This window comes from Pipra filicauda, unplaced genomic scaffold, assembly GCF_003945595.2.
Source record: "Pipra filicauda isolate LSUMZ 115617 unplaced genomic scaffold, ASM394559v2 scaffold86_size2582843_pilon, whole genome shotgun sequence".
NCBI lineage: Eukaryota > Metazoa > Chordata > Aves > Passeriformes > Pipridae > Pipra > Pipra filicauda.
The window spans coordinates 2,296,948-2,441,126 of record NW_024105053.1 but is presented as its reverse complement, the minus strand read 5'-3'; the positions used below and the strand labels follow the sequence as shown (position 1 = coordinate 2,441,126).

Here is a 144,179-nt window from a genome sequence, read left to right as displayed (position 1 = left end):
GGAAAAAGACCAGCCTGACTGAATGGGTAGATTTTGCTGGAACTCAGGGATAAAAAGAGGGGTTTTGACTTTCAGAAGAAGGGGCAGACAACTCAGGAAGAGTACAAGAATGTTAGGAGGTCATGCAGAGAGAAAATTAGAAAGGTGAAAGTTCCGCTAAAACTCTATCTGGCCACTGCTGTGAAAGACAATAAAGAAATTTTTATAAATACATTAACTACATAAAGAAGGACAAGGAAAAATCTCCATCCTTTATTGGACATCCAGGAGAACATTGTCATGAAGGATGAAGACAAGGCTGAGGTATTTAACACCTTCTTTGCCTCAGTCTTTAACAGAAAGACCAGTGATCCTCAGGGCAACCAGTCCCCTCAGCTGGTAGACAAGGACAGGGAACAGAAAAAATTACCTGTAAACCAGGAAGGAGCACCTAGTGACCTGCTCTGTAGGGACACGTCCCAGGGATGCAAGGGGTACATTCTGAGTCTTGAAGTCCCTGGACAGCATACTGGCACATGGGCAGTGTGTGTCCTGCTGTCACTGGCCTGGTGGGTCACATGCCCCCCCCCGCCAGAGGGTGTATAAAGGGATGTTTTCCTTTAAATAAACAGATCTGGTGCTTGCCAACTGAGCTGCTGAGTCTTGTCCCTTTATATTATATTACTATATCACAGATGGTGCCCTTGGCGTGGGGCACAACCTACATTAGGATATAGTTTTAAAAGCCTTGTAGCAAGGCAACTCGGTAGTGTCCAGAACAAGTTTGTTTTAAAACTTGGGACACTTTTACTGAAAAAAAGCCTAGACGTCTTAAAAGCGTCCAATCTCAGCAAGCGCCTGAGAGATGCAAGATTAAACCGAGCTCAAAAAAGATAGGAAGTGCACTGTTCCAGGAGAAAAAAGCCGAGAGAAGACGGATAGAGGGCGAAGCTGCCGCCCGTGGTCGCTCCATGGGATCTGCCGCAAACTGCCACCGCAGAGGGAGCAGGAATCGCCGCTGCTGGAGCCACCACTGCAGCAGCCGGCGCTGCCATCTGCGAAGACAGCAAGGAGTCGCCATCATCGCCCCAACGAGGCACTGGAGCTGCCGAGGAACATGAAAAGCTGCAGCCCAAGCTGAAATCAAAAGTAAATCTCAGAAAGCCGCGAACAAAGTCAGGACATATGTGGGACCTGAAAGTGGCTAGGTAAGGTAAAGCCAACGTGGGAAAAAGTCTCTCTACAGAAGTAGACAAGGACACAGAGGCTCTGTGCCTCTTGTTAAGATCATATCAAGTACAAACCACACGCGCAGAGTTAACAGAACCTATGCAATGGATAAAATCCGTAGCATCAAAACTGCCATTGGTGGAAGCTCTAAATACAGAAATTTGAGATAAACTTGGAAAGCTCGTGAGAGATAAGGCCAGAGCAGGCGACGCCCAAGCTAATAACAGCATCCCTGCATGATCCATTATGGATGCCTTACACAGAGCACAAAGACAAACAGAACACCCAACCCACACCAATATACAATCCCCCACTCAGGCTGTTAACCACAGCCCAAGTCCACAACATAGACATACACAAAGTGGGGGGAATACACCACACACAACCCGAATAGATTTAAATTCAGGGGAGGATCTGCATGAGCAGGCAGGGGGTGTTCGTGATTTAAGGGTCGGGTTAGATTCTGGTCTTAGCGGGAGCACAGATAGCAGGAAAGGAACAGGAACCTTAGCTCGAGAATCCAGCCCACAGGAGCGAGGTGCAGGGCCCCATTGCAAGCGATGGGGGAGGGAACCCAGCAAATTCACCTCCTCACGCTGCAGATGAACAGCGACCTCGTGCTCTGGCATGGGCGCAGACATCTGGCGTGCGAAACAGACCAGAACCTGACCTGTCTCTTCTGATTGTGCAGCCAGCTCGTTCCAATCATGGGCATGGGGAGGGGGGAGGTCCCTTCCCGCCGTGCCAGTCATCCTCTACCACGCAGCTACAGGGAACTGAATATAGGGCCACAGGTGGAGAGGCATTAGAGGATGAGGAGGGACTGGAGATGGTCCCCCCGGGAGAGAGCGAGAGGGCAGCACGGGGAGATCGGTCGACCGGTGGGGAAGATGCCACAAGGAAGCAATGTGGGTGGGAGACTGGCAAGTGATTCTTGCACGTCCAGTCATATTCTGCCAGCGCCAGGCCCCTCAGTTTCAACCTTTGCCTCATGAGGTAACAAAGGAACTGAGGTAGTTAGTAAGAGAAACTGGTGTTTCCTCAACTAATACGTTTGCATATTTGGAGACGTTGAGTTCAATTTACGTCTTTACGCCACATGATTGGAAAACTTTGCTGAAACCAGTTCTAACAAATACACAGTACAGCACTTGGCTGATAGATTTTAGGGAGAATTGTGCAGTGTATGCAAATAATCCACAAGCAGACATAACATGCAATCACTTAACAGGAGAAGGGGATTTTGCCACAGTAGATTCACAAACAGGCTACCCCCAAGAAATTTATGAAGTGATTACAAAACTGGCTTTAAGAGCAATAAGAAAACTCCCAAGTACAGACAGAGACAGTAATCTGTCCTTCACAAAAGTTTTGCAAGTTTCTACTGAACCCTTCTCTCAGTTTCTCAGTTGGCTGCAGGCTGCTTTAAATGAGCAAATTGAGTATGATGAAGCTAGAGAAATGCTTTTTAAGCAACTGGCACATGGGAACTCGAATCAAGACTGTAAAAGACTTTTGTAAACTCTCCCTAAAAGGGAAAGCTACAGCATTGCTGAGATGGTTCGAGCCTTCCAGGGTGTTGGGTCGGTCAAACACCGAACTGCTTCTCTGGCTACAGCCTTAAGCGCGCAGCTGAGAGTGCAGGAGGGGGCAAGACCTAAAAGCGGTTGCTATAGGTCTTGGTGTGCCAAAAGTGTCAGCATGGGAAGCGGGGGTCAAAAAACTCCTCACAGCAGGGAAATGGAGACGGAGGGCGAGGTCGCGCGCCCTGGCACAACAAAAAAATTCGGCTCAGGAAAACAGGCTGGTGATCTGTGCCCCTCCACCACAGCCAGTGCTGGGCTGGATTTATCCAGCAGAGAACCAGTAACTATAACATCCACTGCTGTAGTGTTAATTCCTACAGGGGTTTGGGGACCATTGGCCTCAGGGGTACATGCACTGTTAATAGGGAGATCGTCAACCACTAAGATGGGTTTGTTTGTTCTGCCTGTTCTGGAGTGATTGACTCAGACTCCCACAGTGAGATTCAAATAATGGCATGGACTCCAGTACCCACCTGTCACATCCCTAAAGGACAAAAGATTGCCCAATTGATCCCTTTTTTCAGTACATCTCCTGCTGGGGAGAGGAAGAGGGGCTCAGGGACTTTTGGAAGCACAGACGAGCCACAAATCTATTGGGCAAGGGTCATTACAACAACACAGCCTAAGATGATGTGTCAAATAGATGGGCGTAGATTCACAGGCTTGGTGGACACGGGAGCCGATGTTACCATCATTAAGGACAGAGAATGGCCTCCTGACTGGCCTACTGTTTACCCAGCTTCGACCATTCGGGGGTGGGGGGTACACAAAGGCCCAGGCAGAGTGCTCAAATACCCACAGTGCTGAGGCCAGAGGGACAAGTGGCCAAGATAACTCCTTTTTTTGCTCCTATACCATGTACGTTGTGGGGGAGAGACATCTTGGGACACTTTGGCACAGCCATGCAAATTGCTCCTGCAGACAACCAGGTTTTTCAGTAGAGGCCATTGAACAGCCATTCCAAGGACAGATTAAGCTGGTTTGGAAAAGTGATGAGCCTATATGGATTGATCAATGGCCCATAAAAAAGGAATGGCTGCTCATTTAAGAGAACTTGCTAAAGAGCAGCTCGAAGCAGGACACATTGTGCCAACCACGAGCCCCTGGAATACACCTATGTTTTGTATCCCCAAGAAAAGTGACAAGTGGAGGATGTTGCATGACTTAAGGGCAGTTACCTCAGTAATAGAACCCATGAGAGCATTGCAACCAGGACTCCCTTCACCTGCTATGCTTCCAGCAGAATGGTTGTTAATGGTATTGATTTAAAGGACTGCTTCTTTACCGTCTTTCCGCACCCTGAGGATGGTCCATGGTTTGCTTTTTCTATCCCCACTCTGAAAAATGCACAGCCCATGCAGAGATACCACTGGGTTGTTCTTCCTCAGGGGATGCGGAACAGTCCGACCATATGTCAGAATGTTGTAGCAAAAGCTATTCACCCCATCAGAAGGCTTTATCCCTCAGCAATCATTTACTATTACATAGACGACATTTTAACTGCCATGGCCAAAGAGATTGAGTTGCAATCTGTTTTTACTGCTCTAACCAATGCTGTCCAAGATGTAGGATTGCAGGTTGCTCTGGAAAGAATCCAGTGATCGCAGCCCTGGACTTACCTTGGATGGAGAATCATGCAGTAGGAGATCTCGCCCCACCCACTTCAGTTTAAGGTAGAAGATACCTTAACCTTAAATGAACTGCAAAAACTTCTAGACACTTCTTCATGAGAAAGAGAAGAATCCTTAAATGAACTGCAAAAACTTCTAGAAAATTCTTCATGAGAAAGAGGTCCTGGAAGAGTATCCTGTTGTGGTTAAAATGACGCCACAGGTTGGGTGGCCTGGGCACCAAATAAAGTTTCTCCAGTTGAGCTTTAAAGATATGCCTAAACGTCACCTATGTCTAAAAGTTCAAAGTCCAAATGCAAAGCATGGTACATTTTATTGATGCATCAAGTCATGATTTTTAAGCTACCCTCACTGTTTTTGAAGTCTGCTTATTTGATATCCGGAAGCACTGTATAAGCTCTTGGATAAATTTTGGCTCTCAAGTATGGCCCATCACACGTCTTCCTCTTTAAATAAAGGCCAAGCAGTTCCTTCACTTGGTGACGTTAATGGCAAGTGTACAAAATGCTGTCTGAGAGTAGAGAGGGCTGGTCACTTGCATCCATGCACCCTTCAAATCTAAAGGGAATTCAGGGTGTTTGGATGAGCTGCAGTGGCTGATGTTTATGGTCTGTGCTGTGCAAAGAAACAAACTGTGATTTAAACACAGAGGAATTTTCTTCCGTAACTTCAGTGTTGATGACAGGGATTTCAATGCTGCCATGTGGCTGAGCAAAGGTTCTGCTCCTCATGAGCATGTATAAACACAAATACAAGCATGTGATGCATCACAAAAACCCTGAAAAGGGTTTTTATTTTCTTTTTTAAAAGTCAGTGGATTCACAGGTGCATCTCAAACTCTTCTGAGAGTGTCCCTGCCACTCAGTGTCTCTCCAGTACCAAAAGCAGCTTTGTGTGTTTTGCCTGCCTTTGCCACAAAGTCCCATAGTATAAGGGCCTAGATTCTCCCAATTTTATGTTGTTAAAAATGGACTGTCATAAGGCCATCTGGTATATTCCTTGAAAGGAATTTGGAACATATTGTTTACTGGATGTTAGCAGCTACTTGAAATTGAACTTTTTCTGTGTGTATACGTTACCATCCTCCAATCCCACAGGAATTATACACAAATATCCAGCTCTAATGATGGAAAACATGACAGGGTGCATTTGGCAAGGATTTTTCATTCAGAATTCACTTCTTTGCCAGGAGGTTTTGAGGCTTACGCAACATTGTTCACATGGCACCTACCCTTCTGCAAACCATCAGTGGCTGAAAAAGCTTCCTGATTACATCACGTCTTCTCATTTTCTTACCATTTAATAAAAGTTTCCTCTGGTGGGAAGAAGGTAGGACTCTTAACCTCAGACACATTAAACATTCTCACACAGCCTCCTGTCCCAATTCAAATAGGTTTATTGGAAAAACTCATACTAGATGTAATGTGAGCAAGAATGGCCTGAAATAGTGAGTTTTGGCCTTTTTCATTTCTGGATCTTCGAAGTTTGTGCGGAAAAGGTGGAAGACATATAGCAAACATAAGTTAAGCAAAGCCTTGATTTCATTAGATGTCTTTCACAGACTCCCCGTAGAAAAACACTATCCTAAATCATTAAATCACAGAACTTAGCTTGTGCAACGTTTGCTTCTGTGAAGCCAGGAAGTTAGTCCTGTGCAGGATTACCGCCCATGATTTGACCCATAAGGCCTTTGCAGGTTGTTACTAAAAAAATCTTATCACACAATAAAAGAAAAGACATCTTCTCTTCAAAATGAGACATGTTTTCCATATGGCCTCACCCTCAGAGTACTTCACAGTCTGTAGATTGTGTATGCACACTATATGTGGTGTAACCATTTTTAACAGTGGACAAATAAAGAGGGAAGGAATAGCTTTTCATATATACATTCGGGAGTCTAATTCCAGAGAAATTAGAAGCACATCAGAAATTTTAGCTTCACAGTGGAGAGAAACTTCACAAGGCATGATGCAGAGCAAGATGCTCACATAGATAGAACTATTAACCATAGAATGAATATGTTGAGTTGGAAGAGACCCATCAGGATCATTGAGTCCAACTGCTGACCCTGTGCAAGACACCCAGAGAATCCAACCGTGTGCCTAGGAGTATTGTCCAAACACTTCTTGAACTCAGAGAGGCTTGGTACTGTGACCACTTCCCTGAGGAGCTTGTTCCAGTGCCCAGCCACGCTCCGGGTGAAAAATCTTTTCCTGATATCCAACCTAAACCTCCTCTGACTCAGCTTCCTCGAGTCCTGTCCCTGGCCACAAGAGTAAAGAGGTCAGTACCTGCTCCTCCACTTTCCCTCACCAGGAAATTGTGACTGCAGTGAAGTTTCCCCTCAGTCTCCTTTTCTCTAAGATGAACAGACTAAGTGACCTCAGCCACTTCTCAAGGCCCTTCACCATCTTTGTTGCCCTCCTTTGGATACTCTCTAATAGCTTAATATCTTTTTTATATTGTGGTGCCCAAAACTGCACGCAATAGTCAAGGTGAGGCTGTCCCAGTGCAGAGCAGAGTGGGACAATCCCCTCCCTTGCCTGTCTGGCGATGCTTTGCCTGATGCCCCCCAGGACACAGTTGGCCCTCCTGGCTGCCAGGGCACTGTTGACTCATATTCAACTTGCCATTGACCAGGATCCCAGGCTCCTTTCCACAGCACTGTTCCCCAGCATCTCATTCCCTAGTCTATAAATGCCACCAGGCTTGCCCTGTCCACAGCGTAGAATCTGGCACTTGCCCTTGTTAAACTTCATACAGTTGGTGATTGCTCATGTCTCTAATTTGTCGACGTCTCTCTGCAGGGTCTCTCTGTCCTTGGGGGAATTGACAGCTCTTCCCAATTAAGTGCCATCGACAAACTTACTTAGTATTCTTTTGAGTCCTGCATCCAAGTCATTTATGTTGAAGAGAAATGAGCTGAGGGTGGAGCCCTGTGGAACCCCATTGGTGACTGGACACCAGCCTGATATTACCCCATTCGCTGTATCTCTGTGAGTCAGTTACTCACCCATCACATGACACAGTTATCCAGCTGTGTGTTGGACGTTTTGTCCAGAAGGGTACTGTGAGAGATGGTATCAAAAGTTGAAGTCCAAAAAGATTACATCTACTGGTTTCCCTTAATCAATTTGTTGGTTTACCTTGTCATAAAAGGAAATCAGGTTTGATCAGCAGGACTTTCACCTCATGAAGCTGTGCTGGCTGTGACCAGTGACTGCATTGTCCTCCATGTGGTTTTCAACACCTCCCAGATTAATCTTCTCCATAACTTTACCAGGCACTGAAGTGAGACTGACAGGCCTGTAGCCTTCAGGGTCCTCCTTTTTGCTCTTCTTGAAAATCAGGACAAGGTTTGCTAGCTTCCAGTCAGCTGGGACCTCTCCAAATTCCCAAGACTGTTCAAAAATCATCAAGAGGAGCTTTGCAATGACATCAGTCAGCTTTTTGAGGATATTGTAAATACCCTTCAGTTCCCTGAGGGACAGTGGTCCACAGGTGACCAAGGCTGCAGCTGGGACACCTCATGGGACTGCAGCCTGCAGGGGACCCACACTGCAGTGGGGACAGCTCTGTGGGACTGCAGCCCCCAGCTGTTCCACATCAAGACAGGGAGATACCTGAGTGACTATGACCAACAGATGACCCACATCAGAGGAAAGACACTAAGAAGCAATGTAACAAAAAAAATAAATAAGAAAAAAACTGCAGCACAGGAAATGCCATAAAAAGCAAAGTGCAACAGAACAAAATAAGTAAATGAAGAAGGCAGCAGAAAAAAACATTGCCCACACAACTCCAGACGTCCTGTTCCACCCATCACCTGACCGGAGTAAATAGGATGGACTGAGTTTAACCTCAGCAAATACAGGGGAAGTTGACCCCAGGAAAGTATGAGGGAAAAGTGCTTGGCTCAAGTGATTTTTTTGATTGCCAGTTTTCTCTTTTTTTTTTTTCTCTGTAGGCATATCAGTGTTGAGAAGTTGATATTAACAGGACATAAATTAAGTAAAATGCTCTGAGAAGAAATGTTTTGCCCATGAGAGATGTTTGAATGCTCTGGACAACAAGGTGTGTTTTTCCACAGGGCAGCTCAGTCCAGGAAAGCTCCCATTTCTCCCCACGGGATCATGTATCTCTCTCCATAAACGCTGACCAGGACCCACAGTGGCTGACTCCCATCAGGTGTCCCAGCCAACAACTCCCTTTAACTACTCCAATATAAAAAATCATAAAGAAGTCTTTAATCAGCCAAGCCTAAAGCTAAAGGAGTATTGCAAAATACTCATCATTAAATTTGGAGGAAAGGGGGAACAAGGACTTATATTTGGTAGTAAAGAACTGATGACCAATATTAAAAAAAAATAAATACATACATTAGCACAATATTATCAAACACAGAGTTAGGTGATTGTCATATTACAGATGAGCTTTTAGCATTCAATTTTTCTTTCACTATGGCCAGTAACAAACGTGCTTTTATTTCAATTAGAGATGAATGGAGCCATTAAGTGGAGTTGAATTGTTAGGCCATATGGTCTCTCTCCCTGTAGGTTTCTTCATGTTGCAGGTATTTTTTTCTGGTTTATGTTTGTATTTACATATTCTTGGCCTTTTTAGTGCCCTAAGGAGCCACTTATAAATGGTCATAACGCATTAACCCACAAAATTATAGCCCTATAAATTATTCCCTAAGGCCTTAAAAGAGCATGGGAAAATACAGATACAGATAGATTAAAAGCTTTCATTTAACAAAATTTACACCATATTGATGGTGTTAAAAAAAAAGTCATTTCAAAAACTGAAAAACTACTTTTCTTGTGGACATATGTTATTTGGTGTGTAATTTTTAACACATATAAGAACTAAGTAGGCCTTCTAAGAGGTCCAAGTGGACTCCTACTAGGTCCAAACTGGTGTTTTTGTTAACAGGGAAAATGAGGTTTATGTAAAAACATGAATATTGCTAAATGAGAGTGTACTTACATTTTCACAGTGAAACACTTAAAACCCAGGAAATTAATAAAGGACATCTGAAATCCTAGACTTGCAACATAAAAGATAGACAATACACGGATGGCCCCTTTTGCAGTGGTGCCTTAGAATATCCTTTCTTTGGTACTTTTATTTTCAGAGCTTCTGTCTAAGACAAGAATGTTGTATTTTAAATCAGAGGGAAATCAAGGCACAAAATAACATATTTGGAAAGATACCCAACTTTGTAGACCCAATAGAAACACATGATCACTCTCAGTTTCTGCATCAAAGGGTCTCCCTGAAGTCCCTCAAGGCTGTGTTTGCAGCCTGTAGGAGTGCAAGCAGGAGGGTGATGAACACAATTGCATTTCTGACTGAGTTCCCCATGCAGGTCCCTGGGAGCAGAGCATATATATCTCAGAGATGCAAAACCACACAATTATGCAACAGCTTAGGATAGTCCCAGCCCCCATACTTTGCTGATCCACTCAGTAAAAGCCTCACAACCAGCTTGCACCATATGGTGCTGTGGTAAGACATCATAAGGGCAGTGTGGATTCAAAGCATTTTGACACAGCATTGCATGACCCAAACACCTGATCTTGGGCCTGTGACCAGACATAGCCTTGCTCACGCTGAGAAATAAGAAGCTGCATGAAAAACTAAGTGCAAGACCAGGAAAGCTATAACAAAAGTGATTTTTTGATTGTCCTTAGATTCAACTGCAGTCTCTCCTCAGGAGTTTCCCAGCACATCCTATCCTACTTAGCCTCTCAGATTTGGCAAGATACCAAAAGATTTGGCCACAAACAGTCTCAATTTTAAGGTCTAGTCAAGAGATACTGGTTTCTTCACAAGAAGATTTGGACTAGAAATGTAGTAGCAGAATGCTTTGAGCTAATATTCGCAGAAGACAAATGTCTCCACGCTAATCCCAGAAGCAGTAACAACAAGAAAATGCCTTTGTCAGTTGTTTCCAAATGTTGCGGGTTTTTGACCTCTTAGTCTTGGACATGATGAATTTCAGATGGAGGTATTGAATGCCGAATATATTAACTAAAATAATTGACGCCCTGGGGACCCACCCCCCTGGGAGATTGAATTCATCAGTAGACTGTGCTGCAGGTCCTGATTTTGGCACACATTAATATGAAATCAAGCCCAGGGGAAAGAATCTTAGAATTCACCATAAATGGTTTATGTGCAAAATTCATGGTTATACATTATTTGTCTCGATACACTACTAGTGTCTTAAGGTTTGAGGAATGTTTTGTTCACTCTTTCTTCTGAAAGGGGTGAAAAATGGGTGAGAAACTATGTCTTTCACTGAGATGAGCTACTAGAATAAGACAGTACATCTGCTGAAGAAGTAAATGGAGCTGTTTGTCCACCTGCATTTATGGGGAGACTCTGTAGGGTAATATGCTGCGGTGTATTAACTCTCGATGATCTGCAAAGAAACAGCATCAGCTCACATCAGGAGTGAAATAAGGCCCAGAATGGCAGTGCAAAGATACGTCACAGTTTCTCAGAGAGGAGGCTTTGGGTAGAGAAGGAAGAAAATAAGCTGCTAAGAAGCAGATCCCTGCAAAACACACTTCCCTGCTAAAGCACTCTGCACAGATTTTTTCTGGGGCATAACAAAAACTTCTTATTCAGTGTTTTTCCAGAAAGTACTGATAAGGCACTGTGTCCAGTTCTGGGCCCCTCAGTTCAGGAAGGATATTGAGGTGCTGGAGCAGAGGAGGGCAACTAGGCTGGTGAAGGGACTCAAGCACAAGTCCTATAAGGAGAGGCTGAGGGAGCTGGGGTTGTTCAGCCTGGAGAAGAGGAGGCTCAGGGGAGACCTCATCACTCTCTACAGCTCCCTGAAAGGAGGTTGTAGCCAAGTGGGCGTCAGTCTCTTCTCCCAGGCAAGCAGCAGTAGGACAAGAGGGCACAGTCTTAAGCTCTGCCAGGGGAGGTTTACATTGAATACTAGGAAGAAATTCTTTACAGAGAGGGTAATCAGGCATTAGAATGGGCTGCCCAGGGAAGTGGTGGATTCTCTGTCCCTGGAGGTTTTTAAGATAAGACTGGATGTGGCACTTAGTGCCATGGTCTAGTAACCACGGTGGTGTTGGATCAAGGGTTGGACTTGGTGATCTCGGAGGTCCCTTCCAACCCAGCTGATCCTATGATTCTATGATTCTATGAAATTGTTCTTGCCCACTGGAGATTTCTACAGGCAAGAGGGAGAGTCCTCAGCTCAGGCCTCCTGGATGCTTTGGCTTTATTCACAGCAGAACTGGTACTGTTTGCTGGTCCTGAGGTCAACAGGTCACACAAAGCACCACGTGTATCCCCCTCCCCACCCATGACACCAGGGTAGAAGCATAAAAACCAGGTCCTGCAAATGGTCCCTGGAAGGTCTCACAACCAGGTCTTCTCTCTGAATGTACAGCTGTCTTAGGCCACAGCCAGGAACTATGTGAGCAGTTTTACTAGCACAGCCATATATCTTACTAATATATCTGTAGCCACTCAGAGGAAACTTGAACCAAATGAAGGTAAACCAGGTCTACTTAAGACCTTCATCGTAATGGTCATAGTGCTGTTCTCCTTAGAGGAAGATAAAAAAAAAACACCTACCCATTGCACAAAACCTTTTTCTGAGTCTGAAACAGAATTCTAGATCATTTTGTTTCTAACAATTTTAAAACTCCAGGTTTTACATTCACAGAAATGAAATGTTATGAGCACCATACATTTTATGACATTATTACTTACAAATCTGCTTCCATATGGAGTGCAGGTCATGCCCAAGTACCAAGTATACATTCTACTGGATATTTTTAGAAAAACAATTATTCCAGAAGAATTCCAGTAGGAATTATTGACTATCATTTGATAGTAGTAAACTAATTTTTATTTTTAAGGGTATGCTCAGTAAAATTTATGGAAATGAGATGTGATTTATTGTAGACTGCAGTTTGACTTCTCGTGTTAGCTGTCATGTGCCATGACTTTAGAGAAAACAGTTCTCAAAGACTGTCCCTAGAAAATGGTTTCTTTTCATTTGAAAGTTATTACATATCAAAGTATATGATCCATTTTATGGAAAAAAATGGTTCCTGTGTCTAGATATAATTTTAAGATGATACCATTTTTCATTCATGGCAGTAGTTTTACTGAGGAACACAGCCATTATGTACAGAAATCTAATACCAACTCTTACCTGAGCTTAGAAAATATACAGTTTAGTTGTTATTGGGAATTGCTCAGTCCCAAATACTATGGACAATACGAAAAAAACCTTCATCTTTTCAGAACCCACAGTTATTTACATTCTTACATATTGCATATATATTTACTTTGTCTTTTTTCTTTTTGCTATGCCTTACCATCCTCTTCCTATACTGTCTCTGTTTTCTGCAGTTGAATAAATACTAAGTTGTTGGGGGGGGTTTCTGTGCTGTGCTCTTTTTAGTAACAGTATAAACAGTCCTCCAGTTTAACAGAATGAGGTTAACCACATCTAAAACAAACAATATCCAAAACATGAATGAGTTTGTTGCCAGCAATCTTTATTTAATACCTGTGAGCTAAAGGCTTTAGTTTCAACCTCTTGATGTCGTATCACATTCAACCCCAAGACAGGTTTAATCTTTTGCATTGCTTGCAAGACAGCTATTGCCAACTGTTGCATTTCAGTACAAAATTTACCCATTTTATTGCATTCTTTTAAACTGTTCTTAAAGGGAAAAATCTTGCAAAAATAAACCATTCTGTCCTGTGATGCATTCTGGTAGTACTTTCTTTGCAGGTGTTACATCCAAACCTTTTATGTCAATATTTCAGGTTTCAACAACAGTCATCATCCTCGATAATAATAAAATACACACAGTTCTTAGCAGACTGAAAAATGTTCCATAAGAAAAGATACAGCTCCACATCCTCCTTACTCCAGCCAGTTCTGGTTTATATCTACCTGACATTCTTTATTTGCATGCACTCTCTTTTATATATTGTTTAAATATACAGTAAGGTTGCTGCTTTTCTAGCAGTATAAATATACAATCTAGAGTAGGTAATCTCAGTCTCAGTTCATTACTCAGTTGCATACACTGCATTAGCATAGGGTTTCAGTTCAGCAGCTGAGGAGTCAAGCAGCATTTGAGAAAGATTTTTTTTATCCTGATTTTATGAAGATTTAGAAGTGGAAGAAGAAAAGTAATGTCTTTCTTAAGGCTTCATTTTAAGTAGTATTTTGAGATTTCGAGTTAATACATAGTTTATTTCAAAATGGTAAAATTTTACTCAGAGCGTACTTTTACTTCTATTGCTCTATTTAGATTTTAACAGGGTCTTGGCTTTCTCCCATTGTCAGAAAGTATTTTATCCAAAAATCATCATTTATGAGACCAGTAAATCTTTAAAGGGTGCAAACGCAGGCTAATAGGTGAACACCATACTCTTTTTTTGAAGTCTTCTATGGAATAAAGGAAAGGTAATTCAGCCTCTACCATCATGCCTGAATCTGCATTCCTTCCTCACAAACAGCTTTATTGATCTCTGTGTCATTCCTCCCCAAAAAATTACTTAGGTGCCTCAGAAGCCCTCTCAATATGTAACATGCCACAACATTGAAAATGTGTGGGGGAATATCTGCACTATTATGCAATGTTGGCCTGTGAATCAGGGCTCCCTTGCATGGCCAGAGCTTCACGACAGTTTGGTTGTGTCTCCTGTAGTACCTCTCTTCTGGTAACTAAATATTTTAGAATGGTTTATATTGACTCCAGGGACAGCTGTTGAGGAGAAAATTCCTTATTTCAAGCCAAATATGGAGTTCACAGCTTAACTCAGGAATTGGACAGTACCCAAGAATTTGTTACATTTTCTTCCTCTTTGCTCAGAATAATGCAATATCCCTGCCGCCTCCCCCTCAAAAAGCCCTCTACAATAATAAAATTTAAAGCATATCCAGAAATGTATGCTGAAATTTTCTTAAAGAGATGGTGCCAGGATAGCCTAAATTTTGAATTTAATGATAACATTTTAAACAAAAATGTAAAGTTAATACAAAATTTAACATTATTTTAAACTGGCCCAGCAAAAAGAACAGTTCAGATTTTAAGAAGCCCCTAATGTTGTTGCATTTTTAAGAAATATCTATAAAAGCTAGTAATTGAAACCAAATAGTTTTGGGGGTTTTTTTGAAGTCGAACACACAGGCCTGCTTTCACTTCCTAGGCAGAGAAAAATGCAAGGGGGAAAGAAAAAAAAACCTAACTAAAATATTTTCAGATTTTTCATTCTTAATTCTTTATCTTATATCAATCACACACCATATCAGTAGTAGTTTTCATTACAGCATCTACAACCTGGTAACCTATAGCCCTTTAAAGGAAAATACAATCTTTTGTCTTAACAGTGAAGCTACCATTGGTAATTAAAATAATATTATATCTTCCATTTCCACTAGCCAAATGTCTAGCTACTTTTCCTGTGACCAACCACAACAAGTACATCAAGAGTATTTAAACAGAGGAAATACTGATCAAATTCTTCTCCAGAAAAATGGTAATGTGTTTATAAAATTACGTATTTCTTATAGGAAACATCTCCATTTGAATTTACTGCATAAAACCTGTCTTGCACATTTAATTTCTCATAATTTTTACCTTGGTTTTAAAATGTAGGACAACGCAAGAAAGTTACAATTTCCACAAGTTGTTTAGAAAATGCTGTTTATCAAGATCATCTTATATATCCCATAAATAATGTCATCAGTCTTTTGTGAATGACATTATACATCAGTTCCCACAGAAAAAGAACTTGCTAGCAAGAAAAACCACCATTTTTTCAGTAAAGTAAGGCACTATCAAAAGTAAAAGCAAACCTGTAACTGCTAACCTCTAAAGCACAGGTGACTAAAAGCAAATAATGCTTAATCCTAGTGATATACCAAGTATTTCTAAGATGTGCAATTGGGAATATCTGAGCAGTTATGAGTTTTTAAAAATGCCTCTTGGGTTTTATTGAGAATTTTCGGTGGAGCCAATATACCTGCAGGATGTTAGTCCAGCAAAGCCAGCTTTATTTTGACCACTCACAGTGGCCAGAGATCTCTGTCCCACAAAGGGATGAGAAGCAGAGGTACCTGGAGGTGCTTTCCTTGGTCGTGTGCTGCAGCCTCAGAAACTACCTTCAGCACCCACTGAAACCATCCCAAAATTGGCAGAAGAGCTCTGTTTCTCTGGGAGATGAACACTGGCCCTTTAGGCAACCAGCAGTGACACACAAGCCTGGGGCTCTGCACAGCAAGTTATTAAAGGAGAATGGTTGCAGAGCTACAGGGTCGTAATGCAAGGGCACAGTGCAAGGAAGCCCTCTCGACTGCTGCATCACACACAAAGTTACCTTGGGAAAATGGCCAGAGCTTGGAGCTTAAAGGAAGAATTTTATGACACTAAAAGCCAACCTACCTTGGGAGAGATTTATACTCATAGGCACTTTTATGTTTAGAAAGTACTTAAAAATTTGAAGTCCAACTTCCAAACTGGTCTTTCTCTGGTCCCTTTAGAGGCTTTATACTTTCTCAGTGTTTGTGTTATAGATGTTCATTTGTGTAGAATCAGATGTGGCCAGTAGGAATAATAAATTTCATTACAGCACTACATTCACCAAAGGAGGAGATGACCCAGCTCCTCCTTGCCACTCAGACTTGTGCACCCCTTTTCTATAAGTCTGTTCCTGGAACTGTTAAAAAGTCAAGATCATACTTTAACGAATGCCTTGGAGACATGTCTTAGTCCTCTGAGGAGGCAAATGTCTCCTCATGACTTACACACTGTACTTCCAGAGCCTATGCTCTGAGTAGGAGGTTATTTTACAATTAGTTTACTGACATTTTCTGTGCCGATCCTGTTTTAAGACAACGCATTCGTATAACTCTATTTTGAGAGGAATCCAGCTTCACTGGAACACTAGGGTTAACTGCCCTGGGGGAATTCCCACTGGACTGGCACCAAAAGGGCATACTTAAAGAATTCACTGGTAGCCAATACCAGAATTCTTGGCAAAACAAATATTGCTTTAAGCATAATGGCACTCTTAACTTTGTTAGAAGGGGACTGAAAAGAAAGGAAAAAAATCAACAGTGTGTATCATAGATGATAAAGTCCCAAACTTATATCAAATCTGAGCTCCTAAATCCTACTCAGGTCTACCCTTCTAACATGGACGTGGTCAAATTTTATTTTCTCTGAAAAAACTTCCAGTGCTCCTGTTTAGCAGTGTACTTTTCCTAACAGTGGAGGGGAGAGAGGGGAGGGAAAGGGGAGGGAAGGAAAGGTGTGGGAAGGTTTGGAAAGAGAAATGAAGGGAAGGGAGGGTATAGGAATGGAAGGTTTGGGAAGGTTTGGAAAGGGAAGGTTTGAGAGGGAAAAAGGGAAAGGGAAAGGGAAAGGGAAAGGGAAAGGGAAAGGGAAAGGGAAAGGGAAAGGGAAAGGGAAAGGGAAAGGGAAAGGGAAAGGGAAAGGGATCATGGAGAAAGGGAACGTGGAAAGGGACGAACTGGAAAGGGGGAAAGGGAAAGGGAAAGGGAAAGGGGCCAGGGGCCAGGGAAAGGGAAAGGGAAAGGGAACGGGAAAGGGAAAGGGAACGGGAAAAGGGACAGGGAAAGGGGACCGGGCAAGGTGAAGGGAACGGGAAAGGGGACAGGGCAAGGGCAAAAGGGAAAGGACCGGGAACGGGAAAGGGAAAGGGGAAAGTGAAAAGGGAACGGGAAAGGGAAGGGTAAGGGAAGGAAAAAAAGGGGAACGGGGAAAGGGAAAAAGGGAAAGGGAAAGGGCCCGGGAAGACAAAGGGAACGCTCAGGGACAGGGAAGAAAGGGAAAGGGAAAGGGAAAGGGAAAGGGACAGGGAAAGCGGACAAGGGGAAAGGGCGAAAGGGAAAAGGAAACGGGAAAAGGGAACGGGAAAGGGAAAGCGGGAAAGGGAAAGTGAAAAGGGCAAGGAAACGGGAAAAGGGAAACGGGAAAAAGGGAAAGGGAAAAGGGAAAGAAAGGCAAGGAAAAAGGAAAGGAAACGGAAAAGGAAAAGGAACGGAAAGAAAGGAAAGGAAAAGAGAACGGAAAGGAAAGGAAAACGGAACGGACAGGACAAGGAAAGGGACAGGAAAAGGGAAAGGAAAGGAAAAAAGAAAAAAGGGAAAAAAGAAAAGGGAAGGAAAGGGAAAACAAAAGGAAAAACGGAAAAAAAAAGGAGGAAAAGGAACGGAAAGGAAAGGAAAGTACAGGACAGGAAAGGAAAAGGAAGGAAAGGAAAGGAAAGGAAAGGAAAGGAAAGGAAAGGAAAGGAAAGGAAAGGAAAGGAAAGGAAAGGAAAGGAAAGGAAAGGAAAGGAAAGGAAAGGAAATTCTTCCTTTTGACCCCAGTGGTTTTGGCACAAGTTTCCATTGTCAAACAGAAGAGTATTGCTCATGAAAAAAAATCTGCTGGTAAAGGTAATTCTCCTATCAGGGTCACATTCGAAATATCAAAATGTGGAAAAATTGATAGTTTTTTTCCCATTTTACTAAGAGGTTATTCACATAAACATTTTTTAATTATAGAAAGCACTACACGTTACTTTGCCTATTGAAATATATTTGCATGACTGCACAGTTTCACTTACAAAGCTTCACGAGGAGGAATGCCTGCCTTTCACAGACCGTGTGCAAGTAGGTCCTTCCCCATTTTCTGACCTGGGGAGGAGTTTCTGTCTGGACCAACTCTCCAGACAGAAATTCCCCTTGGGCTCAAATCCAAGACTTGAAAGGTCTATGCCTCTGGAGGTGCAGAATGTGCTGCTTAGCCCTTCAGGCTGTCCACGTGCTGCAGTGTGTTGCCCATGTTAACAACAGGCTGAAGCTTTCAGCTGGGCCTGCTCTCCTGAGCCCAGAGTCAAAAAGGTTTTCTGCTGGAAAGAGATCATTCATGCAAATATAACAGACTTGATGACAAAATCTGCCTCATTGGAGATAGAAAGGCAGCAGAAGGGAATTCTGCTCAACTTAGACAAGAAGGTACCCTTTTCCTCTAAGATATGATCACCTCACTGACATAGATCATTTTAAGACTCAGAAAGAGGATGTTCACACTCCACATAAAGATTCTTTTTTTTCCCAATTTAATGGTGAGTTTATCAGGACATGGAGCTCAGGGCTCTCCTGGGTGTTAGCTCTCCTGGGTGGAGCCTAAATGAACCCACTGTTACACCATGAGTCATTTTGACATTTGCCAGAACTCAACAAAATAGTCACATCTTCTTGTCTGTTTTCTTTGGACAAAATGGCTTCTGGCTACACCATTTTACCTGACTTTTTCTCCTCTCTACTTCTTTTGGGTGGTACCAGTAGCAGAACTGTTTCATTATTTGCTATAAAAAAAAAAAAAAAAAGAAAAAGAAAAAGAGAAAAAAAGGGTTTTCATTAATAGCCTATCAGAAGCCTAAAGTACACAGGCACACAAGTTTTAAAAAGAATGAACAAAACAAAGCCTAGATAAGTTTTTCTACCATTTTTAGATAGTTTTTGACATTCCGCAGGTTGGAACAACTTTGTCTTTTCTCATGTTTCAAAAGGAGGTCCACCATACACTGTAAAAGAATTAATCAATATATATATATCAATATATATATTAATCAAGTGTGGAACACTACTGCATGCATTACTCATTTTGCCTCAGTTTGTTTGAAATGTTTGCACGAAAATGAACTCAAGTAGGTACTGTTTCATTTCATCACTTACTGTGTGTGCAACCTGACTGCAGTAAAATTTACAGCACTGAGCTTTTGTACGAGTAAAATACTACTGCCCTGAGAATCTGCTATACTTTTGGTATCATTATATGCATGTGTTTCTGTTGGGATACTACCTATGACTTTACATAACCTGAATTTAAAGGTAGCAAATGTTTCCTTAAATTGCGTGTTTAATATTGTATATCAAACATAGGAAATAATTCTATGAAACTTGCAGAAGAGTTCCTTTGGATGTAGCTGATACAATTCAAGCCAAGCAAACAACTTAAGATTCATCTGCCTGCGTCTACTCATCTGTAATTTAGAACTGGATAACTTCCCAAAACAAGAAGACCTACAGGGCTCCTAGAGAAGTACATTAATAAAAATATCCAGCAAGGTCTTCCTCAGTTCTGAAGCAAAGCAAGGAAGAAGTGGAAGCTTCAGAACACACTAACCCTGCCACCTCCTCTTTGCTCCTCTTCCTGAAATTCCTCATCACATGAAGTAGAAACTTGCACTAAAAACAAACAAACAAACAAACAAACAAACCCCACCTTGCTTGTGGTGAAATCCACACTGCTCAGAGGAGAAAAGGCAAACGGGGAAACAGAATGTGAAGCCATAACACATTAGTCACTAACTACCTGCAGCAGCCCTCTGTCGTCCTCCTCAAATGTGAAAAGAGACACCAACTGAATACTAATGACAAACTGTGGCAAACAGTTTCTTCTGAAAGCGGGGATGGAGATGTAGCACATGAAAGCTACCTCCACAAACAGCTGTGTCCCTCTCTATCTGAATTCCATTGGGAGCATCTGAAATAGCATGGTATAGCTGTTAGAAGAAAAAAATACATTGAAGGGCACAACAATAAGTTAAAGCTGAACTTTTTATTTCCTTTCTTTTTTTCCAGTCCTCACATGCGTGATTACAAAAGGTTCCCTCATATTTTTAATTAAAATCTTCAGTGCCAGAAAGCAGCTTACAAACTCCTACAGCTCTCGTAATCTGTAACACAGTCCTTTAGGGCATCATTTACCAAATTTGACCAATATGTTTAACTGTTAAAAAAAAATTAGCAAAGGTTTGTATTATACACTGCTTGAATTGTATGTAGTTAAGAGTAAACAAGCTCTGTTGTTTCCATTGGTATGTAATATGGTATTGTAACAACCAGACAAGGGTAATCTTTGCAGTTGGGAAATTAATACTACATAGAGAAATGAAAAACTGGGACTTCAAACCTCACTGTAGAGTTTTAAGACACAACATAACTGAGGACACAAAACTGCTTTCTAAAAGATGTGACCAAAAACCAGACATAAAAAACACACAGGTGACTAAAAGACTCTTGGTAAGAGACCATTTTTTAACAAAATAACCTGTAGAGTTGCTAACCGGCAGCTACCTGAGACTCTCTATGATGCAATGATCATTAAGTTTTAATAGCAGATGACATCAGACATGGAAAACACAAATAGAAGGGAAAAAAATACTGTTCCAGTTTTAAACACATGAGATATTTGATATATTACTTTAAAAACTAAAAAGTTTTCCAAAGCACTAAATAAAACTTCAAGATAGCAATTTACCATAAATAGGTGAAAACACAATAAAAACTTACAAATACAATCATATTAAAAATGTATTAATGTACTCTGCAAAGACACTATCACTTCAGTGTTTGTGTCATAAGTTTCAGGGAAATGACAAGTAGGAAATTTTTAACAATAATTGTGAGGTTTTAAATTGGATCCACCCTTGAACTTCAATTCTTCAAGTCAAATGCACAGAATTTTGTAAGATGCAACAATATGTATTTTCATTTTGAACAAAAAGTTGTGGTTAGAAATAAAAATCAGAATTGATTTTTTGCTGGATGATTTTTCAAATGTTGTTTCCCAGATGACGGAATAGTTCTGTTTGAGTGTTTGGTTTTTATTTGCAAGAATGCAATAACACTTCAGAACAACTCAGTTCACATGAGGAAAACATGCTCAATCTGAAGTCATTTGAAAAAGCAGATCCCACTTCACTAAGGACAAGTGTTATTCTACATCCTAAATACCAGTAAAATGTTAAGAGCTGACATCTAGCCAGGAAGCATTCTGACACTACAGAAAGTCTGTATTGGTATAACTCACTCACTATGGGACATTATACATACATACATACATATATATATATACACAGCTTATATTATGCAATCTATATCTTTTATATTTATTTTACATGTCTTTATACTACATTTGGCTAATATATTTAGAACATTATTTATATTTTCTTATTTTACGTACTTACTGGAAAGATGAAAACTTGGCCAGAAAAAGAAGTGATGGGACATTGTGCTCTGGCTGAGGGTTACCAGCATGTGCATTGACACCTAAGACTACACAGACTTACCACAGTTCTCTTTGGATTAGTCAGGAGAAGGCCCTTCACCCTTTTACTCCAGTCTTTTGATAATGCCATCAGAGAGATGCTGCCATTAGGACTGGTGAAATAGACAGGTTGTACATACAGACACAATTCTGTTTGCACAGCACATGACCAGATCAAGTGCAACTACGTAAGCCAACAGACAGAAGAACAGTTAATATTTGACTGGTTAACACTGCCCACACATTTTTTTGCAAGACATGAATTTCCTTAGCTAGATATTCTGCAGCAAATGGTCACTACCTCAAGAATAGAATACTACCTATTGGGTTTTGCTCCTTTCTATCTTTTCTCTATCTTTTTTTTCTGCTTTATTTTTTTTCTGCACCATTCCTTTCTCTGACTGTGTTGTACCTTTCGCTACACCCACATTTTCATCTTTAAGGCAAACCTACAAATGTACAGAAGACCAAAAGCACTGTTGTGAAAATCACGTTTCTGTTGACTTAACTCATAGTGCAAGATTATGTCAATGCTACAAATGGGATGGTGACCAGCATGGTAGTGGCAAAAATAGAACCTTCTTGGTGGTTCCACTTGGTCTCATGGTTCCACATTATAGGAAAAGCCATCATCCAAACCCCGGTTAAGAAGCTTTATAGGATAACATAGGCAAAAGTCAGCTGGAAGGTAACAAGACATCACTTCAACTTAAGCTCTCTTGACTTTCAGGTGAAAAAGAACGAGGCAGAGAAAGAAAAATTTTGCTGTTCGTGCTCACCCAGGCACCATTTCCATGTTCACAACAGACATGCAAACTATTGTCTCTGATGCCAGAATAATAACTTCTTAGATGTATTTATGTGGAACAAGTGACATCCAGTGGCCGATACACTCAATTACCACTCGACTTCCAAGCCAGGTGCTCCAGCATCCAATCTTTCTCCTTCCTTTGTTCTGCTTCCTGTTTACTCCAAGGGCCCAAAGCAAGTCACCCAGTTTTTCTGTATGAGAAGAACTACCTCAGGACACTCACTAAAAAAAATCACATGGGAGACTGACACAAGGATTAGGGAGGCAGAGAGGAAGCCCAGATCACACTTAAGTGAGACTTTTGATCTTTAGGTTTGCAGTGGAATTTGATGGCAAGGCCACTTATGTTGATGTTTGTTTTAATCCTCAAAAAAGCAAAATGTAATTTGCTACCTGTCTGTGATATACATCAATTCTCAAAGCGCTGCATAGAATACTCTCAAAAAGCACAGCTGAACAGCTGAATTGAGAAGGTGTATTTAGAAACTGTTTCTGAAAAATCTCAGGAAGACTTTGGAACAAAGGAAAACAGGAACACAGAAGCAGCACTAAGCATTTTTCCTTTCATACTTACAAACTACATTCAACCTCATTTTTATGAGCTCAAAAATCAAGCATTTGCGTGGTAACTATCTCAAATAGTTACATAAAGACCTAGGAAATCATTCATCTGTTTTTACTGAACACTACTCACAATAATATCACATGGGCAGAATTTATACACCAGGGGAAAGAGGGATGGGCTGATCTTCAACCCAGACACTCTGGAATGATCCCAATAAAATGAGATCTCCTATGACAGTCACAAGCATAAGGCCCAGTCACAGCATCGGGGACTTGTTAGACCTTGCTGTTGTTCTTACCACCAGAACTCACCATAAAAGGACACAGCACAGAAAAGATTCTCAGGTCCCATCAAAAGGCAGCCACTGACCATCTCTGACATGAAAACTACTATACATGGCACTTAGGGACATGGATTAGTGATGATTAGTAATGATCCAGTTAAGTAATGAGAGAATGCTATAAGCTATGTAATTCTGCAAGAGACTAATGTATTTTACTTAACTTTAAACTTTGATGTCTGCAAGACACCAAAGGCCAGAAAACACAAAATAGTATTTAAAAAATGTTGCCCTTTTTTTCCGCCTTGAAGCATCCTCTATACCTATTTAACATGCATGCACATATTATTTTATTTGCTGTTGCTTACTTACAGTAATATGATTAATTTTTTCTGTGTTAATAGAAACGTGCATTCCATTTTAAATTCTTTTCTAAGAGTTTTCAATACTTTATTATTCAAAATAAGATTAACAAACATTGCTGCTAGAGAAAAAGGAAAATAGGCAGTCATTTAAGAATAAATGCCAGAAAAAACCACACTAGATAGATTTAATATTAATATTTAACAATTTTAGATGCACCAGCAATAGGAAATTTTACAAGGTACAGGCTCGCCTGACATACCATGGAAAGCAATTTTTGTAAGAATAATCTAAGACCTAACAATATAACTGGGAGAAGGACCAGATAGTATTTCAAGCTAACGCACACTTCAAAGCTAAGTTACAAGGCCATTTCTGACTAGAAAATAAAATGAGGTCTGAAAAAAATGTGTCTATTCTTCTCCCAACTACAGCAGTTGCCTAACAAAGGATGTCAACTCTCCCTTTCATTTTTAGTCTGTTATGACAACAACAGACCAAAAAACAATAGCAACAACCAACCACCAAGAGGCAAAGGTCTTTTTCAGAAGACAATGTCATAGCTGCTCCATTACACATTCGGCACGAGGTTATTTCTCAGTGGTAAGCCAAAGAGCCCTAACCTTGAGATTTATGGAAAAAGGTTTAAAAAACCCTCTCTAAATATGCAACCAGGCACCAGCATATGTAAAAGCCTTAGATATTTGAGCAAAACGTGTTTGTAGAGATACGTATCAGGTGAAACCTACATTTTTACAACTTATATTTACATATTCTAACACACATACAAACAGAGCTTTACCTCCACAGTATTTATTTCTACAGGATTTTAATAAACAACGGCAAAACATTAGCCTTAAAAGGTCTTATTTTGTGGGAACTCACATTCCACATCCTGAACACTTACATAGTCATTGGGGTGACAAAGATCACAAGTCCTCTTGTAAAGTAGTACTCCCATCACAGGACAGTCATGAGGCACAGTGGGACTCCCCTTCTCAGACTATCAAACCTTTTCTATTATTAAGGTCCCTTTTTTTCAACCATCCTTTATTTTGGGACTCACAAACATATTTTCTACACAAGAAATACAATTCAGTAAGGGGACGATGGTTTATCTATGCTTCAATCAGAAAACATTAACTTCATGTTTCAAAGATAAAAATCTCAACATTTACATTTCTTAAATGTCTCCATTTTGACAGCTTCTGAATAGTGAAATAAATCACAAATAATTCCTATTGGGAGCATGGAAATTTTTGGATACAGCATCAGATGCAGGCTGGATAAAGTATATTCTTGTGTCTATTTTGTTGAAACTTCAATACACAAACACTAAAATTTTTGGGAAAAAAAGATGCTTTAGATACCCACTCCTATTTGTCTCTATTCCCTTCCTACTATATTTGTATTCAACACAATTTAATTGTTTGCAAAGCATGATAATTCTTTTCCACATTTCCATTCCTATAAACTGTGGCCACCTCCTCCAATAAAAATGCAGACAATCAAGAAAATTACCAAAACAAATTTTCACCCACAAAAACAACCTATTAAAAGTTATAGTGCAAGACCATCAGAATAATTCCCAGGGCAATTACAACTATTTCTAAAAGTACAAGCCATGAGGGAAGCAATCTTTGGAGATAAGTAGACAAAAGGGAGTTGATACTAACTCTGCTTGGAACTGGAAAAATATTAATGAATTTTAACTCTGGCAGAATGCTTCGGTATTTTCTGCAAAGAGCTTAAGTCTACAGGTATAGTAAACCTTACGTCAAACTGATCAAAACCTGAGCTACTTCCCTGTCCCAACTTTGTAATATATTAGGTAAATTTGGATGAGAGTCAAATCAGTGTATTTTGAAGACAGAATAAAAAAGATACTGATTGAAAACTATGGCTCAAATACTAACTTTTGCACCTCACTGACATGCTTTTTTGAGGAAAAAAAAAAAAAGCATTGCCTGCTGGAACAATCCTAACAAAACATCCTCTTAAATACATGTCTTCCAAATACTAGAGCTTACTCTAAATTAAAGAGACAGGTAGGCTAAAAAGTTTTTAAAGCTATTTGGAGAAATTACATTATTTGTGGAAGGCTTTGCTACAGGTTTATGAAGATCTAATGGTAGAAATATCACTCTACAAACAGAAGAGCAACATGGGAGCAGTCTGTAGACTACATGTGTTCCAGGTACTGGTTGTCAAAGATCCAGCTTTCTTCTTTTTCTTTTTAAGAGCTGATGATTTTGAGGACAATTATTTTGAGAAGAATGCTTGCACTGAAACAATGTGTTGCTAAGCCTACTACCTACTTTAAGAAATGGTTGCTGTTTGTAAGCCATTGTACATTTTCTGAGAGGGAAGGGTATCACACCCCTCCAAACACTCAGATTTAACTGTTCAGCCCAAAGCCACAGAGCTGGTGCCTGAATAGAGTGAAAGAGAATTGATTGTTACAAAAGTCAAACTCACACATTCTTGAAAATTTTCTCATGTCTCATGTCATTGACAAAAGACATAAAATTTCAGATGTCTCCTTATTCAGAGGGACACACTGCAACTCATTAGGGAGAGCAATCCAGCATTTCTGCAGGACAACCAAAGCAAGGCTTTTTATGTCCAGTGTTACATTGTTTATTACACTGAGGTCTTCAAAGTGTATTTTGGTCTTCACTGTCACCTCAGCTTCATCCCAACATTGTTTTGCTTAATCTTTTAATAAAAACAATTTTAATAAATCTGAAAAATTGCACATATGTCTAACATGAAGACTACGGTAATCCCCAAGTAACACAATACACTAGGGTATGTTTCCACACTAAAAGTGAAGTTTCTCACTCATATCATCTCCCATCAGGCCATATTCATTCTGTTCAGATCTCTAATGAACATAAGAGATTTACAACTAACTTAAAGAACAAATGAACCATAGAATGGTTTGGGTTGGAAGGGACCTTAAAGATCACCTAGTTCTAACCCCCTGCCATGGGCAGAGACACCTTCCACTACACCAGGTCACTCAAAGTCCAATTCAGCGTGGCCCTGAACACTTTCAGGGGGACCCCTGGTGGTCTAGTGGTTAGGATGCAGCACTCTCACCACTGCAGCCCGGGTTCGATTCCCAGTCAAGGAAACTCCCCCAGGTAGATGGAGCTCATCAGCCCTGTAAGGCCATCCATCTAAGAGAAGGTCACTAAACAAACCTACGTCCTGAGGACCTCGCTGCCACCGTCCGAGCTCGCTCAGCCCCAGCAGATGAACCTTAGGATTAAAGGGTGGGCTCAGTTCAGCGCACACTGTGTCTCACCTAAAAAAAAAAAAATCCATTGCGCGGGCTGGAAGGGTAAAGACCTTTCCCAAATCTTCACTTGCGAAGACTGGCCATACTACTGAACACTTTCAGGGATGGGGGATCCATAACTTCTTTGGGCAACCTGTTCCAGTGCCTCACCATCACCACAGTAAAGACAAATGAGACAGATTTGTATTTGAAAACAAATGTTAGAGCAGGAGAGTAACATTTTAGAAACAACCACAATGGTTGGTCCAGCAGAGATGGAAAGCTCCCTCTCTTTTCCTCTAAGTTCCATAAAAAAACATGCAAAGGTGACTAGTTTCCAAGGTGGACAACAGAAACTAGATCCCTTAGTGAGAGTTAGCATTTAAATACCAAATGCCATAATAATTTCATACAAAACAAAAAAAGGAACAAGTAGGTAAAAAGGCAACAGATGCTTCTTGCTACATTGCCCTGCAGAAAAAGAAACGGTTCTGAGGTCTACAGCTGAAGTTCAGCAGCTGCATGGAAAAACTTAACACTTTTCACAGATCAAACAGGCCACGTATAAAGTGTGGTTTATGATATCTCTGAAAACTTAAAAAAAGAAGTCAGTGTCACATCAGGAATGTAACATGAAAATTATAGCGATGCTTAGCACATTGCATTTGTTGGTTACAGTTCTCTGATTTTAAAATTCAATTTATAATTCAGTCACCTCAAATTATATGGTTCACTAAACTAACATTCAATAGATATGTTTGGGGACAAAATGCTGATGAAAAATAAGAATGGTTGATGCGTCTATAAATTAAGAGACTTTATGTTTTGTGTCCGTACATTAACAAATCCACCATAAAACTCTTGAAAACTGGAGTTCATTGTACCATGGCCTGTAACAATGAGCTTCTGACAGTGTAGAATCAGAAAATCAAATGGTTTTTCCTACCACATCTGTAATATTTTAATGGGGGAATAGGCAACTGCTAGTTATTACTGCCATGAGACAGCTTTAACATCTGCTTGAGCTTTTTATGTTCACTAGCTGTTAGTTTCCATTCTGCTATGGATTTTTTAAATTATAGGTTAGACTGACCATGTAATAGAATAACTTAATTTCATGCTGTGCTAGAGTTCAACCTCAATCTTCTTTCAGAAGACACTTCTTACTGAGCGTGAAGCCCCTTGAGCCCTTCTGTCCTCCAGTTCCTTTGTTGCTTCCTTCCTTTAATGGGGAAATGGCTGGATAATAACCAGTTTTATGGGGTTTGTCAAGTTGGGGCAGGAAAAGAAGGTCAGGATAGACACAGGGCCTCTTCCCAGTCTCACGTCTAATTGCAAAACATCACACTTAGTAAATGTCATACTCAGAACATGTAACAGAACTCCATCAGGTATAACACTATTTTTAAAGCCATACTCATATGTGAGGTAAAGGTCTGATCTCTGCAGCATGACTATTTTAATTCTCTGACACACAATTTCCTTCGCCCTTGTCTGACCCGCTTTGACTCTATTATCAAAACGAATAACAGACATATTTTGTACCTCATTCACATAATATTCTAAAAAGAGCTGCAGTTGTTAAATAAGGTTTGATAGCTATTTTCTATATCCTTGTCAAACTAAAACTGCTTTGCAGAAGTCTACAGAGTTCAAAAAAGCGTCAAGAGGTGTGAATTTAAAAATTGGTGATGTAGAATTCAGAAAGCCATTTCTCTAACAAGTGTGCAAAAATTGTTATTAATATATAATTTATATATGCTGTGCAGAAAATTGGACTCTGGAGTGCCAGGTGTCAGAGTGATGTACTGGGCTACATGCAGTCTTGTAGCATACAGGGAAAAATAAAACTGATGAACTGTCATTAAGGGAAGAACACAAACTTCCTAAGCACGTGTTCTGTTAAAGAGTACAATCCCTCTCATTTTCGGGGAAAATCTGTCTCCAGGCAAAAGTGAAATAGAGAAAGCAGAATAGTTACATTTCCTCTGTCACTTTTTTCTGTTCGCTGTCTCCTCATTAGCTAACATTCCTCACCACCTTTGCAACTGCAGAAAAAGCTCTTTCCTTACAAGTCATTAGGTTGATCACCCTGGAAAAAGAGCTATAAATTAGTCCCTTAATTTCTCAAGTAATACCTTCAATTAATGTTTTAGGATTGTTTATGCTTCTCCAAAACATCACCTTTTGAGAACTTGGAGCTTTCAATATTACTAAGCCCATTTATGAAAACATCTATACATATCTTCCTTTCAGGAAGAACCATGTATCACATTAGCCTAAAACAGTAACGTAATACATCCTCTGGGCAGCTACAGAGCAGTCACATTATGCAAGCTACTACGATTTGTAAATTATTTATTTATTTTTCAACACTGATGGAACAATACTCATTGCAAGTCTTAAATGAGTATTTGAACTGCACTGCTCAGGTATAGAACAGATTAGTTGATCACATTATTGAAACCTTGTCATTTTGTACTCAGTAAAATTCCCCTACTTACAAAAAATTTCAAAGCCAATTTAACAGCGCAAAAACAAACTTTGTACTTCTCAGGATAGAAAGTAAGCAGCACATTTGCTAGAAATAGCACATTTTACAAATTTAAATTTCTGAGTCACTGGTTCAAGAAGGGTAGGACAATGGCAAAAGATAGTTAGTTTTAGTTCTGTTTTCATTGCAGCCTCCTCATACACGCCCTCCATCTCCCTCCCTTTCACCCATCTCTGATGTTCAGTATGGTTTGCCTAAGATAGGAACACCAGGTGGGTATTGCAGGAGGAACTGTCTGGATGATTGCACAATTAATGTACTGCAGAGATAGGGGAGCTGAGATGTTTACACTGACTTTGGAGCACGTCAGCCTGTAAAAGGGTATGAAATGTTGATGGAGACTGAACAATCGGGCAAACTAGTCTTGCAAGGTTGCAGGCAGTTTCATCAAAGGAAATTCTAATTAAAATTAAAAAGGAAATTCTAATTACAATTAAAAAAAATAATCCGTTCCCAACTGGAAGAATCAAATACTGCAATGACAGCAAGGCTGTGACATCTCCACCAGGATGTTCAAATCAAAGCCTATAGCAATCTGATCGAACTGGATCTGTTTTCAGATACAGTTACCTATTCAGGAAACACAACAGGAGAGAACAGAAGCAGTGATCAACAGAGAAAAACAACTGACTTTTTATTAGCACTTTAACAATTACCTGGTGTTCCATGGTAAAGCACATTTTAAAGGTAACACTGTACTTCCCATCCAAGGTAATAGTGTGGGGTTTTTTCCAAATACAAAGTAAACTGTTCCCCCTCCCTTGTTATTTGCTATTTTTTAAAGAAAAGCTTGGTCTTTTATTAGCTACCCACAAGCAGAAACATGATGTATACTGCAGTTAGATACCTCAACATGACAAAAATGAATACTTTAGGATTTTAGATCCCTTCACATCTCCCTTTTTACTTTTTTCTTCTTAGTTGTGAGGGAGAGAGATAGAGGATTATTTCCTTGTCTTTCTTCTTCTTCCATTTCCCTAGTGTTTGCAGACCTGAAGGAAAAGTTGAATACAATGAAATCAAGAGGCCATAGGTGCTACATTCAAATATAGCTGCCATGATGTTTCAAATAAAAATTACAAGTCTTTTCCTGCAGTATACAACATATTAATGCTTGCATGATAACTTTTATGTCAAATTATATAAAAGAGATCTGCAAAAAGGGTAGATCTTTTGTATATTGCTACATTTCTTAATGCATTACCTATTCAAAGTCTGTGTTTTAGGTGATCTTCACATAAAAACAGAGGTAGCCAAGAAGAAATACGGTATTTTATATGAGGTCTCTGTGCATGGTGTAATGAAAAAAATGTTCTATCAAGCAAGACAGATTAATTTCAAGACTTTATCCATAATAGTTTGTCTTCCCCAGGTATGAATGCTTTCTAACACAAGCACAGCTAGTTCTATTTAGCCTTCATCACCATGGACAGTTGTCACATCATTAGGAAAACATTATGGATATACGACAAATTCATTTTATGAGGCAAATATTTGAGTTTCACTCAAGTATACTTAATATAATAAAAGCAAAACAGCAATCCATGTCATAATTTAACTTTGTTGGACTTATGCTGGGAATTTAACAGTGCTTTTAATTAGATCAGTGAGAATAATCAAATAATCAAATACACTGGATTTTAAGTTTAGTATGTTTCTGTGCTGTCCAAACAATAGCTCATTTATTTAGAAAAAAATCTAATAAACTCCAGCATCTTAAATACAGAATGGTTTGGGTTGGAAGGGACTAGTTCCAAACTTCCTGCCACGGGCAGGGAAGCTTCCACTAGATCACGTTACCCGTCAGCCTGGTCTTGAACACTTCCAGGGATGGGGAGTCGACAGCTTCTCTGACCAACCTTTTCTAGTCCCTTGTCCTATCACTATCAGCCCTTGTGAAAAGTCCCTCTCCATTTTTCTTATGGACCTCTTTTTAGGTACTGGAAGGTGATCTAAGGGTTCCCCAGAGCCTTCTCTTCTCCAGGTTGAACAACCCCAGCCCTCTCAGTCTGTCTTCATAGGAGAGGTGCTTGGGCCCTGTGATCAACTTAGTGTCTCTCCTCTGCACTTGCTCTAACAGGTCAACATTGTTCTTGTTCTGGGGGCCCAGCTGCTCAACAGAACACTCCAGGTGAGGTCTCACAATAGCAGAGTAGAGAGGGAGAGTTCAAAAGTGTTTCTTCCAGCATTACAAAAACGTTAATTGAGAAAGCATCACTAAATTTTGAAGTAGTAAATACAATTAAAAGTCTCAGTGAACAAACTGAAACACTGTGGTCCAAATTCTGTGAACAGATCAGATATGCAAGATGTTCTGTCTGTGCAGAACTGGACTGTATTTTTTTCTCAGACACTTAAAAAGGCAATGACTGAAAAAGATGGAGAATTGAGCAGTTGCTTAAAATAGTTAAGCTGTGCAAGTAAATGTACATTTCCTTGTCAGACTTGAAGATTACTTGGCAAGTGCCTGAAATCCTGTGTTTTGTTTAACATAAGTGTGCACCATAAAAAAATTGGAACCGTTTTTTAAAGAAAAGTAACTTTCCTAAAATGTTCCTGATTCACAGCATCCACACAATCCCCAAAAGAAAAAGAGCGTGATGCTTAGAATTTCAAATCCTGTAAGCATCTATTTTATGCTAGAACATCCTGAGTTCAAAGGGACATGCAAGGATTTACTTCTGCTTGCATCTGTTTGAAATTTATTTTTAAGTTTTGATAAAATCAACAGTTGTTTTGTCCATACCAGCCAAAATACTGCTTTGATGATAAGACTGAATACAGTTTTGGCACAGCATTTTTTAGTGAATTTCCATGACAGAAGTACAGACAGTAAGAAGGAGGAAGTCAGTAACTACTTAAAGATGACTGAGTTATTAGTTCCTTCTTGTAACAGCAAAATGTTAACCTTAAAATGCACATTTTCATTTTTTAATGCATTGCCTTACTGGAGATTTAGTTCGAAGGGCTAATCTGCCCATCTTTTTTATAAAAGTCTATATCCCCTGACCAAACTACATCTCCTAGGAGTCAATGCAGTCTTCTCCAAAAGCCAGCTGCCTTATAACAATGAGAGATTCTTCTACCTCTTGTTTTCCATGACCTCTCTGACAAAACTGTGGTTGCAAACATAAACAGAATACAAATCAGTATTTAGCTTTGATACGATTCCCTGACTTTCGCTTGCAGGGCATCACAAGTCTTCTTGGCATCTCCCAGCAACATGGCAGTATTGGGTTTGTAGAAGATTGGATTGTCCACTGCTGCATAACCAACTCCCAGAGATCTCTTCATTACAATGACCTGCACATAAAGAGCTCATATTTGAAACAGCAAAAAACAACCACCATCCTCCCTCAAGCAAAGACCACAAAAAACCAGCTTCCACAAACAAAGGAAGAGGAATAGACATCCCTGGCCAAAACCGGATGCTCACTGCTATAAGGTGTATTTTGGATTTTAATTTAGCAGACAAATTGATATGCAAATCAATTTCAAAAACATGTTAACCATGGCACCTTCAGCAGAGGAACTGTAAAGCTCTACCAACTTTAACTACATTCATGTTTATTTCTCAAATTGCAACACACATCTACAAACACTGCTGATAAATATATGTGTCTATGGCTGAGTACATGAATGGCTAACTTACAGAAGAACTGAGGGTACAGTTGGGTTCAGAAAAAGATATTAAAGATTTCACATCAAAGAAACACAAGTCTATGTACTTTGGATCAGATGACACTGCTTTAAGAAACAAAACTTGTCAGTTCAACCTGGACAGACTAAGCTCTCTACTCAACTCAGCCACTCACTGTTTTGGGTTTTTGTGGTTTGGGTTGTTTGGGGGTTTTTTTTGGAAGGGTTGTTTTTTAATTATTATTTGTTATTTAAGCATATTATCCATTCTTGTATTTCTACCTCAATATTAAAGTTGTCAATCAAATTTCCTATAAACCTAAAAAAACAGGTATTTGTATAAAATGCTTCAGGGCTGCAGGTGAGCAGGACGTTACGTATTCTGATGACATATTCTAGTAGCAGCACTTTCATTGGTCTTTTCTATTGCAGTTGTCAGTAGTCTCGCTAAAGCACTTGATGATGATTATAAAATCATGAGCAGTGCATCTCACTTGCAAAGCACTGACTGCTTTGCTGGACAACTCAGAGAAAAGCTTTTCATGGAAACCAGAACAGTGGGCGAATCTTTCTAGCTTATCCACCATGTTTGTAAAAGCATGCTACCTAAGGTAGGTCCTAACACAACTCTCTTAATCTCACCTGTTTGGACTTCCAGACCTCAAGAACTGGCATTCCAGCTATGATAGAGTTTGGGTCTTCCTGAGCTGCTGAATTAACTGTATCATTTGCACCAATTACAAGGACCAAGTCAGTTTCTGCAGCAAGACAAAGAAAATAACACTGATGAAAAATTATCTGAAATCTGAACACGGAGGCTGATGCACATTTTTGTGTTAATTCTGATCTTTACAGGCAGAAGAACCCATAATGGTTAAGTATTCTACAAAAATTTATGAGGACATCATTCACACAAATATTTTATACCAGGCAAATTATATGTGAGAGTTCAAGTGTGCTCCCAGCTACCTCCAGCAAACTGCAAGCATCCACAAGCCAATTCCAAGGGACTTGTTAGACCACCGGGCCACACAAAAATTTAAATCCTTTAATATTTAAATGTGTTTGTATACACACATAGTATCATCACTTTCAAATTTTTGGTGCCTGGCTTTTCCTTTGAATATTCTTCTGAAAAACCTTTTACCAGCAACCTTCTGATTTTTAAATAAAGATGTAAAAAACCAAAAGGTAGCCAGCACAATGCTATACAGCTTTGCAAGATATGAGAGGATCAAGTCATCCACAACACCTGACCTAAAGAAGCAACAACAGTTTTCCTCTACAGGGATTGGGGCAGTAACAGAGACAATAATGACCCAGCATTTGTCACAGCTACAAGCAATTAAAAAACAAAATGCACCCTCCTCACAAAAAAAAGACAGACCTCTTGTCCTCTACAATGCCATCACCAGAGGCACAAAGTGAAACTGAATGGCCTGACTGAGATTTTCCATTTTTAAAATCCTTGTGCGATACAAAACCAAAATCAAATACATCATCCAATCTACTGGAAACTTATGGCTCACATGCTAACCTGGGAAGTCTTCATTGATCTCATCCATTTCCAGTACAATATCATAGGGAACACCAGCCTCTGCTAGTAGTACATTCAGCTGACCAGGCATACGGCCAGCCACAGGGTGAATACCAAACCTGAAAGGGAAGAAAGTCCAACTCCGTTAATAAATACAGACCGCTCTGTTCTATACAGTAAAACTGTCACCAGTGACCTACAAGGCTGAGAAGTTCTTACATATGAGCACACACGTGAATTAATAAAATAAAATAAAATGGTTAAACCTTAACAGTTCACTTTCCAAGCAGTACCATATTTAAAACCTTGTGACAGATACTTCTAGACTTTTACAAACAAGCCTTTTAGCTGCAAAACTGCCACCCACATTAATATGGTTTGTAGATCCCTTACATCACTGCAGATTAAATAAAATCACCACAGTGTAATACTCTTCATGAAAAAGACAAAAGGCCGTGCTGCCTTTCTGAAGCAAAACCACTCCTAGACCTAGAAATGCCCTTGGCAAATGATCTTTGTTGACTCAGGTGTCTCTAGAGTATGTATTGTTATTGCAGTCTAGCACTCCAATCCAACAGTAAAGTCACCAAGCACAAGACAATGTTTTGCTGAATTAGGTTAACATGCCACTTTCTTCTCATGATTGACCTTAGGAGAAAAAGAAAAGGGGAAAAAAAAAGGAGGGGGAGTGAGAAGGTGGAGAGCTAAGAAACTGTAAAAGTTTAAGTATAACCATTTAAAAAAATGTTTTCAGAACAGCTCAAAAACAACTTAGACAAAGGACACTGCTTATGAATTAATAAAACTTCAGACAGACAACACGGTGGCAAGCCAGGGTTGCTCAGGCATGCATATCATTCTTGTAAGGAAAAAGTCAGAATGAAGATGCTAAACTGATTTAGCTGCAACTATCAAAGCCATATTTGGTTAGAAGCAAATCTATTTTGTGTTGGTATATTATACTCTTCTAGTCATCTACTGGCCCTTATAAGCAAGGCAAATCCATGTCTACTGTCCTGTGCACTTTCTGTCTTTCCAGCTCTGGAGCTATCAGCAGATGTATGCTGACTTCAAGCACACCAGAAGTGCATCAGACGAATGTTGCAGGGGGCTAAAGATAAATGTTCAATGAGGAAGCCTATACGTCCTTTGGAAGAGAAGGAAAATAGCCAAGAGTAAAACTGGATTATTGAATTCTTGGATTTTGGAACAGAAATTTCTGAGCAGAAATCCAAAAAAATCAGGAATGAAATCAAAGGACTTCAGACTTCTTCAGAAAGGAAAGAAAGACTGATAAATCAACTTGCCATGACAGACAGATTGTTATACATTTCTATTTTCAACTCTACTGTGATGGAAATGGATAACATCACTGATTGACCACAAGTCACAGTCCAATCAACACAGACCACTTGTGAATTTAACACTGTACAAATACATCCTTAAAAGGGCAACCGAGAGCTCCATCATTAAGACAACATTAAGACAATACAAAAATGAGACAACTGAACTCCAGCAACAAAATTAAGGACATATGATTAATCCACATAGTATTAGATATACTACAACTTTAAGCTCCATACCAAACAGCAGGATAAAACCTGGCTTTAAAAGGAATGCTTTTAAAGAAACAAAGACAATAGATTGTATTCAGCTAGTAAACATTTGGGATCCTGTTGCAAAGGATAATACCTGGAATCAGAAAAAGGAGAGCAAATAGGACAAATTACAAACAGCTTATGGTTCACACCACTGACTCAGTAATACAAGCCATGTGTAGTACTGCAGATAGACCTTAAGTACACAAAATTCAATCACTTACAGTAAAGTAGGAGAACTCTTATTCTGAAGTACCCTTGAGAAAACTCATCACTCCTCTGGCAGTGAAAACAGATTTTCCAACAAAATTCTCTTTTGTGTCTAATAAAATTATTTGAGTGCCTTTGTGACCAAAGCTGCTTTGGCAATACACAAAACAAAATACTTGTGAGGTTTCTATTAAATACTATATACACATACAATTTTATTTCAAGGGCTAGAAAGCCAAAATTTAGGCTGCCAAGAGAATAAACTTCACCTTTGACTTTACCATTCCTGGCAAGAGGCAAGGAAAGAAGGAAAGAAAGGGACAAATTATCTTCATTCAGGAAGAGTTATGGCATGAAGCATCAGTAGTTAAAGACTTCTGACAGACTCTGCTTGAAACCACATACTGTGTATTCACGAAGTTTGAGAAAGTTGCTCATACAAAAGCTTTTTTGGACAAATATTGAAGTCTGCTTCTAAGAGCCTGTTAACCAAATATGACAGTAGCCTGCCAGTACTACTTGTAATTGGATATGCAAGAATGTCAAAAAGAATAATGAAAAAATATGTGCTTATCTGAGGCTTTCATTATGTCAAAAGGTAACATCTACACATTTCTGGAGTGAAATCAGCCTGTCCAATACAAAGCAGAATTCAGAATTCAGGTAACCATGGAAAATAGACACCTAAAATCCTTGATGGATCACAACGTGTCTAATAAAAGCTGCTCCCAACTCACAACAGCAGCAGTTCTTCAAAGCTGTGTGCATTACAGCAGAACATTTTGTTACATATGCTCTCCCAGATGTTCAAAATATGAACCTCATTCGTATTCAAAAATTCAACATGGAAATTATTTTAAAAGAGAGACATGTTTTATGGTAAAAATGCTTTGAAGTGAAAACTTGCGAAGTTTCTTTGATATTCTTTTAGTATTAGTTATGCAGGAACTCCTGTAGGTTGGCTGGTTTGTTTATAAACCAAGCAGAAATCTTAACCCACAACACATATTCACAATCATGTTCATCACACCTTATGGATAACTCTGTAGATTACCAGAATCAAAACATACAGCTAGCCTAGATAGCCTAGACCTGGTTTCATGCCTGAGGCAACATATGCCTCAAAATCAATCAGGTCAGTTAAATTTAAACTGAGTTAGATTAGCTAAATTAAGCATACTTAAACAGGGCTCTTGATATTGGCTCCCTATTTCCAACCACTGTGGTTTATCACAGCAGGGGCAAGATCCAAATGGACCTTAGCTCTATGCAATAATCCTCCCAAGAGCCCAACTACAGGGAAAAAAGTAGAGCCTGCTTCCACAAAACATCACACACGGACCTAGTGAGGTCACCCAGAGCTGAGCTGACCCCAATGGAAGCAATGGCACACGTACAGGAGCACACAGCTACAGCTGCATCCTTGCAGAGGCAGATCAGGTTTGCTAGTTCTAACTACACCACCAATAAGGCAGTGGAGTTAAGAGATCTGCTGGACTCCATCTGTCCCTTCATTTGCAGCATTAATAATTCAGAACCCACCCAGTTAAATTGATTATAGCAAACCAACCAAGAACTCACACAGATGTACACACTTTGTGTCTTCATATTAAGTATAATTCAGCTTCCCAGAAACTTGTATTAGCACACAATGTTCTTATGCTGTCATTCATCAGTGACAGTAAATTCCATCTTGCAGACCTGAGATACACAGTATGTTAAGACTGCTTAGGACAGCATTTCAACAGCTCATGCTTTAAAATTCTTCTAAATTTTCCTGTAGAGCCACAAAGAATCATAACTGTAAACTGATATAATTAAACAGTTGTAGTTAATCAGTTTTATTTATTAATTTGTAGATAAATGTGTAACTGATACCATTCACATGTTCTATTACTTCCAAGAAATTAGAACAATGGAGGAGGGGGAACAGAGCTCTGAACACATTTGATTAGAGCTCAGCCTTTGAGGTATCAATGGAAAAAAAAAATCAAAAAATGCAGGTACAACACTAAATCAGTACTACCATATTTTCAAAAACGTAAAAAACTAGTTTCCATATGCTTAAAAGTAATTAGATTCTCCAGCATCAGAAGACAGAAATTCAAGTCCTTCAAGATATCCATCTATAAAAAGTAGGTTAAAAAAAAAAAACGAAAACACTAATTTACTAGGAACTATTTTGAAAGCCTGTTAAAGAGGTAATGTGCATCACTCTCAACTATGAGTTACCAGAAAATCAACTTATTTACTATGAAATTATTTAGAAAGTCTATAAAAAGCACAATTTAAGAGTCCTTTCATCTTAAAATTAATTTTTCTCATAAAGAACTTCTTATTGTGCAGGAAAACAAAACACATTGAATAGAAAATATCTTAAGAATGTCACACTGGCAAAAGGTAGGACAGATGATTTGATGTGGACATGGAGAGCATCAATAACTCACACGCATATGAGAATGTATACAGTTTTAGAGAGTAATTATATATCTACATGCAAAACTACTACAGAATATAATTCTATTGTACAGAAAAAAAATCAGAATTCCATAACTAGGTTCCTACAAACAACACAACTTGTGGCTGACAAACTTGGGTAAAGCAAGAATTTTCAGCAATTTACTTAGTTCTGACATTGCAAAAATACAACACTAGTTGTAGAACAGCCATTTTCCAAGGCCAACAGATTCTGAGGGCTACAGGATTTAGCCTATAAAAAGTTTTGTTGTTTTATCCCTCCATAACAGGGCAAAGCTATACTCTAGGCTCAGTAATATCCAGCCTTCTATGTGACTTTACTAATGCATTAAAGATGTGATCTGCTGCAAGACCATCTCAAGTGAGCAATGATGTTAGCTATGCAACTGAGTAACTAAAACAGGCTAAAGTTTCCCAGAACTCTCCTGTATTTCTAAATTTAAACCCTAGTCAAAGGTTATGTGTCATGTTACATAATATGCATTCACTAAGAATGTTATGCTATAGGCAGAGCAAATGTAAACAACAGCTCCTCTGGATCAATGGTGAGCCATGAAGCAAAAAAAAAACAGACCATATGACAGTCACAGTTTTTCTTGACACACAGTGGGCATTACAGACTGATGCAATCCTACGTCCACACTGGCACCCCTCCACAGCGTATGTATGAGAGCGTCACTACATCTGGACAGTGAGTGGTTTAGGGTCCCGAGGCACTCCAGGCCTACTGAAACCAGAGGACAACAGCTGCACTCAATGAACACCGTGGGAGCTCAATAAAGTGATGAAAGGCCTGAATTACCACAAAGTGTAAATACAGATTTATTTCATTAAAATACTAGGTAACCACTGCAGTGATCCCTTCCTGAAATTGACTCATTTCAAGTATAAGCCATTTATTTCAAGGACTCATTCACCTTTCTACCCTGTAAAGCCAATATAAAAGGAAAAAACAGTATTTTTTTATTTCACCAAGGTTGGTGAAAAAAAAAGCTCTCCCCCACAGAAGCACTGAAATAAAGACAAAAGTATACAATACTGTCATCGCATTAGCCACAAACGGGTTTTCTTGTTGCACAACAAGGAGTCTTCAAATTTTTTAATGCAATCTGGACACACACACAGCTTTCACTAAACATGGAGAAAAACAAGGTGTGAAGAGAACTGCTTCAGGAAGCAAATACACCACCACACCCCCTCACTTCTCATGTATCCATGAACAAACACATCTATACAGCAATTTTATATGCAAAACTGCAACATGCTGGCTAAACACTAACAAGTAATTGCTGCTAAACCCTACAATTCTGCTGTTATCCATCACAACAGATGCTGTAACACACTGCAAAAGCTTACATGCAACTTTTCAATAAGGTTCAAAAAGTAGCGGAAGAAGGAAAACAGAAGCAAAAAACATTAACTACTAGAGTACTGACTCCAAAGGGAAGTCACCATCTAATTGAAATAAACACATGGAAGTCAGAGAATAAGTCTGGCTAACCACCATCTGCCCAAATATCTTGTTTGAAATAAAAACTGAGACTTGACTTATTTTAAAATATTAAGTTATCATAATTAGAAACCAAGCAAAATTTCAAACAATCAGCAGGGGAGGCATCTTGTTTGCTTTCTAGTACTTTCAGTATCTATAAGGTCTACAAAAAAAATGAAGGAGGAAAGGAGGCTAATACTGGCAATCTAAGAATTATCTTTGCTTTTGGAGCAGCACTCCAGCAGAATAAATTCATAGGACTGGTGTCATGCACTCCAATAATCTTTCCATCCAATATTCAAAACTCTAATAAACAGCCTTGCTTGCAGTAGCAAAATCTTACGGGAATCCCATAAGAGTACATCTAAGTTCTCAATAGTTTCAAGTACCTGCCACAGGAGGAGAGGTTGAAAACTGGGAGAAGAAGAGAAGGCTCGAGGGAATCTTATCACTGTGTATAAATGTCGATGAAGGGCAGTAAAGAAGACAGAGCCAGTTTCTTCTTAGTTGTATCCAGTGAATGGACAAGAGGCAACAGTTGCAAATTGAAATACAGGAAAAACCTAATTTACTCTAAGGATGACTGAACATTGTAAGAGATTGACAAGTCTCCATCTCTGGAAACTAGATGTTCAAAACCCAACTGGACAAAATTCTAAGCAATCTGCTCCAGGTGACTCCGGTTTGAGCAAGGAGGCTGGCTGAATCAGACAATCCCCAGAGATCTCTACCTTCAACTATTCTGCGACTCTGTCAATGCTGAAAGAAATATTAAACCAAAACTAAGACTTACTTGTAGGGGGTTTTAATGGAACGAAAAGAAAAACCAAACTGGAACAGAACACTGTAACACTTGTCATCAAGGAAAGCACTTACCTGACACTCTTCCCTTGTTCTCTCAACATCTTCACCAGATCAGCTATTGGGTACTGAGCTTTTGCTGCACACAAACCATAACCTGAAAGAATTTCAAAATCTTAAGCTATTTTTCTGTTTTGGTGCAGAAAGACTAGTTGCAGACAATAAGAGTATCTTCCACAGAAACAGAAGCTCTTATAACTAAAAATAAATAAAAAAATACACACATCAGATTCTCATATATTCACAGCCTGACCACTATAATTCATCTCTTTTTTGATCTCCTGACCACTCATAGTGCAGTGATTTGGTCAGTCCAACAACAAAAGCAACTTATTTCAGCTTCACAAAAATACATGTTCCTTTCTCTATCAGAAAAGGTTGTTTCAGACAAGTACTCTGAAAAATTGATAGAGTGCCTAGTATTATGTTACTTCACAACCACTACCCTCAAGAGAATTTTGAATTTGCATAACTCAAATCCAGTAGCTGGATATGGCTTTGTCTTTTAAGTCTGTCTGAGCTAATTCATCAGAGCAACTATACCCTGAGAAATACAAAGAGTATAAATTATTATGGGTGTCCTCAAGGTTTGACCACAGGAGAAAGAGGCAAACTCCTTGAGGATGACTGCAAGCTTTACAGGAAACAGAGGTAACTTCCCAAATTAAAACCCTACCTCACTGATGTTTTCTTTTAAGCTGAAGCAAAACAAAAAATGACTTTGTATTTTAGCATTCTTCACATTCCAGTGCTAAAATAAATTTAACATAGCAGTCAAGCCATTCAGTTGAAGAAATATTGAGCTATTCCCTAACTGAGCTCCTATCAAGGAGTGTGCTACTGAACAATATGAGCCTACACTCAACATAGTAGTTTCAGACAATTCAGGGTTTTGGTTTTCAAGTCTTTTTTTTTTACTTTAATTACAGTATTTACATTAACTAAGTTTTAAATGAGTGTACTGCCTTTTTTTTCATAAATCCATGCAAAATTAAGCAAGTACATGAAAACTGTAAACAAAATCTTTTCAGTAACTTAACAGACAGATGTACTGAAACCACTGGTACTGTGGCAGTGCTTGGAAACACAATTTTGTGTACAGCTGTTGTGGTGTAAGCTTAATTTACAGGAGAGTCTCTGTTCTGCAGAATTTAAAATGCAAATAAAAATGACAGAGTTTGAAGAAACACGCATAAAGAAAAATGAAGTGGCATACATCTCTGTAAAGAAGAATGATAACTGAGCTGGGAACAAAAACAAATCACATGGAGTCAGTCAACATTTGACATGCTGCTGCCATGCTGCCACTGTAGGCTACAGTTTTTTGGTTTGGTTTGGGTTTTTGTTTGTTTGCGGTCTTTTTTTTCATAATACATCCTCTAAACATCTTGTGAGTCAAGAGTGTCTTACCTGGAGTAATAATAATACTATTGGCTTCTTTTATCATTTCAATTGCATTGTCCACATTGATTTCTGTGTGGGTTCCAGTAATTTCCATGGGCTTCCCTCCAGCTGTGGATGCAGTGCCATAGCCCCCAAGAATCACATTTGCAAGGGAACGGTTCATAGCCTGAAAGACAAGAGGGTTTTGATCAGATAAAGATAAAATGCAAAAATAATGGTGAGAGTCCACGAAGAACTTCTGAAAATATTTTCTGAAAATATTAAAGACTTCCCAACAATAGTCTTTACCTGCTGGTTTTGCCTTCTTATAACTCAAAACTTCTTAAAACAGGCTCCTTACAACAGTTTAACACATCAATAACCAAACACCAGCTTTACACATTTAACAAGAAAGCACCAGCATTTCCCCAAGGTAGCAAAAAGCAAATATTAGTCTCTTTTTGTTCTTAAAACGGAGGGCTATAAAAGAAAACACACTTGACAGGATTTTTTTTAAAAATTTTACATACACATATACACATACACATGAAATTTTTGCAAGATATTTTCTATAGCTCCTGACCTATTCAACATGTGAGCACAGAACTGCTAATGACAGCATGGAAACCACAAAGCTCCTACAGGTAGTACAGAAGCAAAACTCTTATAGCAACAAGGCAGAAAGGAAAAAGCAGCTAAGAAGCCATACGAGAGTAGTCAAATTTTAATGAACTGAAGGGGGCCATTACTTACTGGCTGAGCACCAAAGGGAAACAAGAGATTTGAACTAGGAGCTTTAAGAGAAGAACACATCCTGAAAATCTGTCTCCACTAGACACAAAGCCAGAAAAGCCACTGGCTAAACGCTTTCACTGGCATGTCTCCTTGTGAGTGTGGTCCCAAAGCAATAACTGGAAATAGGCAGAACTTGTAATTGCAGGAAACAAAACTTTAGAAGCAGGAAAGAAACAGGACAAATTGCTTCTTTAACTGCATATGTGACACACATCTTCTCCACTAGCTGAGAAACCACAACAAAATTTAGGAATGGATCTGGAGAGACACAGATGTGTGGGAGGAACCACCCACATAAAATATGCTTCCAGCTGTCCGTTCTCCACCGACATTTCAAATCATGCAATTCCACAGGTGTTTTGCCTGAGAAGATATGCCATTCTTTGAAATTCATCATCTAGCAAATAAGCACAGTGAAGACAATAGAACTTTTGTTTGTCCTGGTAAGTCATCAGTATTTCAGATACTGTAAGGGAAGCACACAAATGCAGTGAAATCAGCATCTCTCTACTGTCTGCAGTACACAGTAGCTCATGTCCTCTAAGAACACACTGCCTTTGACATGTATCACAATATTAAAACACCAAACAACAACCAGACTATGTAGTATATTATAGCAGTTAAGTGTCAGGTAAGACAGTCTAGACAGAAGAATACCCTCTTCAGATGTTGCACACAATAAGCTTACAAGAAGCAAAGCACTTTATACACATATCTAAATCAAAGGACTACAGTTAGACCAGAGAGAAAAAAAAGTTAAAGTATTATCAGAAATCTGAGAAGCAGAAGTTTGAAGCACATTTGCCTGGTTCTACCACAAAGAGCCAAGATGACCTGCCTTCCAAGAGGGAAGTCCGGGAAAAAAAAGTGGATGGTATAGAAGAGCAAAAACCTTATCAAGCAACAATTAACCAGCTAAAACCTGCTCAGCACTGGGACAGTGTGAAAACTCTTCTATAGCCTCCTTCACCTTCTTCACCACAGACCACAAATATAGAGGTATAAAGTTCAGGGTTCAGCACTCACTGATAATCCACCAACCAGCAAAAAGCCCTCTGTGCTGTGCATACAAGGCGACAATGGTCAGGAGCTTACAGTCCAGGGAAAACCAAACACCTGATCCTGAAGAACTCCAAGGGTTTCCACTGTGCTCAGAGAAACTACACAGCTAGTGTAGGTGACGGGCCAGCCCACAATTTATAAGACTAACACTGTTTGTCCCTTCTCTTGCTCTGTTTCATTCTCCCAGTTAACGGTTATTCTTCAACATCAAGCTTCTTCCCCATCCCTGAGCATAGTGATTCTAACACTACAGTTGCAATCAAGTATTTCCTATGGGGAAAAAAGGAGGGAGACGGACATGCTAATACAACCAACTGTTCTGAAGAAGATGCGTTGGTGTTTTAAGAGCCACAACTCACAGGATAAGTGAACAGTACAGGCCTTTGCTATCTGAAGTGAAATTCTTTGTCCTTAACTCAGCCTACTAATAGGTACAAAGAAAGACAGATAGAAAATAAAGCAGTATGAGTGCAAAAACTAAGTGGTTATTGGAATACATATTGGCCAATTTTATCAACCAAAGCTTTAAGAGATTAGCTGGACAGACTTTGGATGGTTAAACTACAGTTTTATCGCAAAAAGTAATCGAAAATGTTGTAAAAATAAGGTTTCAACCATTAAGATGTTTCCACAAATACCTTCTCACCTGTACTAGATAAGTTTCAATAAATATACTGGTTTTGATAGAAGTAATATTAAAGGGTGTGGGGGTGGGAAAAAAAGAACAAAAAAAGGGAGGGGAAAACTGCTCCTTCATTAGCACAGGTCGCAACACCTAAAGCAGAGTTTACTGAAACCCTTGAGCATTGTTTTCTCCTGAAATGCAGCTTCAAGACAATGATACTGAATTCCTTGGTTATAACATTGCTTTTAAAAGAAATAATGTCCATTAAAGGAAGTAAAGCAGAAATTAAAAATGCTGGGCCAGCAAATGCAGAAATTATACAAAATAATTTTCATTTTACTGGTTGATGAACTTTAATTGTCTAAGCTTATATAAAGCAGTAGAAGATTTTTAGAATACTACCTCAAAAGCTAGATTTCCTGAAATAGTCCTGAGAAATATTTAGAGGAAAGATACTCTGTCACTGCATAACTATTTTGCTAACTACTCCCCCAGGTTTCCTATTTATCTGGATTCCTCCAAGCAACTCTGAAAGTATTTCAAAACTCTCTTATATAAGAGTGCTAAGAAGGGTTAGCAATAAAATAAATTTAAAAGGGAAAGAGATGGTAAAAGAAAAATCAATGTACAGACAGACGTTGCCTACTGGTAAATATATATCAAACAGTTCATATTTTCAAAAAGATTTCACAAGAATTCGATTTTTAAAGAACATGATTTTCATACTTGTGTTAGCCATAAGCATCATCTCTCTATTGATATGGACTAAAGTCCTCAATGTATACAAATAAATATGAGCCACATAATCTCATCTCCTTTTGATAAGGAGACAGAAAATGTTCAAGAAAGAACAAGATTCTTTGACATTCATACCTGGAATTGTTCACTTGAACTCACCTTCAAGAAGCTGGACAAAAATGCCTTTTTAAACTTTTCTGAAATTGTTCCTCAAGAAAGATAAAAATTAATGATACTAAACATTCCTAACATGGTAACAACACTATTTATCAGCTGAGACAAAGCAAAGATGACAGCCAGCACTGACCATAGGAAAACATCAGACAGGAGAACAGTAACAGTGATCACGCAAGAACACGAGCAGAAGTAAAACAGGATTACACAACAGAGAATCAGGAGTTTGGCATCTGTTGCACTGTGAACAGTTTTCTTTAAATCATTACCTCTACATCTTTGAAAACAAGACTTCTATATAAATGTTGCAGAGAAAAGGAGGTCATTACTAATAACGCAATACGATTTATACAGAGTTGAAGCTCAAGTTTGCTGATACAGACACTGGCAAAGCAGTGAACTCCTGCAAGCCTGCTGCCACCTCGTGGTACTTCAAAGTAGCTGCTATGAAGAAAGTAGCACACTTTCCTGCATGTCAAAAAACAAACTGTAAATTACTGTCTAATCAAACAGCTTTTTAAAGGAACACAGTACACACTACAAGGGATACCTAAGTATCTCCTGCTAAATCGTAAATTTAGCTTAAATTTAACAAAACTGCATAGGTATATGACTAGAAAAAAACAGCTGAGCACAAGTAATTATACTTGTTTGAGCCCAAATTCAAACCCTCAATGCCCAAGTTAATACAAAGGCTGTCCTCAGTTTTGAGTTATGCGTCTCTCTAAACCAAACAAAGACAACTGACATGTAGTCCAACAGTTTCAGTCAAGAATTTTCTAGTCTGTAAAGACCTAACAGTTTGAGATCTAATGGCTTATGTTCCTAGAAAACATGTTGAATAAAGTTTTTCATTATTCAGCAAACAACCAGAGTTTCTGTTGACTTCTTACCACACACATGATGTAAGAGAGGATGGCCCCAGAGGAGCCAATGAGTGCACCAACAATGGTCAGCAAGTTGTTGTTCAGTAGAAAGCCCTCAGCACACAAAGCCCATCCAGAATAACTGTTCAGGACAGTAATAACTACAGGCATGTCAGCACCTCCAATAGCTGCTGTTAAAGTGACACCCTGGAAAAGGAAAGAAAATACTTACATGTAAGCTATGACTAAAGAGAAAAGAGAAGACAGTCTTCTTGCAGCAATGAAAAATACAGAAGCATAGAACAGTTTGTGTTGGAAGGTACCTTAAAGATCACCCAGTTCCAACTCTCTTGCCTTGGGAAGAGAGGTCATCCACTAGATCATGTTGCTCAAGGCATCCACCCTAGCCTTGGACACTTCCAGGAATAGGGACATCCACAAACTTTCTAGGCAAGTATCAAGTTACTTAATAACCTATTAAAGTATTCTCAGTGTAGGTATAGTTATTCAAGCTGTGACCTGAGGATTGGATTTACCAATTCCGCCTTTTGAGAGAGTACAGAAAGGTAGCCCACCGTCCTCATCCTCTGCTTAGTCACATATTTTTACTTGCAAAAATATCTTACCAGCTCTCTGGAATTGTTCATACTGTTAAAGGATTCATACTGAGCAGTCTTTGCAAGAATTGGTTTACAGAATGGTAATATTTAGGGTAAATTTTGCAACACTGGTGTGCACCGGTGTGAGCTAATGGAAGAAGTTACACATGGGGATAATCTTAATAAGTTATCATGACAAACTGTAGATCCAGAGCTCTTTAAAGTATTTTAAGCATTAATTTCCCAAAAAGTCTTCTAAAACATCATTTTGTCATATAGAACACTTCATTAATCAATAGCTGCAAAAAGTAATTATATACATATATGCCTGTTCTCTTGAACAGTTCTGGTTTACTGCTAGATTTGGGGAAGTCAGTTGCTACCTGCTGCTGCAAGTTACCACGCAGGCAGGCATTATGCCAACTGTGACTCAGAAGGGTAAAGAAGAATCCTTAAGAGGAAACTTGCAAAGCTGGAGAACAAACTGCTTGTTTAATTTGTCTTACCTTCTATAATTTCTCAACTTACCATGATGGCTGAGAGTGCTGACACAGAACCTAGGCAAGTAATTCCTGTAGTGTAACTGGGATCCATCATGTACGGAACCATTCCGCCAATGCTGGCAGCCAGCAATCCCGCATTTAATGCATGTCGACCAGGCAAGAGCAGAGGGGCAGAATTCAGGATACCTGCAATAAAACGCATATTCAGAGACTGACAGATGCATTCAGGAGAGCCTGCTTCTTGTCCTCAGAGAAGGCTGAGTAACTCAGCAAAAGAAAAATTAAAAAGAGAAAAAGGGAGGGGTGGAAGATAAAACAAGTTAGTTGAGGCTGATGACATCACCTTGTGATGACTCAGAACTGCAAAACATTCAACTCACTCTAGATTCTCAAATACTCCTGTTTAAACTCAGTTTACTTCCTAATTTCACTAAAGTGCTCCAGAACAGTCACAAAAATCTCTTCTTCTCTTGAAAAGTCTTTTAATTTTTCCTTCAAAAATGTTTCTTCAAAAATCCCAAGTCTTGGCATGTTGTGTAAGATACATTGTAGTAGCAAGCTTTTAACTGGAACTTCTACACAGATATAATCTGTCTCTCAAAAGAGAGACAGACCTCTCAAGGACAGACAGATACACAGACCTCTCAAGCTTCCCACACTGGCAGAGACTTAAGGAGAAAAAGGGGTCCACTATTTGTGTGAGTCAGTTTAAAAAGACAATCACATATTTACTCTCATACTAGGCTTTTTTTTTTTTTCCAAACAGCATGGCAAAGAGTAGAAGTAATGCAAGTTTCTCAGTAATTACTTACATCAGAAGTGACAGAGTATCTCATTTAAATTTAGCTGAATTCAGAGGAAGAAGGAACTGATGGTCTCAGGACTGGGAGTCAAACCTACTACCTCTTCCACAGTATAGAATCGGTAGTTCAATAGTACAGACAAGCTTAGTATTTCATATCATGATGATATGAAAATGCGAGGGGGGGAAAAATAAACAGGAGAGTAGGCTGAAGCAGGCAGTGAAGTTCACCAGGGACATGCGCACAAATCACAAGGGGGGTATGATGAAGGGAGAAAAAAATGTAACTGAGAAGAAACAAATAACTACTTAGCAGAGATACATCAGAAATACAAACTACTGACAAATACTTCAAAAGATTATTAGAGACAACAGCTTTCCATCCATGTCGTGCTTCCTCCTTCAATGGCTGGTCTCATAAACACTGAAGATAGCGAACAGACGTTTCCCAAAGGAACTATTGCAAAGCTAACAACAAAACAAGTAATAGGAAGCTCTTAGCCTGAAATTCTTAGTAAAGGTATTACCTGAGTCTCTCAAAAGCTGTATGCTTACAAAACCAAAAATAAATGCAATAAGGAACGTTCGCGTGCATAAGAATCAGGAATTAGCAAGTATTTAACTTAGAAAGCGTATTTACTAAAACAGTAAGAGGTATGGAGCATGGATTTGCACAGTAGATAAACAGACAGTGAACTGAATGGTTTAAAGTGAGGTAGCCTCAACCAATACTGCAAGCTGCCCACCTGAACGAAGCCTGCAGTGCTAAGAACAAAATCCCATAAATATTAGCAGTGCTCACTGAATCCAGTAACACCAGGGTTTGAATTAACATGTCTGTTCAGGAATACAAAGCTGTGATCATAAAAGTTCAATACAATCAATGTGAGGAAAAGCATCAGGCAGTGTCTGAGCAATATTAAAGCAACACTTATTTCTAGAAAAGATGAACTGAGGGAAGTTTATATGACTTAGTAATGAACAGTAGTAATAATCACTGAGGACAGCCTTTCGTAGCTAAAGTTGTACACAAATTAACTATAATTAAAAACAAAAAGGTATGCTCATTAGAATTAAACATATAAACTTTTACCTGATGCAAAATGTTGGCATTCTTTGTAATTACACAGCAATCTGAACTCAGAGCTAAATTCGGGGGGGGGGGGGAACCTTTAACAAATACCTAATTCTGAATAGAAGGTCTCACCTTGCAGTTTTCCATAAGCAACAAGAGAGCCACTGAAAGTCACCCCACCAATGTATGTGCCAAGATAGGCCACAATCCTAGTGAGGTTTGCAGCGGGATCAGTAGCAAAGTGAGGATACTCAATCATGTATTCTGCTACACAGGTGAGCACAGCAGCCAAACCAACCAAACTGTGGAAAGCAGCCACCAGCTGAGGCAGATCTGTAATCTGGATGCGTTTAGCTATTGTCAGACCTATGGAGAGTTGAAAACGGAAGGGAAAACACAAAACACAATCAATCTGGTTCAGCTAGAAATTAACGGAGCATGGTTCAATGTGCAACGAATACACACACACACAACACTGTTCCAACTAGAAATCGCTATGGCACTGAACTGAAGGCTGCACATGTGTACATGGGGGTATCATGAAAAACAGAAGATTAAAACATATCGTGTTCTTAGAAGCATCACTAAATATTGAGAAATTTAATGCTTTTTGTGAAAAAAGCACAGTGTGAAAAGGGAATTTGAAGTATTCGGTCAGAAACTGAACACAAGTATGAAGTTGGGCAACCTCATTCACCTTTGGACACCCAGCTTCCCTAATAGAGATGATGTGCTCCTGATTTTCCACCAGTCTCCCCATTCTTTACCACAGTCTGAAGCATTAATAAAAGCCCTCGAAGTCATTTTTTTCTGTTCACACATTTGCAAAATAATACTGCACAAGCCACAAATGTAAGTTAGTCAATTCACCTGCAAGCTATACAGTATTTTATGTATATATAGCTTGCACAAATGCATGCACAGAACACAGCTTGCTAGTTCATAATATCATACACATACCTATGGTACCACCAAGTGCCATTGCACCTGACATCTGCGCCAACAATTCAGGTGAGGGATTAAGGCCTCCAAGAGTTGCTGCTAAACCTCCTGAAACACCAATCATACCCAAAGCATTTCCAAGACGAGCTGTTCCTTGAGTAGACAGACCAGCCAGGGCACCAACACAGCACAGTCCTGAGCCCAGATACATCACCTTTAAAATAAGTAAACCATCAACATAAAGCAGTGACAAATTGCATCACTATTAAAAATATTTCTGATTATTAAATAAAAGCGCTGATTTTTCCAGAATGTGTTTAAGTCACAGTTCTCAAATGAAGTCAAAACTCCTGACTGTGAGAAACTGTTGTACAGGTTGTGATTTTGGCCAATTAAAATGTGATATTGATAAAACTTTTCCCACAGTTTACGACCTTTGTTTATCTGCAGCATGAATAGGAATCAAACCAATTTTCCTCATCAGTTCAGAAGCAAGTTTTTCCCTAGTACAAATCCAAAGCTAAATATCCTGTTCATCATAGGAATAGTTTCAGAATTTGCTTATGGCACATTTGAACTAATAGTTCAGATAGTTCTGAACTATCAGCAATAGTATAGCTAGCAGAACTAGGGCAGTGATCATTCCCCTGTACACGGTACCGGTACACAGCTCGAATTTAGGAAAACAGCCCAATAAATTAAAGTACCTGTTGCTTTACACAAAAACAAACAGCAACAACCAAGCTTTTAAAATTTGAAGATTCATCATCTGGAGTATGATTGCAAACTTAAAGTTAATAAGCTTCAGATTGGCCTTGTGGGAATATGCAGTTGACGAAAAGACCTTGATTATTTATTTACTCCTCGACAGCGTGGGCATGACAAAACATCACAATGAACAGTGGGCTAGGAACCATAAAGTCACCTTTTACCTGTTCAATACTATAGCCACCACTGAGAGCTGCTGCATAGCCTCCTACAAATACACCACCAGGAAGCAGGTACAAGTAGTTGTATTCAGGAGGATCTGTGGGACGTTTGAACATATCCAGCATTCTCTGTGTGACTAAAAACCCACCTGGCCAAAGTAAAGGAACAATCTTAAGAAAAATAAAATCTGAAACTAAGCATATGCCAAAATGTAAGAAATACGTAGTAAAACCATATGAATACACATTTTAGCAATTGACACCAATAGAGCCTCTGAAAAGCTGGCAACTTAGAAAACCACCAGGAAACAAAGGTGTGATCAGGGTTCGATCCTGTCGTCTCTTAGCCTGTGGAAGAAATTCAGAAGAAAAGGAGGACTTGCTCTGGCTCTATACTCTACACTGACTATAGGATACAGCTGAGTTTATAGCTTTGTCCTTTTCTCTATCTAGTCTAGCAAAAGCAGTATTCATAAGTCACATTGCTCATTTTCCTATCTTTTTTATTATTGAAGCTGGGACTTCTGAAGCTCAAACAAGCAGAATTTTGTTCTATGCCACTTACACGTATTTCAAGTAGGAAAATGATTTGTAAGCATAAATCCACTACAATCTTGGGATATACAGGAAAATATAATATGTAATACAATCATCACCCAAATTTTACCATAAAAGAAAAATGCACATTTAAATATTTCCCTAAAAAAAGGTTACTCTACAGAGTATGTTAGCCAGATACAATAACTAATATGAAAATTGGAGGGGTGGTGTCTTTATATTGATGAAAGCTCTCAGATCCTATTCCCAGATTTTTATTTCTGGAATCTATACAATTAAAGAGCTAAAAAAAATTATAAAATTACTCTCAAGAGAAAACCTAACATTCATACCTGCAATATTGACTGAAGAGATAAAGGCTGAAAGCACTGCTAAACCTTGAGGAGTGTTTTCAGGGAGATAGTGTCCTCCCATCAATACCAGCCCACCAACTGCAGTTAGACCTATTTAAAAGAGAAGAAGTGTTACTGAACCTTAAAAGGCTCTATACATCTTCAACAGTCAAATGAACATCAGCCAACTCAAATTTTGACCCCTACTCTACACACTACTCTTTGAAGAAAGACTACCATGGTTTTTTTCAGCAGTATAAACATGTTCCAAAAGAAAAAAAAAATAGTGTATGAATGTAGTTTTAAAGAGCAGCACCTCAAGCAGAGTTAGCCTGTAAGTACTTTTTCAATAAAAGAAATTTTGCTTTTAACAACCAAGGTAAATCAGACTTGTGACCTGCCACATCTACTCACACACAGATATATAAAATCCCACCTATTTATAGAGTTATGAGTCTTATGGGTAATTCAGGAATTTTTTCTTTTTCCCCTCTCTCAAAACACATAGTTAGAGGTGAAGAATAAAAGAATGCAAAAAATATGAGAGACAAGTTATTTTCAGGGCAATGTTCTGGAGAGATGGGAGGAATGATGTGTTCTATGAAAGCAGACTGCAGCACTCAAGTAAAACAAAATTTTAACGCAAACAGGTCAAGAGTAAAAAATTACTTATGAAAATTAAATTATGCAGCACATTTGCCCTTCCTTTGAAAAATCATACTCTCAGAAAGACCATGTTTCAGGTGTCCTTGCTATTTATGAAAGTAAACTCAATTAAGTACTACAAGGCTCTTTGGCATTCTAAAAGGCGTATCAGCAGACTTTTGTCTAAAGTTCAAGTAAAAGAAGCTGTGCCTACATCAAATAGGAAATAAACAGCTGTGTCACAGCTACTCACCTGAGATAGCATTAGTCACCGACATGAGTGGAGAGTGCAGAGCAGGAGTCACACCCCACACTGTGTGGTAACCCACTATTCCAGCTAGGCCAAATGTTGTCACCATCTGAGTGAAAGCAGCATTAGGTGCTACAATGCCCAGTCCTAACATACTGGCTAAACCTAGGAGAAAAGCACAGAAAAACTCTGTAACTTTTCAGTGATTTCTTACATTTAAATTGTATACAACAGGAGTCCAATAGTGACATAAAAACAAAATAGAGTTCTGTGCATGGATTTGCTTCAAGATCAGGTGGATCACCTTCTTGAAATACAAAGTGCTTTCGGTGCTACTGTTTCTTTTATGATAGAAAATAAAGCCAGATTTCACATATATTTGTTATGCATACACACAACATAGCAAAGATACATTTCTACACAAACACTGAATCCTGTCCCCTCCTGTTGTATAGAAAAAATGTAGAAGAGTCACAATCATGCTGAGATATTACTTGGAACACATCAAAGCATATGTATGAAAAACAGAGATTAAAATTAAGAATACTCAATTCGTTAATTACCTCATATAGACATTCTGATGCACTGAGAGTACGACATTACACAGAGACAATATTTTTTTGTCAAGATGAAGGTCCTATTCCTAGTATTTCAGCAGACTGTGAGCATTTAAGTCTCACCCAATACAGTAAAATTTGAAGAAACAAATGGCATTGAACGGATTCTGCTGAAAAGTATGGGCACAGTCTCTGTCAGGAGTCCTTCAGAACTTGAAGTATTTTACGGATATCGAAATAGAGCCAAACATAAATGCACATCACATGAGTCAGCACTTCTTGAAATGTTAATATTTTTGGTTAAATTTCTAAAGTTTTGGTTTCCCTCTTAAAAGCAATTAGCACACTGCATTGATTTTGCACTAGGATACACCAGACAATCAAGTGCACTCCAAAATAGTTATTAAATTGAATGTGTTAGATTATGAGTCACTTTAGAAGTACTAGACAAAAGAGGAGTACTCTACACTGATTCCCCAACTCTGGAAGTTGCCTACCTGCTGTGTATACAGATGCACTAGTCATAGTCTTTCTAAAAGGTGTAACAGTAGCTGCTTTTTCCGCTTCCAGCTCTGCTACAGTCTTCTGCTTCACAGGTGCTCCTTGAGGAATATTATTTGGTAGAGGTGCTGGGAAAATGACCCTGCCATCCTGACAAGAAATATTTACAGTTATGCCTAACATGGCAGACAGTTTGTAGTTAGAGAAACCTTTTCTTCTTAATACTGCAAAGTTCAAGTTAAGTTCTAACATCCTACAGCCATACCACAGGAATATCTTCCTGCATCAGTACAAGTCTGCAAAATCTGCCACAGGTCTAAATGGAATCAGAGCCTACCCAGACCAAGCATAATGTCTCATATTTTTTGCTGTTCTCCAGGTATCCAGAGAGGGAACTGTGGAGCTGTCAGTCCCAAGCTGTACACAACAGTGGTCTGGGAGAGCTTAAGTCAATGTAAGTCTCCTCCAGAGTAGCTATCATAAAGTATTAGCAACATTATGCAACAAAACTCAACTGAAATTAATACCTCTTACCTAAACTGCAAATTATTATTTCCTAATAGTTATAGAAGGATAGCCCTTACTGGTTGATTCCCTGAGTTTGTATTTTATTATTTCCTAATAAAGCTTAAAGTATCCTGCATATTCTAGTTTCACCAATTTTTTCTGAAGCTACTCTTACTATAAAAGAAAAATGTATTTTAAAAAATTAAATAAAAAATACAGGAAGAATGTTTTTCTGGTCCTGTAGTAAAGTCTCAAATATGTTTTAAATAATAATGTTTTTATCACACGAATACGACAGGCAAACTTTATCTTTTTGCTATTTTTCAACAGTAGACGCATTAGGTATTTGTTTAACCTTGACAAGAAGACAAAGCAAAGAGGTTTCCCACAACAAAAAGGGACAGAGGAATGCTCAGCTGAATAAACACACAATTATCCACACTCACACTCTCATCAAGCCACCTCTGAAGTCTGTTGACAAGCAGTATCTTCAAATGCATTTCGAAGAGACAGCAGTGATAAAGGTTAAAGATTTACTTACAAATTAAGAAGAGAATATTCACCGACTTACCTTCACTACTACAGTTCCTCTAATAACATGATCCAGAGTCCCATAATCAAATTCATCTTTTGGATCAAAGTAGAAGTTCTCTTTGTCAGGACTAATAGCCTTTAGAAGTTTGATAATATTATTGGAATACAGGGTACTGGCCTGAGTAGCCATTCTGCTAGGCAGATCTGTGTACCCAATGTGTGTAACACCCTGGAAAAAAAAAATCCAAGTAAAATAATGACGATTCGTACAATCTCTGAAAGAGCATCATCTTTTCCAGTATATCCTTCTGGAAATGCATATCCTAACTTTTGCACTTATTTCTGTTCATCCCACTAAAACTGCTACCTGCAGTTCTGACATTATTAAGACAGGGGAGGATTACTCACAACAGTTACAGAATCCATCATGATCAAACCCAACACCTTAAATGCTATTAGCAACAAGCTCTTCCTACACAAAGAGGAAGGCATATTGGTGCAAGACCTTGTCTTCTCCAAATCCTCAGAACTTAACTTCTTTACATACACACTAACGTGTGTATGTAAAAATGGAACATAATAGATCCTCACTGTTTAAAGAACAAATGAGAGTACACCTGGCTATGAGACTTTTGGGAGGAAGCGGAAACTGAGGCTGGTTGAACACTCGTAAGTGTTCAAGCAGGCTTGTGTTAGAACACTGCTCCCACAACTTACAGTTAAGATCCATGCAAGCTTCCAGAACTCTGCCTTCTTAATGCAATGCTCTGGCACAATCCTAATACTTCTGCATTGTTGCAGAAGTATTTTCCATAGCACAGTGCCAGTACACTAAATCCAGGGGTAATACTTCTCTAAAAGTACCCCATATAAACTCTTCATGGAAGTACGTGCTTACTTGTCTTCTATGTTCTCTAGTTTCAGGTTTTAACCAATGACATCAAAAGCCCTAGAAAGCCACAAAGCCAAATGTAACACGAGTCTTTAATATATACACAAAGAGCCCTGCTTTTGCTAACGACGACCATGGCAGCAACATCCTACAGGCTTCACAAATAACAGTATTATGTCCTTGCAATACCAAGCAACAACCCTGATAATCTGCTACCGGATTTTTATGATTGCTAGTAGATTTCTCATAAGTACCAAAAATAAAACCCAAAAAGTAGAAAAACAAGTCCTCAACCAAACCAGTAAACACCAAAGCAAGACCAAAGTAGTTCAGTGCAGAGCCAAACTGCTTCCTTTAATGAACCAATTTATAGGACACCTAGTTTGGGTTACAAGTGCTTTGGATACTCTACAGAAGACACACATTCTTGAAGCTAAAGACATACAAAGCCAGTACCCTCCTGAAGCTGAAATTGTACTGAGCTAAGCCAGAGACTTCGTACTGAAGTAAACATTGACACAGTCTGATCCTGCTCAGCTTACCTATGGCAGGGACTGTCAACCCCCAGTCGTGGGAGGTGATAAGCAAGTCAAAGAACCTATTTCTACTACTATCTCTTTTAGGTCAAACCACACCTTCAGCTCAGCAGAGACAAACCACTGGACTCGGAAGTCTAAGTAGCAAGAATTCCATAACATCCATTAACAAGCAAATTAACAACAACACAAAGGTATTTGTTTCTTTAAAAGTATTCAAATTCATACACATGTTACAGTGACCAAATGCAAATGTAAAGGATTCCTTCAGCCCAAACCAGCAAAATCAGCTACTCATTTTCAGGATCCAGTTTACAAAACACAATGTGAGTTCAGGCCAACTGAGAATGAACTGCAGATTAAAATGCTTACCTTATGAACATACATTTCTCCAGGCTTTGTAGTCTCAATATTTCCCCCTGCTTCTGCAGCTAAATCCACAACAACGGAACCCTCCTTCATTGATTCAATCATGTCTTTCTTAAACAAGATAGGAGCTTTTTTACCTGACAAGATAAAACATAGCAAGTTAAAAACAAAATACAGCTTTGTATCTGTTGAGCTCAGATTACTTCTCACTTCTACCTATATTACTTTTGTAAGCAAAATTTTCAAGTAATCGGTAGCCAGGATAAAATATCACAGAACGTTTGTTAAGACAGAGAGAAGAGATGCTAGAACATCCTGCTCCAAAGCATATAAAAAAGATGCTAGCAAGTCCAATTTTGTCAGCAAACTGATAACATCCAATCTTACAATTCAAGTCATAACCAAAAAAAAGCCTCATCATAAGTTATTGAAATATAGATATTGCGCAACACAAAACACTGAAATATAAGCTCTACCTTACTACATTTCAATTGCAAAGACAGTACCATTTCAATCAGACTTGTTTTAGTGCACAAGCTGTAGAGCAGAAGTAGCAGTGATGCAGTAGGTATGCATCTACTATTACTATCTACTCCTTGTTTAACAAGAAAAACATGATGGTATTGAGCCAAAGACTGATACTTTATGAAAACAGAAGTTTTTAAAGGAGGCACACACTTTAAAACCGGGCATTTATCACAGAATGGTGGAAGTTAATGCTCACATAGACAAAATTCACTAACCCTGCAGGTGCAGCTCCAAAATATGCCAACTTACTTACTCACTTAGATAAATAAAAATTAGCATTTTACACACAAAACATACCTGGAATCAGTGCTGTAGTGATGATAATATCAACATCTTGGCACTGTTTGGCAAAGAGTTTCATTTCAGCTTCAATAAATTCTTTGGACATCTCTTTAGCATAACCACCTTGTCCCTCTCCAGATTCCTTTAAGTCTACTTCCAAAGGCTCAGCACCAAGAGACTTGAACTGTTCCAAAGCTGCAGCTCTAGAAAAAGAAAAGTGTAAAAGAGGAAGCCACCACTTTAAAAATACACCATGACTTTACCAGTGTTTTCAGTAGCAGTCTTCAGACAAGAGATACAAAACTTATTTCAGGATTGAGGAGAATATAACTAAAGTCCTCAACTTTCTGTATTTAGTGAAAAGAATAACTGCATCACAAAATTTAGGTTCCAGACAGACTTAGATAAGGAATGAAGGCAGCCTACAGTTTCCTGTATAGTCAGCAGAGTTGCTCCAAGAAAAGCCTCAAAAGGGAAGATTTAACTGATGCCTAGCTCTGCACACACATTTCTTATGCCATGACTAGGTAAATCCACAGCCCAAACTTAAGTGTCTAAGATGGGTGACAAATACACAACCTGTGGTGCTGTCTTTAAACTGTGAAATGGGAAGTAAGTCTAGTAAGTCTTATTTTCACAGGGAAAATTGCTGGGGTGGGGATGTTTGGAGTTGGGTTTTTTAATAGTTATTCTGTAATTTATTTTGAATCACATGACATCACAGTAAATATTGAGAATAAATATCAGTGTTATGTGAATATTCACAACGCGCAGAGAACTCGGCAGAAAGGTTCTTGCATCTCAAGACAAAAGTATACAGGGTGCTCAAGTAGGGAATTTAAAAGATCTGAAAAGATTCAGACTGATTTTGACCACGCTTTTATGAAAAATAACCTCTTTCCAGTTTCTTTTAAGACGTATCCAGATTTTCTAAGAAACCAGAGTGTTTTTCTCATACTGCACATTATAAATCTTGAGACATATTAATTTTCATTCTTTCATATTAGATATAGCTAAGTAGCACTAGATGCCACTTCTACATAAGGCATATAAGTACATAATTTTAATGCGAATACTGTATTAAGCATGTAAAAATTTGATACAAGAAGGCCGTTTAATAGAAAAGAACTAATCAAGTTTGCAGTCTCTGCAGTTATAAGAAGAAAAGTATTTTTGCTCTCTAATTTTCCCAGTCTATTGCTCTAAGAAATGGCAGTACAATTTCACTGCAATACAAACAACTTTAAAGTAATTTCGGATTGTTATTACTGTTTTCTTACGCCTACCTAGTATCAAATCCACGAACCACCGCACCCATCGATTTCGCTGCTCCTGCAGAAGCCAGGCCAGCAACTCCTCCTCCAATGATCAAAACCTAGAATGACAAATCTCATTAAGCAGCCATTTAAACAAGATACCTCAGGACACAGAAAACAAAATTACTTTGGCAAAACTGCCCCATAAACTAACAGTTTAAAAGCTGTAACTCCTAATTTCACATATCTAAGAGCCAACTCATCTGTGGCTAATAGTCTGTGTAAGTAAGTAGCAGTTTTCTCCTTGATTTATCTTCCTTTTTTGTTTCCCTCTCTAATTCTACTTGCATTTCTCTTCAACCCAGTCCACCTGTAATTCCAATTAAGTAAACCTTTCCACTGCACCCTTCAATGCCCCAGAAATCCCAATATCTCTGACTTCTCTTAACTGTTTTCTTTCCCCATTTTGAAAAAAAAAATAAGTCCACCTACATATGGCTGGTCTGATGTTTAAAACTAAACTTAAGTAAAACTCAAACTGTTCTATTATTCCCAAAACAAGGTAACTACAGATGTGAATAAAAAATGGTGTGAGAATAACTACAGAAGTTTCTAAAGTCTCTAGAACTAACCCCAAGGCAGAAAAACAAATAACACAGTTTCAGCAATGGTTACCTAAGCTCAGGAACTCATATTCCTTTGCCATGTGTTTAATTGTACATACCTTTGCTGGAGGAACTTTACCAGCAGCTGTGATTTGACCTGTGAAAAATCGACCAAAGTGATTTGCTGCCAGTACCACAGCCTTGTAACTGTCAATTAAGGATGAACATATATTAGTATTCTCCCAAGGTTCAGTAAAATTCCATTCATTACATCAATCAAAAGGATGAACATTTGACCATAGCATGTGTAGAATATCTTAATATTTTACTACTGAGCACAAGTTTAATAGTCTTTCTTCATATTTCTTGCCTTTTTTTTTTTTTTCAATCACTGAATGCATTTTCAGACATAATTTTTGGACTGCAGTATACTGGATGTCCGCAACTATTCACTCTTTCAAATAAAATTTTACCCTAAAAACGCATGCCTAACTTGCCAAAAGTTAACTCTCTTTGGCAACTTTGAAACTACCTTCAAAGGCTGTAACCTGAGGCCTGTTAGAGAAGGAAACAACGAATAAGTAATTGCAAAACCCTGAGTAATTCTGCAGTAAACTCACTTAGAGCAAGCACACATTCAAAAAAGATATTCTAACCCTAATTTTGCAAAGCCATATGACTTAGGACAAATAGCGTAACCATGTTACTTCATTTGCCCCATCCAAGAATGGGTGGTTGGACACCAAGTTAACACCAGAGCAGCTATCTGAAATATGTAATTTTGTCTTTTCTTAACAACAGTGCACGTTTTCTTGCACTTTTACTAACAGTGTTGTGGTTCAACAGTCCCATTCCACTTTTTTTCCTGTCTCTAGAACAGGCATATGGAGGTCTGTATGCCAAAAAATTAGTTCACCTTTGGAATACAGCTTGCAGATTTTATACCTTTAAACACATTATTAATGTCTATATTTTAATAAAATTACACCAAATGAAAACTGAAAGAAGTCATTAAACATGTATGTGGATGTATACTGCTGGTGTGCACATAATCTGGAAGCCTTCTCAAAGGCTTATTATGCCTCACAGACATCATCAAAGCTAAAAAAAAAGAAAGCCAGCTTGACAACAACATTTTAAATCACTGCAATACCTAAATGTTAGTTGCAAAGCATGAGGATATGGGACAGTATTTGATCTTTTGTTTGTATCTGCCATGGCAACTGCACTCATACTGAGTGTTGTTTGGGTTAGTTAGCTCCTCTCAACATCAGATCCTTCCAACAGACAACCTGTGTTCAAGGTGACTTAATGATATCTTAACTGCTCTGACCCAGTTCAGACCAAAGTCAGGGAATTAGAATTGCCTCCAGTTTGTTTAATTTTTTTAAAACCTTTGTTCTCATCTGCTGTAAAGCTGGCCATAAGAAACTTCTGTAGTTTGGCACCTCCAACAGCACCATCCTCCTTGAAACTACTGCATGAAAACAGAGATGTAGAATTGTTTTAGATATACCTAATATCAAAGCATATGATTTTTAATCCACCTATACTTAGTGAAGCTGAAAAAAAATAAATCATACCCAGCAATGTTGGCCATGGAGCTAAGTGCATCATATCCCTGAGCAATGGTGACCCGTGGAACCTGATCCATAGCCAAGACAGTAGCTTTTTTTTCTGCTAGTTTTTTCAGGAGGTCTGGATTTTGTGCCGGGTAGACAAAACTAATCAGGGTCGCCGCCATCTTAAAAAGATCTGCCTCATGTACACCTAAAGCCGAGTTGTATATAGGAGCCCTCACCTGAAGAAGGACAGAAGTTTCTAAGTCAATCACAGGAAAGAAATCAGAACACACTCCACTTCCTTTCTCCCAGCTTGCAGTCTGGCCATTCCCATTCACAAAGTACAGAAGGAAGCACGTATATCAAAGGCTGTTTATACAACTGAACTGAGTAACTGCCCTTCTTAATTGCAGTGCACATACTGGAATTAGTTCTGGGTGGATTGGTGACAGGGCAGTAGTTGTCAGCACACACCTTCAGAAAGATCTGATGGCTTTTAACCAGCAGCCACCTCCTTTTCTAACAGACAGCTACCCTCAAAACTACCATTTTTAAGCAAAATGGTTACTCAACACGTATGCCAATTAAGTTCTACAGGCTAAGAATCACTAATTAGGTGGCAAGGCATGACCACATACAGGGAATTTCAAGCCAGATATCCAGATAGTAATCTCCACCTATGTTCACTTAAGTTTCTCACTTTTCTTCAAAGAGAAACCTCCTTAAAAGGGTTGTTCACAAAGCAGCTCATAGAAATTCTGCCTTCAATCCTGATGTGTTAGAGCAACTACAGGAAGCCTCAACATTAAATTTAAGGTGTTTTTGGTTTTTTCCTTCAGGACTCTGCACAACCTAAAACCTCTCAAGTAACTTCACTTTTAGTAGTTTTCCCAAATTAGCTGTAACTCATCTAGTGACAAATACTTTTGATACACACTGAGCTGTGGAACTGAAAAAGTTAGAAACTTGTATCTTCAAAATTCCAAACAACTATCTAAAGAGTAACTTATGTGTTACTAAATTTGGAGAAAAGGTTTCTTAGAGCAGGGATTTCACCTGATTAGAGTCCACTCTAGAATACCTCGCTCTAGAAAACACAAGTAAAAAGTAGCTAGAAATCTGCTAAGAAATTATCCCCAATTTCTTCAACACCATCATTTAATAGTTTTTTTAATGTAGATGCACACCTGAGGTATTTAAAAAAAAATACCAAAATTGAGTCAGGACTCAGAATAGAAAATACTAAAGGACCTTACTTACTGAACTTTTAGCAGACTATTACAAAAAAATGACCTATAAGTTTCTGTTAAAAGAATGTAATAGGAAATGCATTAATAAAGCAATTACTTTTACAATCAAATCCGAAGCCAGGACTTCCTTGGTTCCCAGGATCTTTGCTCCAACTTCTCTGTAATGGTCATCAGAAAATTTGGAGGCTTCTCCAGCACCAGATTCCACCACAACACTGAAGCCTTGTTTAACCAAGGCTTGAACTCCAGCTGGTGAAAGAGCCACTCTCTTCTCATTCTCAAATATCTCCTTGGGGACACCAACAGTCAACTGTTTATAAGGAATTCCTGTAAGAGTGGCAGATAAGACAGCATTAATTGTACTAGAATAACTAATCGATATTAAGGGCACTCTTCAATGTTGTACAGACACATGCAGACATGTCACAGCTAGCAATTCTCCCTCCTAAGGGAAGAGGAAGCAGAATGCTATTTTCTAGGAACGTAGTTCACATTTCCTTAAATTGCACCATCTTCCTAGAGATCCTTGTCCTCTCAGCAATCAGCAGGTCAGCACAATCAGCCACACAAGCAGCAACAAGTGTTTGATGCAGTTCATACCCATCAGACTTTACACAGTTCTGATTGTATAACTGGCATTCAGATTTACAAAATACCTGGTGTTCTGCTGATAAAACATTCTACCTTAGGCAAGGATTTAAATCCGTCTCTAGCCACTTCCACTTTATTGTGAAGAAATAAACAAATGAGTTTGAGCAGTGAAACTACATCTTAACTGAACATGTTCCTGTGTCTATCAAATTACAGTTGTCCCAAATCACTATTAACAAATGTAACATACATACCATAAAGTACATTCAAAGGCACAATTACATCAGTGAGTTACTCTAAAAGTTGCCACAGAAATGAAAAATGTGAATTCAGAAGTAGTTGAAGAATAATGGAATATCCATCTACTAGCTTCTTCAACAGTACTTCTCTCCAATATTATCTCCTTGTCTTGTTCAAAGCTCCACTAAGTAACACTGGGAAAACTGCTGAAGCCAAAATTTATCAGTTTTAGCTGACATTTTCAAATTACAAACACCTAACTTTGTTTATGTACAATTTCTGGGCTTCCAGTCTAATATCTGGGAATTAAATTTCTCTGATCCAAACAAGTGTTTAAATATATTATTTATCAATACACAGGCTCAAGCAGAATAACCATATATCAAACTACCACACTGCTTCAATTATACCAACAGCATGCAGCCCATCACAGGATCAATCCTATATCAGCTTTCACTGACATCTATCCAGAATTTAAACCTGGATTGTGACATGACTACGCAAGACATTTATACCACATATATATTAATGAAATATAACTTGAGCTGTCTAAGCAGTCACTCATATTAATGATGAAGCAACAACAACAACAAAACCCACCAAACAAAAAACCTCAAACCAAAAGGAGAGAAGGTGGATAAAAGGCTTGTTTTAAGTTACAAATGTGCTTTTAAATTGTCCATGTATGTATTGTGCTATGAAAATTTGTACCAGACAAGGAGTATTTTAGGAAGGCCTCCTTTCCACTTTCAGACAGAAACAAGCAAAAAATAAGAACTTTGAGGAACTAGGTTTACATTTAAAAATATTAAAATAATTAAAATAATTTTTCCATTACATAAAACTTGGGACTATAAAGTACTATAAAGTTGAAAATCTGAAAATATTTTAAGTAAAACTTTCAAGATAAGCTTATAATGTTCTGAAAATACAGTACAGAATTGCTAAGAACTGGTACTTGAGTACCTACCTATACTTCTCAGTCTACTAACTCATTAAAAAAAAAAATTGAACACATCCAACAAGAAGACAGAATGAAAAATCACCAGACAAAGAAGTGCATTATTTCTAATTGCTGTGCCAGGGGAGGTTTTGTTGAGCTAGAGGAGGTGCAGGTTGGAGATCAGGAAGAATTTCTTCACTGAAAGGTTGGTTAAGTGCCGGAATGGGCTCCCCAGATATGTGGTCGAGTCACCATCCCTGGAAGTGTTCAAGAAATGACTGGACATGGAACTCAGTGTTATGGTTTAGTTAACAAGGTGGTGTTTGTCCAAAGGTTGGGCTCGACCTTGGAGGTCTTTACCAACCTTAATGATTCTATGATTCTAGTTACCTTTTTTTTTTTTTTTAAATTTTACCTTTGTCCTTGAAATTTAACTAAAAAATTAGTAACAAATAGTTTGAAGAAAGAAGTGTTTTGATATTTTATATGTTGGAGAACATTTAAAATGTTTTAACTACAAGACAAAAACTAAATTCAGAAAAACATATGTTAACATAAAGTCACAACAGGAGCGAGAATGCACATCTAAAACAACAGACCCACAAAGCTAACAGTGCTTTGCAATTATTTGCTTCATCAGCAGACACTACATCTAAACATAATCGTGCAACTCAGGCCATACCCACCACAGCAGCACTAACCACTTGTCAGCTGTGGTAACTGCTGCTGTCACTCAAATTACCCTTTGTCATTTGAAGGCACCTTTCTCCTCATCTCTTCTAATTACTACACAATAAAGTCCTGCTTCTGATTTTCACTAAATCATCTCGGTGGAAATGAACTCTCTTGTCTTTCAGAAGCAGGAATGAAACCTAGAAGATTGAAATTTATTAGGATAACAAAGACCAATCGTAATTTCAGAAAGAAAGTAGCTGTAAGGTAGGATAAAAGGCAAAAAAGCTTTTCAAGAAGCAGTGAGAAAAATTAAGAACTAGAGTTCTATCTTCCCTTTCTCCTTTTGGAAGTTTTTGTAGCACCAAAATGCTGAGAGGGGGAACAGAAGTCTGAGGGGAGAAAGGGAAGGGGAAGAGGGGAGGAGGGGGGGAAGACAGGGGGAAGAGTCAGGGCTGGGGGGAAGGTGGAGGATGGGAGAGAAGGAATAAATTATAGCATACGGGGAATAGAAAGATGACTGCAAATTTAAACACAGACACGACTAAAGCTTTTATTTTCTCAAGCAAAAAAATTAATCTTTTTTAATGAAATGACAATAGATACTTCTGATTTCTTCTTCTTCACTTGTTTTTTTGAGGAGAAAAGTAAATGGCTAGGAGGCATAGGACAGGAATATGCACTTGCTAGACACCAAATGCGTTTCCTCATTTCTCACTTCTTTCTTTCGCATTGTTACATCTTGTATGCAACGAAAATAGGTACAACTTTTTCAGATAGAAAGGATTAGCACCTTATTCAGTAAGCAAAATGATCAGAAACCAATACTGAGAACTATTCCCTCCTCCAATGCTTTGGTAAGACCAAACATACAAGTCTCTCCCCTTCTTTTCTCCTCTGTGCCACTACCAAACTTAAAGCAACCAGTAAATACAGAAGAAAATGAACACATAAGCAAACAGATGTCAGTTTGCCAGCCTTTAGCTAGAGCAGGTATAGGACATTTTTCAAGTTAGATTACCCTGACCTTTCGCATCATTCACCACCAAAAAGGAGTAGATGTTTACAAGTGAAAAAGATCTATGTTAAAACTTCAGACAAGGTTTTGGGAGAAAAGGGTTAAAAAGCTGAAGCCTGGCAAGGAGGACTGTAAATCACTCGAGTGACCTTGCAGCTGGAAATAACTCTTGGTAAGGCCTGTGTGAACAGCAGGCTGGTGATGATTTACTGGTGCCTGTGCCTCCGCTTGTGTTTCTGCGCCACAAGTTTGTGGCTGTCCCGGCTGCCTGTCTGTGCCGACACATACAACAGGGTATGATGGACAACATGTTTGGAAGCAGCTATACAATGAACAGAGATTTGGTTTGTTGAGCTCAGCAATTTCATTAAAGTCACTAGTTTGAAAGGTTGAAATCTAGGATCATAAACTCAGGATCTTGATTTAAGTTTTTATTTTGAAGAAGTGCATCTGCTATCCTTGCCATGGGTTCAAAATTGCATGAGACTGTGAAGCTTTCAAGTTGCCTTTCTAATCCTTCATGTCAGACAAACTCTCTATGAACTGCTTTGAGTATGTTTTAGTGACTTACTGCTTTATGACATCAAGAACATTTTCCAAATACTGACTGATATACACATACTTGGAGCACCTCTTTGAGTCACATTAAGATTTTTAATAAATTGTTCATGGGAGTAGCAGATACACAGTACTTTTTTGATACAAAAAAATCAACACCAATACAATTATGCCACTATCAGAAGTAGAAACATTCACAGGTCTTAGAAAGGAATATACACTCCAACAAAACGCTTAGTATGGTTTATACATAGACTAGAATTTAGAAAAACTAGTAAGAAGTCACTATTTCTCATCCCCTTACCATAATCTTGACTGTGTACTGAGGACAAGTATGTCCTTACTTCAAGTAAACAAAACTATGAAAGTGATCTTCTCCATGTAACTGCCACCTACAAGAATCTTAAAGAAGATTCTAAGTAAAAACTATAGCGAAAAAATATAGTTTTTTAACCTCCTTAATGTGATTTTGGGAAGTAGCCTGCAGCAAAATAGTATCAACAAATACTAGAGACTAACTTAGAGGAAAGACAAAGGAGAAGTTTTGACTATATGCCACATGTTCTGGGATGGAAGAACCTGCCTATTTTTTACGTTACTCTAATAACCTTTAAACAAACCATCTCACCTGTTCTGAAGATGAGGACATATTCCGAAGAACACCAATATGATGTTGGCAAAAGGAGAAAAAAAATGATACAAAAGATTAAAAAAACACCTGGTCCCTCCTGTTACAGAAGCAAGGAATTACAAACTGCCTGTTTCTGAAACATCTGGTACTAGTGACTATTTGAGACAGGCTACAGGAATACTTGTTTAATCCTATATGAAAATTCCTGTTTCTAATAAACAAGTAGCAGCAAAATAAACAGCAGTAAGAAAGTTATCCATCCTCCAAGTTTACTTTTCAGATGACTCCAAATCTCTTCACCCCTCAAGCAGCTGTCACTCTTGTACATAACATAGCCTGGATGGAATGAATCCTAATCTGAGAGAAGGAAAGCAATAACTACAGGCTTAAGAAGAATTACTGTGACACTGGTCTTTTCAGAAAACTTAGTGTTACAGTGATTTTACCAAGTGTTACTACAATCACAGGTAATTTCTGAAAGAATAAAACATAGTTATTTTGTATGCTGTTACATTTTGATTCAAGAGCACTTAAAAAGTAAAAATAAGCAGTAGTACTGCTACTAACATGTCATTCAATTGCTGTTTCATCCTTGATTTGTCCTCTACTGAATAACAAATCATGTGTTGCCAAAATGAACTATAAGAACAGCTTAATTATCAACCAAAAGACTACCGAACCTGTAATTCTCCATATTAAACAACTGCATTTCATGAATACTACTAATCCTTGAATAAGGGCTTCCACACAACAGATATGAAGGGGCAACACCGAATGTTAAACACATGACACTAATCAGAATTCTCCATCCTTCTAGAAAAATTTTTCAAAAGTGATTCTTAAAAACAAGAAAATGCACACACAGAGTAGCACATCAATTTCAGAAAAACTGAAGAGATTCTTCAGTTTCATGATCAAATTTGTGGTCAAACTAAAAAGACTGATTCCAAACTCAAACAACAACAAGGGCACTTACCTGAGACATTCGAGAAAGAACTTTGAACCCAGTTTCCTAAGTGTCAGTTTAGACTCCCAACCAAGGGACAGTTTGCCACGTCAAAACTGACAAATGTTTCTCTCATTCATATATTTAATACAGAAAAAAAAAAAAAATTTGGAGCATCATAAATCTATCAGAGCAAATAAATTCAGGTTTCATTGTGCCACTATGGTAAAAGGCCACACATCACAGATTATCAGGAGCCCTCACTCCTGACATTTCTTCAGAAGTTCCAAAGTCTTCAGTCACCAAGTTGAAACGACCACAAAATGTACCACTTAATGTCAGTATTCCCAGAAGTTCTATGCAACACAGGCTTCTCAGTTATACATGCTAATTTTGTGTCCAGTGTTTTCACAGCCAGACACTTCTGCTCCCAAACAGCACTACTTTCCTAGTACTCTAAAGTGTCTAATGCAGTTACCTACTGTCTACATTTGGAAGAACCAAGCATCAAGTATGCAATTAGTTCAACTCTCCACATTAATCAGTTGCAGCCTCAGCCCCTAGATCTGCACTGAAGCAAGGTCTCTAAATTCCAAGGGAAGCATGACCCATGCAGGATGAATGGGCAAAAACAGCATTAAACCTGCATTATGTATTCTCCAGTCCTCCAACTGTAAGGGTATGCACAGTATAGAACAGAGGAAAAAAAGTCAGTTCTGATCTTCATACACCAGGCTCATATTAGAAACTGGAAACAAGGATGGCCCCTTTCACACTTCCTTTTTCACTGAAAATACCTGACCTGGTCCATCATCTGCTAAAATGGAAGTAGTGCAAATATACTAGCAAACCCTACACATGAAGATGCAGATCAGAAGTTTTTCAGAGTGGTACAACGTAAGAGTTTCCTGAACAAAGCTAACAGATTTTTTTGGATGGGATAATTTTATCTACATATAGTCCTGCTTGCAAGATGCTCTCTTTGTGAGGTCTGTATTTTTTCTCACGTGCACACAAAAAGCTGGTCTACCAAAACTCCTGGGGAACTCGAGGCTTTTAACTAAGAAAAGCATTTGTTTAAATACTTCTCTCAAGCAAGGGAAGTGTTAACAGGAGCTTGGACCCCCTAGCAATAAAAACTATTTGGATTCCAAGTACTTTCAATAAACACAAACACCTTCTGTGCAAGCCCTACAAAACCAGTCTAAAAATGTGCTGCAACTGATTCAAGTATGCTGCTGCCATGATTTCTATTTTAAGTGTTTTCTGTACTAATGCAGATCTGAAAGAGAAAAAAAAAGAAGAAACAATTTATATTCATGTTTTAAAATAATAGATTATTTACAATAGTTTAATCAGTTTACCTGGCTTTGGAGCTGCCTGAGACCTGAACATCTGGTGGGTTCTAAACATGCGCAGACACGACATCTTCGCAGAGCGCGCATTTGGTGGCAACCCATTGCCAAAAACAGGAGCTGAGCACTCACGGACAGCAACACGCAGGAGGCTCGCCATTGCTCCCAGACCTCACAGCAAATTCCTTGCCACGTATGGAATCCCTGTCGTGCACGCAAAAACAAGGCAAAAGCTATTAATGGCCCTGGACAGAAGGTATGTAAACGCAGCAGGTTTAAGGCCAGCTCACTGCCAGTAGCCACGACACAATCATTTCTTCCCACCTTTATCTTTCTGGCTAGAAAACAAAATCAAATTTTTGTAAGACACCTATCAGATCAAGGTAAGTGGCCTGGAAATGGCATTTCTGTGACTCCAGGCTGTTTTCTCTTTGCACCGTTACCCCAAAAGAGGAACTGTGACACGTGAAAACCCGCCGCGCCCCAAGGAACCAAACAAACGCCTCCAATCTCTGCCAGAGCTCCCGCAGAGAGTTACCGCGGGTGGGACAGAGCAGGGCACGCACACCGGGCGGGATACGCCGGGCAGGGGAGCCGGGAACGGGCTTCTCGCCCGGAGCCTCGACAAGCCCCCACGGACCGGCCCCTTCCCGCTATTTATAGTCCGCGGCCACCGAGTGACCTTGGGCAGGCGGCTCGTCCCCGGCCGTGCACCGTGCCCTGCCCACGGGGCCGCCCGCAGCCGCCACATCCCGCTTCCCGCCCGGCAGCGCTCCCGGGGGCCCCTTCCCGCGCCACTTGCCTTCTCCGCGCGTCCTCCCTCCCCCCCTCCCTTCCCTCGAGAACGGGATACCGCAGCCTTTCTCTCACCAGCGGCCACTCTCCGTCCGCGCCCAGAAAACGCGGCGGTGCCGCCCCGGCCCCACACGACGCCGCGCACCGGCCCTGCCCGCGGCCCCGCGGGCGCCCCTCACGACACCACTCACCAGCCCCGCGGAGCCGCCGCCGAGGGTCTGACCGACCTTGGGGCGGGGCGGGGGCGGGTCTGCGCCCGCCAACCCGGAAGGACTGAGGGGAGTGCGGGGGGTCGGGACGGCCGCGTCACGCGGCGTGTGAGGGGCGGTGGCCCGGGGCTCCCGCGGTGCTGGGCGAGCCCGCGGCGACGGCAGCGGGAGGGCGGGATAGGGGGATAACCGGCGGTGGCTGACTGGTGCCAGGAGGGGAAGGTCGAGGCTGGCGAAGAGACGCGTGCTGGACGTGGGACTAACGCCACAGGACGTAGGTGGTGCCCCCCTCCATTATTGTTACTTCTTAAAAACGCGTGATAAAGCAGCGAAGTGTTGTACTTGAGGTGGTAGATGCGGTAAGGGAGGGTAAGAGCAAATGAGGAGCTTTGGACATCAGGAGGAATTTCTTCACAGAAGGAGTGGTTAGACACTGGAAAGAGCTGTCCAGGGAGGTGGTGGAGTCACCGTCCCTGGAGGTGTTTAAGGAAAGACTGGACGTGGCACTCATGCCATGGTCTCGTTGACATGGTGATGTTCTGTTCGATTATAGGTTGGACTCGATGATCCCAGAGGTCTTTTCCAACCTGTAAATTTATTCTGTGATTCTGTAGCTGTGCAAATAATGCATGGCCAGATGAAGAAAGCACGTGGTTGGAGAGACATATTCCAGAGGACAACTACCCAGGCTGCCCATTGCCTGCATACCTGCATATGTTGTCTAACTTCATACGATCCTGCATATGTTATCTTACTTCACACAATCTGTGGTTTCCAGGCATCAGTTAAGCGTGTTTGTTTGTTTTTTGTTTTTTTTATTTAAGTCTGTGTCGCTGCTCACGCAAAATACACATTGCTGGAGATGTCACACAGCTTCCAGGCTCCTAACTGGTGAGTTGGGACTCGAAGTGAAGATAAGCACTGAAAACATGAGTCTCTGAGGGATATTACTAGGATACTCTACTACTACATGTTCACTACAGTGCTTTTAAATAAGTTTGTATGAAAGATGCCATTTAGAGCTACGGGTTGTACCCATGCTTTATGTTTTGGGCTCAATAACCATTGGGCCCATAGTCCAATAAAAGCCTCATCGGTATAATAGGGATCAGCATAATTCAGTTATTAATTCCATTTTAAAAGTTAGAATTAGCCCTCTCCTTTTTTTTTTCTGATTATTATATGTTATCAGCATAAAAAAAAAAGACCAAACCCAAGCATGTAAAAATGCCTGGGTTCTGAATAGTGACAAAGTTGCAGTGTGTGGTTTCTCAACACTCGGCATCAAAGGTGTGTGCAGTATTGGTTCTGAACTGTTTCAGACTAATAGGTAAGACACTTAGGACAAAGTGGGTAACTCCTAGTGGATACTTAGAAGTGCTCCTAACTGCCTTTGGTGAAAGGTTTAATCCAGTCATTGAGTGCTTAGGATATGTTTTGCTGGCTTAGCGATCTCAGTGTTCTGCTGTTTGGTCTCAGAGGCTTGTAGTAATTGACAGGACTTCAGCTACTCAGGCCATACTCTGCTTAGAATGTTTTGGCAGTCTAATGGGGTATACTATTGTAGGCAGTGTTCAGATATTGTAATTTTGAAATTAACTGCCTGATTATTTTTCTTAATTCTGTTTTAGATGTCTAATTAGGGAGGAGAAATTGGATTCCCCATCAAACACAACTGCTCTCATGCAAACTTCAGTAGTGCATCTGTAAGAAAAATATGGACTTGGGATCACATTCCACTCTAAGTGGTAAGTAGTTGCCAAACAGTCATTAAATTATGATAATATAGAATATCTGCTAACTGAAAAGAATTCACATTTATGACCAAAGGTGAAAAGTTTTCTGGTTCAATAATGATAACCTGAGGCATTTAATTCCTCATAGGTGTATACCTTAAAGAGTAAGATTTGCTTTCTTGAAAAATTGGCATGTTGAAAAGTGGTTGCAGTATATAATGATGCAGAATTTCAACTTTCTTTTTCACATTAATACAAGCTTTTTTTACCTCCTGGTAAGGTAAAGTCTACAGATGGGGACAGAGGTCACAATATAGGCTTTAAAACCAGAGCTGAAATAACACAAGAACACTGAATATTTGTAATATAGATATTTTAGTAACTAATTTGTGATATTTAAAAGATTGGTAATACTCCTTAAGTTAGTTGTGACAATTGTTTACACAAGACTGACAGAACCTCCTGCATTGTCTCTCATTCCATTTTGCAGAGTCTAGATATGTTATTTTACCATTCTTTACTTTCAGAAGGGGTTGCCTAGGAACAGTGTTCCGATAAGCCTCATTAATTTTAACTTGTGTCACCTTTAATGTCTGGCCACCTTTTTATCTCACCAAAAATCAGTCCAATTCATGCCTTGGAGAAGTAAAAAATATGTTACACCTTACCTCTCCCCCTGTTGATAATTGAACATGGTAACATGTAATAGTAAACACAGTAGGAACGTGACTCTTAAAGGCACCATTTTACAATCCAATTGGATTTTTTTTAAAATACAAGACAATGCTGTTCTGATTTTTTTAAAAACCTTTCATACACACTTGCCTATTTTTTCATTCTCTCATGAGTGGTGAACAGAATTTGACCCAACACCACACAACCTTTTGACTTTTTGGCAGGAACAGGTGGCAAGGTCAGCAAAGATCAGACTGTTCAGGGAGATAAAACACAAACACTGCCAGCAGGATCAGCTGAGGTGTATTTGGGGCACCCCAGATCATAGTTGCCCTCCTCATCTTGAAAGCAGATTGTGAGCTGGAGTTTGCAGAACAAGTAGAGCAAGACTCTGGACTGAAATTGAACAAAAATAGAAGAATTAAATTGTAAGTGCACATGTGAGTTGGATCATTCACAGTTAATATGATAATATTAGAAAGCTGCGTTACATGGACCATCTTTTTCAGTCTGTTCCTGTTGGCATGGAAGGTGGTTTTAGAAATTAAATCAGAAGAGCATTTGTTACCACATCATACATAAATTATACATGAAAATACATTGTTCTGGGCAAACACATTTATATTAAGTAGCCCTAACTATACAATAATGTGGTCATGTTGGAGGCTTAACTTCGTCGCGTTAAATTTAGAATTTCACCCGCAGCTTTCCCACCCCTTTCTGCTGGAAACAGCTGTGCGTGCGCAGCGTGGCGCGATGCACCTGTGGCTACAGCCCCGCTGCTGTAGCCGAAGCCTTGGCCCTCTTACGGCCACCTCGCCCGCTTTCCCCGTGGGGAGATCAATCCCAGAGAATATCGCGGCTTTGGAAACACCGTTTCCAGGCTGCCGCGGGTTCGGGAGGCAGGCGCGGCAGCGGCGCGAAACCGAAAGTGCAGCGGCCGGGCGGGCCCGTGGCGGGCCCGAGCTCCGCCCGCCCCCCGCGGGCCCCCGCCCCGCTCCCTCCCTCCCATGAGCGCCCGAGCCGCCGGCCTCAGCATGTCGGAGAGTTTCGAGCGGGTGCCCCGTGCCAGCCGTGGCCCGGGCCGGGGAGGGGGCGCGCCGGAGAGCGGCAGCGGCGGGGCGGGCCCCGGGGGCAGCGCTGCCCGCGGCTCGGGCTCGGCCGAGGAGCAGCAGCACCAAGCGGGCGGCCTCTTCCCGCAGCAGGAACCATTGCGGCCTCCGAAGACGGCGCCGCTGGGCACCGGGATGGCAGGTACGGGCCAAGACCCCCCCCCTTCCTTTTTCCTGGGGCACCTGCCCGGCTCCTGGCGGCGCCGCACGGGGGTTGAGCGGCGCGGGGGCACCGGCACCTGTCCGCGGGAGGGTGGTCCTGTTCCTCAGTGCCCGAGCCGTGCACCGCGCTGAGGCCGGGTCGGCGTGGGAAGCCCTGGGGAGCCGGGGGACACCTGGCTGACTAGGGAGGGGTGAGAGGAATGAAACGGAAGAGAAACAAGTGGTGCACAGCAGAGTCGCCCACTACCTGCTGACCGATGCCCAGCCCATCCCCCAGCAGTGGCAACTCCTGGCCGACCCCCCCACAGTTTATACACTGAATATCGAATTCTATGGAATGGACTTGTCCCTTTGGCCAGTCCAGGTCAGTTTTCTGGTCTGTGCTGCCTCCTGGCTTTTTGTGCACCTTCTTGCTGTCAGAGCATGGGAAAGTGAAAGTCCATGATTTAAATTAAGCACTGTTTAGCGATACCCAAAACATCAGCATGTTGACCGATTAGTCTCATACTGAATCCAAAACATAGCACTGTACCAGCTGCCAGGAAGAAAATTAACTCTGTCCCAGCTGAAACCAGGACACTGGGTTATGGACCTGGCCCAGGTAAAGGTGTGATGTAGTGCAGCTGCTTGCAACACTCTCTGTCCTTCCCCTCCTCTGTTCTCCCACATCTGAGTGTGCTTTTTATTCATCTGTTAATCTGACCACAGATGGTCTCAGCCTTCCCCCTATTGAAGAATTCCAGCCTAAAGGTTTGCGCAAAAATAAACCCAACCCAACAGTAACACAAAGCACTGTCTGTTGGTCAGCTTTTTCGGGAAGGTATCAGGTTCTGTTTTCAATAAACTTATGAGCTAATCTCTAATGATATGTTTGGAAAATATAATTTTAAAAACACCTTAAGCTGGATGTTTTGGCAAATGGTGTATGAGAACAATGATAGCTAAGTGTCTCTGAGCATTGTTAAAAATAAATTGCTAAAAATTTATTTCATTTGTTAACCTTCCAAAGTCTTGAATTTGTATTTGAAATCTATGAAAAACCACAGGATGAGCAAACGTACCATAAGAAGATTTACTTAGGTTAGCTCTTCCAGAAAACATGTTTTCACAGGAGAGAAGAGCTCTTTTTTCCTTTCTTTTCCTTCTCCCTTTTTTTTGGTCCCCTTCACTTTCCATTGCATAGAAAGACATCTAGAGTGTGCTCAAATGAAACTTTACCGTATTTAAGAGAAATAATAAAAACTATGTATTTAAAGTAAACTTGAAAGTATATTTACAGAAAAATTATATTTTAACTAAAAATGTATTCTGGGTTTACTCTGTGTGAATACATACTAGTTTAGTGATTTCTAAGACAAGTTGTTAACAAAAATTTTTCAGAACACCTGCAAAAGACGGGATTTCCATCTGGATCAGAAGATAAAGCTTCAGTTCTTGATTCTGGACCAGAAATGACTGAACCTCAGTTGGCTGTGGCTTCTGTGGTAACATCAAAGCTGTCTGTTAAAGCGCCTGAATTTTATCCACCAGGGTACAACCAGAATTTCAATCAGAATTTCACAGTGAGTATTTTAACATCTTCCTTAGTATATGCCTATTTGCTTATATTCCAGTTAACAATGTTTTCTTGAGATCTTTTATATCAGCTAATTTGAATTGTGCATTTGCTGAAGAGACTGCAAAAATTGTCACAATAACCTCCAGAGTCACATCCAGAATGTTAAGTGGTAATGAGCAAATATTATGGTGTACATGAGAGCCTTTAGTGTGCGATATTTTGCCAAGGCTTGCTGCAGGTAACCACATTCCTTGTTGGTTACACCAAGCATTGGTTACATCTAGCATGAGAGTAAGCTGGTTTTTTGGTGACTGTCTCTGTTGTAGTGACATCTACGCTGCATTTTCATTAAAAGCTATACTGCATTTTTATGCAGAGTACACAGGTTTTTGAAGAAGGTGCGGGGGAAAGCTTGAACTTTAGCTTTTATGAGCACAGGCTTTGCTTTTCCTGAATTTCCTGTGCCACGGGTGTGATTCGTCATGACTGCCTAAGTCAGTGTATCATCATGTGTCTTTTAATTTCTTCAGTGCTATTGTATCACCAAAGGACAAAAAAATAGGGTTACACTCATTACTAGCAGTTACTTACCCACACACCTAATTGGAAATACATTTCCAGCTAGACTAAAGGTGATCTCGGATCAATATTGTAGATACATCGTGTAACAGAAGTTGGTACTTTTATTTTCTACTCCATTGTCTTCCATGTTGCTGCTTCAGTAGTTCTACACCAGGGAAGATCTGTGTGAATTCTCGGAATATCGTTTTGTTACACAAGCGGGCAAACTCTGGTACTATAACTAAACAGGTGGGAACTATTACTTTTACAAATATAATCAAGTGATAAAAAACAACGATGCTGAAGCAAATAGATTTTTTAATAACTTGTATAAAAATACTTTATTTGAATGCTAAATATGGGGGTTTGGTGTTTTGAAATCTTTTACTCACCGGTAAAATTGATGTTACCTTTATGTTACCAGCTTTACCAGCTTACTGAATATGATTACTCTCTTGGATAATACAAGCCTACTGCCAATATAGAACTGTTAACAAAATGCCAATGTGAATATGCTTCAGTGAATCTAGGGGGAAAATAACTACTTTGCCCCAGTAGAGGTTACATGGTTTCTAAAAAAAGTATTTTAGTTTCAAGACAAAAAAAAAAAAAGGCCCTTTTGAATGGTATACATAGTGCTCACTTAAAATTGCAAAGTTTCAAGGCCAACAATGTTGCTTTTCAGCTGTTTTGCAAAAACACACAAGCGTGGGGGAGTTCCTGGTTGCTATGTTGTTGGAATAAGTTATGAATGTGACTCATCTATTAAAAAAAATACCTCTTGAAATGTTAGCAAAACCTAGAATGCTTATTTTAAAGTATGTTGCAGGGACTTTAATCAGAATATACTAGGCATAAAACAGTTTTATTTCAGACTTTCATCCTTTGCTGTTACAAAATATTGCGTTTTTTACTTTGATGACTGAATTAATTTCATAAACTGGCCTCACTTGCAGTAAAAATAGGAAATTTTAGCACACTTTATTATTACACAGATTTTGACCTTGAGTTTTTAAAATTTGAATCAAGACAGTTTTGAGAAACTTTTCTCTCTCTCTGAATTAAAATTAGTACTTTTTAGCTTTCATTTATAAAGTTCCCTGGAATTTTTATGTCTGAAAGCTTGAATTTCTCATATAAAATATACAGTGGTTTTGCTATTAAACATTTATTGTTTTAGAAATAGTGCTGATTTATTATTTGATTGTACATTATTATAATTACCATATGTGTCCATATAACGTTTGATTATTAGATCAGTTATTTCCAGTCAGTTCTGATACTCAAAACTATCTATTACCTGTGAAAATAGTTTAAGGGGTACAGCATACAATGCTTACTAGAATTTTCTGAAGAACTTTACCAGGGCTTTGGAGAAAGGCCTTCACAGACTTCTGTTTGGATACAGGGTCCAACCCATCAGAAATTGTAGATGTCTACAGTAGACCAGAGAGCAGCATAATGATACTCGAATTTGCAATAACTTTATTGTAAACTTGTTAAGTGCATATAATCTGAAGGGAAAAAAAGCTTGTTCTAAAGAAGTCCAAAGAGAAATCAAAACAATGATTAGTTACTAAGTTCCTAAGTGAAAATGTGAATTTACTAGATAGAGGAAAATGCTAAGCAGCATATGTACAGAAGGTGAGTCCAAGAGCAGATTTGGCTCATGAATCTTTTCTGCAGAATTTCTGTTTTATCTTTATGTAAATCAGAGGAGTTTTAGTACCTATTTAGTCTTCTATTCTTATATCTGTAAACTTGTGAAGTGACATTTAATAGAAGAGAAGCAAACCTACAATCTTTTAATTGGTGACCCCTTTGTTGTGAATAATCCAGGATCCCATCCTATAGCTCTCAAACATTAGGGAGAACAATTAGCACTGGCTTGATGGAGAAATTACTGATATTAATGAAAAATTTCTGGTTGACTTCCATGGCTTGGAATCATAGATGTGTAATGAACGTGTAATCTTGCAGGTTTCTGTTAGCCAACTTCTTCTAAAAATATTCAGGAGCCATTTGCTGTATTTTTGTTGCGTTGATACAGTGTATGATGCTATCTTTATGTTAAATCTTAAAATCTGACAATGAGAAATGCATGTAGTTTATGTCTAGAAGTCACTGGGCTAAATTCAGTTAGTTTTTAAATTATGAAGTGTAAGTAATTTAGCAATATACAACCTTATTATCATATTTGGATTACTCATTTTTCTCTCCCATTTGTTCAGTTCCCTGGCATAATTACTAAAACCTAGGCTTCTTTTGGAGTCGCATAATTAGTACAGATATATGAACATGGCACAGAGTTTAGCCTCTGTGTTTAGCCTATTAATTACAAAATGGAAGTAGGAGTATATGGGGACACCAGTACACCAAATGGTACTGGGGTCTCTTACGTTCATTCTCCTCCAAGACTGAATTCTCACCGGGTGTGTATGAGAGGAAGGTACTTTCCTCTCTGCTGATGGGGATCTCATAACAATCTCGGGACTGTCAGAAAGAGCAGCTTCTTTTCTTAGCTACAGCTAATTGCAATTGCTGAAGCCTGGCTGGAGAGTTTTGAAACAGGTTGTTTGCAGAGATGCTAGTTCAGCTGTATATGAATAAGCTGCAAGAGTTGCACAGTAATGTAATAGTGCTGTGGAATAAAATAGTTTTAAGTTTATTGTACAGAACTCTTACTGGGCTGTCTGAAATTACCTTGTAAAAGTTGATTTCCTTTAGCAACATGGAATGTTTAGCAAGTCACACATATGCCTGTTAGCCTTTACTTTTTGGTTTTATAAGCTCTAAACGATTAGAATCATAGAATACTTTAGGTTGAAAAGGACCTCCCAAAACTCCTGTGCTTCAATCCTGAGCTCAGATCAGGTTGTTGAAGGCTTTATCCTTGTGGGTAGTTACAGTTTGCTATTATTTCCATAAACCCATTTTTTTTTTCCTATTTCTGATGGACAGCATTAAATTACTTCTACTTAATTAAACATCATAGGAAATCTTTCTAGTTTTACTGTTGTTACATCAATGTGTCCCCCACCTCACTAGCTTAGAGTTGTATAACCTTATGACATGTATCTGGGGATTTTGGAAAGTCTGCTTTTTTTCCCACGCATTCTTCACAAGTCATGAAATTAATGTCAGTACTTGATTTTCAGCAGTGTGTATCTGTCTTTCACAGTTCATACTGAGATAAAAATTTTCACAGATCCATGTTGCTTCACAGTAGAGGAGAGATGGAGGCATTTTGAAGATAAAGTAAATGAAAACCCTCCATTAAGGGAGAGGGAGAATATACTTATAAACCTTGTTGCTTTACGTACACTATGTAAAGAAGGAGTCTTTTATCATTTTAGCTCATTTTTTCAGTGCAGTAGATACTACACTTTAAACATTTTTAAATAGTAGATCAGTTGAGAATTCTGATATTCTTTTTTACTCTTATGTCTTGAATTGCTAATTGTAAGTTATTTTTTAGCAGTCCCTTTTCAGGCTTCGTCTGACACTTCTGAAATCTATCAGATGCTTTTCACAATCATTTGTGTAGTGTGACAAAGTGAATTATTTGTACTGTGTTACTACTAGTGACATCACAAATTGTGCTGCTTTTTTTTTGCTATTCCTCTCATATATCACATCATAATAATTTGTAACAGTATTGACATTAGATACTTATATACATTCATTTTTGAATGGACAAAATCATCATTCCTCTGTCCCATCGGTGGGAGCATAAGCATTGATGAAGTGATATTGTGCTAGCCCCTCCTTTCTTTAGGGAACAGGTGTGTTTACTGTCTGGTTTTTGACCTCAGGAGCTGCAAATGAATGCAATGCCATTTGAATAGTTTCATTTCATGCCTTGTAATCTTTCATCTATTGCCAAGTGCTGCAAATATGCTGACTTTAAAATATCAGTTTTCCTGGTTATACTTTCTACATGGAAACACGACACTGTATTTATTGTATTTCTTCAATTTCTCCCCCTTCTTTTGGAGTACTGTACACACTAAGTCCAAAATACTTTGTTTCAGATTTTCGGTTTTTTACTTCTACAGTTCATGTATCCACAATACAGTTTGTGTGCACATCAGGAATGGGTGTTGAGCCTCGGTTTGGTAGTCCTACCCTTAACAGATACTTACTTTGTTAGTTAATCTTGCATTCAACTTGGGAAACTGATTTCTGTTTAATCCATCTTTTGGTGTGTTTTGCTGGAAGACCCTAATGTCTCTAAAATACCTAGTTAAGATGATAAGACTACAAGAGCTTTGTGATATGGTGAGGTCTGTGCTCTGTAAAAATGTTGAAGCGAACTGTGTAATAAAGTATGCAGAGACTCAAAACTGGGGGCTGTATGGTTACTTCTGAAGATAGTAAGTGTGACAGCATTTTTCAAGGTTCTTCTTAAGAGGTTGGTATATTCTTTCACTTCTACAGGATTCTTCCTTTGAAGATAGATATGATGGCTATCTGACTTTAGCAGAATATGTACAAGACTTCCTAAATCACCTCACTGAGCAGCCAGGTTGTTTTGAAACTGAAATAGAGCATTTTGCTGAGGCACTGAATGGCTGGGTCACCACAGATGAAGCTTTACAAGAACTTGTTGAACTCATCTACCAGCAGGTAGTCTGTGTATTCTGTCTTATAACAGAGATATTATGCCTCTGTTACATAGTGTCCAAGAATGTGTGCCGGTATTATTTGTTACCTCATTGTACGTGTGTAGTATTTTAATGGTTTGATCCCCCCCCCCCCCTTTCAGACTGAAACATACAGGGAAAGATTTTGCTCAATAAGATGAAATGGTAGCTCAAATGTGGGTTACCTATCTTGTATACACTTCCCCAGCTTGGTGTTTCCTTTTTTATGTATTTGTAGATCTTGGTAAAATACTACAGTTGAAGTTATGGTGCTTAATTAAAGAAGGTTATATTTGAAACTCTTAAGCAATGTCAGACTTGTACCTTTTTATTCTATCCTGCAAAAAAAATTCTTCATAATTCTAAAATATTCTTAATTCCTTGTTATTTAAAAAAAATAAGTTAATACCTACTGTACACATCACCTCTTGGGAAATGGTTCTTTATAGACAGGCTTTTTGCTTTAATTTGGAATATACCTATTTCAGAACAGCATAACTGGAGAAGAGGAAAGCTCATCTGAGGGTAACTAGGTCCAGTCCCATTGATGGCCATGGAAATGAGGACAGAGACCTTGAGCTGAACTCTGTACTAATTGGGGGAGCCATTGGAAAGAACAGCTTAATAGGTGTTGCTTAGCAAATGAGCTGCTGTTGCTGTCTTTTGGGCTCACTGCACAGAATGAAGCCACGCTTCTGCTTGCTATTTATTACATTGGGTGTCTCACCCTTTCATGGGTTTGTTGCTTTCAAGTTCTACCTTGAATGCTCTTTTATTCAAGAGCAGATACCTGCAGAATATTTTAATCTGGAGTATGTAAAAGTGGAATGACTGGTTGGTCATTGTACAGAACTGTAGAGTTTCAAGTTTCTCATTATTATACAAAATTAATGCACATTTAATTGAAGACAGTTTAGTTAAACATTAAGATCACCAGTTGCTGAATACAAGAAAAATTACTTCATTCCCATCCTTTATTTGAACCCATGGAGGATAGTTAAAAAAGGATGAAAATATTCCATATAAGTTCACTGAGGAAAAAAGGAGAAATTTATGCTATTTTTAACTTCTTGTATTTTAAATACATTGACTCTCATCTAATGTAACTTAAAAACAAGTCCAGCATCATGGTTTACTGTGTCTTCCTCAGCTGAGAAGTCCAGTGTTACCAGTCTGAAATTATGTGAAAAATACAACTTAGTGCAAAAAAGCTGTGCTACTATCCCAAAGTAGTAATTTTAGTAGTAGTAGTAATTTTAGATTTGTTGTATGTCAGGATAGGATAGTGTTTAAGCGTAAGTCAACTATGCTTATTATTATTCTGTCTTGAACAGAAGCCCAGATACTTGTTTCCTGGCTTATCACAAAACAATTAAAATTGCTGAAGTTTATATGTGTCTGCTTTAGTGATGTTAATTTAAGCCAACTAAGCAGGTTTACATTGCTCCTTGAGAAAGTATGTGTCTTTGAAAAAGTGTTTTAATGTCCAGTGTTGATTTTTTTGTATAAGAGTTTGTAAGTGACCTTCAGATGCTTTTTGGCTGTAGGTCACAATGCAGAAGTAGAGTCGAAGATATATGGCATAATGGTGATTGTTTTCTTAGAGTCACAAAATCACAGTAAAATGAACTTTTAAGTGCTGAAATGCATACAGTGAAGTGTTGATGAGATACAAAAATGAACATGGCAAATAGTAATTGTTAATCATTACTCTTCTGCTCTTCAGTTGTCTAATCAACTGTAACTAAGCACAGATTTCAAAAAAAGCTTTTAAAGGTATTTCCTGATAGCTTAATCATTAGTTTTATGAATAATTTATTTTTTCCATTTTTATTTCGGAAGGCCACATCTGTCCCAAATTTTTCCTACATGGGAGCACGGTTGTGTAACTATCTATCTCACCATCTAACCATTAGTCCACAAAGTGGGAACTTCCGACAGTTGTTACTTCAAAGGTCAGTATCAGCAGGTCACTTGAAATCTGTTACTCTCTTACATGTCTTTCTTTTTTGTAAAGAATTAGTATATACAAAACAAATGAAGCACCATGCAGTTGCTCACCACCCACTCCACCCACCCATCCCCAGCCAGTTCCTGAACAGCAGACCCCAGCCAGCTTTATCCCAAGTTTATATGCTGAGCATGAAGCCACGTGGAATGGAACATCCCTGTGGTCACTTGAGATCAGTTCTCCTGACTGTCTGCTCTCAACTTCTTGTGCCACCCCAGCCTCCTCACTGGTGGGGTAGGATGAGAAGCAGAAAATCTTTGATGTAGTGTAAACACTGCAAAGCAGCAGCTAAAACGAGGACATACAGAGGCTGAAAATACTCATTTTCCCCTTGTTTCATTGCTTTAAAAATTAATGCTTTTGGTTTTTTTAACTCTGTGTGTTACTTGGAAATGAAAGGAAAGCCCTGTGTATGTTGGATTTCCTGGTTCCTGAGTTTTGAAGCAAACCCAGTAGATAACATTCATTTTAGCACACTGAAGCCATGAATTCAAAGTTGCTTAGGTTTTTGTTGCTAATATGGTTGAAATTGAGAGAAGAGAGGGTGTGTGCAGATAAACAACCCTACAATGTGACCATAGAGAGATCCTCTTCTGTTTCTCAGCAAAGTTTCTACCTGAAATTTCAGCTCTTTAGATTTCTCACTTTCTCCGCTATTTTTGAATCCATTACACAATCATTGAGAATACATTAGAATTTGTCTGGCCTTCCTTTTATCTCAGTTATTTTTTAAGTTTGTTTTTGGTCTGCCATGTAAACTTGTATAGTTCTGGCACATTTGCTGAATAGTAGAAAAATTACTTCATTGCCATATTGTCTGAATACTGTGTATTTATATTAAATTATAGAATGATAGAATGCTTTGGGTTGGAAGGGACCTTAAAGATCATCTAGTTCCAACACCCCTCCTATGGGCAGGGAATCTCCCACAAGGATGCTCAAAGCCTTACTCCACCTGGCCCTGAGCAGTTTCCAGGGATGGGGCATCCACAACTTCTCCGGGCAACCTGTTCCAGTGCCTCACCACCCTCACGGTGAAGAATTTCTTCCTAGTATCTAATCTAAACCTGCCTTCTTTAGGTTTGAAGCCATTCCCTCTTGTCCTATCACTACATGCCCTTGTGAAAAGTCAATCTCCGGCTTTCTTGTAGGCTCCTTGTAGGTACTGGAAGGTGCTATAAGGTGTCACCAAAGCCTTCTCTTCCCTAGGCTGAACAATCCCAAATCTCTCAGCCTGTCTTCATAGGAAGGGTACTTGGGCCCTGTGATCAACTTAGTCGCTCTCATCTGGACTTGCTCAACGTGTCTCTGTCCTTATGTTGGTGACCCCAGAGCTAAATGCAGGGCTCCAGTTGGGGTCTCGTGAGAGGAGAGTAGAATCTCCTGTCCAGCTGGCCACACTGCTTTGGATGCAGCCCAGGACATGGTTGGCTTTCTGTGCCGCAAGTGTTACTGTCATGTTGAACTTCTCATCAGCCAACACCCCCAAGTCCTTCTCCGCAGGGCTGTTCTCAACCACTTCTTTGCCCAGTCTGTACTTGTGCTTGGAATTGCCCTGACCCACGTGCAGAACCTTACACCTGGCCTTGTTGAACTTCATGAGTTGCCCAGGCCACCTCTCAAACCTGTCAAGATCCCACTGTGTGCCATCCCTTCCCTCTGGAATATCACTTGCACCACTCAGCTCAGTGTCCTGAATTGTGTATCACTGTCATTTAAAATGGCGAGATAAAGAATTTATTAAATAAGTGTAAAGGCATCTAAGACAACATGGGCAGCGTCCTGAAGGGGGGAACATGTCTATTTCTGTGGACCTTTGACTGCCTGTGTTAGTGTTACACATTCTCAAACGATATTCTAATATATAAATTATTTAACTGTCTTCATTTCTACATGTTGTAAATTGCTCTGTTTCATTTTGCTGCGTCAGACATCTTACTGCTTAAACACGTAATCATATGTATTGTCTAAAGGGATGAAAATCCACTGTTACTTTGTGAAGGCCTCATATCCCTCACACATCACACTCCCCAGCATTCAGCATGTAACAGTTTTCACGCAGGTCATAAGTTCTCATCATTCCCTTAAATGAGTAGCATGTTACATATGTTAGAATGGTTATAGATTATATGATTTTGTTTTAATATTTACAGGTGTCGAACAGAGTATGAAAACAGAAATGAAGCTACCAAAGGTGATGAGGCTACTAAAAAACAATTTCATTCCTTTGTGCTGTTCTTAGCTGAACTTTACCTTAACTTAGAGGTAAGAAGAAAACTGTATGTCAGTTGGTTCTTTGTTATTTTTTTGTTTTGTTTTTAGGTAAACACTGAACTGAAATACTTTGAGGTGTTTTTTTAAAGGCAGAGGGGAGTAAAGTAAAAGAACTTTAGAACAGTTTCATTATAATGCGTTTGTCCAAGAAACATACAAACAATCAAAAAAAAATCATTAGAAGGGAAGTGTATAGAAATTAAAGTGTAAGAATCCATAGAAAGAACTGACCATAAAACACCCTGAAATTAAGCTTTTGACATTTTCTTTTACTGGCAAAACCCCCATATGACTATACTTAACCAACATGTGAAATGTTACAGCCTAGCAGAAGCAGATCAGGATCAATAATCCATGTAATTCAGTATTAAGACATTAATAGGAGGTGTTAACAAACCCTTGAGAATGATGTGGAAATCCTCAAAATGACGAATTAAAAATGGAGACCTTTAAAGATATCTCTTCTGATGGTTGACTCCGTGGCTTATGCATGAAGCATGAAATCTTGTATTGGTTTTCTGTATTTGTGATATGTACAAAAAAAGTCTACAGAATTTTCTTTTATGGCTGTGTATTCACAAAATTCACTAAGTGCTGTAGTGTACTTAAAAATATACTTTTGACTTGATTATTTCAATGGTTTGCTTTAAGCAGACACTATAAAAATGTTCTGCTGCCATGAGGAAAATCATTCTCTGACTCTTCAATTTCTGTTCATAAGTGGTCCTTGAAATCTACTTTTCACTTGCTAGAAGGAAAAAAGAAAGATGTGCAAAGAGTTTGAAGGAGAGGGAGTTGTCCACTTTTGGAATTTACCATACTCTGTGGAGTATACTATTTATCTTTAAACCATTTTCTGTAATTACATAAAGAATGCCTTCTGGAAGTAAGCCACCACAGCTGTAAAAAATACATAACGTAGTGTGGAAAAGAGCATGGAGTTCTGAGAATTTGATATTTGGTGGACCATTGGGGAGGCATTTGGTAGCTTTTCTTAGCAATTTGTTAGCAGAGAAACAAATGCTAGAGATGCATTGTTATTTCAGAATTGTAAGGATAGTACTTAAAGTAAGTTCAGTGATGACACCAAGCTATGTGGTGCACTCAACCTGCTGGAGAGAAGGGATGCCATCCAGAGGCACCAAGACAGGCTCAAGAGGTAGGCCTGTGTGAACAAGGCCAAGTGCAAGGTCCTGCAGCTGGGTCAGGCTGTCAGTTAGTCAAGAGCAGCCCTGCCAAGAAGGACTTGGGTGTTGGTGGACAAGGAGCTCAACATGACCCAGCAATGTGCACTTGCAGCACCGAAAGCCAATTACATCCTGGGCTGCATCAAAAGAAGTGTGGCCAGCAGGTCGAGGATGATCTAGATGACCTTTAAGGTCCCTTCTAACCCAAACCATTCTATGATTCTGTGAAAATCTGCATTCTAAAATGGTTGCAGTATTTAGCGCGTTCTTCCCACTGTGGAGATCAGCTATGTTGATCGCAAAACAAACCACACAGCATTCAAAAGAGAAAATGTGCCTAGACTAATTTCTAAAACTCAAGTCTTTTAAATGTGGGGGGTTTTTTTAATATATATTTTTCAGATTAAAGGAACAAGGGGACAGGTAACACGAGCAGAAATTCTTCAAGAAGGCCTTCGGGAATTACTAAATGCACTCTTCTCTAATCCTGTGGACAGTAATTTGATATGTGCAGTGAAACTCCTGAAGGTGAGACTGTACTATAATCATGGTTTTTAACCTTCCTAGCTTTGGGAACAGCAGGGTAAACTGCAAATGAGGAAATATTTATAGGGTTTTATGCATTATGTCATTAGCAGAGCAAACTACTTTTATTTGTTTTCCTTAATACCATTACAAAATTGAGCCAGTAAGAAAATGATGCTCTAAAAGTGAATTCAAGGCCATTTGTGTATGAACAAGAGAAATAAAACTGAAGCTAAGGTTCAAAGGAGTAAGCAGTCCCTTCAGGTCTCATTTTGCTGCTTCCGGTGTGGGAGAAAACTGTAACCAGCTTGGATGAATTGTGGAATCTTGGGTGTGTTGTATGTTCTGAAGGACACTGGGCAATTAGGGTCCACCACTTTTTTGCAAAAGATTCTTGATATCTGTTATTTTATTCTGTTTTGTCTGTGTCATTACTGTTATAGAAATATATATATTTGTCTTTCATGATGAAAACAAACCTCTTTGCTTGTAAGTTTTACTTTTTTTTAAAAAAAAATATTACCCTCTCTGCAGGGAGAAACTGTTATCTTCACTGGTATTATTATACTCATAGTTGGGAAAACACAGTTTATTTTAGGAATGAAAGTTGGGTGCTAGACATTTTTTTCTGAAGATTTTTGGTTGACTTGTTTGTTTCTCCTCATTCTTTACCCTTCCTCACTCTCCACTGTTTCTCAGCCTCTTCTGGCTTGAATTTCAATTCTGACAGCTTCTTTTGATATGATAAATAGAAAGTAAGGAAGAGAGATATTTTCAGTTTAAAACCTTCATTTGATGTTTGGATGTTTAAGCAGGTTGCTTCATAGCAAGTGTGAGGTTGTGCTCAATGAGCACATTCGCTTCTGTGGTCAGTCATTACGTTGACAGTGCTTCCCTGAGGGCAAGGCCACACACAATACACAAATGCAGTGCTGTTTTTCAGTCATTTTCCAATGAAGGTGGAGATTTGGCTTGACAGCATTCATTCTGAAAAAAACCAAGAGTGATCTAGGTCATTTTGACACACTGCGGTATTTAAAAGGTGTTACAGAACAAAGAGACTCTTTTTTAATGCACATATTTTCTGGTGTCTTACAGTATCTACAGATGTTGAGTTCACAGGTAGCTAGATTAGGCTTTCTCATAAAACCTTGGTTTTACTACCAAAGCAATAATGGTCTTATCTTCTCATTTTAATACAGTGATACAGTTTTTCACCTTTTTGCTGTATAATGTTTATTTTTAATGAATCATCTTGATGCTATTACCTAATTATCTAGGATCAAGGTAGGACAACAGTAGAATAGTGTGAATACCAAACAAATGCTGACCAATATATCTTGCATTTATCTTAGGATTTTATCCATTTGTATCATCAGGTGCCATTTCAAGCATTTTCTATCATGTAATATTTATGGTGAGAAGATCAGGGACTACTATTAACTTTGGTCATAGTGGCAAACCAATTTTTTTCTTATTTAACTCTTGAAGTTATAAATACTAAAATACTCAATGAAGTACCTATTCTTGTAGTAAAAGGCCTTCATCCACAGCAGTTCTATGCTTTAGACTGCTGCTAAAGCTTTCTCAGCAACAGCTTTAGCCTCACAGACTTTATGTATTAAAGTTTGGGGTGGCTTGATCAGATAATTCTGGTCTCCTCTATATATACCCAGATGAAATTCTCTGTGATGCTAGCCAAGTTGACTGCAGTGTTTCTACAGTTTATTAATAAACTATTTGTTCTCATGTAAGCTGGTGGCATCAGCTGCAAAAATAAAGTTTCCCTTGTCACAGTATGTACTTAAATCAAGTAAGATCTGACTGCTGTCACTGCAGAGTTGTTTCAAAGTCATATTTCAAGACTGAAAAAAGTGGTTGTGAACGTCTAGGTAACATATACCTCTACTGGACATAGAGTTACTATGCTGTCTGTAGTTTAAAATAAGCTATTATGAGATCTATTAATCTGTTTAACAAAGAGATGTAGGCAATGGGGAGCTTCAGGCCTCACATAGTCACCTAATGCATCTAAGCATCGTGAGTTGTTACAGAATCTCTTAAGTTGCCAGTTATTAAGGTTTTCTGATTTTCTTTAAAAAAAAATACTAATCCCTTGTCTTTAGTTGACAGGCTCAGTTTTAGAAGATGCCTGGAAAGAAAAAGGAAAGAGTGATATGGAGGAAGTGATTCAGAGAATTGAAAATGTTGTGTTGGATGCAAGCTGTAGCAGGTGAGAAGATAAACTTATGTGCAGTGTTTTGTTTATATTGAACAGAACAACTTGAAAATCTTCAAGAATAATTAACAGGTCCAAAAAATTATCTTTACTTTTTATTTACTAAAAATAACATGATGTTTAGATCATTTCCCACGTAAAAAAAGAGAAGGTATTTTTCAGTTGAAGAGCTGTGTGGATTTTTGATTTTGTTTTGTGAAGGGCTTTTTGTTGGTTTTTTTTTTTTTCTTTTAAGAGAGGTACATATTCCACTCTTTTTATTTTTTTTAACCTTTTAGGTCTTGAAATCTTCCATAAGTGCTTTAGGGTCTAAAGTATATACAAAGAGACAATAGTGGCCATATCTCATAGTTTATACTTTTAAATCTGAATTTAACAGCATTAAATATATACAAACAGTATTAAATATGTAGCAGTATCAAATACCTACAAGTCACTATACATGTAGAGGCAAAATGAAATATGCTTTGTGGTTTTGTTTTGTTTTTCTTTTTCTTCTGGATAACACACCTTTTTGCCAATGTCTTTACTGTGGTCTAGAAAAAAGTGAGTGGTTGACTAACGTATTAGTAATGTACTAGTGGCTGACTAATCAACTGTGTGCATGAGGTTGTCTGATTCTGCTGTGCTTCATCCTCAACTTCTTGAAAGTCACTAAAAACCTGTAGTAGGTTCAGACACTGATCTCTTGCCATATGGAGGGGAGGCCAAGAGGTAGCTCATATCATCTGTGGGTTGTAATTGAGCTGCCCCCAAGGAGGATGAGAAAAATTTTGCTTTCAGGAATCAAAACTGATGGCACAAGCTGAGATTTCAAAGACACAGAACAACAAACTCATTTGAATTGAGAAAACAACAAAAAATTTAATTTATTTATGTATTCCTTAATGAGACTCTTCTCCATAGACTTACTTAAAAGAAGGCAATTTCTCTTATTTTAGGGATGAAATGGGTGTAGGTATCTAACATACTGGGGACATTATTTCTCACTGTTAACTACAACATTTCAGTACGATGAGGAGGGCTAAAGTTGGGAGCATAGAATAAATGGTTAAAGTAAAATTTGAAGATCATCCCCCTGTTACTACCAGTATTTTCCTTTTATCAGAAAAGGATTTGTTCCTCAGCTTGTGCTGCAAGGTGCGATATCCCAATAAAAACTATAACAATTTCCTTTTTCATATAAGCTCCTTACTTAACAGCAGAGAAAGTGGAGAGGGTGAGGATCTCATAATTGACACATAAAGCATCTATACTTGCAGGTGAAGAATTTAACTTAAAATCTTCTGCAGATTGGACCAAATTTTGTCCTTTCTAGAACATATTTTGGAGCGACTTAACTATCTTGTATTGCACAGTAAGAGAAACCCAATTACTTGCTTGGCACAAAACATTGTAACTTTTGTAGTGGTTTTCTTTATTTCAGAGATGTAAAACATAAACTTCTGAAACTAGTAGAACTGCGATCTAGTAACTGGGGTAGAGTTCATGGAACAACTTCACATACAGAAGCTACCCCTGAAAATGACCCCAACTATTTTATGGTAAGAATACATGGCCATTTCAGTTTCTTAAATTAATGTGAATTTAATTTGATTCATAAATAGTCACATTACTCAAAACTACAAACAGCTGTCTCTGAATACGTATAACTTTCTGTTTGACTTTATTCTTAGAATGAGCCAACATTTTACACATCTGATGGTGTTCCTTTCACTGCAGCAGACCCAGGTATGTCGCAAGTTTAGTTTACCTGCCCTCTCAATCATTTTCAAAAAGTTGTAGTTAAGTTTATGGCTTGTTGAAGTTCTTCAAACATCTGAAACTTAGACAACTTACAAGACAAAAATCCGTCTGAATTCCTGGTTTTGTGGAACACATGCTTTATTCTGCATTAAAAGAAGGTAAGATGTTTGAAAGGGAGAATGTGCATTTGAGTTCATATAGTTCAGAAGAATTTGTGCAATAGTCCTCAGCACTCAGTCTCTCCAGGAAGCCAGAAATATTCAAATCTTCTTCTGTTTATCCATTGTTTGTGGCAAAAGGGATTTTCTTCCTTCGTTTCTTTGTTATCTGTAATCTGAGCACAATTGTGGCATGGCATCATTTGATGTAAAGACATCTGTCACTACCTTTACAGTTCTGTGGGAAGTTAGGCATCAGTCTTAGAGGTCAAATCATGTTCTGAGAAAACACTGTAGGGGGAGGTTTTCCTGTTAATATGTTTCATGACATTCATGGTATCATTAACCTATTTTCAAAGTTTATAGATGTATATTACTCAATCTTATTTTTACTTCACCAGATTATCAAGAAGAATACCAAGAGCTGCTTGAAAGAGAAGATTTGTTTCCATATTATGAAGAAAATGGAGCAGATCTATTAGGACCTGGGGATATGTATGTTTTCTTTTTTAGGAATATATTTTTTAATAGTAGTTATTTTTACTGCAAGTCTGTGATACTGCAGAATTAGGATTCCAATCTTGACAAAAGTGAAATTAAATAAGATAATTGTTACTTAGTTCTACAGTGGATGTGTTTGTTTGGGTGTAAATTGGATTGTAATCACACAAGTTTGAAACCAATTTCATATTTATCCAATTGAGTAGGATAGTTACATTTCAAATGTTAATGCACATATACAAACAAACTTCTGCATTTTAAAAAAATTTGCAAGCAAAATGGAGCACCAAGCCTTGAAGTGTTTGTTGTGAGGCAACCTAAATTCATTTGACTGATGTACATAAACATCTCAGCTAGAGATAATTACTGAATTTTCAGTCTTTCAAAGGAAGGAATTTAAATTTCTTTCCTCGGCACAAGCAGTGCTGAATTAAAGGGCTTTTCAGTATTCCTGTAGAGCAAGGAAAGCAAAGGGGGAAGCAATTGGTGAAAATGTAATCTGACTTTTCTGGTGTCAGTTTATAAGAAAGAAATATGTAAAATAACTAAAAGAATATGGTCTAAACTAAGTTGTTCTGAGCTTCGGACTCACAGAGAAGGACTTTCAGATCATGATTTGACACCCAAGAACATGTTCTGTGTTGTGTTTATGTGTGGTAAGAGTGCAAGCCTGGATTGATATTTGTGTTAGTAAATTAGAAAACTTTTAGATTGTGCCTAACTGTGGGGAGTGGCAACTTCAGAAGGTAAATAAGAAATGTCATCAGAAATCAACAAGCTCATACAGAGGTATCAAAAAAAGACCCACGTGAACCTCTGTGCTTAGAAGAATAAATGCAAATTGGAGCAGACAGCAGTTAAAAACACAGCAAATCCAAAGAGTGACTCTGAGTCAACTTTAAAGCAAGGTGACTGTAACCTTCTTTGTTGAAGGCTTAAGAAAAGCTTAGACAAATGTCTGCTGATTCTCTGTCAGCTATTTCTCATGACTGACATCAGGGAGGAGGGTTCTGTGTGAGGGTTCTGCCTTCTGCAGCCTACGCTTCTGCAAGGAAAAGGGAACAAATAAATATGTAGATTGCTTTTTCAGTGCACAGGCTGGAGTAAAAAACCTTTTCATACACGTTTTCTATGGCTTGCTGAGGTTTTCTGTGAAACACATTTATGGCCTCTGTGCAGATCAGACATGCCGATTCCATTGTTTAGAACTGAGAGACAGAAAGTGGTAAACTGAGCACCTGAAATTAATGCGCACTTCTGGAGAGTCAGTAGCTGCTGACTCAATTTTTTAAGGCTGTTTAGAATTACATACACTATCATGTTCAAGCTACAACTCTATTGTCCTAGTCTATGGTTAAGACATTAGAGTTGGATATGGAGAAAACCGGGAGCACACAAGTTACTTCCCAATATACTGTGGGGGAAAGAAAGCTGAAGGGATGCCCATCACTCCCTGGCTTTATTTTGAAATGCTGTAGTAGTCTTCATTGTGTGCAATACTTACATAATTAATGGGATCCAGTCTTTCCTTTGACCTAAATAAGACTGATCTTTTCTAAAAGTCCAGCTACCCTGTAATACAAGGTAGTATAACGCAGGTGCAATAGGGAGCCTCCTTTTAAATATGAACAAACAGGAGCACAGGGTTTCTATATGAACATATTCCTTGAGCTAGCAAGTTGACCATGCTAATATGTTGGTAATTATGTTTTTTGTAAATATATCAGTATAGATGCATTAGTAAATTTTGGGAAGTTTGGATTGCATGATTGTGTTTTCTATCATATTGGGAACTAATTCTGTCTTTTAAACTGGGCAGCAGAAGATCTAAAAAGGTGACAAACACTGTAGATATTTGTACACATCTATGCTGCTTTGAGGTTTCTGTTTATTTGTTTTCCTAGTACCCATTATTTTTTCTTCTTCATCCCCCCTTAAAAATAATCTCATAAATACTGTCATTTATAAAGCTTTGTTTTATTCTTGACATCTACACAAATGGTTTTCAAAATCTGTATGTAAACTTAACACCTTTGGTGATTTTTGTTTTCTTTAGGTATTTTGATGAGATTGATGATGAGATGGATCCAGAAATTGAAGAAGCATATGAAAAATTCTGTCTAGAATCAGAACATGAGAGAAAACAGTGAGATGTTACATATTAATGTTAGTTTATTAAAACTGTTTAGGTATAGTTAGAATACAGGGGGACACAAAACATTTGTACCAAAATGAGGAACTTTAGTTTCTTCAAGTACTAAAGTTATACAATTTCCATTTTGTTTAACAGAATCTGCCAAAAATTGTAAACTTATGCCCTGTAACTTAAAATGTTGTGTATATATCATAGTTTATTTTATGAATAATGTTTTTTGAACAATGTTTTGGCTGCAATAAAAATTATTTAGAAGTTATAATTGAAATTAAAGTTTAATGGGGAATTGCCCCATAAAATTTCCCTTGAGGGAGAAAGGGAAAGAATAATGATCTGAATTTGCTTGCTTGTTTGCTTTAGTATATATTGGGGATATACTCATTCTATTTACCATATACCGTATATGTTGTATTTGATTCCTTCCCTTCCCCCCAACAAGAGTGTGACTGAAATAAGGAAAAAATGAATTTTTTTTGTAGATCACAATCATGAGAAGTGGTTTGTGAGAGTTTTGTTTTGTGTATGGATTTTTGTTTTGTTTATTTCTGTTTTATTACTCTTCTAAAACATGTATGGGTGAGGTCTGGACTTTATTTTTTCCCCCCTGGAATAAATGTTATATGTTGATATGTGAAAAAGCAAGCAGTATTTTGGAAGTGAGGTGCTTTCAAGATCTTTGGTTCAGATAAGCTCATTTTCAAATTTACAAGCAAAAACCATGCTGTAATCTGTAGTGTTCTTCGAGACTACAATAATGTGGTTATGTTTGAATCCATGCTTCTCGAGCGTACATGCAGTGCTCTTTTTTCTTTTTTTTTTTGTTTTCAATAATGTATCTAACATGTCTAACCTTCTGGCAATGCTTGTAACTTCCTTTATTCTTCTAATCTTATGTAGTTTGATTTAATTTTGTAATTGGAGTAAATTCATTTATTTCATAAATGTTAACATTCTGAAGCCAACTGCTCTTTTTTGGACTCCATATAATCATGTTAGTTTTCCTAGGATGCTCCATTGGTTTTATTGCCAAACTCAGTTTGTTTCCTGTTACCTATACTGGTTAGACTGAATAGAAAAACTTACCAAGAACAGATGCAAATATTCCCAGAAGTTACCTACCATAAAGAACACACATTGTAAATATGCATGTAAATAATTCTGATAATATTTCACTGTTATTTGTTTGATTAAATAAGTTGTGCATCTGCTAATACAGTGAGCACTGTTTTTTGGATGGTTATTTAACATACTTATTTAGGTTGGAGTTTTGGAAAATAAAATTTAACTAGCTTTGTTTCCTTTGGTATAATTTCACTACTTTGTCCTTTTGCTTTAAAACAAAAATTAATTTTGACCTCCTTCTATAGATCCTTTGCCCAACACTCCTTTTTTTTCTTCAAAGTACACAGTGGCAGAGACTCTTAATAATCTTTTAATACTCACTGGAAAAATAAAATGTATCAAAAGGCAATATGGTCTTAAGGACTGTATTAGCGTTTCAAAGTCTGAAATCCAGAAACTAGAAATGTGAAAATTAGCTGATTTTCACACATGCGTTTGCTCATTGAGCATAATTTTCATACAAAATTTGTAATCCAAATATAGGTCAGACTTTCTGGTGACCATATAAGCAGATGTCTTCTGGAAAACATATTTACTCAAAACTAAAAGTCCCAAGGAATTTGGGCCTTTTAAAAGTCCCATACATGCTTTACAGTTAAGTAATAGTGACTTAGAGGGACTCCACTTTTCATATTTGTTTTGCATCTGTTGTGATGAGTCTTCTTTTTCTGTAAAGTAGCTCTCAGGTTCCAGATGTACTCTGTCAGCTTGTGGAGACAGTACATCTTGCATGTAGATAAGAAGTGTGCCAAATCATCCTGTATTATTAAAATGTTGAGAACTAGGGATTGTATATACGAAGCCACTCAGGTCAAGTTTGCAACATAAGCTTTTCCATCCACCAGAAATACTGGAAAATCATGAAGTGAGACTTTTGTTCGAAGTAGTGGAGAAGTTTGCTGTCTCTGTACCTGTGAAGCTTGGTAAGAGCTTTAAGCCATTACTGCAGTAGGGAAAAATTAGTTATAACTGTCCTACTGCATAAGGAACACACCATAATCTTTTTGTTAAACACTTAAGTCTTTCTTACTTGCCTTAGATCTCACAGAACTTTAATACAAATTAGTGACAGTGGAATGAGATGTGAGGAGAGCAAAACAAAGCAGCAGGTTTCTGATTGTCAGAATCACCCTTTTCTGCTTGTCTGCCCACTTTTAATTGCCCATTGTTCTGCGTATGATAGAAATGAGTCTTAAAGATTATTTCACCTGATTTTAGCATTTACACATTTCAAGTGCTGCATATATGTTTCTCATCTACAGGTTTCTGAAAAATGCCTTGCAAATATATAACCATTTAAAAAGATGGATTTGCGTTATGGTGTAATGGTAAACCAGTAAAGGCACAGAAGCATGGAGAGCAAACTTTGGGGGAGATGTGAAGCAAGCTTCTTTAGCAATGGTTCTGAAAAGAAACAGGCTTCACATTCAAATTTGAACAGGAGAACCAAGCTTCACAGATCAGTAAAAGTGTGCACAGTATTTCCCACTCTGAAAAATCTAATTGTGATTTAACAGAAATGTTTAGTATTTAAAAACTACACTTTGTTTAATTTCAAACTGAGCTGCCAGAGTTGCTGTTTTGCATGTGCTTTGCTGTTGAGTGATTTTCATATTCAGAAATGAAGTCCACTTACTCTCAGTAGTTTCCTACAAAGAAGGCCTTGGTACTGGCCCTTTTTTTTCTTTTTTTTTTTTAGGTAAACAAATGGTCACTCAGTTTTGACTGGGTTTTTGGTTAGTTGTAGCACTACAGAAGGAAGCAAAACTATGTCAGGTATCACAGGTATCACAAATTGTGCAGAGCTGGGAATTTTTTTTTTTTTCAATACAGTAATCCATTATGGCACTGAATATTTGTGACATTCGGTCTGGTTTGGAACAGTAATCTTTATTTCTCTCTGAGACAGTACTTTCTTATCACATTCTGCCTTTCCTTCCTACTGCACAGAACTCATTCTATTACTGATAGCTCAAGTTTGCAACTTCTCTCTGATTGAATTATGGTCCTAATCATCCAGTTTATGCCTGTGCATCCTGGTAATTAGTACAGGAACACAAAATTACATCACAGCAAAAAGCAGGGAAGATAGTACACTGTTTGTACCCTGAATTGCTGATTTGCTACTTTTACTTCAGTCTGTGGAACCTACTTCCACAGTTTCTTTGGTGAAGGTTTCAACCATAGTAGTGAAATTGTCAGTAAAATACAGTGTATCACCCATAATAAAAACTAGTATTCGTGACTCATTCATAATCCCAGTATATCCTTTGAAACTTGCTTCAGGCAAGTACTGTACAGAATAATACTTATTAAAAAGGGTATTGCAAACAGAACGAGGGTATTTTGATGCATGGCCGTGCCTGCAGCCACTTGACTGGATGCTATCTACTCTCTCCTGGGAAAACAGCTGTTGAGAATGAAAGTTGTACTGAACACGCTTCATCCATGATTGCACTGATCTGAGAAATTTGTACCTCCATAGGTAGGTAAGGGACAACTGTTACAGCAAGACCACGTGCTCTGGTGTGGATCTTCAGTTGTGTTTATTAAGTGCTTTGAATGGGGATAGATAATGAATTGTCACTTGGCAGTAAACTGTCAATCCACTTAAACCAGCTTTGATTAATTTTAAATATTAGGGGAGGGAGGGTGTTGTATATAATCTTCCAAAAAGGCAGCTAGGCATAATTTTAAAATTGTCCTTTACGAACTTATACCTTGCCTATTCAGCTACAACTTCTGCTACCCAGTTCTAATTACACAGGTTGAATTTCCCTGCCCTGCGAATACATGAATGTAAAGCAGCAGTCACTAGAGAATTATATTTAAGTAGGCTGTCTCTGGGGTATGTTGTAGATGGGCAGCCTGCCTCCTAGTCTTCCAGAAGTGCCGATGTGGGGAGGCGAGGAATGAACGCCCGGTTGCCCAGCCGCTGGCTTGGTGCGTAGGGAGGCGGGAGAAGCAGCGCAGTTCTGCCTGAGGCTCCCGTGGGCGAGTGGGGTGCTGGGGGTACCTCACCTGGGAGGAGCTCTGGCGGGAGGAGCTCTGGCGGAGCTCAGCGCTTCCCCCGTCCTGCCCCGCTGTTCCCACCGTTCGCCGGCAGGGCCATCTCGCTCCGAGCGCTGTCGGCCCCGGTCGATCCCGTGCGGGCCCAGCTCGGCCTCCTGGTGCGATGAAGGCCGAAGAGCTGATGGTGCTGTTCAGGGACGACTCGGTGGAGGTGCATTACGCGGAGGGGTCCCGCCTGCTGCTGTCTCCGTGCGGCTGCGAGTACCTGTACGAAGGGGCGCTCCGCGCCGCCGCCAACCCGCTCCAGCCGGCGGAGACCACCCGCCAGCGGGTCGCCTTCGTCGTCAGTGCCTACAGGGTATGGGACGGGCATCGCCTTTGGGGAGGGCAGCGGTACCTCGTCCCTGTGTTGTCCTAGGAAGCTTTCTTTGAGATGGAGGTGCCGGGGCTGCCGCCCTGCGCGGGAACGGGGCGGCCCAGGGGAGTCACAGCACAAATAAAGTTCTTGTTTCTCTCTCTTAAGTGGAGGGTGTTTCTTAGATCAGCTCCGTAAAAGATAAGTAAGAAATTAGTTTAAAATGTTATCTCCTCATATAAAAACCCCTAATAGGGTGGTTTTGTTTTTCTCCACACTTCAATAGGAACAACTTCTACGAGCTGTAGATTTCCGGAACAAGTTTTCTTCTCCCCCGTAATTACCTTCTCGCGTTATACCTCCAGAGAGAAAAAAGGTGGGAGGTACACGTGCAGTGCTTTCGTAAAATAAACTTCCCTGGTGCACTTAATGTAACTCCACATGCTTTTGTGTGAGTACAGGCCATGGAGATATATCGAGTGCAGTTTGCCAATGGAGCTGTCAGCTTGACTGGAATATTGCCATTTTAAGTTACAGTTTTAACTGTAACTTAGCCCTCTATTTGTGCATATCCTTTGTAGCCATACACTAAAATTAGTTTACTCCTAGTAAGACAAAAGATTTTATAGGATTTTGTACATAGGATACGTACAAAATGAGCTGTTTTATATTTTGTTACATTTTGGCAGTAGAAACCTTTCAGGAAAGACCCAGTGAAATAGGATGGTGTTTTCCAAGAGGCTGTCAGGTTCAATATTCCATTGTTTCCCCATTGAAGGACCTGTGTGGGACTGTGCTGGGGCCTGTGAGAGAAATGGGGCAAAGCATCACTCTGCAGGAATGGCTACTCTAGGTCAGACTGAATGTCCATCCAGAGACCAGTTTACCGTTTCTGGGAGCTTTACTCCTCATCAGCATCCCTCTGGTGTTCCCACTGAATGCCGATGTGGGAGTCTTAAGACAACTGGTAAATCAGGCGAGTTTTAAAACTTCTAGATGACAATTCACAATCCTCAGTTCAGAAAGGATATTGAGGTGCTGGAGCGGGTCCAGAGAAGAGCAACAAGGCTGGTGAAGGGACTGGAGCATAAGTCCTATGGGGAGAGGCTGAGGGAGCTGGGGTTGTTTAGCCTGGAGAAGAGGAGGCTCAGAGGTGACCTCATCACCGTCTATAACTACCTGAAGGGAAGTTCTAGCCAGGTGGGGTTGGTCTCTTCTCTCAGGCACTCAGCAATAGGACAAGGGGGCACGGGCTTAAGCTCCGCCAGGGGAAATTTAAGTTGGATATCAGGAGAAAATTCTTTACAGAGAGAGTAATCAGGCATTGGAATGGGCTGCCCAGAGAGGTGGTGGATTCACCGTCCCTGGAGATTTTTAAACGCAGATTGGACGTGTCACTGAGTGCCATGATCTAGTAAATGGACTGGATTTGGACCAAGGGTTGGACTCGATGATCTCGGAGGTCTTTTCCAACCCAATCGATTCTATGATTCTATGATTCTAAGTGTAACACACTTCATGCTAATGCTTAGCTGCTTAAACAGTATCACTCAGTATCACTATGTATGTGCCACAGGGCACAAAAACACTTGTACTGCATTACTTGGACCATGCTTGAGTTTAAAACAACCCGTTACTATGGTGTGCTTAGAATCTCCTTTGGCCACTCTAACCATCCACATCTCTAGACAGCTTGATGAGGGAGATCTTGTCAGTGGTATGTCCTCTTCAGAACTGCAAACAGTATTCAAAATGCAGGTTAACTGTGAACACATATTCAGTGTTATCATTATATCTTCTGTTTGTTCTTGTTCCTTTCATAGAATTTTCAAACATATAATACACTGATTAAACTGCTGTTGAGCATTGAGTATGTTTTTGTGGGACTGACAATTATAACACCAAGATCTCATTCCTGGTTGGAGGAACTCCAACAGTAGCAGTCAACTCAGAGCCCATTCTTTTATATAGAAAGCTAGGACTGCTTTTCCTCATTTATATCACATTATGAATTTTTATCTGCAGCTTTATTGTCTGGTCATTGTTGTTTGTTTCTTTTTAGGGTCCTTTTGCAATTCTTTATGAACTCAGTCAGTAACTGATATGTACAAGATAATTCAGCCATTCTCCTCAGTGTTTCTTAAGAAGCAGTTTCTTGGAAATGGAAATACGTACAGTCTATGGGTAGTTGTGCCTTGTCAATTCCCCTGTACCTCACTACTTTATGAATTATTATTAAATTATAACCTTATTGCTAGATAGAACTTTGTTAGAACAGGAGGAAGCAGATATGAAGGTTAGATATTTTGCTTCTTCTTGAGTTTATATATGCAAATAAATACAGACCAACATTTCATGTCATACATCACCTTGCAGAAGAACTGAATTCATTTAAATGTAAGTCCTCCGTTGTAATTTCTGAGAGGCAGGTCATTTTTATCGTGCTGCACATTCCAGTTCTTTTTCTTGTATTAGATTCTTTTCAGTGATATCTTAGAAATTAGATGGCCTGACCCTGCAACAGCTGGTCTGACAAGATGTACAGACAATGGCAGTGTGAAGATCTCATCTGTAGATGGCTATGCTCACCTTTACCTGTCAGAACTGCAGCAAGAATTTACAGTGGAGTTCTTATGCAAAGTCAGCCAGTCATCTGCAGCATCCTTACGCTCCTCTCAAAAGTACAGCGACTATCAAAATAACTCTGTTACAGAAATGTTGTTGAAACAAACAAGAATAGTGAATAAGAAAAATGAACATGGTTGTGCTGAAGGTAAATATAGAGAACCAACCAAACCAAAGGACCGAGGAGACAGAGATGGAGACCCACTGTGCTACACCAGTTGTTCTTCTGAATACACATGGGTTACACAGTGTTGGTCTGTTTCCTCCTGTCCCGAAGAATGGAAATATTCTTTGTCTTTGGCATGATGTGCTGTAACTTACATACTGTTAAGAACATAATGAAGCCATGTGGGAAAAATAACCATACACCTATCAAGGCTGATGTTGTAACAGACCCTGAAACACACGAAACAGTTTCTTGTTTACCTACAGCTTTGCCCCTCAGCTGCAAAGCCCCACATTTACACAGGTAATTTAAGCTCTTTACACTGTAAATGTTAACGTGTTTCACAATTCTGCAATTTGGAACTTCAGCCTCTAGGGAAATAACTGAATTCTAGCTATAAAAAAAAAAAAAAATTAAAATCGCTATCAGTTGGGAGTTTTTTAGAATCTTCTTCAAACATGACATTTGTGAAACCAACATTCTGTATCCTACTGTAATGAAACTATAGTAATTAGTCCAGAGAAAAAAATAAATTCTGTTTTCTAACATGCTGTATAAACATATAAATGGAAAAGAGAATAGTGAAAAAAGTACACAGGTGTTAGGTTGGGTTGGTTTTTTTTTTTTTTTTTTATTTTTGAGAAGATAATACTTCTGAGGTGGGTCAATGGCACATGTTCTTTTGTCAGCATCACTAAAAATAAAAACATTTGCAGGGTTGAGAAGTTTTATTTGGTAACTAATGTGAATAACTAAGGAATCGGAGGACTCTGAAAATATGCGGCCCCTTCCTTTTGAATAGATGTGCATGCATCAGTTCTAGTTCCAGAAATGATTACCAGCACACACACAAAAGGAAAAAAAACAACCAACCAACCTTTGGACTTAGTGAGACTTTTATTGCATTTTACACAGGTAGACTTTCCGTGACTTCTTTCAGAATGAAGACACTGAAAACTATTCATGCCCTCAGCTAATTCAAGTTGTATGGTGCCAGGGTGTTTTTTGTAGGTATGTAGGAAGTCACGTGTGACATCACTGGAAGACTTTATTTGTATGGGAATTAAGCTTTAAGATGAAATGTCTTACTTTGTCCATTTATCACTCTTTGAGAAATTGAAGACAATCTTCATGTAAGAGTTTCTTCATTTCTCCTGTTTGCTCATTGGACTTCAGATTTTCTAGTACAGTGTATTTCCAGGTCTGAATCTGAAACCATGTTTAAGGCTTCTAAAGAAATGATCTTTCTTAAAGGTTTATTGGACAGCTGGACTTCCCTCAGATTTCACTGACAATCATGGTACTTGTTTTCTTTGCAAATTACTTAGCGTTCCTTTTGATACTAATGATTTAATGCTTTAGAAATGTTTGTCTTGGTAACCTCCATAATTCACATGTTCAACTGTGGATTTTCCTGGCTAGTGACCTTGTCCATATGGTTAAAAAAAGAAAGACTTTTTTCTTTTAAATGCCCTTTCAAATTGAAATTGTTATAATTGCTATCAGCATCTAAAGGTCTTTGATAAAAGCATCATTGCTGTTGAAACCTTTAATCCTTTTGCCCAGTGTTCTTCATTTTTCCTAGTGTAATTCCAAAATTTTCATCTCATCTGAACAAAATGTTTGCAGCACTTCAGAGCTTTTTTTCTCAGAAACCTCTTTTCTTTGAAAGTATGGTGAGTAGCCTCACTTAACTCAAAAAAGTCCCACCTTTGGGTCATTAAGTGGGTTTTAGGCTCGAAGATACCATATGATCACAGATAAAAGACCATTTACATTAATGAGAAACACAGCTGTATTGTGGTTTTGAGCTTCAGATTGTTCAGGAATCATTCAGTCTGACAGTTTTCTGTGTGCACTAGGTAGGGCTGGTCTACTAAGAAAATTGGTTATTCTCTTCAGAATCACTGTATTTTGTGGTCAGTGATATGAGCAGCTCTTGTGAGACGTTTACCTCAACACACAAAAAAACTTTAATTAGCTTATTTAAATCCTCCCCCTCATGCACACATGCAAAGAAACAGCCCTGGTAATGCTAATCTTCTGTGTTAAAAGAAATTGTTGGTACATTTCGCTCTTTATGAAATTTTTTTCACGTGAGAGTTGCTGAAAATATGTTTCTGCTTATTGCTTTCTTCAACTGTACTAACCTGTTTTGCTTGTCTAGTGAAACAGCATTTTAAATACCTGTTAAAAATTATGTTATTTTTCTTAGATTTATCCATGGTAGGACAAACATCACAGAAATTTATCCTGGTGATGACTCATTTTTCAAGTCAGAGGGAGCATTTTTTGGAAAATATTTCATACATTATGCAGTCCAAAAAGGAACGAAAAAGCTATAAAACTATTTTAAAGTATATTCCAAATCCCTTCAAGTTAGCAGCTTTCTTAGTTTTAATACATTTGGCTATGCACTCTATAGTGAATTATGCCTGTATCAAGCCATCGATCATACAAAAAAATGAGATTACTCCTTCTGCTTCAGAAGGAGTAGTTTTGGAAACTACAGAAACAATAAGGAAAATTTTATTCACTGTCACATTTATTTTATCAAACCCAAGAGTAAGATACTACTACTACCATTTGTCGCTAATTTAGAAGTTTACTCTTTAAACTAACATATTGATTATTAATCTTTATGGACTTGGAAGTGTTTTCTTTTCTACTGTATGGAGACAGAACCTAGAAGATGTGTCCTGGCTTTGCTACAAGACCAGCTGTTCAGTGCTGGAGAAAGGATTTTGCCTCTCTGTGTCTTCCTGTTGCTAAGTTTCCCCAGAGCAGAAATCCTCTCAAGTGCTTATGCGGTGCCTTGTATTTTTAAAGCAGAATTAAGGATCAGCTTTGTACTCTTCAAACCCAGCCTTTAACTCATAGTCAGATGTCGTTACTCAGTAATGAACTACTCTGATAAGAGAACTTCTTGGCCCTTACTGAGTGCAGAGAAACTGAATATTTTATTTTTTTTTTTTTACTTTTTGAGGAGATAGTTGTTCTGGAGCAGCTTTAAATGTGATTATAGTTTCTTTCTGGGAGATTAGAAATTTCATAACTTGCAAGCTTTTAATGCTGTTTTCATGCTATGGTACCTGTAACTAATTCACCTTTCTGCTCTACTGCAAGTGGAAGAAAAAATGTATTCAGTGAACAGTCTTCCTCCTGATGTACCAGGCAACCAAGTAACTTTACCTTTGTTACATTAATTCTTCTGACTTAGAAAGGACAGGAGTTAAAATTACACGTAACACTTATTATTACATTAAGTATAAAAATTAAAGTAATTTATATTAGCACTGAGGACATATGTAAACATAAAAAACAAAGCTCCTAACTGCTTAGAAGACATAATAAGAATGAAATGCTTAATATTTTGTTTGGGTTTTTTTCTCCTCAGAATACTTCATTATTGCTGCAAGACAAAACTGTTATTAAGTCATAACTATCATCTCTGCTGCTGGAAAGTGGTATGTAGCTGAAAATTTACTAATTTTTCAGTGTTCTAGGGAAGATTATACAGACTATAGGGAACAGGACTAAATCTAGAGGAATGAATGTTGAGTGTATTCTCACAGATCAGAAGGTAGATATTTGGGAACCAAAAGCATGCACTGTAAAGTTATATTTATGAAGCAGAAAGAAATTGCATGATGAAGAGAGCTGGTTGTAATTGGGGAAAAACAAGTGAATTGAAAATCTGGGCCATATACAAACAGCTATAATGATGTAAGTAATCTTTCCTCAAGTTTTTGATGTATCTGTTTGGTTCCAGGTACCTGAGACAGATGGATGAGAAATGTTGCTAGTTTTGCTGTATGAAAAGATTATTCCCAACATGGGAAGACTCGTTGTGTACTCGGATCATAAAGTCCATGCTGCTTTTTGGGATGGGTTGACCCTGAATGTGGTTTGGGATTTCAGCTCCTCCTCTAGTGAGATCCAGGTAACTCATAAGTTAGAGGAAGGACTATTCTTAAAACTTTTAATTGAAAAAGTGTTACTAGGAAATCAATGAGAAAATGAAGCAAAAGTTCTGATGCCTATAAAATACAAAAATAAAAAATAATTGAAAATTCTACAGGTTTGGAGACGTTTCTATGCACTTTTAGAAATAATTTATTGTACTGGTTTAAGAGTTAACCAGCAGGGGAAATGAACTCAACTCAAAGGAGAGGTTATAAGTCAGAATAACAATTTACTAAAATAATACAGTAAGTACAATCATACAAACAAACAATTGGTCTTAACCCACAAAACCCAAATGTATAACCCAGTACCCTGGGGCATGAACAACGTGGTGTTCCTTGGGCCCCGCTTGAGTCCAAAGTAAAGGGAGAGGGAAAAACCTGCTGCTGGGAGAGCTGTTGCAGTCTGGTCAAAAGTGGTGATTGCAGTCCAGTTGAGGGTGGTCTAAGTCTGGTTGAGAGCGATGAGCTGCAGTCTTCCTCTGGATCCCATGAGTGGGTAAAAAATGTTCCGAGACTCCAAGATTATATATCCTCCAGTTCAGGCAGGAATGTTCAGTACTTCCCTCAGGGCGGGGAGTTCCACAAAGGGTGTGAGGACAGGAGCATCCTCCTATCTCACAGGCCTCTTAACACCTAGTTTATAGCCTGAGGAGTCAGGCTCTATGGGCAGAGGGTGCGAATACTCTATTGACAACAGTTTCTGGGAAATGGCATGGAAGGCTATAGAATACACAGTTTTGGGTTACACCCATACCATGATGAACTAGTCTCAGCTGTCCTAACTAGGACATTTATTCTTGAATAGCACAAAGCAGGTGTTGGAGCTATGCCAAGGCCTTTTTCCCCTGCATTTGTCATAGCAGACTATACCACAGAATCACAGAATTAGTTAGGTTGGAAAAGACCTCCAAGATCGAGTCCAACCTGTGACCAAGCACCACCTTGTCAACTGGACCATGGCACTGAGTGCCACATCCATTCTTTTCTTAAATACCTCCAGGGACAGTGACTGCACCATCTCCCTGGGTAGCCTGTTCCAATACCTAATCACACTCTGTACAGAACTTCTTCCTAATGTCTGACCTAAACCTCCCCTGGCACAGCTTAAGAGTGTACCAGATTCTATCCTTAGCAAAGCACAAACTTATAAGTGTTTGAACTGGATCATTCATAGATACTTAATTCTTAAGTTGGCAAATTATACTTGCTTTTTCTTCTTCAGACTGCAGCAGAAGATCAATACTTGTAATGTTTTTTCTTTTAAGGTAAATGAAGATATAGGCTGGCGTAAGTTAACTACTCCTGATGGGGTACAGCAGTTAATACAAATAAGTCATCCTGGAGTCTATGAAAGGTATAAACAGTTTAAGCAATTTAAATATAAAATAATCCTGTACAAATCCATTTTGATGAAGAAGCAGTATTTACTGACAATATACTGGGAGGGCTGAACCAAACACATAATGATAAAAGCTCCATCTTACATCTGGCAAAGATTCAGGACCTGTATGACCCAGGGCCACTGCATGCTGTCATTACATCATAATTGTTACTGCAATGTCTTTTTAGAAAAAGAACTAGGGCTGCAACTTGGCATTTTCCTCAGTGGATAAGAAAAAACCCCAAAAGCATTTGTCCTGTGTAGAGCTGGTACATAAAACTGGACAGCACTTTATCCAATTTTTGCTTTATTACAGATAATGACCTCTGCCTGCAGATTACTTTCTGTAATCTCCTTGCTCGAATTACAGCCTCATTATGGGTATCATCAGAAGCTTACTGTGCTGCATTTTAGCAAGCAGATATTCACAAACAAAAATAACCACTTGTACACTATTCATCACAAATTATAACAGCTTTGTTACAGTTTTCTGTATATGAAGGAGATTCTGGACAAAAAGTGTGAATCAAAAAATGACAAGGTGAACTAGAGAAAAAGCTAGATTTTGAATCATAGCTTTTTCTTTCAGATCCAAATGGATTGCTTAACACTTTCAGGTTTTTGCTTAAATTAATAGTTTGGTTTTCATATAAATAACTGCTTTTTTGAATTTTCATATTTACATAGGTACATCAGAACAGCAATAGAATGGTGCAGAAGTTTGAGTGAAAGGAAAGAGATTGCTGAATATACTGCGCACTCTGTAACTGAAGAAAACTGGTATTCATTGTTGTCCTAAAAAATTGACTATAAATAATGTTGAAAACAAAACTCAAAAATATTATAAACTGCGAATTTTATAGATTGCATTTCCTAGTAGTCAAAAAGACCATTTATTTTGTATGGTTTCATATCTTTCATTCCGTTTTTAAAATGTTAGGTGGGTTCCAGGTGGAGGTTGTTTCATTGAGCCTGTCTTACTTAAATATCAGAATTATGGTGACTTGGCTAAAGGAGGATTAATGTTACAGAGACAAGGCAAAAAAAGAGAAACTAGACAAAGAAAGGTGTCTTTTAACAAAACATCAGGCAATTCAAAACAGGATTTTGAACTTAGCAGTTGTATCTCTTGCTGATGTATTTGCCCTTCTTAACATGCTACTGACCAGAAGTCTACTGACATCACATGCAAACACATTTGGGTATTAAAAATGTGTTAATTGACGTCAATTACACTTGTACTTGTTACTTAAATTATAGCAGATTCAGCTGATACATTTTATAGCTGATGAAATGAAAATCGTATCTATATTTATAGATACATAGAGCAAAGAGACTATTCTTAGAGCAGAGCCTTGATTTTTGGGAACACAAATGATTAATAAATGTCAGCCATTGGATAGTGGTATGAAAGACAGAAATACAGCATTTTTTTTCACTTGGATTCTGCTGATCTAACTTTCAGTATTGCTGGAAAGTGTTAAATAAAATGTGAGTTATAAAATGTCTTTGAGAACCTTTTATTATACTAATAGTTTAATAACCTTTATTTTTTTGGACAGGTCTGCTGATGCTGAGCTCAAAAAAAATACAGAGATTTAATTGTGTCCTTTTGAAAGCTGTAGATTTTTCACTTTTATATTCTGCTGTTCATCTGTATGTTCAAATATTCACTTTAGATCATCAAAGGCTCTCTATCCCGTTCCTGCTTTCTTTTACTCCCTTACTCACTTCTTAAAATTACCTCTTTTTCTTATTTATCATTTTTGTTTTATCACTTATCTTGTCCAACTTCTACATCACAGCACCAAAATAAAAAGTCACCAAAAAACAGAGCCCTTTAATGGTTGTTGCATCAGTTTTGCTAAGAGTCATCTGCTGATCTGTTCTTGAAAGACAGAGAAGGCAGTTGCCTTGGGGCTTGTTGCTGCAGTACAGTATCTTTCTGTTTATCAGCTACTTTATTATTGTTTTATTGTCTTCAGCCAGCTGTCCTGAATCTGCTTAAAGCCACTCTATAATTGTCTTTAAACCAGTGTACAATTCAATTAGTGTGAAAAGTGCACACTGTTAAACTCCAGTGTAACATTAGTTTTCTTTTTAAAGTAACTCTTGGAAAAATTAAAGTCTAAAAGACATTTTTATATAAATGTTATAGACATTTTAAGTAATATACCATCTTTATTCTTTGGCTATATGTAATTATCATGCTACAAAATGTGAGACTTTGCAATGCAGAATGATAAATACAGACACGCAGAATTATTTTTCTCATTAGGAGGAAGAGTTTGATCCTTTTCCTTAACAAAGTAACACTAGTTTTATTAGACAGTAGCAATGTTCCGGAGAGGAAGAATGCTGCAAAATCCAATCCGTCTGGTATCGCTGTCAGAAAAAATGAAAGCAGGAGTGAATCGAAAGAACTCAGTGTCAGGTGTCTCTTGAAAGCTTTGGAGAAAACTTCTAAAGTCATTCAGGATATTGAACCTCTGCTTGCAGCTTCTGGGAAGTGAAGCTTCATAGCAGATGAAGACCTGTGTTCCGTGTCCTCGTAGGAGCTGTCCCAGCTGTGTCTGAGGGAGCTCTGAGGGGCGACAGGAAGGCTGAAGTCGCCATTGTAACACCCGTGAAGTCTGTGAGCTGCCACTGTAATGTCAGTAACAGTGCCAGTGGTACATTTGGTACAAAGAGAACAGGTGAAATAGTAGAGCACAGCTGTATAAATACATCAAGGCTGACCTGACCTCGCTACTTTTAAATGTATGAAGTCGTGTTTGAATCAATTGATTTTATAGAACAACTTAGTGAACTGCTGAACTGACTAGAGTAGGGATAGGCAGTTTTAATTGTAAAAACGTGCTTTTATTCAGAAGCTTGCCCAGTCCAATAAAATGTTTCCCAAATGCTTTAGATTCTCTTTTTTAAGTAAATAAATAATTTATATCAGGGCAGAAGACGCCTTTCTCCCAGCGGTATAACGGACCATAGCACGAACACCCAAACACTGTTTTTAAGCCCCCCCCCACTAGGAAAAACTTCTCCCTCGTAAGCGGGTCGGGGCGGGCATGGGAGGAGACAAGGTTGATGCGGGTCCCAGGCTGCTCCGCGGCCACGCATGCTTCCTAAGGCGCTTCCTACTCCGCTCCTGCCGGGATCGGGGCGGCCGGGGCGCCTTCCCCTCATGGGGTGAGGGTGCCGATGGCGGCGGCCGCGCTCCAGGTGGGATCCGGGGCGGGCTGGGCACGGGCGGCGGCGGCGGCTCCCAGCCCCGTCACCCCTCGGGGGCTCCGGGCTCCCCTCACACTCCGGGTTTTCAGGTTCATTTCCTGCTGGGTTAAATTTAGTTGGTTTTTCAGCGCCTTGGTAAATCCTACGGGTTCCTTCTGGGCTTTTGTCCTTTCCCGCCCTCCAGCCTCAATAATAGATTATAGTTATCTGACCCAAAAATACTTGCATTGCCAGATCTTCATAGATTGTCTTAGGCTGGGATCTCCTTTTCCATGAGTTAATATGCTTAAGGCTTGAGCTGGTGTCTTAAACGTCATGCAGTTTTTAATATAAATTAACATCCAATATCAAATATTGAAGTTTTTAGGAGATAATAAGAGTTTTAAGGGGCTGCAGTCTTTTGACTGCTTGCATAAAGTCCAAATAATTCTGCTGGTTGACGTGGTGGTGTTCTGTCACAGGTTGGACTCAGTGGCCCCAGAGGTCTTTTCGAACCTAATTGATTCTGTGATTCTGTCATTTTATGCATTAAATACCTATACGTTTTCCCATACCTGATAACGTCTTGCAAAACTGGAGAAAAAAATTTGGGAGAGCAGTATTTCTAAGTGATAATTTTAGCCACTGGAATTTTGTTTTGCTCATACAGCATGAGTTGAAAGGCCTCTTAGTGTCGTCTCTTTTCCCCAAATGCATATTTACAGTTTTGACGTAAATATCTTGCGTCACTAATTTAAAGTGTTAACTGTGCATTTGGTAAGGTATTATTGGTAACTTTCTTAAATTACATTAAACATATCAGCAAAATTGCATTTTGAGGGTGTAGGCATAGATTATGTATAGTGCTTTATCTCATATAAAAATGACACAAAAAATCACAACTCTAGGCAGTGTTACTCTGTCAGCTTTTGTGTTTTATGTAAAACCAACATAAAGCTTCCTTTCAGCATGTTAACTGGACTGACCACCCAGTTTAAGCATTCCTGTGTGTATTATTTCCCAATTTTATGTTTTAACAGGAATGTAAATTCCACCAATATGCTTTCTACATAGGATAGAAAAACATATGACACTTTATTGTGAAAATAAAGCTTGAAAATCATAATTTTTCAGCCAAAAGAAGTTTCTAGTTCTACATTAAATTTATCATTTCAGAAAAAAAGGGTTTCTAGGTTTACATTAAATTTATCATTTTAGAGATTATTTTGGTTGAACAGAGTTTTGCCTTTTCTAGTCTGATTTCACTCTTGATTTGCAGAATATTTATAGTTAATGTTGATGTGCCTGGGAATGTGACTTGATTTTTATACATTTTTTTTTTCTAAAAAGGTGGCAGAAATAGGCTGTTTAAAAACAACATTTGGACATGGCTCTTCACTGAGGTCAACCTGAAGCCAGTTTTGCATCCTGTTTTTCATTCTGTATGAAAGAAACCCATTCACATACAATAGTTCTTGTCCAGTTGGCATTATTACCTTTATTTCATGATACATAATTCTCAAATCATACTCATTTTGGATTTTTAAAGTCTGTAGTGTTACTTGTCTTGTGTACTTTATGGACATGGCAATACTGTTCATAGCAAAACAGTGTAAGTCTAACACCAAATTGACACCGATTTCTGTTGCTGTTTCAGTCTCTAGATCTCTGTTTATCTATTCCAAGGCCACTTGGTAATGGGGTGAAATTAAAAAACAGATCCCCGATTGTGACTCGTAAATGTTTCATTAGGTAGGAATCTTTCAGACACAAGAAGGGATCTGTTAAAATAGATTGCTCTATATTTTGAAAGGCAGTTACTTAAAAGACTGGAAGTGTTCTTTTCTGAGTTTACCACTTTGGGGTTTATTATCTTTTAATTATTATTGTGTTCTGTCTTTATGTGTGCTCTTCTCTTGTTTTATGGTCTTTTTTTCCTACTTTCTTTAACAGCAATTCAGAGCCCTAGCTGGAAGTTGCTTTTAGCTCAATTATATTTGTTCATGAATGAATTAAATATATGTTTATCCTTTCTGGGTTTTTTTACTATTGTTCAGATTTTGTGTGTGTTTTGTAAAACGTTTGAAGAGCTTTGTGTAGTATCAGTCTTACTGCTGCCTTGTTTCTGTTATTTAGAATGGAACAAATGGTGTTTGGTATTTCCTGCTTTGGACTGGGCAGACTGGATTCAGAAAGCACAAAGGCTCAACTCTGAGGCAGAGACCACATCTGCTACTGGAATAAGCCACTTGCAGTGGAAAAAAGTATGTCCTCCTAGTCCCAGGATAAGTTTGATTTTGAATACCGGTGTGCTTTTTAAAGGTATGTTGCTGCATCACCTCTGCACAGATTGGATTCTTACACAGATTATATGGTAATTTTAAGTGAAATCCAATCTGACATGATGGTTATATAGAAGAAACATTTGTGAGGAGGTCACCGTTTATTCTTTAAAATGGAAGTTATTCAGAAATGTACTGTAAAGTCATCCACCAGAAAATTGCACTTACAGTGTTTCAGGAAATATTTTGTGTCTACACGTTCATTCAGAAGAGGCACAGTCATGGTTAACAGATGCCAAACTTGACCTACTTTTTTTCATCTCTGTACAAAGACTATGTATTATTCATGTTTTGCCGCGGTCCGAATGGGGGGAAGGGGCTGTGGCACAGCACGGGTTCAGGAGCCGAGGTAGGGTGCAGGTAGAAGGCTTTATTCAAGCGTGCACGCTGTTTTTTATCAGCTCAGGAGGGGGAAGGGCCAAAACATGGGGCGGAGCATGGGACAGACAAGCGGGGGAACGAATCAGGATAGGGACACGGGCAAAGGGGGAGGAACGTAGGAGGAACCGGGGAAGGAAAGGGCGAATGGGGGCTGTCTCCTCTCTGCAGCTTCTCCAGCCTACCAGCAGAGGAACAAGCCTGGACGTGCCCGGGAGATATAAATTCTGGGGAAATATGCAATGTGTATATACATAATAACTGTAAAGTCTGCATCATAAAGTCCTTTCAATCGCTGTGCATAGTTTTCCACTTCTGAAATCGTTCCCATTCTGATTCTTGGTCCTCGACAATGCTTTCTTCTCTTTTTTTTTTTAATGTTTTCCACAGGTTCAGCGGGCTTTTTTTTTTTCTATAAAGATGCCAGCAGTCATGTCTTGCAGATAATTCTACAATAAGCAGGCATGGAAATAGTCTGGAGGAAACATATTTTCTGAGACTTAAAATCAATAATATGTTTAAAATCGTAAACTGTTATGTGTCAACATTGTTATTCGTTTTCAGAGGAATTCTAGTACACTCACAAAAGGTGCCTTTAGAACAAAAGTTTACCTAATAGAACTGTATGAAGACAGATTATCAAGGTTTAATGTAGTGCACAAAAATGACAAATTCATGGGAAGAATCCATTTTTAGATAGGATATAGGCTTAGATAGGCTTCAAAACTGTGGTCTATCCCTATGGCTCCCCAAAAAGACTAGCATAGCATTTAGAACAGGTAGAATTGGTACTATCCTTCAAAGACAGCTTTTCAGTATGTTTAACGTAACAAAGCTAGGGAATACTTCATGAACATGAGGACTTTTTTTTTCAAAAGTGTTCTTTTTAATGTTATCACATAAATCAGTACTGTATTTTTGTAATCCAGGTATCCTATAATTGTTTTGGGGGAATGAGATGGAGATCTTTAAGATCTTTAATTATTTTTGGAATTTCTTTTGAGGTGTTAATTACTTCAGGTAAGTAATTATTCCCAAGGAATCACCTCTTATCAGAGGGTTTCATAAAAGTCACAGAACATAAATAGGTTCTAAGAACTTCAGAATTATTATTAATGTATATAACAATGCCATTGTTTTCAAACAGCAACTTTTGAAAAGTAAAATGACTGGGATTAGTTAATTTGCTTTTCTTTTCTCTGCAAAAAGAGGAGTTCTGAAGGTAATTGGCAGACAACACTCCTAAAACTAACAGCAGGATTTGCTGCTGGAGAACATACTGAGGAAAAGCATATGTAGTTTTCTCCTGTAAGCACTCAGTTTTGGTTACTTTGGTTGACTGAATGGTTGTTGTCTTTGTGTTTATCATAAATAGTGAAGATATGTAAGTGGTTCTGGTTTTCTTAAGGCTTATTCTACGTCCCAGTCTCCAAACTGAACAAGGAGTTGCTCGGGAAAGTGTACAAGGGTGATAATACGTATGTTTGCAAAATATGTAAGTTAAAATAGTACTTTGGATTATAGATTAAAAACTCAGTTTTAACAGTTGTCATATAGAGAGATCTGGGATTTTTGAGCATCAGTCCTAGGAATCCTCCGTATTGGGTAATCTTTTGTTGTTACATTGTAAAGTATTTAATTCAATTAATATAATGTATTTAAGACCAGAAGAGTCTTGAAACGTATTATCATAGACGTGTTTCAAATTACTTTGTAAAATTTAATATTGCAGTAAGTGCAATTAGAACTTTCCATGTTATTTGTGCTTGCTCTAATTAAAACAGGACAAGTGTTTTAATTCCGAGCTGTGGTGTTCAAGTCAACAAATTAACTGAAACTAAAAACTCCCTAGGAATATTAAGTGCAAACGTTGAATTTGGGGATTTTTTTATGCTCAGTTTTAGTTCTGATAAATGCTTTGTGCTAATGGATTTTTTCTTTAATAATTTTCTGATCTCTGACATTTTCCGAACAGTGACAATACAAAGGACAATGCACAGTGTGTATCCTGATGACATTTGGTGTGCTGTGACATGGCTTTTGTCATGGCATCTGAGACTGAAAAGGCCCACGCTCTTCTCCAGACTTTCAGCGCAGCTTCAGTTATTTCCAGTCTAGGTTTGGGGATATTCTGCTTTGTAGCAGACAGACTTCTGCAGTTTTCCTTCATTCAGCAAAATGACTGGCTCCGAGCCTTCTCTGATAATGCAGTGCATGGTATACTGGGAATGTGGTCCTGGGCCATAGTGATTGGACTCAGGAAGAAAAGTGACTTCACTGAGGTCACTCTGGCTGGCTTCCTCGCCTCTGTCATTGACGTGGACCACTTCTTTCTTGCTGGATCCCTCTCCTTAAAGGTAAGTCAATAGATCAGTAATTTATTTATTTTATTTTTCCATCACTGCTTACTTTATTGTCCTAAACACGAAAGTTAGATATATGGAATTATATGCAGGTTTTATGATTTTAAAAGCCATAAAATATTCTATTGTTCGGTTTCTGCTATTTAGAAAAAGAGTTCTGAAAGCTGTACATGCTATCCTATGTGTATCATGTAGTTGCTTTGTTACCCAAGTTAAGCAGTTAAGTGTTGCCTTGCACGCTTTCGTGTATAAAGTGGATTATTTCATTTCTGTTTACAGTAAGGGTTAGAAATATCTGAAATGTGAGGCAGAACTATCTGCAAAGTAGATGATAGAGCTGCTGTTTGATTTCATTCAGTCTTTCTGAGTAATACGTTTGGATCCCATACACAGTCACCATCACAGTGAAAGTGTGTTCCCTCCCAGGAACCTCCTGTGTTTCAGTCCATTCCCATTGCCTCTTGCTCTGTCAGTGGGTACCAGGAGCCTGGCTCTGTTCTCTTTATGCCCACTCTTCAGCTTGGTTGATTAATGGATCCTATAATGTTGACATTATGGAATAGAATTTAAATGTCTTAATTATTCTCATTTTTATTTTCTCGTTTTAAAATCAGTAAATGCAAGTAATGAATGATTAGCTATTAGAAAGTATTATTGAAATTATACTGCTGCTTCTTGCATTTGAAATGAGTATTGAAATCAGTATTTTTTCTTAATTGTGGACACTAGATGTCTCTCTTCACCGATGTCTGTTTGGAAAATTGAGTATTGAATTGTATCATGGAATTGGGAGGTGGTCTGTCTCTTTGCTGTTTTTCAGTGAGGCAAGGTTAAATATTCTTACACTTTCCATGATTGAGAATGTTTGTGTATCTGAAACACAGTAAATTATTGTAATTTCTTGAATTAATTTGTTCCTGTGTTGTTTCAATTCCCAAGCAGCTAGCAATTCATTTTCTAATCCAGGCTACTGTTGTTGACATTTAGATCTTGTTTTCTTATTCTTTAAGGTTAAGACAGCTAATTTCTCTGCTCTCCCCCAAAATGTTTTTCACATCAGAAACACACAATGTGGACAGTAGAATCATAGTCCTTTCAGTAGCCAAACTTATTTAGCTGAGGTAAGGAGAACACAAGAAGTCCAAAGGGTTTTTCAAAGTGATTTGCCTACAAACTCCTTCCTTTTCCATATGTAAACTGGGCTAATAAATGATATTTAAAAAACATGTAAAAAACTGTAAAACATATCCAGTGTAGGTCCCTTGACTCTTAGAGCAGTAACAGCATTACAACTTGCAAAGCCATTATGCTTTACAAAAACTCTGTTCTCAATTAAAATAACTTTCAAAAAAAATTGTACAGGGCTGGATTTATGTTTTCTAAACCTCATACTGTTTTTCTCCTCTCCTTTGGATTGCCTTTTGTCTGAATTATCTTCAGGGTCCTGTCCCAAACTATGAGTAGTATTTTAGGTGAGACTTCGTATGAGCCAAATAGCATAGATTAATTCCTTTCAGTGGCACACAGATAACAACACTTTTGTCTTTTTAAAAAGGAAAAAAATCACCTGTTACAAGTTTTATGTCTTCTTACAGTGCCATCAGTCTCTTTGGTTTGTGATGTAAAGTAATCCCCATAAACTTTTCTGCAGTGTGCTGTCTGGCAAGCTAGATCTGATTGTAATGTGTGATTTTTCTTTCCTCAGTTTAATATGATGCACCTCTCAGTTTCATGTCATAATTTCAGGCTAGTTCCTACGTAATTTATTACTTCATGGGATACTTTTTTACTATGTATTTGTTAGTTACAGTCCCATTCTTCGTCTTTAAATTGCAGGATTGAGAGTAGTTGATTTATGACACTACAATGTTTACTGCTTATGCAACACATTACTAATCAATTAAGAAGTCTAATTAACTAGCCACACCACTATTACTAATTTGTAACAATAGTACTTTTCACATTACTCTACACAATTACCTATAAAGCTCTTTATCATCACTTTTAAATCTGATGACAGATTAACTTCTTTAACGTTTCTGTGCAGCGCAAGGCAGCATTGCTTTCTGCCTCCACTTGCTACCTTCACACTACTCCAGTCACCTACTTCTGTTCCTGCTGACACAGCTCACTACCTGGATTGTGTGGCCATTGGTCTGTTTTTCATGGCCATCATTATTTTTCTAGAGTATTCATGGTAAATAGCCACCTGTGGTATTTATATGTTTGCTCTAATAAATACTTGTGTACCCAGTACCATGTGATCTGCCCTTTTGCCCACATTATTTTTGCAACAAGTATGAAATCTACAAGAACTTCACTACTTGGAATTTGTACTTCTTTGTGTTCCGTGTCCTTTGCACTGTGCGCCCAAGTGTAGAAGAATCAAGGAATCACTGTTTGAAGAATCTCTTTCATTGACTGACCCTAAAGGTGATAGGTACTGCAGCCTGTCATCAGTCAGGATTGCTGATAGAGCATGAGGGGCTGCTCCCAGTGTCCCCCAGGATTATAGCCTAGACACTCATGTTGCAGAACAGACTTGCAGAAATTGCTGTACACTCTGGAAGTGTAGAAAATGCAGTTGGTGGCAAACAGGATTGTACCAGCAAATATACATGACACAGCTGGTTAATGTGCCACTGCTGATCAGCATGGGCTGAACACGGGCATTTCTGGAACTGGAGAATAAGCTTTGCACAAACACAAATAATATAGTGTTGAATATGACACTGTATTGTTCACATTATTACTATAATATAACTATATATGTTACATTGAATATGTTACTATAAAATAAGGACTTCAGGCTTGTGAAGAGTCAGAGGGATATGCCTGAGGGAGCCTGTGTGGTTACTTAACATCCATGGTGTTACTGTGAGCAAAGAGTTTGCTCACAGTTCTCCTGCATGTGATTATTGTCTCCTCTCTCCAGCTGCTCACTGCAGTGCGTGAGAGGGGCTGGAGGAGCAGGAACTTCCAGATCATCTTGCACCTGATTGAACATATAGGTTCATTTCATGGAAAAGAGCATTTGCGAATAAATTCTGTTTGCAACATTTTTCAGGCAGTTTAAGGCAGAAAATTGTGCTAACTTAAATTATTTTTTTTAAAGATCTGTTGATTTCTAAATGCAAACAAATCTGCCTGTTAGGAGAGTGTAACTGCTTATATTGCCAAACAGAATTACCTGTCTGTCTCTTCGGCTTGGCAACTCAAGGATGTAAGTGTTCCTCTAGTCACAGAATGTAAAAGTGGAAACAGACTATTCTGAGCAACTATTGCTGGGCATAGCATTTCAGAAGCCTAATAGTTGTACTGCTGTTATAAAATAGGGCTTTCTCTTGCTGAAATTGAACACACAGGTTGGCTTGTATGAACAACCCTGCCCTCTAAAATTTGTAGGAAAAAAATGTAAGCCTCACCTTCCCAAAACTGGATAAAGATTGGCACCAATATTGCTAAACTGGGTATGTAAGTAACATTAAAAATATCCTTACTCACTGTGTTGCTATTGGTACCTAACATCAGTAGGGCAGAGGGAAAAGACTAATTTAGACTTTGCTACTGATTTTTTCAAAGTGCAGAAATAAAGATCAGTCAGTAGGCTATCTGCCAAAACGTATCACTGTCCAGGTTTTTTCAGAATTAGGCTAGTATGGACTTTTGAGGTTCTTGTTCACAGTGAGAAAAATCTGACTCTTTGCAGGACAAGTGATAAACAATTTCACCATTGCAAGATTTTTCTGTTTTAATCCATGAACAATCTGCTTGTGTGAAACAGAAATTAAGTTGTAGAAAACACCCCTTTTGAACCAACTTAAAGGTCCATAACATTAACCCAGACTTGGGTCTGTAACATTAGAGTTAAAAATGGTTGAGACAGTTTGTGAGATTTTTAATCCCATCACCTGAATATGAGTCAGGGAAAGGATGTGATGGGAAGCTAATAGGGCAAAGCTTTCTGCAGGCCTTGTAATGTTGGCTTTGGTTTAAAGCAGAGGCTGTTATATTCCAAGGTAGTCCATAACTTCCCATCTCTGTACTACTTAGCTACGGCTACATCAAAGTTTCCTTTACAGAGAAGACAGGGTTCCAAGCAGTTGTCTAAATTGTGCATGAAAGCTTGATGAAGCTGTTCCAGAGTCCCACTACCAGGTACTCCTGCTGTTGAACCCTGCAACGATTAAACACAACCAAAGACCGAACAGGACAGCAATGCTCTGTTTGCTTTCTGCATTAGTTACACTGAGGGATTGTTCAATACAACTGCGAGATACACCGTCTAGTTACATCTCTGGTGCCTTTTACAGTCCTTCCAAATGTTCACCAGTATCTGCACCTCTATAGATCTTTCAGTAATGTGCTATCGCTTCTCCTGTGCTTACAGAAAAATGAATCTACTTATTTGTCACTTATTTGTCAATAGTATCTTTAAAGATACAATTACATTTTTTTTTACAGTGTTTGAATTTGTGGCAGTGGTTCTAGCTGCTGCTAGTAAGTACATCCACAGGATATTTTCTGAAATATGTACATTAAATTTACATTATCACTTCTTAAAATGGCTAAATCAAATCTCACTAGCTAGATTAAAACTAAATATAAGGCTTTCAACTAAGTTAATGTTAAACAAATAGTTGATACAAAAAAAAAAAGTCACGAATGTTTCAGATGTGGGCTTCTGAACTTTGTTTTGCCTGTCTGTGAAGAAGACTGTCTCAAGGCAATCAAAATATATGTAACTTTGATCCCATTTTTATTGTACTGAAAATTACTGTTCTGTTTTAAACACTGTGCAACTGAAACAACTTTACAAGTGCTAACTGTAGTAAAATACAAAATGGATTTTTAAAATAAATGCCATTAAACCATATGATTTATTTCAAGTAAAGCATATTAAATATTTCAAGTGTATCGGTTGCTTGTTTTCCTTTTAATTATCTTGAAATTAAATACAAATAGTCAGTGCAGCAGATTATACAAGTTCCTGCGCACCATATGACTGTATGACAAGTAGGATACCTTCTCCCTCTCCCTCCTTGTGTTGCTGTTGATAATGGGTAGTAGGATGCATGATTCATATCATACAACAGAGAGATAGGGGAGCACACAGGTCTCATGCATAAAATAGTCATATTGTTAGTTTTGATTAACTGTAGTGAAAAGGAGTGGTTTTTCTTTGCACTTCCACTTAGTCACCTGACAGTATACCTGTAAACATCCATGAACCTTATTATACTTTTCTTTCCTGCAGGCTGCTCTGACTCTTCCACGGAGACCACTTCTTCATTGTTCTACCATGATTCCCGTTGTGGCTCTGACATTAAAGTTTATTATGCACCTTTTCAGGCTTAAGGACTCATGGTGCTTTCTTCCCTGGATGTTGTTCATATCCTGGACTTCTCATCATGTCCGTGACGGGATTCGTCATGGCCTCTGGATCTGCCCATTTGGAAAAACTCCTCCTTTGCCATATTGGCTGTATGTGGCAATTACAGCATCTTTACCTCATCTGTGTTCATTCATCATGTATTTAACAGGCACTAGAGAATTAATGTCTATAAAACATGGAATCCACATTGATGTGTAAGAATGATGGCTTTTAAAGGCTGTTTGTATTATCTCCTGGCTGTCTATTACTGAAGGGGTTTCTTTCTATTTCCTACACCTTCCAAGTTAGGCATTTTAAGGTTGTGGAGCCAGTTACAGCTGTGTCAATTCCTTGTTGTCATAGAACCTATTTAATGAATGGTGATAATTTTATATCTATACATTTCCCTTCTAAAGCATGTGATCTCCCATGATAGCTCATGCATAGCTAGCTGATCTATAAAGTTCTTAGTCTCTCTCTGTAGTAATTGCATTACTGTCACAGATTTTATTGTCATGGTGCCATTCTTCTGATCACCATTCACTTTGGATTTGTATTTTGCCTTTAGAGAATACATTTCAATCTAGATAGTATTTGTATAGCGCTTTAAAAATATAAAGTACTGTATAAATGCTAAGTATTACTGGGGATTTAATAGTGTATGGCAGTTGTAAAAAAATGTTAGCCTTTTGAATTTATTCATTTGTTAAGAGTCCTGCTGGACTCTTATATTGGACTGTTTTAAAAGAAACACTGTCTGTATTTCACACTGTGCAGCTGTCTATGCACCTCTTCAAACCCTGCTACCATGTAGAGTTTTAGTAAATTCTGTTCCCCTGTAGTTGCTTGGTACTAAATTTGCAGATAATTACTAGCTTCGTGGTTAGAAAAGAGAAGGCAGTTTGGTTATAGTATTATGATGTGTTGACCAAATTGTTTTTAATTTTTAAAAATACACTAATTATGAATACTATTGAATTTGAAACTAAGGAATTTTAGTAAATATTTAAGGGTTGTGTGAAGGCAAACATTTATTACAGTAAAACATAAGCTTTAGAGAAGATAGAAGAAAATAAAAATTGCTCAAAATGTGTTTGCTTAAAGACATTACTGTCTTACTGTACTTGTAAATGGCATTTTCCATTAAGTGCAATATCATCCTCATAATTGTTAAATAAAATGCATTATTATTATTATTATTATTATTATTATTATTATTATTATTATTATTATTAATTGGGATTACTGGTTTAATCAGTACCAGAGACCTTCTGTGGCTCTTTGCAGCACACTATGCTAATTATGGAAAATGTTTTACCCCTTTAAAATGTGTCTTTCCACCAAAGGAATAGTCTCTGCACTGTTTGTTCCTCATGTTAGAAATGTATGCTAATGCAAACTTGTCTGACAGTACAGTTTAGCCTTTATTATAAAATGAATAAAAGGTTTCTTTCTTGGAAAGAAAATTGGAAAAGCAGAACATTCCTTAAAGGGTTATCCTCATGCCATGGATTTCTGTCTCTTATAGTGTTCCAGAAACAACGTAAGAAATGTCTTGCTTTAGGGCCCTCAGAGCAAGAACTGTCTTTTATGCAAAGGCATGATGGTTTACTAGAGAAGCACTGCTCATTCATTTACTTCTGTCCTGTATTTTAAACTGCAGGCTATGAATGCCAATAATGAATATATTTGGTGCAAGGAGTGAACACTGAAGTCCGTGTAGAAAATTTTCAATATTCTTGTTTCATGGTATAATATTTGTATAATTTTGTGCTTTATGCAGGTTTGTTGCAAAGGGAAATGCATATAGGAACAAAGTGGAGAATTGCACTTTCTCACTTTTAGACTGTAGCTCTAGCATTTTCTAACTATGTGTCCACCAATGGTCCTTAAGATTGATACTTTACTGTTCTAGCTATTTTTAAGGATCAATTAATGGGGATGTCTTCAGTAGTTTAAAACCACATATTTTCATTCTCTGTATTTCTAGCTATTTTTGTGTGAGTTTTTACAGTAATTGTTAGCTGTGTTTCAAAATACTGTTTTTTCTGGTCATGTTCTTACACCAGTTCTACGACAGCAATGGGTGAACACCACTTGGAAATGTGTTAAGGAAAGTAGCAAGCACTTGTAATACATGACTTCTTTCCCTCTCCTTCCAAACAGGCATGGCAGTCTCACACCTCAACCTGACATTCAGGCAACTATAGCTGACACTGGCAACTTTACAAAGTAAACAGAGATGTTGCATGCATTGCTGTAATTTGTACATAGACAGAGTAGAGTACAAAGGAGAACTAAAAGTGTTTGACTCACCTGTGTGTCACGGGCAGAGTGGGAGCTTCAGAAAAAGTTTATTAGAGAAGTCCCCCCGCATTGAGTCAGGAGGCACAGAAGGGACCCTCTTGCTTTCTAAACTCCTTCTCAGAGAGGCATCTAGGTATGGCTGGATCCAGTCTTAGCCCGACTTTGCCAATGGTTTATGTCTAAAGGATTATACATGTGGAATTGAACCTTAATACAGCTTTGTCCCACAGAATTAAGAATGGCAATATTTATATAAAAATAAATTCTTTATTGTGATAACGATTAGACTAAAAGGTCTTAACCAGAATTATTTACTACAGAGTATTGGTAGCTGTATAGTGCAGTGCAGTACTTTTGACACAATATTGAAGTTATTATATTAAAGCAGTTCTATTGAAGCAATTATGTCAAAGCTAGCAAAAGCAATTATTAAGCAGAGATTGATGTTACTCAGCCATACCAACGACTGTGAGCAAATCTCGTTCTCTCAGTCTTGAGGAGTAACCTTGAGGGCCATCCCCACTCCGGAGAGGAATTTTCACACACACTCCAGAAAGAGGGGATGTTACAAGATCCTCAAATTAAAAAGTGGAAACTGGGCCATGTGTTTCTGGGTCAGCTGTGTCAGCTCAGCATCTTTCAATCAGTTTATCAGTGGTATTACTTGGTTGTCCTATATCACGTACTTTACCAGGTCTACCACAGCTTCACCTCACTATCAGGACGTTTAACTCTGGGACTGATGAGTCAGGCTAGTTTCAGCATTATTCCACACCAAAAGCAGCAGGACAGCCCCCTTCTCCATTCACCCGTAGCTTTGGAAAGCTTTGTTGGAGTTGTTTTACCCCCACTCCAGGCAGAGCATCCTGCTACACCATGTCACCTGGGAGATACACCTGCCTGTTACAGGTGAATTGCCTAACAATTCCTTACCGGTATTTCATGTACATTTCAAATTCACTGGTATTTTTCAACTATGCATTGATGCCTGCCATGTGTAGCAAAACCATGATGAAAATAAAACAAAATGCTAAAAACATAATGACTTTGTGCTTTACTTCATGCATTGCTACAGAGGGTAAATGTGAATGCGAAAAAGCATGTGAATTGCACAAAAGATGGTTTACAAACTCAAGCTGATGATTTTGTGCATAATGTGTGATATGTATCACTAAAATATTAGGTATTCCAATGGTTCATTTAGTACGCCAATCTAAATTTTTTCCATTTCCAGTTTTATTTTCAAGTTGAACTTAAAAAGTTGAAGTAAGTGTGGGGTTTTCCTGACCTACTTTTTTTCTGTTAGAACTGTGCTGCTTTTGTTCCTGCTTTAATGGATTGCTGCTGTAAAAAGCAGGTACTAATAATTGCCAAGTTAAAGGAAAACTGTTGGAATGTTTCTTCTCCCCAGTTCTGTAGAAATAAGATAAAATGTCTCCTAATTCCCTAGTGGCCATACCAGAATGAGTGAACACATTTCCTATCAGTTCCTATCCATTAAGTTCCAGAAAGAGAGAAAAGGGGTAAAAAATCAGTCTAAAGGAAATGTTTGTACATAGTTAATGTGGAACACGTTTTTTTATTCCATCAGTTACTGTCAGTATGAAGCTAAGTGATGAAATGCATCAGAAGAGAACATTTCTGTTTAAGTAATTGAGCCAATATCAATTCTGTCAGTTATGCATATTTTTCAGGGCAGAAGAATTTTGTATTCTAAGTGTTACATATCACTTTGCATATCAGGCTTTGATCAACTGGTAATTTTGAGTCCACAAGCTAGGTTTTGCTTCCCTTCTACGAGCAGACCTTGCATTGAATCAAAGGAAGAGCTGTCAGGTTTAAGTACCCTTTGCATTCATTACTGAAAAACAGGAGTAAGACTTTTCCTGAAAATAATAAATTAGTGCCTTCAGTTATTTCTTAAAATTTCCCAAATTTTACATCCTCTGCATTGAATTATAAATTTGAATGCTGTATTGTAGAACTGTTTTCTTGTACTAAACCCTCTATTGAAGTGAAATAGTGCTTGTATTTTTATATGTGTGTGTATGTGTTGATACGTATGTTTATATGTATCAAACACTGATGATATTTCCTCCTGTCTTCATATATAATTCTCAGTTTGCTTAACCTAATTTTGGATTGATTTTTCCTGGGGTGAGGAGGAGTGTTTATTTCTGTGACTGGGGAACCCAGGTGTGCTACTACTTAGCAAAAAATTTAGTTCAGTGTGAAGGAAATCTTCAGAATATTGAAAACTAGAAAAGAAATTATACTGTATTACTTTTGATGGAAGTGTTAAGTAGATTTCTAGGCAGTTTGTAGAAACAGATTTGTTTAGTCAAAATTAATTGACCAGAAACATTTTTATTAGTAAGAATGGGTGAAATGGTCTGTGTGAAAATGGATTTGTTTAATGAAACTGTTGCAGGGGTAATTGGCCAAGTCTCTGTATGCTATTGCTATATCCACCACAGAAACAACTCCTTTGACCAAGGAATGTTACTAATATCTCTGGAGCTTTCCTCATGTTGCAAGGGTAAATTCCCCTTAATCTTACTTTGATCTCATTTTTCTCCTTAAAAATTGCATAACATTGAGCAAGGGCTCCTGGACTGGTGTGGGGTAATTTCCTTGATCTCATTCACAACAATTTTTACAGATGAGCCAAAGAAGCTGGTAGCTGTGAGTTCCAGTACAGGAACTGCAGTAAAGAAATTAAATCAAAGATGGTAGACGTAATAATGGCATAAGGGGTTTAGAAGGTTATAATGCTGCTAGTTTCACATTTCAGTTTAAATTGCCGATAATCAAAACCAACTCCTTTTTATATATTACTGCCAACAATTTAGTAGCAAATTTTGTCATGACTGCTAAAAATATGAAGTGTTTCTGGGCCAAATGAATACTGTAAGATTCAAGTAATAAGGCTTTATCAGTGTATTTCCAACAAAATCATCTGTGTCTTTTTGTTCATTTAACTGTACATAATATTTAGATACAAGCACTCAGTTGTTTCTTAGTCTTACTATGGAAACATAGTTGTTTCTTGGGGAGTTTTGATACAGAATGCTCTAGCTAGCAAAACCTTTTAGCACAAGTAATTTTTTTTCATTAGTTCATGTAGAGAGATATCTTTCCTTCTGCTAGACCTGTTTTGCTAAGGTGAAAATTTGAGTGATTTACCAGCATCTTTTGGCTGAGTATTCTGTATGCCTTGTACATTAAATACAAATGAGCAAAGCAAAGGCACTTAGAACCTTGTACCATAAAAATGGACACAATTTATGTATAATTTTTCCCAAAGTGAAAAATAATTTAACATGTTTTTGCAACATGCATCTTGCATTTAAATATGTATAAAACTATTGACCAAGCATATTTCTAGTAATTTTATATGGCTACAGAGACATCAGCAGTGTTTCTTGCACTCTCCTTGTGCTTGACTTACCTCAGGTTGGATGAAAAGCGTGGTTCAGCAGACTAAGTGGTAGACATCTGTATCATAGCAAATCATCGTAAAGACCCTTTTTCTTATTCAGTGTGTAGCTAGTCAGTCTGTTCAAGGGTGCTTAAAATGCAATTTATCTCTTCCTAGAACAGATGTATACTTCCAGTGTACATGCTGAATTGCATTCCAGTCATCCCAGATTGTACTAACTAGATGGTAGCTGACTGTAATTGGCATTGTAGATTGGGCTTATCTTCCTGTCATTCACATGATTTCCTATTGTTCAAAAAGGAAACTGTCTCTTCAAAGATTGTTTTATCCAGGAGATTGTTTGACATGCAAGGAAACATAAAAAAGTGAAATAACTAAAGGCAGATCTCATGAGGCACTGATTCCATGATTACTTCTAGACCAGTATATTCCAGTAGAGGGATGATCATCTTTTTAAATGAATTTTAATGTTTAAAATGCAGATCAATCATTTATTGTAAAACTAGACCATTTTATTTCTCAAAATCTGTCCAAAGCCAGGAGTTTCTCTTTGAAAGATTTCACAATTGCAATTAGTACATTTAACATGGCTGAAATTTGCAGTGCAAAATCTTTGCATTTCTTTGAAAAAAATAGTTTGTTCTAGCTCCAGCGTATGGGTTCTTGGACTGGGAACATGAAATTTGTTAAAAACTTGCACCTCTTTCTCTCTTGAAACTAAACATAGAAGAGGCTCTACTTGGGTATCCTACAGCAGAGCTTGTACTAGGTACTGTCAGTCTCTCTTAGTGGCAATATATAAAAGCTGATCACCTGATCTTGTCATGATAAATATTCATTGCAGTTAGAAATCTCTGATACTGCTCTTCAGCCCTCCCAGGGAGATGTGGGTTGTTCTCCCTGCTGCCATCTGCACAGTCACTGCAAAGAAGGAGTGCTGGAGCAGTAGGGAAAGCCATGGCTTGAGTATGTGCTGTATGAGGCTCCATGATTATGTAGATTCTGTGAGTGTTAAAACCGGCTTCTGTTAGAAAGAAAATAATGACTTTCAAAAAAAGAGGGTTTTTTCCTAATGAATTTCTGCCACTGAAAGCCTAGTTGACTGATCAAATTTCTTGAAAACTCATTTCAGATAAGAAAACCAGTTTGGCAGTGATTTGATTTACAAGTAAGTATATTCTTGCTGCTTGTTTAAAAGCAATGAATGTTGGCACATTTCTGTGGTTCTCTGTTGCCTGGATTAGCTTTGCAAAAAAGGCATTGTTTTCTTAGTTACCAAGTGTGACCATTTCCCCACTTTATAGTGAACAAAAGTTTGGAAATGATGAGTACAACTTTTTTTGCCTTTGGCACGTATTCACAAGCATTCACTTGTCACAGTGATGAAAGGTATTCAGCAGAAGATGGAAAGTGCTTAGGACTAATCATACACTGAGCATTTAATCAGACTCTGTCCAAACTGCTTACATAGCAGGCTGTAGGTGAATCTGTGGAAGGAAGGAACTGATAGCATGAAAAAGGCTATTGAAAAACAAATAATTGAAGATAAGAGTTGCTTTGCTTTTTCCTTCACCCGGTAATTCTACCTCCCTGTCTTGCAGAAGGACCGGTCTTTTGGTGAGTTTGTTCTCGTTGCCACATAGTGTACACAAACTCCAAGCTTACGTGAAAGATTAAAGGTTTCAGGTGCACAGGTGAAGGTGAGTTGAATGATTGTAGCAGAATGCTGTGTTCCTCCGTTAGTGGTGTGTGATACAAAGTAGGGGCGGAGGAAGAATCGCTCAAAAGGGTTAATATTGACTGAAGGTAGAGAACATGTAATTTCCATGGCAGTGGTGATACTTCATTATGCCAGTATATCTCCAGTTTCCCTGGCTGGAGTTACTTTATTGATGGAGGTAGAAGCTTTAGCTTTCAGTTGAGGTTCCAGGTGCTTTGGCACACTGACATTATTACTTCTACAGAGGTAATTAACATTGATGTCTCTGTGTAATGAAAAGAGCTTCTACTAAGATATTCCAAGTTTGTGCTATATCTAGACTTGGAAAAAAATGCAACAGAATACTTTTTATTGAAGATGTTGTCTGACAACACTCATCCAGCCGTGCTTACAAAGGGTGTTTGCTATTTCTGCTGACTTTCTACCCCAAAGCAACCCATACTTACAGGCTTTTATCCACTTCACAGAGAAGGATAGGATTTGCAGAGTGACATACAGGAGAAAATTTGGTTCTGGAGGCTTTCTGCTAGGCTTTCAAAGTCAAAATAGTTGAGCAGAGGTTTTGTGGGACTTATATAAAATACATTTCAATGCTATCAAATGTTTTATCCCTTCATACTTTATCAAAGTAAAATTTCACTGCCATTTCTTTTCTTTTCTCCAGTCCATGACTTGTCCTTTCTTTCCTCTATCTCCATGACTCTCCTGGTGGTAGCATCCAGTCCATGACTTGTCCTTTCTTTCCTCTATCTCCATGACTCTCCTGGTGGTAGCATTTCACATTTATCTCCAGTGTGCTTTGCAAGAATTACCCAGGCTCACTAGGTCCCTGGTTAGTTTATAGGAGGAAAAGAGGTTTATTGTCTAAATTGAAAAAGTAGGGGAGCTGGGCCAAGAAGTGTGTTGAAAGATAAATTCTTTGAAACTGAAGAAGTAGAGCTGATAGGAGAATGTTATGATGAAATGTAGTTTTTCAAGAAAAAGCCTGCTCTAGAGAAGAGCTTGTTTCCAATTTTGTAAAGACTAGCTTGGAGTTTCATGGTTAAATGGTATATATCAGTCACTTCCTGCTAGCTGACCTAAAGTGATGAAGTAGTTTGGGTTTTAAAGTTACAAAAACAGAGCAGGTTTTGCAAACAACTTTCCAATGCCAGAAAATAGGATTTGGAATAGTGATGAGGAACTAAGATACGAAAATCACTTGCCAAAGTAAATCACCTCCATGCCCCAAGTTAGTCAATAAATACAAATGTGTAGGACTCTTTTTCCATCCAGGTATTTGATGGACTGGAAACCACTGGATAATTTGAAAAAAAAAAGGCATTGAGAGAGATTACAAGTAAGACAATGTGTGTAATATCCTCTGGAGGGCATGGAACCATGCCTGGGCAGGACAGTCAGCATTTACTTGCAAGGTTTGGTTTTTTGTTGAACTCAAAGATTGGATCCCTGAAGAAGCAGACAAGTGATGGTCATCCATCTTTAACTGGAAACATACAGTCAGTGGTACTTGAATGTAAATGAGATTAAACAAAAACGCATATTTACTTGCCCTACTTCAAGTGGTTAACAACATAAAAGCGATTTAAGTGCAAATTTGTACCTTTGTATTTTTGTGAATCCAATTTACTCAAATCTGTGGAGCCTTGATCTGTTGGCTGTGAGATGAGCTTGGTTTGCTGTGCTGGTTTCATGCAAATGAGGAGTATTGGCTGGAGCTGAGGAATATTTGGTGATCACATTTCTTTGAGTGGAATTCAGAACAAAAGCAGGCCAAATCCAGCAACCAAAGTCCTTCCCGGTATTAGTGAGTGAGAACCACAGAAGGAGATGTATTATTAATAGCATCCTTAATAATAATTTATTTGATCTGGGTAGCGCGGGAAGGTTTCAGTCACTCATTATGTTAGCTGTTGTGTAGCGGGAAGACAGTCTGTGCCCAAGTGGTCATACAGTATAAATAGTCTGGTTTATATCATGTAGGTAACATTTAACTGTAAAAATATGGAAATAGAGGAAGCGATTCCGATCTAGTTTAAGTTCAAGTAACAGACTTTATAAATGTAAATTAGAACTGATAAAGGCAAATCAGGACTTCTTTTTTCAAAATGTTGGCATTTCACATACCCCTTGGACTTGTGAAATTCATGTATCTAGTATTCCAAAAAGAGAGTAGCCAAGAATAGTCACATGCTTTTTAAAATTTTCTTTCAAATTCTCGTTAAAAGAAAATTCTTAGGTACATTTTCCTCAGACAGTGGCATCATGGAGGAGGATAGGGGGGATCTAGATCCAATTCATGTATCATTTTACTGTTCAAAAATTTGCTCTTTATGTCTCCCATTGTTGGTAAAGTACATCCTTTTTCAAAATCATGGCAAATCAGATTTTCTCCAAATGAGGCAGTAGAAATTAACCCAGCTGCAGCCCTGTCTATTGTGTTTAATCTTAACATACGATGAAGTTGTACACTGAAGTTCATTTGTGCCCTTCTGTGAAAAAAAAAAGAACCAGAAAAAGATAAAAAAGGCAAAAAAAAAGGAAGAAGCTGTTTGGGATGACCACTCCTTGCATGGTGAATTTCCCCACTTCTGCCAAGCTGCCTGACAGCTCCGGAGACAGAACGAGCATTGACAGGAAATTTATGCAAGACCCTGAGGTGAAAACACACCACTCTTGTAGTAAGTGGGCCTGTTCAGAAAGGAAAGATCCTTCATTAGTGTCACCCTAACATTTCTTAGCCTGGGCTAGGAGAAGCATAAAAGTCTTGGTCTACATAGGGCTTAAAGAAACTCTGAATTCAGCTCTGAATGAGGAACCACGTATACTCTGTGAGACTAAAGAGTATAGCATAGCCTTAGCGAGCAGACAACTACCTGATACCTGCCAGATGTGAGGTCATGTGAAGTTGTACAAAAGTGCTGGCCAAATAACAAAAATGTGATACGAGGGCATGATGTTTTAGAAGACAAAATTTCATTTCCTGGTATAAACGAGGGCTGCAAGAGATCATAGTTCATGGTTGGTAGTGACTTCACAAGCTACTGTAACAGTCAGTGAATTTGGGTCAGGAGAAGAGAGAGAATCACATTTTTTCCCTATAGAAGTGGTGCAAGACTGCTGGTCCCCGTGCGTTGGTGTAGTGTGCTGCATGTGCTCCACACAGACCCGTGTTAGTATAACCTTGTCAGGAGGTTATGTTTGTTCTTGTCCCTGCGCAAGTCTCCTGTGACTGTAAACACATTTTCAGCCGAAGGGCAAAACAGAATGTCTGTGTATTTATGTGTGTTGGTAGAAAAGAGCAACAGCCTTTTTCTAAAAACGATTTAACACATTTCCATTGAACGTTTATCACTTTTTATATACATGCAATGTTGGTTTTTCTTGTCCTGAAAGCCAACGTCAAGATTTTTAGGACTCGGGAGAAGCAAGTTAGAAACAGAGCATCATGCTGATCCAGAGCACTGATCTGTGTGGTCAGGTACTGCTTCTGTAGGGCATGAGTTTGCACATCTTTGTGCGTAGACCTTCTGTCCATCCCCTATTTTGATTTTTGTCTTTTGGAATCAAAATAATAGATTCACTTCCTCATTTAAAAGTTGGTTAAGGCCTACGACAAAAATAACATCCAAAACTTAGGGGAACCTAGTCTTTGGCACAGCTTTGTCATGACAAAAGACAAAGGCTCTTGGGAGACCGAGTTGGAAAGAGCCTGTGTGGACACTGATGTAAATGGTTCCATTTTACATTTTTTACTTGGTTTCAGGAATGATTAAACTATGTGGTCAAGAAAATATGTTTATTTTATAACTAGTAAGGAAGCATGCAGACGTACTGGTCTTTGTTCTATTCAGAAACACGAATCCCAGTCTACTTATTTCTCACTTGTGCATCTCAGCATCAGGTTTTCTCCTGAACCAATCAGCCATCTGCCATTCTTTCTCTTCAGCATCCATCTTGTGGTCCTCTAAATTATGATTGATTTTTTTAAATATAGAGATTGAGAAGGGAAGGGTCTTCAGTTTTTCCTTTTGCTCACTGCCTCAATGGATTTGGATTAGGACGTCTTCTAATGCTGCATAATAGTATGTCAGCCTTAAGTGTCATATTGGATGTACAGGAAGGGTTATAATTTGGCTATCTCAAATGAGGGGAACATGCCATTGGAAGCCAAACTTTCCAGTTCACTGGCAATAATGTACTCCTTGGCAGTCTTGAAGAAAGTTCTTGAGGGGAATCCTAGGTCTCTGCTCAGGGCTGACTTCCCAGAATGGTTCAACATCTGCAACAAGATGCTAACACAGCATTCTATCAAATGGTACTCCTTGCTTCTTCAGTAATGGATTTCTGGGTGTCTGCCTCCCTAGACCGCAATATTTTTTTGCCCATCTTCCCTGCAGTATCTGTTTCTTGCCTTCATAGAGGAACAGAGTCAGAGAACTTGTATCAGCCTCAGTTTTCCTCATAGTTCTCACTTCAGAGAGATTTTCACTTCTCTTTTGAATTCCAGTCAGCTTCTCATCCCTGTTAGCATCTATGCCTTCTCCTTTGGTTTGGCCTCTCCTGTCAGGAACAATCACTTTTTGCTGTGCCCTAGTGGTAGGGGCTTTCTCTGTGCTGTTTCCATTGGTGGTGATAGCTGCTGCCACAGTAAGAGCTTAAGTCCAGCAGAGACACCCCCAGGTAAAAGGTAAAATGGGGGGTGTGGGGTGTGTTTCTGTCTTTCTATCTGTGTCAGCTGCTTCCAATGGAATTCAGAATACCCATATGGAACATTTTACTGAAATGAACAATGGAAAATAAGAGGTATTTCTCTGCAATTTTAGCACTGCACTCAGAACTGGTTCTTTTGTTTCATTGGTCTGTAAAGCCCAAAATATCTTTTTCAGAACAAAATCCTGCATTCTTCCAAAAAACTCAACTTTCATCCTATTCTGTCATAATTTAGCAGTCAGAGAGTGGGAAGTCCATGCCCTAAGTGCCAGGCAACAGCACAGACAGGGACAAACCTCTCAGCTTTTCCTAGAAGTGCTGCAGCTCTGTGCACCAGAGGGTGCTGGGGAGGCTGAGCATCACAGGAGCATGACAGCATTATCTGTTTGTGGGTAAATTCACCTGATGGAAGGGAAGTGGGTGCTGCAGTCCCACCTCAAGTTTCTTTTAGGTTTTATGTAGCAAAAAGGGGTAATGCTGAGTGTAAAATACACCCTGCTGAGGCTTTAGCTGGCTGTTGGGGAGCTTTCCTGAGAATTGGGTCTATCCATACCCTCTTCTCAGGCAGAGAACTGAATCTGGCTGGCTTGCATCTTAGTAAGTGCATTAACCATTTATAATGTTCACAGCTCAAAGTTTTTTTCTGGACTCTTTTTTTTTTTCCCCAACTAAACTATCCACAGATAAGGTATGCAGAAGTCTGAATGAGAGTTATGCAGAGAATGTTAAAGTGAGGGGGTTTATGGTAGGCACAGGGCCAGCCGATGCAGTCCAGAATAGGGGACATCTGAGGAGTTCACAGTTTGGGATTTTGATGCCCACACAAACAATTGGAGACATTGCTAGGAAGTCCAAAATATAATTTTTTGAACTCTTCCATTCATAATTTAAGCAAGTCTAGGTTAAAAAAAAATAATTATTGTGAGTTGATGATTATGATCATTTACGGAGTAATGGGAAGTACTGTGATAACCCTCTTGCATCTATCAGTATGTCAGAAGCCTTCATCAAATTAAGTCTTGCTGGAAACAGCAAAGATCCAAAGTTGTTTTAACATGAATTATCCTGCTTTAGCAAACGAGTCAGTGGTTTAGTCTTCCTCAGTAATCAGCACTCCTGTGGCAAAAGGAGATTGTCTGATGAAAAGGAATGGGTTACAGAAGGGCCATTTACTCTTGCCTCCACTTGAGTAACTGGGGAAAGGTATATATAACTGAGCATATCATGTTACAATGCATATTAATGCAGAAGAAGTTAAAATCATTAACCATTGCTCAAAAATTAAAGACTCAGATTAAAAGAGCTGTCAGTTTTAGCCTTCCTAGCAGTTTTACATTCTCAAATAAAAGCTAGAACTTCTGAAAGGATCAAAACAAGAATTTGTTTCTCAGGACGGACGTATGACTAGCTTCTCATTTGCAACCCTTTCTGCCTGCAGGTTAGTGCTTTGATTTGAGCTTTGAATGCAATCCAAATCAATATGTCAATAGAACTCTTCGCCTTCCTTCAGCTAATACTTATAACTAATGCCACTGTCAACTATGTCAGCCCAATTCTTGGAAAAGAATTTCTGGCTAGCTCCTTCTTCCTTTGTAAATTGGATGGCTGCCTACACATTCGTGTGGAGCCATAGCACAATATTTGCTATTGTTCTCTGACTTTGGTTTTATTTTTAATTTCTCAATCTCATAAATCATCATTGTTTCCTCAGTTTACATTTTTCCTGTTCTATTAGTTTTAGTTCTATTAGTTCTATTAGTTTAGCATTTTAAATTGTTGACAAATTATATAGCCTCCATAAAGTGAAAAGCATGTTCCGGGTCTGACACAATCATAGTTTCCTTGCTGCACTTTCCCATTGAAGTATAAAACCATTTACTTTATTTTGGACCTGTGAATGAGACTATGAACTCTGAGGGAAAATGAGATGTTAAACTTGAGTTCAAGCTGAAAGAAATAAGTTTTATTCAGTGTGCTGTTGTTTGTTGCCAGCAGCAGAGAAAATAAATACCTGCAGATACCTGTATTTGCTTTGTGTTTTTGAGAATATAGCAGGTGTGTGTGTCTGAGCAGTCCCCTGGGAACACTTCAAACTTGTCATACAGGAACTAGTCGTAAGAAACACAGGGTGCTTTGGTTCTTTCTCCATCCCCATCACTGCTACAGCTCCCTGTACTCCATAGTACACATAGAACACTGTGGTGATACTTTTGTAATCTGCATCAGACTTTTAAAATTATACCTGGAGATCCCATGTGAAGCATTTGCCAGAACAAACTAATTAGTTATCTGCAAGGAAACAAAGCACCCCAGTTTGCAGCGTCAACCAGACACTGGAATACGAATTCTAATATTGACTGAAGCTGTTCCTTTGACATGTTACTCCAGTTACACCTATCTTATTGTATTTCTTTTACTCTAACTTGTTCCTCTTCATGCTACTCTGAAGAACATTAATGCTGCTAATAGTCTTGTACTTGTATAGGTTCAAGTTAATAAAGGTGTTGTGAGCTGTTTTACTGCTGACCATCATGGCTTAGCTTTTATAATACAGATTTTTCACTGTAATTAAATGGTGACAATGAATCAGCTTGTTGATTTCATCATGTTACTTCCCTGAAATCATACTTTAAACAGCACACATCATTACCATCTACTCTTTTTCCTCTTAACAGTAGACTTGCATTTCAAGTACAACATTTCAAGTGTTGTACTCTGCATTTGCCCCAGTCTCTTATCCCGATAGATAACAGTGTCAAGCAGAAACCGAGAGCTATGAAGTAAAACAATGATAGCCAGAAAGGTTGATTGCACTGTATTAATTTATTATTAGACAAAATTGCAAAACTGGTGTTGGGACAGTGTAAGTATAGATTAAAGTGCCTGAGGTTAGCAATATCTTCTAACCTGTGCTCTGAAAATTTAGGAATGGTAAGGATGGCTGTAATAAGCCAGAGCAAAGATGAGCTTGGTTGAGCAGCCTAGGGAATTTCCATACTCATTTTTCTGGTTCAGCCCTGGGAAAGGTCAGTGCAGACAGCCTGCTGGAATACAGCAACTGCTTGCTGCTCATACAGCCACAGTGTTCCATTCAGACTGAGATTGCACACTAGTCTTTCTTTGGTTTTTTAAGGTTTGAACCAGTGCTGAATTCCAAGTGTGGCAGGAATAATATGGCCCTTGCTCAGGGTCCTTACAGACCTTACAGCTCGGGTCTCCTTGAGGTTGTACCTGTTTATAACACAGCAGGTTTGGCCAACAACAATGTTTGTTTAGCTTCATGGAGATGATACGTAATAGCAAAGGATTTTTCCCTTTTGCCTTAATCCCGCAAGGACTTGTTTCTGAATTACTTCTACTCTTGGCATTTCTGTTGTTGAAGAGCCTCATCAACGGGGGCTGTGAGGATCTGGCTGTAAGGCAGTACCATCTTGGGGCCCTATGTGGAATACAGCCGATTTTCCCACCTGGCAAAACACTTAACCATATGCCTACAGGTGGGAAGAGGAATCCTGCTGAAGTCCATAGTGCCACACAGGACGCAGCCAACGTCAAGCGGCTGCTCAGGGTGGGGCTTTAAGCCACGTTCATCCCCAGCAGCCGGGAGGTAGGGTCAGGTGTTAGTCCTGCAGCTCAGCTCGCTGCCTGCTCTGTGGCTGTGCTCCCACAGCTCCTGGGAGGAATGGATATGAACTTAGTCACTGTTTTGGTTGTTCTAGCAGTCACGGTTAGTCAGACGTCTGAGAGTAAGTAAAATTGTATTTTATCTATTTCTATACTTTATTCTCTTAAAGAAAAAAAAAAAAGACCCCAAGTGTGTCTACCTGGAATTGTGTTTGCCTAAGCCTTTGCAGCTCTGTACAGGACCAGAGTGGATAGCTTAGAGGTCTCTGCTGTAGCATGGGAAGATTCAAAAAGTGAAACCTGGCTGTCTTAACTCCACAGAGCAATTGGCATTTTCAGTGGAGTCACCTGAGCATTTCCTCAGCAAACTCGGTGTTTCCACAACAGATGTGGGCACTTTATCATTCTGTGAAGTGGCTTAAGCAAGAAAAAGCCAAGTGAATTATTTGTCGTAGGAGACATTATCAAGAAGACAGCTGAAAGATTTTAGCTGCTGAAGGAGAAGCACTGATCTCCTGAGGGAGCACCTAGTAAAATTTCAGTATTTTTTCAAAAGGATCTCTCTAGTTCAGGTGTGAATGCCTCCTTTCCAAGCTTCTCAGAGAGAATATGTTTAGAGAACTACTTAATCTTTTGTCTTTAAAGTGAAATTGGCCTGGGTGGCAAAGGTTTCAAAAACCTTTTTATGACAAACTTCAAGTAACTGATTTCTCTCACCAGAAAAGCAGTTTTGCATGCAGCTTTGCTCTGCATTCAGTGCAGCATGTCTTGAGGATTCAGGAGATCTAATAACACTTCCATAAAAATTTTAAAAAATTCAAACAAGATTGGCCAGTGCTGTGCTTGAATTCTTTGTTTTTCAATGTAATTTTTATTGTTAAAAAAACTGTGGTCACAGAGAAGATAACTCAGATTCTGGAGCACTTCATCCTTTGGTGTGAACCTTTCTCAAGCTCCACTGGCTTCAGTAGGAGTAGGAGTAATGGATTTCCTTAAAAATTTATACAACACACGGACAAAATCTGCCTTAAAACTTTATCCTGTTAAAATGGCAACTGCACCTGCTGGCATGGGAAAGCTTTTGTACTAGATTTATGATCTAGCCAGTCAGCAAGGTCTTGCACAATAGGACTGGCACGTACATGCAGAGGTCAAAGTAAAGGTTCTCTTAGAACATTCTTTTATACTGAATCACCTAGCACAGGGGAAATGCCTTTACCACCTAACTTTCCTCACCCAAACACACTCCATTCTTGGCAATGATACTCAGATGATAGAACTGGCTGTCAGGGTACAGACACATCCTACCATGAGCTGAACTAGATTTGGCTTTAACCCAGTGTAGCCTTAGGCTTCTTAGGCTCTCCATTATGCATCCATTTATTTCAGGGTGACAGTACAGATATACAAGTGAGATTTGGGCTGGTACATGTAAACTTGCAAAAGTTTACCTTACTTGTGGATGTGAATTGGTAGCTGTTGACAGAGGCCAGGAAAGCCATATGTTGGCCAAAACCGTACCTGGCCACAGGAAAGAATGTGGCCTGGCCAGGCAATGCCAGAAAATGAGATCAAGATTATTTTGAAGAGTGTGATGGGGATTTCCCCTGCCACAACCTCCACTCCTCCACCCCCACTCCCCATAATACAATTCGACAGAAGTTTTTGCAATTTTACTTTAAAAAATCCTGATAGCCTTCTATAATCACATCTTAGTGCCAGGGATTTACAGAGTGCCATACCTGCAGTGAGGGGAGCAGCACTGCATGACAGACTATCAGCAGGTTGGACAAGAGAACTTATTTTAAAGATGGTTGGTTTGGGAATTTCAATTTGAGAAGACAAAAATTCTCTTTCAGAAGCTCCTACATGTACTTCATCTTGAAGACATGAAGAGAGAAATTTGGTAATCCTTACACAGTAGTAGCATCTAAATCAAGTGTTGGATGCTACAGCATAGGAATAACAATTAAATAAGACTGACTGAGACTTTCCAGAAGAATTATCTGCAGTTATCCAACTCAAGTTATTCTGATAATGCTCATCCGGTGAGACCTAGGGTGATCTGTGCAGTGTTGGAGATGGGTTCTCTGTTATCAAAATGTGTTGCTTTATAGATAAAAACAGATCTATATTCACATGACAGCTTCTTTTTGCACTTAAGTGCAAGGCATTATGAGGTTTGGTTTTGCTAGGCGAGGCACTAGATATTACTGTTTGTTTGACCACATCAATATTACACTCTGTTTTGCCAATTTACAGCCTGCATTTCCTTGGTGCTTTGTAATATAATCATCAAGGATGTTGTATAGGGACAGAGAGCTTGGAAGCTGATCATTATTTGATGGACAAAGACCAATCTGACAATCCTGATGTGTATGAAATACTCATCTGTCTATCTCCAATCATTCTTCCAGCCTTGAAAATGTCCCTATTAACAGCAGTCCTCATAGCAAAACAGGAAAAGCATCACTGCATAACTTCATTTGTATTTATTCTTTGCCACAGAATTATATAGTATGATTTATAGATTTATACATTATTAATTATATTTGATTTAGAGTTATAGGTTAGAAACTGTTCTATCCTTTTTCATCTCTCAGAATTGTGCTTTAACTGTGTGTATTACCATGCAGTCAAAGCAGTAGGATGCACTAGCGCATTTTTCAGCATTTGAGTTCCCCTCTCAAGTCCAGCTATTAAGCAACCTCCTTGTTTTAACAGACTACAGCTGTGCTACATTTTTCAAGGATTCTAGCATCCCACTTTGATCACCTGCCAACCAGGATCAGAGCCTTCTGCACAATGAAATAGTTACTGGCTTGCATTAGGTTAAGCTGAAAAGACCTACCTTGAGGTGCTGAACTCTTAAAATAGCCTCAAGTTTGTTTCAAATGAAAGGAACATTTTCTGGCAGCTTCATGAACAAATGAGTACTAAATGAGCTGCCTTACAGTAATTTAAAGTGTAGGCGATGTGATAGTAGATTTCCCTCCAAGGGCAGAGCCTGGATTCTATGTTCATAAGCAAACAACATGGGATTTAGGGCTGAAACTTGTCTGTGGCTGTATTGATACTGGAGCATATCAACACTTTCCATGTTCTGGCTAAGCAAGATATTAATCAAATTAATCAATGCAAATTGTTTTGTTTTGCTTTGTTCTTCCAGATGTACAAAGCCTACTTTGTAACCACAAAAGAATTCCATTGGGAAACACTAATGCTTGCAGCTAATAGCACAGGTGTGCCAAAGTTGTGCAATGGGTGCAGAGCTGCATCAGTTCAGCGTGAACTTGAGGCACATTAGTGGCAGGTCTCACATTTCAGCATAGAAACAGCAAATGCCTCAGATTTATGCTTTGGGGGAACCCGTCCTGCCCAGTAACGTTACACATATTTGCTGGGCTCCCTTAGTTTGTGTAAGTTCCAGAACTATTATTCTCGGTTTTTGGTCACATAAAAGAAAAACTACAGCATGGACTTTCACTGAGCAGTCCATGGGTCACAGCCAGTGCAAAAAGGTTAATGAGGAGCTCTGCCAGCAGTACTGACAGTCTCCTCCGTGCTGCCGGCAGAATTCAGGAGGGAACACCAAAGGCCTGGTCAAAATACTAACTGCTGGAGTGAAACTTGTTAAGAAAAGAGCTGTACAAGTCCTGCCTAAAGCAGCAATAATTGCTTTTAATATTTCTTGCCTGAACCCTACATGACGCAGCCTTCCTCAACTGATTAACATGTGGCTCTCAAGTTTGAGAATGACAATGAAAAAAGTGAAGCAGAGGGATGAGAAAAGTTTCTGTGGACTACGTTTGGCCAGGTAGCAAATAGGAAATGGAAAAAGAAACTTCAGGCAATCAAAGAGACTTGATATTGATCAACTCAAGTGCAAAGACACATTATATATGAATAGTACTCACTAAGGTCTCGTACCATCAGATGCTTTGTTTTCACTGTGCTTCATTCCGAAGTACTCCACTTCCATCATAGAATGGTTTGGGTTGGAAGGGACCTTAAAAATCATCTAGATCCCTGCTGCCCTGGGCAGGGACACCTTCCACTGACCAGGTTGCCCAGGGCCCCATACAGCCTGGCCCTGAACACTTCCAGAGATGGGGCATCCACAACTTCTCTGGGCAACTTGTTCCATTGTCTCACCACCCTCACAGTAAAGAATTTCTTCCTAACATCTAATTCGTAACATCTAACATCTAATGTAAACCCACCATTCTGCCTTAGGTACTGGAAGACTGCAATTAGGTGTCCCTGAAGCCTTCTCTTCTCCAGGCTGAACAACCCCAACTCTTTCAACCTTTCCTTATAGGAGAAGTGCTCCAGCCCTCTGATCATCTTCGTGGCCTCCTCTGGACTCACTGCAGCAGGTCCATGTCCTGAAGGCCCCAGAGCCCCATCACATCAATTCAAACTCAATGACTCACACTCTTTGGGGATCTTCTACATTTAGGAGCAACATTTTAATAGAACAGCTTTTAACAGGTCTAGCTGAATGAAGATGAAAACACTAATCTCTAAATGCCAACCGCTTTGGATTCTTTCAGACTTAAGAAAGTGACACAAAGATTTGACAGACTTCCAAGGAAACAAGCCACCATGGGAAGTTTAAATTAAGTTCACGTGCTACATTCCTTGAACAACAAGTGCTGTTTAAAAATAATTAAAAATTTTAGGAATTTTTTTTGTTGAGAAACAAATTAAGTGGTTTTGGTTTTTTTTTCAAATGTGCTAAATAACTTAAAAACCAATAGGTCTTTCCCTGTCAAGAGTTCCCAGGGAAAAAAATACCAAAACAGATAATACCACCTGCTGAAATAACAACAGAGCAATCCCTGAGGGGACCTGTCTCAAGATCTATCACTAAGCTTGTTGGTCCTTTCCTCAGCAGCTGGTTAAAGAGGCTCAGTGTCAGACAACAGGTCTAAATAATTTTCGGTAAGCTGCTGTGTATTTCTGATTGTGCCACTGAGCCACAGAGACAAATGCAATGGACAGCACTGAAAAAATCTCATTGACTGATAAATGGCACATGAAAGGCCACCCATGTGGAAAACCACAGTTCTTTCCTTTTAACTACCATTTAGATCAATGATTACTAATAACCTTGACTTAAATGCTGAAACCACAAAAAATTATGATATTGGGTTGGGCAGAAATCATTAGCTTTGCTTATTACCTCCTGCTTTGTTTGCACTTGCAGGATTAGAGTGAAGTTAGAGTAATAATGGAGCTGCAGGATGGCTCAATGCTCCAGGAGAGTAGCATCAGCTCTCCTAGGCTCTGGGGAAATACAGGAATTCTTTGGCTCACTGCTCTAATCATTCTTCACACCCAGGAAAAAAAAATCACTTTTAAAATTGGCTCCCATGTAAAAAGGTACCAGTCATCACAAATACCGCTGTCAGCAGAAGGTTGCTGATGACACTGTCATGTTCCCTGACAGGAAGTCCCCAGTGCCATGCATTCATCTGTGATTCAAAGATTAATTTCTATTTTCCATATTGTAGCTGCACTTTCATGCACAGAACAAAACCAAAAAAAAGAAACAGCTTCTTTTTCATTAAAAAAACTAGTGCAGATCAGAATTCCTTGAGGAATAGATACCAATGAAAGAAAGAAGCCTCCCCAGGCACACATCTCCAATAAAAAGTTACTAGCAGCCTCTCAATCTCCATAAGAAACACTTTTGTCTCTTTAGCAAGAACATAAGCACCACCTTGCTTACATGATACACAGAATTTCAGTCTGCTTTCTCTTCGTGTATTGACTATTTCACATGCAGTCTGCTACCCGTGTTGACGTCGCAAGGCATAGCTTTTGTACAACTGCATGAATTGGATGTCAGTGGCTTTAATGCTCCGGTTCAAAGGTTGCACTGTGAAGTGCAATACTGATGGTTTAGATCTGAGTAATCAGATCAAAACAAGTGATGTTTTTAAACATAAAGTAGGATAGGGGCAAGATGCTGCCTTGAGGCCTCAGAAAAAAACTTACACTTAGTGGTGTTCAATGAGCTGAATTTCCATTTGTGAACATCAATTAATTGGCTTCACAAGAAGTATGGTGTTGAAGAGAGAAAAGCAAAGGACAACAGGGAAATTACACAGGTAATGCTCAACACTTAATTAGTCCTTCTGGACCACGTGATTATTTATAGTCCTTCTCTCTGGGTTGTTGAGGAGACAAATGCTAGCCCAGCTGCTATCTTTCACCCTCCCTTCTGACTGTGAAATCCCAGGAATCGGTCATCAGCCCCGCAGGTACAAAAGCCCCCCTGCAAGCTGCAGTGGACAGTGTGACTGCTCTCCAGCAACTCCTGCTCTCCTGCCTGCTGCTCAAACTCACTTCTACAGCTGTGCTAGCATCTGTTATTCCAGCACTCAGCAAGCACTCTTGTCAGGACCAGAGAACACAGTCTTCTTGCATACAGGAAAATTTTTGAACAGACTTCTTATCTCCTGCTTACAGGAACTGAAATTCATTCTCTGTCTTTTCTTTTATTGCTGTGAGTCTTGTGCTCAAAGCTAAATGATTACTTAGGCGACAGCATGGCTAGGAAAAAAATTCAAACAAATAGGAAGAACACTCTCCCCACTTCTCTCAGATTAGTTCATGGTCTGGGACACAGGAGTCCTTGCTGTGCTCACTTTGAAGCACAGATTTAATCTTGAGACCTTCATCCTGGGTAGATCTCTAAGCAATATAGCTTTGTTTGTCCTTGAGCTGATGGAGGAAATTCCTTTCTATGCCAGCACAGAGAAAATCAAATACCAAGATGTTAGTATTTGTCTTTAAAAAAACACAAAACCCCCCACAAACTACCTTGAATTACAATCTGCTTTTTAAAGTTCAGTGACTTTTTATTTTCAAGATGGTATTAGCAACCAGGAAAAAATTCAGCAGATTATTCCCTAGTGGAGACACATTCAGGCATGGGAGTCCTTGAGGTAAAAGAAAACACAAATCCCACCAACAGCATTAATAATTTCTAAAAGATAACAAGATAATGGCCCTGATTCTACCTCACAAGGCAGATCTTTTAAATTATACTCCTGGCACTTTCTCTGTCATTAATGTTGGTGATCTTCTTCCAAAAAATTAAAATAATTTTGACAGGAAGCTGAACATGAGCCAGCAGTGTGCCCAGGTGGCCAAGAAGGCCAATGGCATCCTGGCCTGGATCAGGAACAGTGTGGCCAGCAGGTCCAGGGAAGTGATTCTTCCCCTGTACTCAGCGCTGGTGAGGCCACACCTGGAGTACTGTGTCCAGTTCTGGGCCCCTCAGTTCAGGAAGGGTATTGAGGTGCTGGAGCAGGTCCAGAGAAGAGCAACAAGGCTGGTGAAGGGACTTGAGCACAAGTCCTGTGAGGAGAGGCTGAGGGAGCTGGGGCTGTTCTGCCTGGAGAAGAGGAGGCTCAGGGGAGACCTCATCACTCTCTACAACTCCCTGAAAGGAGGTTGTAGCCAGGTGGGGGTTGGTCTCTTCTCCCAAGCCACCAGCAGTAGGACCAGAGGGCATGGTCTTAAACTCTGCCAGGGGAAGTTTAGGTTAGATATTAGGAAGAAATTTTTTACAGAGAGGGTAATCAGACATTGGAATGGGCTGCCCAGGGAGGTGGCGGATTCACCACCCCTGGAGGATTTTAAGATGCGACTGGATGTGGCAATTAGTGCCATGGTCTAGTAACCATGGTGGTGTTGGATCAAGGGTTGGATTTGATGATCTCAGAGGTCTTTTCCAACCAGGTTGATTCTATGATTCTAAATATTTTTAAATTATTTTTATTTTACTGTAACAAGCCTTTACATATGTGTGCACAAGGAGAGGTAAAATAAATTGTTCTTGAAACAACAAAAACATCAATCTCTCTTGTGGGAGAAGCTGAGAGGATGGTATCTCATAAGCTGTAAAGATAATTAACCCTTGACACCACTTTGAAATGCCCTTCAACTAACAGCATGGCGAGCAAACAGA

At 38.8% G+C, this 144,179-nt stretch overlaps 4 protein-coding genes across 15 annotated transcripts; 3 read left to right on the top strand and 1 right to left on the bottom strand.

The window, feature by feature from the left end:
* Positions 1 to 32,102: 32,102 nt before the first annotated feature.
* On the bottom strand, positions 32,103 to 70,894 carry NNT (nicotinamide nucleotide transhydrogenase). 4 transcript variants are annotated; one of them, XM_027745706.2, is made up of 23 exons: positions 69,853 to 69,938; positions 67,540 to 69,770; positions 65,406 to 65,535; positions 62,987 to 63,216; positions 61,661 to 61,878; positions 60,197 to 60,284; positions 59,503 to 59,591; positions 58,232 to 58,419; positions 57,410 to 57,543; positions 55,647 to 55,838; positions 54,565 to 54,718; positions 53,514 to 53,675; positions 52,616 to 52,726; positions 51,729 to 51,874; positions 50,815 to 51,010; positions 49,987 to 50,220; positions 48,003 to 48,163; positions 46,903 to 47,082; positions 42,643 to 42,802; positions 41,248 to 41,329; positions 34,594 to 34,712; positions 33,699 to 33,814; positions 32,103 to 32,720 (listed from the first exon to the last, which is right to left on the bottom strand). In XM_027745706.2, the coding sequence occupies exons 3-23, from the start codon at positions 65,413 to 65,415 to the stop codon at positions 32,571 to 32,573; spliced, it is 3,120 nt and encodes a 1,039-aa protein (XP_027601507.2). In that variant the 5' UTR covers positions 65,416 to 65,535; positions 67,540 to 69,770; positions 69,853 to 69,938; the 3' UTR covers positions 32,103 to 32,570. The 4 variants fall into 4 exon arrangements, with proteins under 4 accessions (XP_027601507.2, XP_027601505.2, XP_027601506.2 ...); XM_027745704.2 differs by lacking the exons at positions 65,406 to 65,535; positions 67,540 to 69,770 and adding an exon at positions 70,830 to 70,894 and having other exon boundaries at positions 69,853 to 70,047; XM_027745705.2 differs by lacking the exons at positions 65,406 to 65,535; positions 67,540 to 69,770 and adding an exon at positions 70,714 to 70,843 and having other exon boundaries at positions 69,853 to 70,047.
* A 131-nt stretch (positions 70,895 to 71,025) lies between these two features.
* On the top strand, positions 71,026 to 95,407 carry PAIP1 (poly(A) binding protein interacting protein 1). Of its 6 annotated transcripts, none has more exons than XM_027745714.2 (14): positions 71,060 to 71,121; positions 71,672 to 71,738; positions 72,479 to 72,595; positions 74,461 to 74,512; positions 75,913 to 76,094; positions 81,092 to 81,280; positions 83,140 to 83,252; positions 85,462 to 85,573; positions 87,172 to 87,297; positions 89,421 to 89,527; positions 90,960 to 91,077; positions 91,210 to 91,264; positions 91,839 to 91,932; positions 93,995 to 95,407. In XM_027745714.2, the coding sequence occupies exons 4-14, from the start codon at positions 74,506 to 74,508 to the stop codon at positions 94,086 to 94,088; spliced, it is 1,197 nt and encodes a 398-aa protein (XP_027601515.1). In that variant the 5' UTR covers positions 71,060 to 71,121; positions 71,672 to 71,738; positions 72,479 to 72,595; positions 74,461 to 74,505; the 3' UTR covers positions 94,089 to 95,407. The 6 variants fall into 6 exon arrangements, with proteins under 6 accessions (XP_027601510.1, XP_027601512.1, XP_027601515.1 ...); XM_039390779.1 differs by lacking the exon at positions 74,461 to 74,512 and adding an exon at positions 73,483 to 73,686; XM_039390778.1 differs by lacking the exon at positions 74,461 to 74,512.
* Positions 95,408 to 98,153: 2,746 nt separating this feature from the next.
* Positions 98,154 to 109,632, top strand: CUNH5orf34 (chromosome unknown C5orf34 homolog). Its single transcript, XM_039390735.1, is given in 14 exon segments — positions 98,154 to 98,585; positions 98,869 to 98,958; positions 101,058 to 101,508; positions 101,511 to 101,676; positions 102,289 to 102,384; positions 103,589 to 103,710; positions 104,497 to 104,569; positions 104,771 to 104,840; positions 105,146 to 105,316; positions 106,607 to 106,695; positions 107,410 to 107,502; positions 108,285 to 108,303; positions 108,305 to 108,326; positions 109,042 to 109,632. Coding segments are annotated over 14 exon segments (1,851 nt in total). The 5' UTR covers positions 98,154 to 98,390; the 3' UTR covers positions 109,236 to 109,632.
* Positions 109,633 to 109,848: 216 nt separating this feature from the next.
* Positions 109,849 to 123,735, top strand: TMEM267 (transmembrane protein 267). 4 transcript variants are annotated; one of them, XM_027745674.2, is made up of 4 exons: positions 109,849 to 109,941; positions 112,066 to 112,193; positions 114,625 to 115,006; positions 120,270 to 123,735. In XM_027745674.2, the coding sequence occupies exons 3-4, from the start codon at positions 114,683 to 114,685 to the stop codon at positions 120,603 to 120,605; spliced, it is 660 nt and encodes a 219-aa protein (XP_027601475.1). In that variant the 5' UTR covers positions 109,849 to 109,941; positions 112,066 to 112,193; positions 114,625 to 114,682; the 3' UTR covers positions 120,606 to 123,735. The 4 variants fall into 4 exon arrangements, with proteins under 4 accessions (XP_027601475.1, XP_027601472.1, XP_039246668.1 ...); XM_027745671.2 differs by having other exon boundaries at positions 112,066 to 112,251; XM_039390734.1 differs by lacking the exon at positions 109,849 to 109,941 and adding an exon at positions 109,963 to 111,332 and having other exon boundaries at positions 112,066 to 112,251.
* Positions 123,736 to 144,179: the final 20,444 nt, after the last annotated feature.

Bases quoted from the DNA above. Each gene is read 5' to 3' on its own strand.
- NNT (XM_027745704.2), bottom strand. From the start codon at position 70,003: ATGGCGAGCCTCCTGCGTGTTGCTGTCCGTGAGTGCTCAGCTCCTGTT. The intron at 63,217-69,852 runs GTAAACTGATTA...CCACTCTTACAG, and splicing joins TCAGGCAGCTCCAAAGCCAG to GAATTCCTTATAAACAGTTG. The intron at 58,420-59,502 runs GTAGGCGTAAGA...TTCTTTTTCTAG, and splicing joins GTTCGTGGATTTGATACTAG to AGCTGCAGCTTTGGAACAGT.
- PAIP1 (XM_027745708.2), top strand. From the start codon at position 74,269: ATGAGCGCCCGAGCCGCCGGCCTCAGCATGTCGGAGAGTTTCGAGCGG. The intron at 74,513-75,912 runs GTACGGGCCAAG...AAAATTTTTCAG, and splicing joins GCTGGGCACCGGGATGGCAG to AACACCTGCAAAAGACGGGA. The intron at 91,933-93,994 runs GTATGTTTTCTT...TGTTTTCTTTAG, and splicing joins CTATTAGGACCTGGGGATAT to GTATTTTGATGAGATTGATG.
- TMEM267 (XM_027745674.2), top strand. From the start codon at position 114,683: ATGGCTTTTGTCATGGCATCTGAGACTGAAAAGGCCCACGCTCTTCTC. The intron at 115,007-120,269 runs GTAAGTCAATAG...TCTTTCCTGCAG, and splicing joins CTGGATCCCTCTCCTTAAAG to GCTGCTCTGACTCTTCCACG.